The sequence below is a fragment of the Hevea brasiliensis genome, chromosome 2 (genome assembly GCF_030052815.1).
Source record: "Hevea brasiliensis isolate MT/VB/25A 57/8 chromosome 2, ASM3005281v1, whole genome shotgun sequence".
Taxonomy (NCBI): Eukaryota; Viridiplantae; Streptophyta; class Magnoliopsida; order Malpighiales; family Euphorbiaceae; genus Hevea; species Hevea brasiliensis.
The window spans coordinates 83,486,352-83,630,530 of NC_079494.1; the positions used below are offsets into that span (position 1 = coordinate 83,486,352).

The following is a 144,179-nucleotide window of genomic DNA, read 5'->3' on the forward strand; positions in this document are numbered from 1 at the left end:
TTTCTGGTTGACTTGGAAGCTTACCAAAAGACTTAGTACCTGAGGAAGATGCTTGTTGTGTAATATGATTTTCCAGCATTCTGTTATGTGTCTGCATCTATTCCAGCCTTGCTTTCATTTCTCTCATCTCCTCATCATGCTTATTTTGGTTAGCAAGAATCTGTTGCAATAAAGCTTCAGTGGTGGAATTTTGTTCTTGCTGTTTTGGTGGAGGATTCATATTTTTCTACTGAAAATTAGGCAATGGTTGCCTATTTTGCTGATATGGAACTCCTTGTTGCTGTTGTGGTTGAAAATTTTGATTTGGAACTTGACTTTGCTGATTTCCCCATGAAAAGTTGGGATGATTCCTCCAATTTGGATTATAAGTTTGAGAATAAGAATTCCCCATTTGCTTGTTTCCATAATTACCAACATATGCTGCTTGCTCTCTAAAGTCTACTCCACAGCTGGTGGTTCCCTCTGCATAAGCAACTTGTTGTGAACTTCCAGCTGATGATGATGAACTAACCAACATACTCAAATCTTCGATCTTCTTAGCCAAAACATTTGTAAGTGCATCAAACTTTGCATTAATCATGTTGAATGGATCAAGATCATACATTCCAGCAGCTTGCCTTTTTTGAGTTGGAGCTGGTCCTCTTGGACTACTCCAAAGATGAGTATTCTTTGCAATTTTCTCCAATAACTCATAAGCTTCATCTTCATGCTTCATAATAAATTCTCCTCCTGTTTGAGCATCAATAATTCCTCTGATTGCAGGAGTGACATTTGTGTAAAAATTCTGATTTATCATCCATTTCGGAATGGCATGATGTGGGCATTGTCTCTCTAATTCCTTCCATCTCATCCATGATTCATGAAGAGTTTCATCCTCTCTTGGTCTGAAAGCTGTCATTTGATTCCTCAGTTCTTGAGTTTTTCCAGGTGGAAAATATTGTGCAAGAAATGCATCAGTGAGTTGCTCCCAATTTGTAATGGAGTTGTGAGGTAAAGAGTCAAGCCAATCCAATGCTCTATCTTTCAAAGAGAACGGGAATAGCTTCAATCTTGCTGCATCATCAGACACTCCAGGTTGTTTTTGCATGTCACAGATCATAGCAAACTTCTTCAGATGTGTGTGTGAATTTTCAGAAGGATGTCCTCCAAATTGAGAATTTTGAATCATTTGAAGAACTCCAAAATCCATCTTGTAACTATTTGCATCAATTCTTGGTCTTGCTATGCTCTCTCTCAAGTCATCAAAACGAGGAAAAGCATGATCCATCATACTTCCCCTAGGTACATTAGCATTTACAACTTCTTCACCATGAGCTGCATTTTCATTGTTTTGATCGTTTCCAGCATTACCACCAATTCTAATTCTTTCATCAGCCATGTCTGCTTCTAATTCAATTTCTCTCAAAGCTTCTTTCCTTCTTCTGGTTTCTTTCTTGTTGGCTTTACAAAATTTCTCAATTTCAGGATTGAACAGTAAGGATGTGTCACCTGTGCTTCTAGCTCTTCTCATAAAAGATTAAAAGTACCTGAAAAAGAACAAACAAACACAAAATGAAAATATAACAAAATAAAACTAAAAACAACTAAAATAATCAAGAATTCAATATTAAACAAACAACTCCCCGGCAACGGCACCAAAAACTTGATGTGGCCCAACCGCAAGTGCACGGGTCGTACAAGTAATACAGTAAAGATATCGTTCCCACGAGGAGTTGAGTTAATGATTGAATTTTTGATATAAAAGTTGACTAAATCGAAGTATTTTTGAAATTAAAGTAATGAATTGATGGGTATTGAGAATGTGAAATCTATATGTGCAAAATTAATATTCTATTCATCAATGTATTAATTAAACTAAAATTGCATCAAATTGAAATAAACAAGTTCAAATATGGCAAGTTCTAAAATGGTAAGCAATTTAATTCAATTGAAAATTAACAATGATAAAAAGGCGATTCCGGAGCTCGGGATTTCATATTCGAGCTATTTTGGGATTTTTAATTGGTTATCCAATCTTATGAAACTTGTGGGTTTTAAGGAGATTAATTCTTAAATCCTTTGAATTCCCTTTCGAGTGAGACAAAGAGTGCCTTAATCAATCTAATCCTACTTTCGTGGACTTAAAATTAATTAAGACCCATTAAGTTCTTTAATTAATCTGTGAATCCTCTTAATCCTTAGCCTATTTCTAGGTCTAAGTTAATTAAGTCCAATTTCTTGATTATCTATCACAAGGCCTTCTCCTTTCGGTGCTTCAACCATGGATTAAGAATATCACTTAATGGGATCCTACACTAAGCATGTCATTAAGCACACAAGAAATGAATAAATCTCATTAAGACCACAAAATATGGATTACCCAATCAAAATCCTTAAAATATCTCAAATATTACAACCCTTACTCCAGAATCAAAAGTAAACTACTCATTATCCATAATGCTTTCAAGATATATTGAGTTTAAATGGAAATAAAGCTTTAATCTAAGCTAAGGAATAAGAAATTAAACACTAGAAATGTAGAAAAATATAAGGGAAGAAAGAAATCTGCAAATCTTGGTTGAAAATGGTGTGGAAGGTGAAAGTGACTCCTCAAATTCTGCCTCTCTTCTCCTTTTCCTTTTCTGCTCCTTGTCTCCCCCTCCTAAAATGGGATAAGGGTCCTTTTTATAGCATTTTCTGACATAGAGCCCTAAAATGGTGTGTTCTAGGAGGAATTTTCTGAGGGAATCTTCTGCCAGCTCATTAATGAAACCTTTATAGGACTACATAAGTGGACTGCATAAGTTATGCAGTCCCTTATGCAGTTTTCGGCTGGTTCTGGTTCACTTATGCGAAACTGCATGACTTGGTGCATAGGTTATGCACAATTCCGTGAAAGTGCATAAGGGAGGCGTGAATGTGCATAAGCTATGCAGTCTCCTTATGCACATTTCGGCAGGTATTAGAATAGTGATTTTTCTCCTTACGCAGATCTGCATAGCTTATGCGGCAAGTTATGCACAATTTGGTCAATGTATATTTCAGTTTGAAAACTTGTTTTTGACATCTTTGGCTGTAGAAGTCACTCCTCAATGGCAAAATTTCTCTTTAGTCCTTCAAAAACACCATTTTTCCTACAAAACAAAGTAAAAATTACAAATTAATCCAAAATTGATAATTATAAAAAACTAACTAAATAACTAATGAAATTAGCTAAAAGTGACTAATAATCAAATAAAATGACTATGAAATTAAGCCTAAATGATTATGCAAAATGTATGCATCAATGTCCATTAAAAATAAATGATATTTCACTTGGAAAATGTCATGAAAAATTAAAATAGTGGTACATAATCTAAATAGCAAATGATAGGAGGAAAATATGAAAAATTGAAAAGTTTAACATAAAAAAATACTTTTAATCCTATTAGTGCTCCACTAACTCCACTTAAGTGGACATTTAACCAACCCTTGGACAGAAGATAACTTCATCTTCCTCACTTTGCAAAACCAGCCGAAACCTTGGTGAAAGGAACCTCCATGGCTGAATTGCATGCAAGCTCCATTCTTCCATCTTCAAGCCATGATCCTTGCATTTTCCTTCACTAAAGTTATTCTGCACAACTTGGGCAGTAGATAGGCAGCAAGAAAGTTAAGCTTTGGTCAGGTTTTGAAGAATTTCAAAAGTGGTAAGTATGTATTTTTAATTCTTGTTTCATCAAACTTTGAATGGGTGTTGTGGGTAGTTGATTTGTGGAAGGATTTTTGAAGTTTGATGAATTAGTGGAAATGTAAATTTTGGCAACCATGGAACCTCAATAAGAACAGCTTATTCTTGCATGTAAATAGTGGTCTGAATGATGATTTAAATGTTTTATTGTATTGTAGTTGAATTCCACATGTAAGGTTTGATTGGAAGGTTGAAAATTTGTTTAAATGGAAATTGATGGGTATGTGTAAACTTGTAGTAGCCTCATGAAGAAGATTGAAGTGTTTGAGTTCATGAAATATTGTTGAATTATGTTGTCATGGATGGCAGCATGTGTGTGTGTTTAATTGTTAGAATTTGGACATGGGAATGAGGTATGTTCATGTGGTTGAATTGCGGTAAATGGGACTTCAATTGTTGTAATTGGACTTGGAAAAATTCTGAGTTATAAGGTGTATGTTGAGAGTCGTTACAAGCTACCAAAATGACCAAAAATGTATTGCTAAATGTGTTAATGTTATGGTACAAACCAAAATTGGCATGGAAGAGTTAACTTGTTAAGCATAGGATGTGTAATTGGTAAAGGATGAACAAATTGTAATAGGGCAGTGTATGTTTTGGCTTAGAACCTTAAGTGTGTGACTTCAATTGGTATGAGACCAATTGGAGGTGAAACTTGGCACAAAATGTGCCAACTTTCATGAAGGAAGCTTACCAAAATTCTGCCTAGAAGGTGACTTGAAAAATGACCAAATCTGGATTAGTGCTTTGAAAACCTGAAAATTGACCATTTGGGCAGCAGTTAGTATTTTGGCCATAACTCACTCAAAATAGATCCAATTGACCTAAAATTTTTATCATGAATAGTTGAGACATATATTTACAATTCTTATGCAGACACCAAAGCCCAGAAATGGCCAGAACCAAGCCAAATAGCTTGCACAAGTTCAGGTCCAAAAACTGGCCAAACCAAAAGTGACCTAAAAATGACCTAAAGTTACCATTTTGGTGCATTCTGTCCAGCATTGGTAAATTGACCATATCTTGGTCTACACAACTCAGAATGACCTGAAATTTTTCCTCGCGTGCAATAAGACATAGACCTACAAGTTTATAGCTTTGACCGAAACCCGAAAACCGAGGGAACTAGGTCATTCGGTTAGGTCAAATTAGTATATCGAAATCCAGCAAATTGCAATAAAATGCAATATACTTGAAAATGAATTGGGTAACATGTACCAACACTAAAAGGCTATAAAATATGACATATTAGTAACATCAAACCTAATTCACCTAGAGTGTATCGAGGGTCAACATTTTAGGTTAACTAAGGGAAATAATAGTATTCAATAAGTTAATTATTAAGCTTTATTCTTAGAGACAATTTAAATGAGTACTAAAACACTTCAAATTGTGTGTTTCAGTTAGCAAAGACTCAGGGAAAGGGAAGAAAACACTGAGTCAGGGCCAAGAGACATTTATCAAAGGTTTGTGCACAACATTTACTTCTTTTGAATTTTCAATTCAATGAATTATGACAAATTATCTATTATTGTTTAAATTGTGAAAATTTGTTTGAATGATATTTAATGGATACTTATTGATTGAAAAGCATTGTAAATGGTTTGAAACCACAGCTATCATGTATATTGATTGAATTCCTCACTAGCTTGTCTAGTGAGATGAATTGACTTTGAATTCCCTCTCTGGCTGAAGTGTTGTGGTGTGTGCCTGTTGAGGACGAATAGAATGAGTACTCATATTATTGCTAGCTAGCTATGTTATTCCTCATTAGCCATCGGCTTTTGGGATGAATTGGACTTTGGAACATGATTAAGCTGTGTGTGTGATTTATTGATATTTATTGTGATATTGTGAAATGGAGTTTAAATTCTTTATGACATTCACTATCTTTTGAATTTAACTATGGTTTTAAGTATCCACTATTTATATGACTTATGATTTGTGATTTGTGATTTAAAGTTGCATTTTGTTAATGTTGTGCACCACTGAGACATTGGCTTAGCGATAGCTTTTCATTGCTGTCATAGGTAGACAGACTGACAGGGCAGCAGACTAGGCTGTTAGTACTACACTGAGAGATCATCGGGTATATTGAGTATACCATATTTTGCATTTTGTATTGTAATGTATGTTCACTGTATGTGTATATTGTTTTTGGTTTTGAGCAGTTGTAAATTAAAATTGTACATTAAAGTTGTAAACTAAATTTATAAATTATTTTGGTTTGTAAATATTGTGATATATTTCTTTTAACTTAGCTTTGGAAAACACTAGAAAATTATTGTGGATTTGAGTTGGCAAATGTTGAGAAACATATTGTGTTGATTAAATATTAGAGTTTGGGGATTAAACAAAATATAAGAAGTGTTTTTTACAGGTTCTTGAAGAACTGTTTTATTCAAAATACGAATGACACTCTGCTAAAATTCTTACAGAAATTATTAATTCTTCAAATGTGTTAGTTGTTTCACTTCAGTACGAAAAATTTTTTTAACACTTGTAAATAGTGCTCACCACTCGAAAAAGAAGTAAGAAAAGGTTTAAAATCCCTTGTAGTATATTTAATGGGTTATCTGTAGGCGAAGTTTGGTAATTCATTAGGTATACTACGGGATCATGTTATGCCTTACAGAGGGGTAGGGTGTGACACATAACCAATCACAACACAAAGCAAACATAGAAACAATTGCATAACAATAATTATTAAATACTAAAAAGTAGGTAACATAACAAGAATTTATGCAACTATTTAGAGATCAAACATAAGAGATAGATAAATATCATAAGTTAAAATCCATGATTATTAACATTAGTTTATTAAAGCACAAAATTAAATCTACCCTTGGACCTCTGAACCAAAAATTGTGGTTAGTAAGTAAAGTCTCTAGTGGAATTGCCAAGCTATTGCGAGGGTTTTGCGATTGCCAGATAATTCTCACTGAATCAGAAAGTAAGGAGTCACTACTTTAATTTTGAGGAAAAATTGAAGAAAACCAATTATTTTTAAAATGTTAGAAAATAAAAAAATGTTTACTACTTCTAATCCAGAGATCTCGGGTTAGAGGTTCGTATACGTGTGGGAAATGTGTTAGGCACCCCACATCATCCCTTAATAGGATATATAAATTTACTTAGGTGCTCAAAATAAATTAATGTCAATAATTTTAATGGAGTTCAAATTATGATATTGGTTCCTTATATTTGATTTGAAGAAAAGGAAATGCAAAAATGTAAGAGCACAGAACTATCTCACTATTAAAGCAAGTCAAATACAAAAAGTAAGTGAAGTGATCCTAAAAGTGAATTTTGACTCCATTTAGTTTATTTTACTTCATTATAATTTTTTAAACAAGTTTTTAAAAAAAGGGCAGCTAAATTTTATATTGATTTTTATATAAAATGTATAAGAATGAAAAAAAGACTTTCAAATTTGACAATGGGTGAATTTTGATGAGAATGAATTATATATGTAAAAAAAAGAAAAGAATTTAAAGAGGCCCTAAGAGGTAATTTTGTAGAACAGTGAAATTTGATCAAGAATCCCTTGTTGCAAATTAAATTTGCTAAAATAAAAAAAAAGGTTCATAACAGATAAAAGTGGACATTGAGTCCTAAAAAAACTTACTTAAAATTAAAAGAAATGGAATTTAAAAAGTGAAACCATATTGTCAAGGGTGACAGCTATTTAAAAAAAATATATACAAAAATTTGCTTTTTGCTAAACATGATTCAATAAAAAAAAATTTAATTAACTTGGATCAAGACTTCCATCCATTTAAAACCGTGCCTCAGTTAAAAGAAATGTGGTAATTAATGCCTAAAGAGTTTGACTTATTAAGAGTTGCTCCACATAACAAATCAAGGTTCCTATCATCGGCGTTAATCAACCACACTCTTGATGCAAATTAATTCAATTAATCAACAAACATGTAAGTGGCCTTCTATTATTTACCAATTTTACTAAACATAAATTAATAATTATAGAAACGAAAATAAATCAATAAACACGTAAATACAAACTTTTGATATAATTATAAGCAAAACAAATTGAATATTAATGGACCAAAACTTTCATTCATTTTAATTAGTGCTCTGTTTAAAATGAATGTGTTAATTAATGCCTAAAGAGTTTGATCCATTAGCAGGTGCCCCACATAATAAGTCAAAGTCCTATCATCGGTATTGATTAACCACAATCTTGTTACATATTAATCCAATTAATCAAATCATAACATATCCATCGCATATTTAATTACTTATAAATTTTGTGAAAATTCGACAAAATTTTTCTTGAAAATTAGACTTTTTTCAATTTTTTAAAAAACACAAACTGTACAAATTTGCTATCCTAGGCTGCATATTTATCCCCACATTTCCTTTCTCAGTCATCACATATAAATAAACAATGAAAGGTGGTTATTTAGAGATTGCCCTAGGTTTCCAAATAAAGTTCTAACATGAAAGATAACTGAATTTAGATACATCTAATAGCTATTATAAATTTTTATTTTACTTTACCAAAATTAATTTCTACAGGTGGGGAATCTTTGTCTAGAAGATAGTTTTTTTTTTTTTTTAAAAAAAAAAGGATTTTAATAACAAAAGAGAAGCCACCAATCAGATTAGATAATCGAAAGGGGTACCCCTATTTAGTTGGTTAGCGTGCCCCCCATAACCACTAAAAAAAACATATTTTATAAAATAATTTTAATTTAAAAAATTTATTAATTAATTTATTAGATAATTCAAGGGGTGCACCCTAGTAGTTAAGGGTACTCCCACAACCAATTTTAAAATAAAAAAAAAAAAAGATATATATAATTCCGTTAATTTAAATTATAATTAATTAGTTTAGATAATTCATGGGGTGCCCCATTTAAGTAGTTAAGGGTACCCGTATAACCACTTTTAAAAAGATGTGTATTTCATAAAAAAAATATTTGTTCATTAATAAAAATAATTTAGAGAATTCAAGGGGTGTTCCCCATTTAACTAGTTAAGGCTCCCTTGTAACCACTCAGAATCCAATTATTAAAATCAATTTGAATTCAATTTATTAGAAGGAAAAAAATTATTGGTAATCAAAATAAAACTCAATAATTAAATTAAATTAAAACAAAATAATTAAAAAAATGAGGCCCAATTTAATCTATACTGATTTAAGTTTAACTTTAAATTTTTTTAATAATAATAATAATAATAATAATAATAATAATAATAATAATTATTATTATTATTATTATTATTATTATTATTATTATTATTATTATTATTATTATTATTATTATTATTATCAAGGAAAATCTAAGCTTAACAATTATTCAAAAAATTACTTATAACAAAGTTAATGTTATTTTTAGAAATGATATCAGACAAAAAAAATATATATCTCACCATGAAGTACAAACCACATTTAAATAAATATTTGAAAAAAAAAAATAAAAAACAAAGAACCTATTATTTTCACATATATAAGAATAAAAAAACATTTTCAAAGGAATTTAGCCTAAATGCATGAGAGCAAAGTGATCCTGATGAGGAATCGCATGCATTTAAATTCTCATCACAAAATATATCCTCATACATACTAGGCAAGTTAACAAAATACCGTTTCCATTTCAAGAAAAACAGAATCTTAGTGCATAAATACAGACACGAAAGCACGACACCCATAAAAATTATAGAAACATAGTGCCCTCAACTCAATTACAACACCATAAATGAATGGTTAACCATCTTTAAAATGGGGGAAGACAAGAATGATACTCAAATAAGATATTACTCATCACCATTGCAAAATAATTCAATGAGAAGTCCTTTTTACTCTACAATAAGTTATTCGGGAAAAGAATATCCTAAATTTTATATTTATCATATCAAAATGCCATATTTCGGGTAAAAAAAAAATCTGTCATGAAAATAAACACATGAGAATGCCCACATGATAGCGACATGAACAGAGATAGATTCATGAGAAAACAAAATCAAGAGAGTTGCAAATTCTATTGAACATCGCCACTACATATGCAATTATAACAGCAAAGTTTAGTCATGTCTATTACCCCTTAAAACTTCATCATATCGATAAAGTGCCGATATTAAGCAAGTGTATTGGCTATCATGTTTTCAACATTGCAATAATAACACTATAAAGATAAATACAAGCACTAACACATCATTTGTTTCTTGAAGAACCACTAAAAGATCAATAGCTCACAAGACACAATGTTAATCCACACAAGTCACAACACCATTTTATTCAATAGGCACAATGAATAGTTCATAAGACACAATGTTAATCCTGAAAAATGTAAACCACAATGCAAGTGCTTCTACATTAGCAAATAGAACACTAGTATCAAAGTAAAATGGGTTAAAACTTCTTTTTAGAAAATCCATTTACTAGCTTGATTTTAGAAATCCCAACACTAAGAAATTTGAAATTAATAGTTTAAATGTTAAATTAGTTAAGAAATAAAAGAAAGGTAGAAACTAAATATCTAACAAGGATGAATGCCAAATCAAGTTCCTATGGCAACAATGGGATTTTTGCAATAGTTCCCTAGTGTTGTGAAGATAGAGTAAAACTATCATTCGAGGACAAGTCTAAACTCGAGTGAGATCATTATTGCAAGTCTTGAAATGGCACAATGTTGAAGATGTGAACTACAAGAACCCGAGAGACAGGAAGACTCAGATTTTAAAGACTGTTAGATGCTTGTATTTTGGCTAAGATATTGACATTCTGTGAAAATGATAAGAATGAGAATAATGAAGATGAAATAAAAAAAAAAAAAAAGGTTTGGATCTTCGTGGTTATGTGTCTTGAGGTAGGGAAGAGCTACAAAGAAGATAAGCTTAGGTGAAGTGGGTTCGGTTTTTTAGAAGAAAGGATTAGTGCTGTATTCGTTTTGCTAGAAGTCTTCTTTTGGGTGAGGTGTGATTTGAGGAGCTGTGGATCACTAGTTCAGAGAGAAGAGGGGTATTAAGAGAAGAGGGATATTGAGATGTCATTTTGGGGCTGAATGAAGCAGTTTTGTGAGACAGCCAAAGTTGTATTGTTTTGAAGAAAGCTTCAAAGGAATATATATATATATATATATATATATATATATATATATATATCAAAACCAGAGCCTACTACCAGGCAATACTTAAAATTACTGGCTCAGCAAAATTCAAACATTTTTATCTAAAAGAAAATCATGCTGATCCGGCTTATTCAACCTGCCACATTCAAAACGTCCTTAATCCTTTTGATTGGGGGCAAGAGCTTACAAAACAAAAAATCTTCCCATTATCATTCGATCGAAAGGGGGATGAGCTAACAGGGAAGAAGTAATAATCTAGATCTTGAACAATATATAAATAACTAAAGAAATAAACAAAAGGCACAAAGAAAGGAAATCTTCAGAAATGAAAATTAAATTTGTAAATTAAATATGAATATACATGTATATATTCAATAGGCGGCAGAGCCTGTCCGTTATGAACATATATACGTATATTTATGCAGATCAGGCGGTTGAACCGACCATATGCATGCTAAAGAAATAAATTTGAAATTTTGTAAAAGAAATTGAAGAAAACTTACTTCAAAATCTTATAAAATTTGTAAGATTTGTACAAAGGTTTTGGAGATGTAATTCCGGGTAGGACTTACAAAGGTTGCTCAGCACATGAGCTTCCTAAGATCTACTACAAGGAAGTTACAGGGTTTGTAGGTTTGTAGGTGAGGTAGAGGTAGGGCAGGATGGGAAGTGAATCGACCTTCTTGCTCCTTCTGAACCTCGGGTGAGACTTCTTCAGGACCTTCTTCGGATTCTCTCGGCTTGAAAGGGAGAAGCTTGAAGAGGGAGAAGCTTGGGTAAGCTTTTGTTCCTTTGAAGTGGCCTCCTCTTGCCTTGGATGGATGCCTCCTTAAATAGAAGTGTCCAGGGGCAGCTTTGTAATTTTGGAAAGTTTGAACAGTGTCTGCCACTTGATGCCTTCACGTGTGAACAGTGATTCTTGTCTCCTTCACATGCGAATAGTAAAAAGTGAACAGTACAAGATATGACAGGTGAACAGTGTCCTGTCTTGTTTTGAAATAAAGTAAAAAAGAACAAAGTAAAATGATTACAAAAAGAAAAGTAAAAGTGCAAAATTTTAAAAAGTAAAAATAAAAGTAGAATAGAAAATGAAGAGAAAGCAAGATAGATAATTTTGCCGCCATAAATTTCTTTTGCCGGTCTTAAATTTTTCTTTTCTTTTTCTTTTTCTTTTTCTTTTCTTTTCTTTTCTTTCTTCTTTTCTTTTCTTTTCTTTTCTTTTCATTTTTTTTTATGGAGTGGAGCTGGGACCACTCTTTTATCCTTCCCTCAGGTTTTGTAAGTTGTGCCATGTCTCCTCATCATCACTTGTTTCTTCATCTAACGAGACAGAGGATAAGTCATAATGACTTTCATACTGATGCATGTAATTTTCATACCTTGTTTCAATATGAAAGCATTTTGGAGCTGGCAAATGTTCATAATGAACAAATATCCGAGAGTATGTATGTAACACCCCTAAGTTCGGTAGTGCGTTCTACTGCTCCGGTGACCAGTGCTGTCCGGACGGCTAGGAAGCCTAGAACTACACTTCAATATGAATGAGGAGACATAAAATAATGAAATACAAGAAGAGAAAATACAAGAAAAACAAAGGAAAAATAATAGCAAAGAAATGTGACTAAGTTAAGCGAGCCGAGAACCCTAGCGATGGGTGACCGCACCGGGAAGTCACGGCGTGGACCGTTGACTAGCCCTAGACTGCGGGGAACCCTAGAAAATATTTTTAGGACTTAAATAGACCCTTGTTGAAGAATAAATATCATTAGAAATATCAAAGAAAAATTAAATAAATAGTACAAAGAAAAGTGAGAAATCGAAAAATAGACAAAACCCGGTAATACCGAAAAATCGGGAACATAACCCGAACAGGGGCATTATGGTCATTTGACATCCCGAATTGTCTTTTGACCTAAATGTCCATTAAAAATAAATAATATTATACTTAGAAAATGAAATGAAAAATTAATTTGGTGGTACCTAAAATAAATAGCTAAAATCAAGGGTTTAATGTGGGATTAAGTGAAAGTTTAGCTTAAAATATGATTTAATTTTTTAGTGGACCACTAAGGGAATTAATTAAACACATAGTGGGACATGTGTACACTTAATATGCAGATGAAACTCCATCTTCTCCACATGAATTCAACATTGCCGTGAATGAAGGTGAGAGGAAACTCCATAGCCATTTTTCATGCAAGCTTTCTTAACTCTCCATTTTCAACTCCCACCTCTTAGGTTTCTTCATTAAACTTTGTCTACACATCACAAGGAAGATATTGATACCAATTTTGAGAAGTTTGGTGAAGGTTTAGCAAGTTACAATCAAAGGTAAGTTTACATTTTTTGAGAATTCCTTTGTTAAGTTTTGTGTGCATGTTATGGGTGTTGGTTTGGTGAAGGAAAATTTTGAGTTTGAAGAGTTATTGTTGTTTTCATTTTGGACAGCCATGAGTCACGTTTTTTATGAGATATTTGTGCATATAATTGATGAAAAATAATGTTGATCATGGTGATTTAGTAACCTAGTGAATTATTTCATGTTTATATGGTGATTTATGCACTTGGATGGGAATTGGTGACTTGGACGGCACTTTGATGTTGAAGAAGATTTATGCAGCTTGGGAACACTTGAGTAATTGTATGTATTGAAGGAAGTGTGGGCAGAATATTGACCTAGAAGGATTGATGATATGTATGTAGATTGATATTGAAAAGTGTATGTAAGATTTGTAATGGTTAGGTGTGTATGTAATGGTACTTAGAAATTGTAAATGTGAATTATACTTGGTGTGTTGAGGGTAATGGTAATCTGCCCAAAATAATGTTAATGTAAAGTAGAAAATGCTTTTGGTAATGTACCAAAACAGATTGGTAGGGTATGGAAGTAAACTTTGCAAGGTAAATATGTGTTTGAAGTGGGGTGTGAAAGGCATAGTGAGGGCAGCGTACATTTTAGCCTATAACCTTAAATGTGTAACCTCAATTGGTATGAGACCAATTGGAGGTGAAACTAGGCACAAAATGTGCCAACTTTCATTGAGAAAACATACCAAAATTCTGCTTGCAAGGTGACCTAAAAAAATGACCAATTCGGATTAGGTGCAATTAGGACCTGAAAAATGACCAATTGGGCAGCAGTGAGTGTTTAGGCCATAACTCACTCAAACCAGGTCCAATTGACCTGAAATTTTGACCAAGAATAGTTAAGATCCATACCTACAAGTCTTATGAAGACACCAAAGCCCAGAAATGACCATAAGCAAGTCAAACAACTTGCACAAGTTCGGGTCCAAAAACTGGCCGAACCAGAGTTGACCAAATTGACCAAAAATTGACCTAATTGGTACCATTTGACCAGCAATAGTATAATGACCATAACTTGGTCTACTTAACTCGGATTGACCTAAAATTTTGCCCCGCATGCAATAAGACCTAGATCTACAAGTTTTTAGTTTTGACCGAAACCCGAAAACTGAGGGAACTAGGCCGTCTGGCTAGGTCAAACCAGTATCCCTAATCCAAAGAATTTGCATTAAAGTGCACTAAGCAAGGAAATGACTTTGGTAAAACATACCAAACCTAAAACCCTATCGAATGTGACATATTAACGACACTAAAACCTAATTTACCTAAAACGCAACGAGGGTCGGTATATTAGGTGATTAAGTGAATAATTGAGTTCAGTGCATTATTTACCAAACACCATCGATAGAGACAGTTTAATTTAGTACTGAAACACTTCAAATTGTGTTTCTCAGTTAACAAGGACTCAAAGAAAAGGGAAGGAAACACCGAGTCCGACTGGGGACATCAGAGGTTTGTGCACAACGAATATTTCTTTTGAATTTTTCAATTGAAATAAATATTGACTATTTGTACATTATTGTTTTAAATTGTGGAAATGTCTTTGAATGGGTATTTATTGCTTGAAAAGCATTGTAAATGATTTGAAACTGTGAGAAATTGTTTGAATGATATTGATGGATACTTATTGCTTAAAAGCATTGTTAATGGTTTGAAATTGTGGGAAAATTAGTTTAGTGTGATTTGTAAAAATCGAAGTTAATTATGAATTGTGTTGCCATTTTGTGAATGAAATTATGACTTTGGAAATTTATTGGATTCTCACGAATCATTTGAATAAAATGTTTGGAATTGATTTTGTGTTCACACTTAACATGACAGTATCGTATCATTCCTTCTCCAATTATGGGGTTGTGATCGTTTATTTCCTTCTCCATTTATGGAGTCGTGATCGTTTATTTTTCCCTCTCTAGTTTACCAGTTGAGGTGATCGGATGAGTACTCATTATATAACTAGCTTCCTCCCTCATTGATTTCGATTATTGGGGTGAGTATGTCTTGTCGTGGTGTACAACACGGCATATATGGAAAAAAATTGTGTCATGGCCTAAATTGTGTTATTGATTGGCAACATTGTATTATTCAGTTATTTGATCGAATTGTGTTATTGATTTGCAAAAAGATATTATTCAGTTATTTGATCGAATTGTGTTATTGATTTGCAAAACGATATTATTCAGTTATTTGATTGAATTGTGTTATTGATTTGCAAAACGATATTATTCAGTTATTTGATCGAATTGTGTTATTGATTTGCAAAACGATATTATTCAGTTATTTGATCAAATTGTGTCATTGATTGGAAAAACTGTGTTATTCAGTTATTTGATCAAATTGTGCATGAATTGGCAATACGGTATTCTTAAACTATTTGACTAAATTGTGTTATTATGAATTTTGATAATTTGTGAATTGGAGTTTAAATTCCTTATGACATTCATTGTCTTGAATTTAACTATGGTTTTAAGTATCCACTATTGATATGATTTATGAATTGTGAATTAAAATTGTATTTGGTTAATGTTGTGCACCATCGAGACATTGTCTCAAATGATAGCTTTATTGCCGCCGCAGTAGAGAGACAGGCAGAGCAGACTAGGCTGCTAATACATCCAGTGAGGGATTACCTGGTATAATGAGTATACCAATATTTTGCATTTTGTACTGTAATGTATGACACTGTATGTACATTTTGTTTTTGGTTCTGAGCAGTTGTAAATTCAAATTGTACCTTGGAGTTGTAAATTTACTATGAGTTATTTGACTTGTAAAAATTGTATTATATTTCCTTATCTCAGACTTTGAAAAATTTCTATGGAATTGAGTTGAGGAATGTGTTGTATTGAGAAAAATGTTGGAGTTGAGATTTGGAAAATAATTGAAGTGCTTTTTACAGGTTTTCTGAAGAACTGTTTTGTCCAAAATACAAATGGCACCTTGCCAAAATTTTTACAGATATTCCAAATAAATCAAATGAGTTAGTTGTTTCACTTCAGTTCACCAAAGTCTTTAACACCTGTAAATAGTGCTCACCACTGTAAAAGAAATAAGAAAAGTTTTTAAAATCCCTTGTAGTGTATTTAATGGGTTATCAGTAGACGGAGTTGGTAATTCATTAGGTATACTACGGGATCATGTTATGCCTTACAGAGGGGTAGGGTGTGACATGTTTTAGTGGTATCAGAGCAAAGTTTTTAAATTCTGTTTTCACATGTTATTTGAATATTCTTTCTTCACAAGATAACCGCTCAATATCATTGTTTGATACATACTGTACATTACATTATAAATATGCACTAACGGGAGGAAATCTCCTTGTATTATTGTACAGGAGGTCTAGAATCCTCGCATTGACTATGGAAGAGGGTGATCGTTTAGTCGATCAATCTATAGAGGCTGAGGTGCAAAGGGATGCCCCAGCCGTACATAATGTTAGTGGTTCAAGAAGACCCCTCTGATCAGCGATTTCTGCTCGATTCGCTCAAGCAGATGGTGCAATGTCCCAACAAATGGTCGGTAATGTGCCTACTCAAGTCCCAATACAGACACCGATGGTACAACCACGCCTTACGCAAGGTAGTATGATAAATTGATGAAATATGGGGCTCTGAGTTCAAGGGGACGAGATCCTCTAGAAGTGAGCAGTGGTTAGAGAGGATGGATAGAGTATTCAAGAAACTGCATTGTACAGAGGAGCTCGATTTGAATACTCGATCTTTGCTCTGGGGATGCTTATGATCGTGGAAAACCATTCCCACACCGTAGAACCTGCAGTATTAACATGGAATGACTTTCTCAGGGAATTCAGACAGAAATATGTCCCTGATGCTTATGTGGACCAGAAGCTGCAAGAGTTCCTAAGTCTGAAACAGGGGAACAGATCAGTGGCTGAGTATGAAAGAGAATTTTTCCGCCTGAGCCATTATGCAGTAAGTCTACTTTCTACCAGCAGGGAGAGATGCAAGAGGTTTGAAACCGGCTTGAAGCCCAGTATCAGATTACAAGTAGTCGGCTTCAAACACACTAACTTCTCTGAACTTATTTCTCAAGCTCTAGAGTTAGAAAGAATTGAGTCTGAAGTTGCTCCTGAGAAAAAGAAATCAGAGAAGACAGAAAAAGAGGGAAATTCAGTAGAACAGAGTTCTAGTGGTCTTACTGGAAAGAGGAAAAACTTTGGGGGATACAACAGAGATAGTAAGAAGTCCATTAGAGATAGATCTTCTGGACAGAAACCACCCCGATCCGATCAGCAAACTCAACAGAAACCCAGAAATGCGCTGTCAGATCGACTTTGTGAAACTTGTGGTAAACCACATAGTGGGGTATGTTATAGAGCCGTAGGAGCATGTTTTAACTGTGGAGAGACTGGTCATTTTGCTAGGGATTGTGTAAATCCAGGTCGTTCTGGATCATTTACTACACCAAAGGGATCAACCCAAGTTTCTACCCCAAATAGTTCACCATCAGTTAGTAGAGGCAAAGGTAGAGGTAGGGGTAGTACACCTAGAAGTCAGACTACTGTGAATCAGCCAAAACAGGGTGATGCTTCAACTAGAGTATACGCTATACGACAGAAAAGAGACTGAGACTTTTGACATCATTGCTGGTACTTTCTCAATTAGCAACTAAGATATATATATGTATTGTTTGACCTGGAGTTTGCATATTTTTACGTTAGTGTTAGAACTATATGTTCTTTTGTTATTCCTTTACAGGGGAATAAATTTTGACACATTAGTGATTAGCCCTTAAGATAAGGATTGTGATAATAAGTGAAATTAGTTTTGAAAGAGTTTATCGGCGAAAAGTATTTTCTAACACACCATAAATTATAAAGCTAATTGGCGAGCCTACTTAATGTAAGGCAAGAGGACGTAAAAGTAAGATGCAGTAATGGAATTACTCTAGATGAGGGCAAGGAGGTTACTATTAGAAATTGCTAATGGATATTGTAATCAGAATAAGATTCGAATATCAGTGAATTCAAAAAGAATAAAAGATAGCAAAGTTTGATCTATTGGGATGTATCGTAGTAACTATGCAATGTTCTTGATGTTTATACCGTAGTCGCAGATTCTGATCGACTTGAGATTATTGTGTAGAGCTACGTACTACCCGATAGTACACCTAGCTGAGAATAGTTGCCAACAGCATCTGTTTTGGTATAGTTATGCCAGGACAGAATTTTATTGTTGGAATTAAGTTGAAAATCCTACTTAGGGATCTAAAACTCCAAAAGTTAGAATATCGAAAGGTTATAGTTCAGTACAAAAGGAAGTAAGTTATAGAATATTGACAGATAAAAAGAGTTATGAAAGTAGAGAATTGAACAGTTGATTCATGTGTAACAAAGAAATATTACGAATGTGAGGAAGACTATGGACTAGAATGGTCAGAGGACCAATAACTGATGAATGATTCTAACATGACCTCAAGGGTCATTCAAGAAGGAACGTGAACCGAAATATTAGACAACACAATAGTAAGAGGAGATTGGTGTTATCCAAACAAAGTAAACATTGTATTAGATTGTTAAAAGTCTTATACAAATTTGAGAAAAAGAAGATTATACGATCATATAGAAAGGAGAAATACACGTATGACTATTGTAAGATGGCTACTGGGTAAAAATTTCGTGGACGAAATTTATTTAAGGGGGAGAGAATTGTAACACCCCAAAGTTCGGTAGTGCGTTCTACTGCTCCGGTGACCAGTGCTGTCCGGACGGCTAGGAAGCCTAGAACTACACTTCAATATGAATGAGGAGACATAAAATAATGAAATACAAGAAGAGAAAATACAAGAAAAACAAAGGAAAAATAATAGCAAAGAAATGTGACTAAGTTAAGCGAGCCGAGAACCCTAGCGATGGGTGACCGCACCGGGAAGTCACGGCGTGGACCGTTGACTAGCCCTGGACTGCGGGGAACCCTGGAAAATATTTTTAGGACTTAAATAGACCCTTGTTGAAGAATAAATATCATTAGAAATATCAAAGAAAAATTAAATAAATAGTACAAAGAAAAGTGAGAAATCGAAAAACAGACAAAACCCGGTAATACCGAAAAATCGGGAACATAACCCGAACAGAGGCATTATGGTCATTTGACATCCCGAATTGTCTTTTGACCTAAATGTCCATTAAAAATAAATAATATTACACTTAGAAAATGAAATGAAAAATTAATTTGGTGGTACCTAAAATAAATAGCTAAAATCAAGGGTTTAATGTGGGATTAAGTGAAAGTTTAGCTTAAAATATGATTTAATTTTTTAGTGGACCACTAAGGGAATTAATTAAACACATAGTGGGACATGTGTACACTTAATATGCAGCTGAAACTCCATCTTCTCCACATGAATTCAACATTGCCGTGAATGAAGGTGAGAGGAAACTCCATAGCCATTTTTCATGCAAGCTTTCTTAACTCTCCATTTTCAACTCCAACCTCTTAGGTTTCTTCATTAAACTTTGTCTACACATCACAAGGAAGATATTGATGCCAATTTTGAGAATTTTGGTGAAGGTTTAGCAAGTTACAATCAAAGGTAAGTTTACATTTTTTGAGAATTCCTTTGTTAAGTTTTGTGTGCATGTTATGGGTGTTGGTTTGGTGAAGGAAAATTTTGAGTTTGAAGAGTTATTGTTGTTTTCATTTTGGACAGCCATGAGTCACGTTTTTGATGAGATATTTGTGCATATAATTGATGAGAAATAATGTTGATCATGGTGATTTAGTAACCTAGTGAATTATTTCATGTTTATATGGTGATTTATGCACTTGGATGGGAATTGGTAACTTGGACGGCACTTTGATGTTGAAGAAGATTTGCGGCAGCTTGGGAACACTTGAGTAATTGTATGTATTGAAGGAAGTGTGGGCAGAATATTGACCTAGAAGGATTGATGATATGTATGTAGATTGATATTGAAAAGTGTATGTAAGATTTGTAATGGTTAGGTGTGTATGTAATGGTACTTAGAAATTGTAAATGTGAATTATACTTGGTGTGTTGAGGGTAATGGTAATCTGCCCAAAATAATGTTAATGTAAAGTAGAAAATGCTTTTGGTAATGTACCAAAACAGATTGGTAGGGTATGGAAGTAAACTTTGCAAGGTAAATATGTGTTTGAAGTGGGGTGTGAAAGGCATAGTGAGGGCAGTGTACATTTTAGCCTATAACCTTAAATGTGTAACCTCAATTGGTATGAGACCAATTGGAGGTGAAACTAGGCACAAAATGTGCCAACTTTCATTGAGAAAACATACCAAAATTCTGCTTGCAAGGTGACCTAAAAAAATGACCAATTCGGATTAGGTGCAATTAGGAACTGAAAAATGACCAATACGGAAGAAGTGAGTGTTTAGGCCATAACTCACTCAAAAAAGGTCCAATTGACCTCAAAATTTGACCAAGAATATTTAAGATCCATACCTACAAGTCTTATGAAGACACCAAAGCCCAGAAATGACCATAAGCAAGTCAAACAACTTGCACAAGTTCGGGTCCAAAAACTGGCCGAACCAGAGTTGACCAAATTGACCAAAAATTGACCTAATTGGTACCATTTGACCAGCAATAGTATAATGACCATAACTTGGTCTACTTATCTCGGATTGACCTGAAATTTTGCCCCGCGTGCAATAAGACCTAGATCTACAAGTTTGTAGTTTTGACCGAAACCCGAAAACCGAGGGAACTAGGCCGTCCGGCTAGGTCAAACCAGTATCCTGGAATCCAGCAATTTGCATTAAAGTGCACTAAGCAAGGAAATGACTTTAGTAAAACATACCAAACCTAAAACCCTATCGAATGTGACATATTAACGACACTAAAACCTAATTTACCTAAAACGCAACGAGGGTCGGTATATTAGGTGATTAAGTGAATAATTGAGTTCAGTGCATTATTTACCAAACACCATCGATAGAGACAGTTTAATTTAGTACTGAAACACTTCAAATTGTGTTTCTCAGTTAACAAGGACTCAGCAAAAGGGAAGGAAACACTGAGTCCAGACCAGGGGGACAGTCATCAGAGGTTTGTGCACAACGAATATTTCTTTTGAATTTTTCAATTGAAATAAATATTGACTATTTGTACATTATTGTTTTAAATTGTGGAAATGTCTTTGAATGGGTATTTATTGCTTGAAAAGCATTGTAAATGATTTGAAACTGTGAGAAATTGTTTGAATGATATTGATGGATACTTATTGCTTAAAAGCATTGTAAATGGTTTGAAATTGTGGGAAAATTAGTTTAGTGTGATTTGTAAAAATCGAAGTTAATTATGAATTGTGTTGCCATTTTGTGAATGAAATTATGACTTTGGAAATTTATTGGATTCTCACGAATCATTTGAATAAAATGTTTGGAATTGATTTTGTGTTCACACTTAACATGACAGTATCATATCATTCCTTCTCCAATTATGGGGTTGTGATCGTTTATTTCCTTCTCCATTTATGGAGTCGTGATCGTTTATTTTTCCCTCTCTGGTTTACCAGTTGAGGTGATCGGATGAGTACTCATTATATAGCTAGCTTCCTCCCTCATTGATTTCGATTATTGGGGTGAGTATGTCTTGTCGTGGTGTACAACACGGCATATATGGAAAAAAATTGTGTCATGGCCTAAATTGTGTTATTGATTGGCAACATTGTATTATTCAGTTATTTGATCGAATTGTGTTATTGATTTGCAAAACGATATTATTCAGTTATTTGATCGAATTGTGTTATTGATTTGCAAAACGATATTATTCAGTTATTTGATCAAATTGTGTCATTGATTGGAAAAACTGTGTTATTCAGTTATTTGATCAAATTGTGCATGAATTGGCAATACGGTATTCTTAAACTATTTGACTAAATTGTGTTATTATGAATTTTGATAATTTGTGAATTGGAGTTTAAATTCCTTATGACATTCATTGTCTTGAATTTAACTATGGTTTTAAGTATCCACTATTGATATGATTTATGAATTGTGAATTAAAATTGTATTTGGTTAATGTTGTGCACCACTGAGACATTGTCTCAAATGATAGCTTTATTCTTTATCGCAGTAGAGAGACAGAGCGGCGTGACTAGGCCGCTAATACATCCAGATGAGGGATTACAGTATAATGAGTATACCAATATTTTGCATTTTGTCTTGTAATGTATGACCTTTGTATGTACATTTTGTTTTGGTTACGAGCGATTGTAAATTCAAATTGTACCTTGGAGTTGTAAATTTACTATGAGTTATTTGACTTGTAAAAATTGTATTATATTTCCTTATCTCAGACTTTGAAAAATTTCTATGGAATTGAGTTGAGGAATGTGTTGTATTGAGAAAAATGTTGGAGTTGAGATTTGGAAAATAATTGAAGTGCTTTTTACAGGTTTTCTGAAGAACTGTTTTGTCCAAAATACAAATGGCACCTTGCCAAAATTTTTACAGATATTCCAAATAAATCAAATGAGTTAGTTGTTTCACTTCAGTTCACCAAAGTCTTTAACACCTGTAAATAGTGCTCACCACTGTAAAAGAAATAAGAAAAGTTTTTAAAATCCCTTGTAGTGTATTTAATGGGTTATCAGTAGACGGAGTTGGTAATTCATTAGGTATACTACGGGATCATGTTATGCCTTACAGAGGGGTAGGGTGTGACAATGTACCCGTATGGATTAGTGCATATTCTGGATATCGGTATTTTCGCCAGTGATCGACAACTGTCTTTGCTCGCCATTTATTGAGTTGGACGAAATAGTCTTCATGATTGCATGGCCAATCTGGAAGATGATAGAGAGTAGGCTGTTTTGTATCCAGGTAGAAGTAATGGATCGCTTGTTCTAGCTCTCCATTTGCTAATACTTCTGGAGGTGTTGAAATAATTTGTATGTTGACTGGTTTTAGGAAGAATAATAGTCTTCTTACCTCTTGAAGGACTCTATTTCCTAAAAACCTTGTCATGTCACAATCAGATTTTGTAACTCGGACTCCAGCTAACATGCCCCATTTGAATAGTTCTCGGGCGTCTAGATACCGGGTACCAGACATCTGAGTGGTTTTGAAGCGGGGAATGCTGAAATCTAAGCTGTGTTCACAGTCTGGATAGCACAGAGGATACCTGTTAGGATGTTCCTGAGTGCAATGAAAACGGGGCTTTGAGTAGTACTCCCATTCCCATGACCATCCATTGTGACATTGCTGATTGCTTTTTGTAAAATTGAGATCTTTTTGGAAAACATCCAGCTGCTCTTTGATTCTGGAGTGGATGATGTTTTGTAGGATCTGCTCGCGGATCTCTTGAGGAAGACCGTTGAGAACTTGTTGCCTGAATTTCTTCGAAAGACAACGGGTTTGGAAATGTTCTAAGGACCTATTGGCACCAAGTGAAGCAAAGAGGACTTCACTGTGGTGATAATTTTTCACATTGACCAGTGGGGCCAATGGTAATTTTACACTAGAATCCAGTGGGGATCCTAGGCCTTCAGTCCTTCGTCTTTGAATTTTTACACTAGAATCCAGTGGGGATCCTAAGCCTTCAAATTCCTGTTTTTGTAATTCAAGGTGATGATTTTGGTTAGAAGAGGATGGATCTGATGGACTAATTCTGGATGTAATGGAATTGTATAAAATTTGGTTTTGTAAAAACTCAATGAATGATTGAGCTACCATGATATGATCCTCATGATATTTAATTCTGCTAAGGAGGTCAGCCACATAATTATTAGCTTCTTTAAACTCAACACAAAGTGCATTGAGAGCTGTTACTCCCAATCGTTTGTTTTGTATTAGAGTCCAAAGATTATCTAATAAACATTGGTGCCTTTTTGAGGGAACATATGCAGTTCTGGCTACATTAATTCTGAATTTTTGAGCAGGAGTTTTGGAGAGGACTATTGGTCCAAAGTGGACTAAATCTCCATTGTTGGGTGATTCTGTCATCTGCAAAAACTCATAAGGGTTAGTTTGTAATAAGCAGTAATCAAAAAATTGATTTTTGAAAACAAGCTTGTTTAAAAAGAATCGTGTTTTTTGTAAATGCGGTGTTGTTTCCTGTTCCAAAACATTTATTTGATTATCAAAAATGGAATAAACCTTTATGATATCCAAATTCTTTGTTTTGGGTTTTTCAACAAAAGGGAAAACAAGATTTTGGTTTTTTGTTTTAAAAGAAATACTATCATAGTTGACTTTGTAGGGAGTAATCAAATTAATGAAAGGAGTCCCTAAAATGATACTATGACTGATATCTTTTATTAAAACAAATGAAGTTTGTAGAAGAAGATTTGAATTAGCTATTGAAGCCTCTGTTTTGTATTTGATTTTGATTTTGGAATTGTTTGCAGCTGAAAGATTTTCAGTAGTTTTTTCTTGGAATTTCTCTGGAACAATGCCTTCTTTAATACAATTTATATCTGCACCTGTATCAAATAAGGCAATTGTATCGATCTTGAAATCTTTTGAAAAAACTATCGAAATTCTAATCAAATATTTTCTGAAAGAAATCTCATTAAGAATGAAGAGAAAATCCTTCGTAGGTTTTTCAAGACTTTGAATTTCTAAAGTATTTTCTTCATCTTCTTTTTCTATTTCTTCATTGGTTTGTTTTGAAAGTAATATTTGAATTGTTTCTGAGTCCTGTGCCTGTTTTTCTTTAAGCTCGTTAAGTTCAATCTTAACAGCTGTTATTTCTTCCTGGAGGCTTTGGATTGAAACAGTTGGTTGTTTTGAAGTCTTCTTTCTACTCAATATGGCCGTAAGGTCATATGTGTTTTTTGAAACAGAGGGCAGAATAGAAGGTTTTTGTATTGGTTGTTCTTCAAAGGTTTTTAAAAGTTTTCCTAAAAATTCCTTTTGTAGTTAAGAATCTTCAACCTGTGTAAGGATTTCTAAGAGTAACTTCTGGTCTTTTGAAAGAACATTGATTTTCAATTTTGGTTTTGTAAACAGTTCATTTTCTGAACTGGATGATGAACTTGTGATTAATTCATCAATTTGTAATCCTTCTTCTGTGGGTTCAGAATTACTGGACTCACTTTCAGTTTCAATTAAAAGAGTAGTTATTTTATTAATAACTTCTTCTTCTAATTGCAACTCATGAAGTTTTTTGTTTAATTTGCAAAAATTTGCAGTGTGGCCCTTGTTACCACATTTGTAGCAAGTGAAATTTTTTATCTTTGATTTGGATTGAGGACTAGGTTTACTAGTCTTTTTTGGAAGTTTTTTGTAATAGGAATCTTTTTCTGGTTTTAAAGAGTTTTTGTATTTTTGGGATGATTTTTTGTAAGGTTTTCTGCTACAACTTCCTCCACAGTCTGGAGTAGGGTTTTTGGTTCCTATTTCAAATTGTTTGCAGAAAGATCCTAACTCTTTGCGAGTTTTTCTCATTTCCCATTTCAAATGTTTTTGTAATTTCAAATCCTGACAGATTTTTAAACCTTCTTTTTTAGTGAGACTGACTAGTTCACCATAGGTTAATTTATCATACAGGATTTGATTTCCAAATGCTTCCTTAATTTTATTCCTAACCTTTTCTCCTAAAAGGATTGGAAGTCCAGCAAGGAATTTCTCTTTCCAAAAGGGCTGACTAGAATCTTCTCTAAGCATTACCCTAGTAAGGAAAGTGGTTTTGTAATACTGAAAATCACTCAGTTTTTTGCATCTAAGATTTGAAAGGAGTTTGGCAGTTTTATCCTTAAGATGAGATGGGTCACCTACGAAATGTAAGGAGATCGTTACTATCAAGGTGGCTACTGCATCTGGGATTGGTTGGCCTAACTCATCAAGAATTGGTACACCATCTTCTTGGGTTTGTATGGATTCTAGAATCTCAGATTCTTTTAGGTTCGTGAGATGATAATCCCACCATCCTTTGAGCTGTCTTGAGAATCCTGCAATGAGGAGTTCGGAATAGCTCATGCAGGGGTTCGATTTGGGTTTTGTAAGCATTTCTTTGCCATGGTCATTTCTTTGGAGCAAATTCAAGATGTTGTATTCAGACATACCATCTATGTTCCATTCATAGACAGTAGAGGCATTGAATTTAGACTGGGTCAGGATTTCAGATCTATTTTCTATGCCTAAGTCTGGAGCTGTTATTGGGAGAGGTGTTGCTACCCGCGGCCAATAAAGTCTATTGATTTGTAAAGGTTTTGAAGACTGAATTTCTTCAGTTTGGATGGGCTGGTTTTCTTGGCTTTGGACATCTGAATCTGAATCTTCCTCAATTATATTGACACTCCTTTGGGAAGTTTGAGGTGTTTCAGGTGCTACTGGAGTAGAAGTTGAAGCTTCTAGCCTAGTCTTCATGTCTCTCAAAGCCTGTATGAATTCAGAATTGTTGTTGTTTTGTAAATCTTTTTGACTGTTTTTGGAAACTTGGAATGGTTTGAAAATTGGATTTTTCAATTTTGTATCTGGCTTTGTTTCAACTTGGGAAACTGTAACCTGTTGGTTTTGTTCCATTTTTTGTAATTGCTTACCAATGGTATGCAAATGGGCATTTGTAAAGTTATTCTGTAGAACAATGTTTTTTATATTCACAGAATCACTTTCATTTGGAATTTTGTAAGGGGCTGCTTCTACTGTTTGTTCCAAGTGGGGAATTTTTACTATCCTAAGAGGAGGATGTTCAGACTATATTTTTCTACCATATGAAATTTCCCATTCAGGGACTTTGTTTCTAACGATAGAATGGATTAACAGACAGCTTTTTCTTACCTTGTTTAGCAGATAGTTTTTCTTCTGCTTTCTTTAGAAGATCTTTCAGAGCCGCAATGAACTCAGATTGATTATCTTCTGGCTCCTGTTGTGCAGGTTTTGTAATTTGAGAAGGTTTTGAAACTGGAACTGATTTTTTGAAAGTTTTTGGAGTTTTGGAAAACGGATATGAAATGTTGTGCTCTTTAGCATACATCTCAAACCAATCAAAGAAAAAAATATGAACTCTGTGTTGGTGTACAAATTCATAATATTTCTTTTGAATTTCTTCCCTTTGATTATTGAAATTTTTGAAAAACCATATTTGCTTTTTATGATTTTTAGGAGAATAAAAATCATCATGCAAATATTGTCTGTCTACCTCAAATTCTTTTTCAAGCACATTAAGTTCATGGTTTACATTTTCTGTAATGGCTGTAAAGGTAGGAGAAGTAGGTTCTGACTCTGTTTGGGTTTCATCCTGAACAGACTCGTTTTGTAAATTTGTATAAACTGGATGTGGAACATTTGTAGAGTAATTCACATTTTGTAAAGTGGATCTAGGTATTTCTGAAGTAGAAAACCTAGAAGAGCTAGGTAAATCTGAGGTAGAATACCTAGGCTGTATGTTTTGTATTTTAATTGGTTTTGTAATAGGCAAACTAATGACAGAAGGTATACGAGACACTCTTCCTATGTCAACAGTACTGGATGTTGAGGAATCATCTGAAAACCTAAGGCTTCTGTTAAAGCTAAGGCTGACTCTTCCATCGTCATACTGGGTTACTTGCCTAAGTTGAACGTTTGGCTCAACTATTTTTGAAGATTCTGGTTCTACTGCACCTTCTAAAATCCATTCTTCTGGTAGGGTTATGTCCTTCCATTGGATAGATCTAGGGATTACAGTGTTGGATTTTGTAAGATCAGTTTGTAAAAGTAAAGTTTCTCCTCTTTTACTTTGAAACTTATGTTTTGTTGCAAAAGCAGAAACCATAGCTTTGTAATGGATTTTGTAAATCAGTGCAAGAGGAATAGATCCTTCAAGCATTTTGTAATTGTGAGTTTTGATTTGCAAAACAAGGGATTTTGTAATATTACTGTTGTTTAAGGAAACAATAAAATTTGGATAGCAATCAAAAGATATTGGTCCACTACACAAACTAGACTCGACTGAACTAAGCAAGGAGTCCTGAAAGTTTATGAACCTAGTATCTCTAAGAACTGCTAGGATTGAGGTGTTCAACCCTTCTTTTCTAAGCGGTTTAATTCCAATTTGGACTAAACCTATGTGGATGTATTTGTATTGTTTTTCACGGTGTTTTTGTAAAGATTTTTGAGACAGAAGGAAAATCGTCTCAAAGGGTTTTGTAATCTGAAGATCTCTCTCTTCAGTTTTGATTGTGAAATCAGTTTTGAAAAAATTGAGTTTTGTAGTCTGATAGATCTGATCCTTTTGTACTTTTAGAATTTCCCAATTATCTATACATTTTTCAAAATTTTCGATTATTATTTCTTCACTATTAACTATCTTTCTCGACTCGGAGGACGAGGTAGAAGAGTTTGAAGAAGAAACTGTCCTACAGAAAATTGGATTCATACTTAAAGAATTTTCTTAGGTTGATCTTTTAAGTTAAGTGAGGTAATCGCACCAGGAATCACTGCCCTAAAATGCCGTCTCGGCTAAACACGGGACTTACAACCCAGGCCTGTTTACACCTCTAAAGAAGTTGTCTTATCACCTTAAGATCATCTTACCAACCCCAAAAATGTTTAAATGTGAATCCGAACCTTAAATAGAACATTTTCCCCCCCAGGCTCTGATACCAAGGGCTTTCTACTTTTTCACCCAAAATCTACTCTCTTTCCCCTTTTGTGAGCAAACAAAGAGCGGAAGTTATAGGGTAATAAAACCCTATTTTATTTTTATTTTTATATTTTTTATCCTAAACTAATGGTCAAAAATTAAAGAGATAAAAGATCAAAGATTTAGATTAAATTATGACTATTTTGTTTTATTTATTTTGATCCAAGGTCAAGAATTCTTCCTTAAAAATTAAATCAAAAGTTGAGATGAAATTGTGCAAAATTTGCCTTCTTTTTTACTTTAACTAATTTTAATCTAAGGGTGAAAATTAAATCTCTAAAAAAAACAAGGGTTAAGATTTAATGGTACTAAAATTTGTCTTTATTTCTTTAACAAACTCCTAATCTAATGATCCAAAATTAATTCCCTAAATATTTAATGGCTAGGACTAATCTAGGACTACTTTGTTTTATTATTTTTGATCTAGGGCTATATATTTATTCTTACACAAATAAAAGGTCAAGATTAAAAGGTATGAAATACTTTAATTAATTCTTAATCTGAGGGTGAAAATTAAATCCTAAGAAAAATTAAAGGTTAGGATTAAAAGTATCAAATTTATTTCTTTTTTCTCATAAATCTAATGGCTAACAAACAAAGTTAAAATGAAATTAAGGATATGGATTAAAAGCAACAATTTTACTCTCTTTTTTTTCAATTTTTTTAAAATAAAATTCTAAATCTAATAAATGAAATTCGATCCTAACATTAAAAGGTCAGGATTAAAGTTTTTATTTTTCTTTTTATTTCTTATTTTAATAAAACTACATTAAAATTAAAGTTGAAATGAAAATGGAATCAAAATTAAGATCCAATTAAAAAATGAAGACTAAGTAGAAAATTAATGTTAAAATTAAAGCAAAAATAAAAAAATGAAATAAATCGAAAATTAAATTACAATTAAAGTAAAGAAAGAAAATAACAACTCAATTAATAAAATTACATTTTTGCATACACATACACATATTAATTAATTATTTTTTTTTTTTAAATTTTTTGTTGGCTTGGATAAAATGTGGCGTCTATAGCTGCTCCTCTTTATATGTTTTCTATTAGAGGAAAAGAGAAAAGAAATTTTGAGTTTCCTCTAAATAGGAAGCATGTAAAGATGTAGACTTATATTTTGGATGGGCGAAATCTAAAACTATGTTAAATTCAAAAACATTTGAAATGAAAAAATTAATAGGTTGGAATCTGAAGAGAAAATGTGAATCACACTTGACATATGAAATAAGCTTGAGAGTTGATGAATAGGAAAATAAATTGCTTTTGATGACTAGAAAAAATAAATTGGAAAAAATTTAAGTCAACATAGACCTTGAGTCCAGAGGTAGATAACATGAAAACTAAATTGTAGAAAATAAATTCAATATGGGCCTTGAGTCTAGAGGTTGATAACATAAAAAGTAAATTATAATATTAAAATCAACATAGGCCTTAAGTCCAAAGATTGATAACATGAAAATTAAATGTAGAAATTAAAATCAAATGGGCCTTGGGTCCAAAGGTTGATAACATATGAAAAGTAAATTGTAGAAGTTAAAATCAATATGAACCTTGAGTCTAAAGGTTAATAACATGAAAATTAAATGTAGAAATCAAAATCAACATGGGCCTTGAGTCCAGATGTTGATGATAGGAAAAGTAAATTGCATAAATAAAAATAAAAATGAGCCTTGAGTCCAAAGGTTGATAACATGAAAAGTAAATATAGAAATTAAAATCTACATGGGCTTCGAGTCTAGAGGTTGATAATGTAAAAAGTAAATACAGAAATTAAAATCAACATGAGCTTCAAGTCTAGAGGTTGATAACATGAAAAGTAAATTGCAGAAATTAAAATCAACATGGGCGTTGAGTCTAAAGGTTGATGATAGGAAAAATAAATACAGAAATTAAAAGCAACATGAGCCTCGAGTCTAGAGGTTGATAAACAAGAAAAGTAAATGTAGAAATTAAAATCAAAATGGGCCTTGAGTCCAAAGGTTAATAGCAGAAAAAGTAATTATAGAAGGAAAGCCAATTGGAGTTTTGGTTATTAAGGAAGAATAATTCCCACTAGGCACTTACCTACTTGATGAATGAATATGTTGACTTTGAGATTGGTAAGAGCATCTATTTATTAAGGAAAAGCTAAGCATACGATGGATGTTTAATTACTAACTACTAACCAAAGTTTAAATTTTGAATTTAATAAGCTAAAAAAGGATAATACATGCATGAATTTATTAATATTTTGACTTCAAAGAAAATCTAATGAAAAATCTTGCCCATCGTTGAGAGTTTACTTAATCTTAATGTAACACCCCTATTTGTATAGCCTGTTATATTTCACTCTTCCGGTGACCAGTGTCGATCCGGATAATTAAGGGGATTAGAACCATACTTAAGACAACTAGAGAAACCATAAACACAAATAATTAGTAATGTACAATTAGTTAAGTATAAATAAGAAAAATAGAACATAAGAAGTTAAACGAGCCGAGAGTCACAGCGATGGGTGACCTCCTCGGGAATGACTGCGAAGTCATTTTAAACTCAAATTTCGAACCGTAAAATGTGACGCTACGGTCCTTAGGACCCTTATGAACACAGTGGAAAAGAGAAAATCACGAAAAAGAATTGTTAAGCCAGTCAAATAATTAGGTCAGGGAGCCGGAAGAAATATGAAATTATTTTCAAACCGAGATGAACTGGCGAGGGGCAATTTGGTCAATTGACCCCGAGAGCTGACTCCTGACCTAACTGTCAAATAAAATCGGAGAAAAGAAAATTTTGGAATCGAGAATTAAATTAAAGAACTAATAGAAAAAAAAAGAGGAAAATAAAAAAGTAAAAAGGTGATGACATCATGCTTGACCTCATGCATGATGCCATAAATAAAATAATTAATTTAATTATTAATTTAGATTTTGTGGTCTTCCATAAACTAAAATAAATAAAGAAAAGAAAAGAAAAAAAAAACAAAAATCTCTTCTTCTTTCTCACAATTGCCGCCCCACTTTCTCCATAAATCTCCATGAAATTTTCTCTATTAAAGCTTGCACTCAAGCTTTAATTTCTTTACTTAATCTTAATAACTCCCTTAAAAACCTCCCTAGAGCTTGTTAGTGCAACTTGAGAAGAAGATTACAAGAAGAAAGAAGAGTTAAAGATAGTGATTTGAAGTTTTAAGAGAGGTTAGTATGTTAACTTGTTATTTTCCATTTTAAATGCATAATTAGTTGTTGAAATGAACTTAAAAACTAATAAAATGAAATAAAAATATGGGGGGAAGGACCAAACTGAAATTTTGGCCTATTGAAGGGGAGTATGATTTTGTATGGTTTGATGGATTTGAATGAGTTTAAAAACCTTATTTAGTTGAATGGTTAGGATTAAGAGCACTAATTGTGATTAAATGCATGAGATGGATGAGTTAGGGTTTTGAATATTAGGGTTTTTTAACCAAAAATGTGAGAAATGAGAAAATGATATGTTTGACCTATTGTGAAGTGCAATAATGGTCAATTATGACCAAATGAGTTGTGTGGGAATGGTAGGATATTAAGTTAAATTCGGAGGTTGTATGGTCATGCTCCTGGCAGCATGACCAAGTCAACTTTGAAGGACCAAAAATGAAATTTTACATGTCCAATTGATATGGCACAAATTGGGGATGAAAATAGACATAAAATGACACAATTTTCATTTAGGAACCATGCCCAAAAACTGACCAAAACCTAGTGAACAAATTGACCAAAGTTGGATAAGTGCAGTTTGCCACTGTACAAACTGACCAAATGAACAGTGTTTGTTCATTTGGTCATAACTCGAGCTAGGCAGGTCCAAATGACCTGACATTTTACCAGTGGTTAGAGGGGATATAGACCTAAAACTTTCATGAAGAGCACAAGTCCAAATTCTTCCAGCAACCAAGACATTTGGCCACTGCAAGTTGGTGACTCAAATTTGCCAGCACCAAAATTTGCCCAGAAAATCTGGGTTGTGTCCAATCTGGCAGCCCTAGTTCAAATGACCATAACTTGAGCTACAAAACTCCAATTGGGGTGATCCAAAAATGGGAATAAACTTAAGACAATAAGGAACATTTTCTATAACGAAAGATTTGCCAAATTCCAACAGTAGATTGACCAATGAAACAGTGCAACTAGGAGCACCAAAACTGAAAATTTGACAATTTTGCTTGAAGGACTTAAGCTTTGAGAAAATGACCAAAACCAACAAATTTAATGACCAAAATGTGGTATGTGGGTGAAGTTGGAGTTCCCATACCTATTAAGCCTTAAAAGTCAACAATTTGACTTGAATAGTGTAGTGAATAGTAACCCAAAACACAAAAACTTCGAGAACATTGAAATTAGTACATTAAAGCTAGGTAAAAATGAAGTGAAATTTATTTTTGGATTTATGCTAAGTTATGGTACTGAAACACTGTGAAATTGTGTGTTTCAGCTGAAAAAGTCTTGGAAACTCGAAGGAACTGAGTTAAGGCCTAAAGGCGACTCACGTCAGGTCTGTGCACAGTAATTTTTATTTGAATATATGATTCTTGAAAAATTGATTTTTTTTTTTAGCTAGTTATGAATTGTGTTGCCATTTTTGTTGTGAATATGACTTTAAAAGTTTACCAGATTTCCAATAAATTATTTGAATAAATTGTTTTGAATTGATTTTGTGTTCACACTTAGCATGACAGTATCACACTATTCCTCCTCCATTTATGGGGTTGAGATCGTTTATTTTCCTCCCTCTCTGGTTTACCAGTTGAGGTTGAGATAGGATGAGTACTCATTAGCTAGCTAGCTACCTCCCTCATTGATTTCGATTAATGGGGTTGTAGATTGCTTTGTCGTGGTGTACAACACGGCATTGATCGGAAATTTTGTGTCATGGCTTAAGTTGTGTATGACTTTGGCAACACTGTGTTTATGAAATTGTTTGACTAAATTGTGTTATTATGAGCTTTGATAATTTGAGAAATATTTAAATTGTGTTTCACCAATGAATGATTTATGTATTGCATTTTAAATTTTTATTGTGCACCACTGAGTATTTTTATACTCAGCGATAGCTTAATTTGCTGTCGCAGATAAGAGCAAGGAGAAAGCAGCAGAGTGAGCTGCTAACGAATTGTGGACCACATCGATCATTTTGTACGGGTATTATTTTATACCCTTGTAGATAATTTTGATGTAAATATAGAAATGTTGTATGTATCAATGTAAGTTGAGCAGTTGTAAATAAATTGTAATAATATTATTTTGGATTTCCTTCTGTAGATTTAATATTTGTACATGTGAATTTCATGTTTTATACCTTGTGAATGAAGTATTAAGTATTCTGAGATGATGAAATTTGATTTGTATTGTGGAATTGCTTTGAAGTGATTTGAATTGAGTTGATTGAGATTTATTGGAGGTTGGGAGTTGTGAAAAATTTTTGGAAGTATTTTTCCCAGGTATTTGAAGAACTGTTTTCTCCAATTACAAACGGAACTCTGTCAAAATTTTTATAAAATTTACAGCAAAATTAAAATGGACAAAAATTTTTATTAGTATTTAAACTTTGAATAAATGGTTTTTAATTCCTACCAAAATGCTCACAATCTCTAAAATGTAAGAAAATTGTTTTAAAATCCCTTGTAGGTTACTTAATGAGTTATCGATAGGTGAAGTTCGGTAGTTCATTAAGTATTCTACGGGATCATGTTATGCCTTATGGAGGGATAAGGTGTGACATGTTTTAGTGGTATCAGAGCATGGTTTTTCAATAAATTTTGACTACGTGTATGAACATTTTATTGATAAGTACAACTGCTCAAGTGTCTTTAATTGATACATATGACATATTTGCATCATGAATATGCATTAATGGAGGTCAACCTCCTTGTGTTTGATCTCAGGAAGTAGAAAATTTGGGAAAACGGAATGGAAGGAGGAGATCATTCCGAAGAACAATCTGTTGAGGCTGAGGTTCAAGGGGAAGCCCCAGCACTCGAAAACGTGAGTGGGTTAGCCACTCCAGCTCCTACTCCAGCACTGCAGTTCCCTGCTCAGTATGTACAGCAGATGGCTGCATTTTTCCAGCAAATGGCGGGTAATGTGCCACCCCAAGCTCAAATGCCAGTACCTGTAGTACAACCACAGCCCTTAGCTCGGCAATATGAAAAATTGATGAAATTTGGGGCCACCGAGTTTAAAGGCACTGTGGATCCACTGGAGGCAGAACAGTGGTTGGAAAGAATGGAACGAGTTTTCAGAAAATTGCAGTGTACGGAAGAGATGAAGTTCGAGTATTCTGTTTCCTTGTTACAAGGGGATGCATATGAATGGTGGAAGACCATCCCCCACAGCCTGGTTGAGCCACCTGTGCTGACATGAACAGACTTCCTGAGGGAATTCAGGCAGAAATGGGTTCTCGATGCATATGTGGATATGAAATTACAAGAATTTTTGAGTTTGAAACAAGGGGACCGAACCATAGCAGAGTATGAGAGAGACTTCTTAAGGCTAAGCCACTATGGTGGAAGCTTAGTCTCCACCCCTAGAGACAGATGTAAGAGGTTGAGTCCGGATTAAGGCCGAATTTGAGAATGCAAGTCGTGGGTTTCAGACATCAGAATTTCGCTGAATTGATCTCACAGGCCCTGGAACTGGAAAGGATAGAATCAGAAGGGGCAGTGAAGAAGGGTACTCAAGAGAAAGAAAAGACTGAAAAGACTACGGGACAAGCATCTGAGAGCGGCTCTGGAAAGAGGAAACAGTTTGGGGGATCCAGCTCCCGTAGATCTGGCAGAGGCAGATTTTCTGGCCAAAGACCACCCCGGTCTGGTCAGCCGACCCAACAAGCTTCTCGAGGATCTCTATCAGTACGACAGTGTGAAACTTGTGGGAGAACTCATGGTGGGGTTTGTTTCAAGGCCACCGGTGCATGTTTTAACTGTGGAGGGAGCGGACATTTTGCTAAGGATTGCACTAGTCCGCGCCGATCTGGATCTTTTGCTACATCCGAAGGATCAGCCCAAGTCTCTGCACCTAGAGGGTCACAGTCAGCTGCTAGAGGTAGAGGCAGAGGTAGGGGTCCTGGTAACACTCCTGGAAGTCAAAGCACTGTTAACCAGCCAGCACCTAGTGGTGCACCAGTCAGAGTGTATACCATGTGTCAGAGGGAAGAAGCTGAAACATCAGACATTGTAGCTGGTAATTTCTCCATCCTTGACCAAGATGTGCATGTGTTATTTGATCCTGGCTCCACACATTCATATGTTAGTGCTAGTGTGATGTGTTCTACTGCTATTCATTGTGTACCAATGGACTATGATGTGCTAGTAACTAGTCCATTAGGCCAGGAGGTCAGGGTAAATAGGTTATATAGGGATTGTCCTTTGGTGATCCAAGGACACACTTTTCTATCTGATTTAATTGAAATGCCCTTCAGAGATTATGACATTATCTTAGGCATGGATTGGTTAGCCAGGCATCATGCCATGATTGATTGTAGATTGAAGACAGTCACTTTTGGTCTTCCTCAGTATGGTGATGTAGTAATACATGGGTAGAGACAATTATTACCTTCAAACATCATTTCAGCTGCACTGGCCAGGAAAATGATTAGAAAAGGGTGTGAGGCGTACTTGGCACATGTGATAGACACTCAAGTGGGGAGTCTAGCACTGAGGGACATTCCTACTATATGTGACTTTTCATATGTATTTCCTGAAGAATTGCCAGGATTACCTCCAGAAAGAGAAGTGCAGTTTGAAATTGATGTTATGCCTGGTGTGGACCCAATCTCCATAACACCATACAGGATGGCACCAGCAGAACTAAAAGAATTGAAAGTGCAGTTGCAAGAACTGCTTGATAAGGGCTTCATTCGCCCTAGTGTGTCAACTTGGGGAGCGCCGGTGTTATTTGTAAAGAAGAAGGATGGCACTCTCTGGTCATGCATTGACTATCGGCAGTTGAATAAGGTGACGATAAAGAATAGATATCCATTACCCCGTATTGATGACTTATTTGATCAGTTGAGGGGTGCGGCTGTATTTTCCAAAATTGACCTGAGATCAGGTTATTATCAGCTGAAAGTACAAGAGCAGAGTATATCTAAAACTGTCTTCAGAACCCGCTATGGCCATTATGAGTTCTTGGTCATGCCATTCGGGTTAACTAATGCTCCGACTGCTTTTATGGATCTGATGAACACTATCTTCAGACCATACCTTGACCAGTTTGTTGTGGTATTTATTGATGATATATTAGTCTATTCGAGGAATGCAGAAGAGCATGATAGACATCTGCGGATTGTACTGCAGATTTTGAGGGAGAAACAGCTATACGCCAAATTGTCAAAATGTGAATTTTGGCTGAAGGAGATATCCTTTTTGGGGCACATAGTATCAGCAGAGGGTATTAAGGTAGATCCTAGCAAGATTGAAGCTGTCCTTAATTGGAAGCCACCCAGAAATGTCACGGACATTCGCAGTTTTCTGGGGTTAGCTGGATACTGCCGTCGATTTGTGAAGGGATTCTCCATGTTGGCATCTCCATTAACCAAGCTACTTAGAAAGGATGTGAAATTTCAGTGGACAGACAAATGCCAGCAAAGTTTTGATGAATTGAAGCGATGTTTGACAGAGGCTCCAGTCCTGACTTTACCTACACCGGGTAAAGAATATACAATTTACAACGATGCTTCTCACAATGGGTTAGGTTGTGTGTTGATGCAAGATCGAAATGTCATTGCCTATGCATCACGCCAGCTAAAACCGCATGAGAGGAATTATCCAACACATGATTTGGAGCTTGCAGCTATTGTGTTTGCTCTTAAGATCTGGAGACATTATTTGTATGGGGAGAAGTGTTACATCTACACAGATCATAAGAGTTTGAAGTATTTGGGCACCCAGAAAGAGTTGAATTTGAGATAGAGGAGATGGTTAGAGTTGATAAAAGACTATGATTGTCTAATAGACTATCAGCCAGGGAAAGCTAATGTTGTGGCTGACGCCCTAAGTCGCAAGACTATGGCAAGTCTATAGGTTACTCCCTTGTCTTTGGTACATGAGTTGAGATCATTACATGCCAGTTTAGAGATTAATGATGAGGGGCAGATAGTAGTTGCATGGCATGTACAGCCAGTGTTAATTGATCAGATCAGAATGGCTGCTCAGAATGATGAAAGGTATCAGAAGCTATTGGAAGAAGTTTGGCAGGGCAAGAAACTAGAGTTCTCAATCAGAGAGGATGGTTTACTGCTACACCATGGCAGAATATGTGTTCCTAATGATGTTAATTTGAGGCAGATCATTTTGAAGGAAGCACATGAGTCTCCTTTTGCTATGCACCCTGGTGGTACGAAAATGTATAGAGGGCTAAAGGAGCATTACTGGTGGATGGGTTTAAAAAGAGGCGTGGCAGAGTTTGTATCCAAATGCCTGACTTGTCAGCAAGTAAAGGCAGAGCATCAAGTACCAACTGGGTTGTTACATCCACTACCAGTGCCAGAATGGAAATGGGAGAGAATAACAATGGATTTTGTAATGGGACTTCTGAGGACACAGAAGAGTCATGATGCAGTGTGGGTCATTGTCGACAGACTGACTAAGTCTGCTCATTTTCTGCCAGTCCGAATGGACTATAGTTTAGACAGATTGGCCAGGTTGTACATTGATGAGATTATGAGACTTCATGGAGTGCCAGTATCCATTATATCAGACAGAGATCCTAGGTTCACTTCTAGATTCTGGGGTAGTCTTCAGAGAGTCCTAGGAACTAGATTGAACTTCAGTACTGCATTTCACCCACAGACAGATGGCCAGTCTAAGAGTGTAATTCAGATCTTGGAGGACATGCTACGGGCTTGTGTGATTGAGTTTGAGGGTAGTTGGGATACACACTTGCCTTTGATTGAATTTTCTTTCAACAACAGCTACCAATCAAGCATTGGGATGCCTCCATATGAAGCTTTGTATGGCAGAAAATGTAGAACCCCGTTGTGTTGGGATGACATGGGTGAAAGAAAAATGATTGGACTCGAAATTGTTCAACAGACTGAAGAGAAAATTAGGGTGATCAAAGATCGACTTAAAGCTGCATCAGACCGTCAGAAGTCCTATATTGATTTGAAAAGAAGGGATATTGAGTATGCAGTGGGTGAGAAAGTTTTCCTCAAGGTTTCTCCTTGGAAGAGGATTATGAGATTCGGTAGAAAGGGGAAACTAAGTCCTCGTTTTATCGGGCCATATGAGGTATTGGAAAGAGTGGGTCCTTTGGCTTATCATTTGGCACTACCTTCGGAGTAGGAGAAGATACATAACGTTTTTCATGTGTCTATGTTGAGGAGGTATCGATCAGACCCATCTCATGTACTACCAGTAGAGGAAATTGAAGTGAATCCAGACCTCACATATGAAGAAGAACCCATAGAGATTCTGACTTATGAGGTGAAGCAGCTAAGGAACAAGCAGATACCATTGGTAAAAGTGTTGTGGAACCATCATTCGGGCCAGGAGGCTACTTGGGAACGAGAGGAGGGCATGAGGAGACAACACCCATAGCTGTTCAGAGATTGATACCAGGTAAAAATTTTGAGACGAAATTTATTTAAGAGGGGGAGAATTGTAACACCCCTATTTGTATAGCCTGTTATATTTCACTGTTCCAGTGACCGATGTCGGTCCGGATAATTAAGGAGATTAGAACCATACTTAAGACAACTAGAGAAAACATAAACACAAATAATTAGTAATGTTTAATTAGTGAAGTATAGATAAGAAAAACAGAGCATAAGAAGTTAAATGAGCCGAGAGTCACAGCGATGGGTGACCTCCTCGGGAACGACTGCGAAGTCGTTTTAAACTCAAATTTTGAACCACAAAATGTGACGCTGCGATCCTTAGGACCCTTATGAACACAGTGGAAAAGAGAAAATCATGAAAAAGAACTGTTAAGCCAGTCAAATAAATAGGTCAGGGAGCCGGAAGAAATATGGAATTATTTACAAACCGAGATGAACCGGCGAGGGGCAATTTGGTCAATTGACCCCGAGAGCTGACTCCTGACCTAACTGTCAAATAAAATCGGAGAAAAGAAAATTTTGGAATCGAGAATTAAATTAAAGAACTAATAGAAAAAAAAAATAAAAAAAAAGAGGAAAATGAAAAAGTAAAAAGGTGATGACATCATGCATGACCTCATGCATGATGCCATAAATAAATTAATTAATTTAATTATTAATTTAGATTTTGTGGTCTTCCATAAACTAAAATAAATAAAGAAAAGAAAAAAAAAACAAAAATCTCTTCTTCTTTCTCCCAATTGCCGCCCCACTTTCTCCATAAATCTCCATGAAATTTTCTCCATTAAAGCTTGCACTCAAGCTTTAATTTCTTTACTTAATCTTAATAACTCCCTTAAAAACCTCCCTAGAGCTTGTTATTGCAACTTGAGAAGAAGATTACAAGAAGAAAGAAGAGTTAAAGATAGTGATTTGAAGTTTTAAGAGAGGTTAGTATGTTAACTTGTTATTTTCCATTTTAAATGCATAATTAGTTGTTGAAATGAACATAAAAACTAATAAAATGAAATAAAAATATGGGGGGCAGGACCAAACTGAAATTTCGGCCTGTTGAAGGGGAGTATGATTTTGTATGGTTTGATGGATTTGAATGAGTTTAAAAACCTTATTTAGTTGAATGGTTAGGATTAAGAGCATTAATTGTGATTAAATGCATGAAATGGATGAGTTAGGGTTTTGAATATTAGGGTTTGTTAACCAAAAATGTGAGAAATGAGCAAATGATATCTTTGACCTATTGTGAAGTGAAATAATGGTCAATTATGACCAAATGAGTTGTGTGGGAATGGTAGGAAATTAAGTTAAATTCGGAGGTTGTATGGTCATGCTGCTGGCAGCATGACCAAGTCAACTTTGAAGGACCAAAACTGAAATTTCACAATTCCAATTGATATGGCACAAATTGGGGATGAAATAGACATAAAATGACACAATTTTCATTTAGGAACCATGCTCAAAAACTGACCAAAACCTAGTGAACAAATTGACCAAAGTTGGATAAGTGCAGTCTGCTACTGTACAAACTGACCAAATGAACAATGTTTATTCATTTAGTCATAACTTGAGTTAAGCTGGTCCAAATGACCTGAAATTTTACCAGTGGTTAGATGGGATATAGACCTAAAACTTTCATGAAGAACACAAGTCCAAATTATGCCAGCAACCAAGCCATTTGGCCACCCCAAGTTGGTGACTCAAATTTGCCAGCACCAAAATTTGCCCAAAAAATCTGGGTTGTGTCCAATCTGGTAGCCCTAGTTCAAATGACCATAACTTGAGCTACAAAACTCCAATTGGGGTGATGCAAAAATGAGAATAGACTTAAGACAATAAGGAACATTTTCTATGAAGAAAGATTTGCCAAATTCCAACAGTAGATTGACCAATGGAACAGTGCAACTAGGAGCGCCAAAACTAAAAATTTGACAATTTTGCTTGAAGGACTTAAGCTTTGAGAAAATGACCAAAACCAACAAATTTAATGACCAAAATGTGGTATGTGGGTGAAGTTGGAGTTCCCATACCTATTAAGCCTTAAAAAGTCAACAATTTGACTTGAATAGTGCAGTGAACAGTAACCCGAAACACAAAAACTTCGAGAACGTCGAAATTAGTACATTAAAGCTAGGTAAAAATGAAGTGAAATTTATTTTTGGATTTATGCTAAGTTATGGTACTGAAACAATGCAAAATTGTGTGTTTCAGCTGAAAAAGACCTGGAAACTCAAAGGGACTGAGTCAAGGCCTAAAAGCGACTCACATCAGGTCTGTGCACAGTAATTTTTATTTGAATATATGATTCTTGAAAAATTGATTTTTTTTTAGCTAGTTACGAATTGTGTTGCCATTTATGATTGTGAATATGACTTTGAAAGTTTACCAGATTTCCAATAAATTATTTGAATAAATTGTTTTAAATTGATTTTGTGTTCACACTTAGCATGACAGTATCACACTATTCCTCCTCCATTTATGGGGTTGAGATCATTTATTTTCCTCCCTCTCTGGTTTACCAGTTGAGGTTGAGATCGGATGAGTACTCATTAGCTAGCTAGCCACCTCCCTCATTGATTTCAATTAATGGGGTTGTAGATTGCTTTGTCATGGTGTACAACACGGCATTGATCGGAAATTTTGTGTCATGGCTTAAGTTGTGTATGACTTTGACAACACTGTGTTTACGAAATTGTTTGACTAAATTGTGTTATTATGAGCTTTGATAATTTGAGAAATATTTAAATTGTGTTTCACCAATGAATGATTTATGTATTGCATTTTAAATTTTTATTGTGCACCACTGAGTATTTTTATACTCAGCGATAGCTTATTTTCTTTGTCATGAGATAAGAGCAAGGAGAAAGCAGCAGAGTGAGCTGCTATCGAATTGTGGACCACATCGATCATTTTATACGGGTATTATTTTATACCCTTATAGATAATTTTGATATAAATATAGAAATGTTATATGTATCAATGTAAGTTGAGCAGTTATAAATAAATTGTAATAATATTATTTTAGATTTCCTTCTATAAATTTAATATTTATACATGTGAATTTCATGTTTTATACCTTGTGAATGAAGTATTAAATATTTTGAGATGATGAAATTTGATTTGTATTATGGAATTACTTTGAAGTGATTTGAATTGAGTTGATTGAGATTTATTGGAGGTTGGGAGTTGTGAAAAATTTTTGGAAGTGTTTTTCTCAGGTATTTGAAGAACTGTTTTCTCCAATTACAAACGGAACTCTGTTAAAATTTTTATAAAATTTGCGGCAAAATTAAAATGGACAAAAATTTTTACTAGTATTTAAACTTTGAATAAATGGTTTTTAATTCCTACCAAAATGCTCACAACCTCCAAAATGTAAGAAAATTGTTTTAAAATCCCATGTAGGTTATTTAATGAGTTATCGGTAGGTGAAGTTCGGTAGTTCATTAAGTATTCTACGGGATCATGTTATGCCTTACGGAGGGGTAAGGTGTGACACTTAAACTAGAAGTCGAGGAGTTAATTAAAGGATCAATAGTATTTCCAAAGACAAAATGTTTTATCTTATTTAATTCTTCTTCTTCCTCCATTTTCCTTTGTCATATTTATTTATTTATTTATTTTTTCTTTTTTTTAATTACTTTCTTAGAATTCCTTTTCGGGTTTTCATCCTTCTCTCATTTTGTAGAAAGCGCCCTTTTGGGTTTTAGCCCTCTTTCCCTCATTTTACTAGGAGCGTCTTTTCAGGTTTTCACTCTCATCCTTTTTTTCATTATTTGTAGTTTATGTTCCAATCTCTTTAGCGGTTTCTAATGCCTATATGCTACTTAACTGTTAATTACCTTATCTAATGTAATTCCAAAGTAATATGTACAGTTACTCCATTTGAAAATTCTTATCTTCTAATTAAAATTTAATAAGTAAAATAGCACATATTGTGGTAAGTTATGCATAAAGTATCATAATAGGAATATCGAAATAATTTATTTGAATATAGACTTTTAACAATAAGAAGGCAAGGTATATAATAAGTCTACAATTTTTGGATAAAGGATAGGATAATCTCATAAATTCCTTTTCATTAACTTTGAAAACCACTCATAGTAGTGAATACCAGTAATGCCAAAAAAGAGCCCCTGTGCCATGGTCATCGTTACATTACTTTATAGCTTTTGGTATATTAGCCCTCCTCATCCCTCCAATATGTATTCTATAGGTTTCGAAGGACACCCTTTGTGGGTTTTCATCCTCCTTTTCTTCTTCTTCTTTTTTTTAGCCACTTTTCAGGATGTCGTTTTGAATTTTTATCCTTCTCTCATTTTGTAGAAAGTGCACCTCCGAGTTTTCATCCTTTTTCTCTCATTTTGCTAGGAGCGCCTTTTCAGGTTTTCACTCTCACGCTTTTCTTTTTTTATTTATTTTTATTTTTTAGGCATAATAAGTTTTTATAGTATTACTGGTTTTGTCAGTTTGCTGCTGTCCATATTAGTCATGATCAAAGCACCACCAAAAAATGTTTTCTTTACTACATATTGTCCCTCACATGTTGGTGACCATTTACCCCGAGGATCACTTTGATTTGATAATATTTTATTTAAAACAAGATTTCTGAGCGGAAATTCTCAAGGATGTGCTTTCTTATCAAATGCTCTAATGATTCTACTTTGATATAATTGCCCATGGCAAACTACAGCTAGCCTTTTATTATAGATCAAATTAAGTTGGTTGAGTCTTATTTTGAACTATTTAGTTTCATCCAATTTTGCCTCCATTAAGATTTGTAGAGAGGGAATTTCCACTTTTATTGGCAAAATTGTCTCCATGCCATATACTAATGAAAATAGAGTTTCCCTAGTTAATGTCCTTATTGCAGTCTAGCAAACATGAAGAGCAAAAAGAAGCATGTTATGCCAATCTTTATTAGTGATGATCATTTTCTCAATTATTCTTTTGAGATTCTTATTTGTAGCCTTGATAGCTCCATTCATTTAAGGCCGATAAGGGGATGAATTGAGGTGGTGGATCTTATACTGCTCACATAACTTCTTGACATTTGAGCTATTCAAGTTCATGGCATTATCAGTGATAATCTCACTAGGGAGACCATATCTGCAAATGATGTTGTTCTTGAGAAACTTAACGATCACATTCTAAGTGACATGAGCATATGAATTAGCCTCAACCCATTTAGTGAAATAATCAATAGCCACCAAAATGAATTTATGCCCATTGGAGGCCTTGGGAGTAATTGGACCAATGACGTTGATGCCTCATATTGCAAATGGCCATGAAGCTACCAAGTTGTAAAGTTGATGGGAAGGAGCATTTATCCGATCAGTATAAATTTGACACTTATGACACTATTGAAAGTAATCAACCAAGGTGGTCCAATAATATCCTCATAGCATGATTGCCTAGCTATCACATGTCCATTGGCCTCTCGTGAGTTTCAAGAAGAATCCTTCTAGCCTCATTCGCATTCGCATATGTTAATAATTTACCATCTAAATTTCTTTTGTATAAGATTTCGCCATTGGGGAAATACCCTAAGGCTAATCTTTAGACCACCCTTCTTTCATTCTTATTTTCCCTTGATGGGTATTCCCTTATTTTGATGTACTGGTGAATGTCATGATATCAAGGTTTTCGGTAATGACCCTAAAGCAAGGTCATTACTCGCGCTTGGGATCAAGTCAGTTTAAGGCTGGTAGAATTCGTAGCAAGCCTAAAGACTTGTCAAACCTGAACTTATATCATAAAATCCACAATCCAAGCAACTCAGTGATGTTTACACTTTAGTTTTTACATCCGTACATAAACATTTAATAATAAAACTTATTCAAAAATTAAACCTTTAAATCTCATAAAGTACTAAAGTGTAATTACATCATACATGCATACATAGATAATGAGTATGCTTATAGATTTGGACATCATATAATGCATACATAGAAATGAGTATGCTTATAGATTTGCACATCATACATACATCTCTCAACTTAATCATTACATTAAATAATTGTTCTGAGTTCTAGCATAGTAACTATCCATTTAAAATCCACATGTCCAAACTAAACATTCAACAATCATAAGAAGTTTTATATCTGCTCCTGCTACTCACTTTCTAAAAGGACTCATCTATCCTTGCATCCTTACATCTGGGGTTAGCAGAAAGAGGTAAGCTTTTAAAAGCTTGGTGAGTAAACTAACCAAACATATATAAATTATTTTTCTCCTTCATACATATGCCATGCATCATCCAAATGGATTTTTACATCATAAATATTTCACATAAGAAGGACTTATCGCTAGTAGTCTCCCAAATCCAATGTACCTGGCTCATACAGAGGCTTTTTAGGACTTCCGCTTAAATCACTAATATATCAAATGTGCCCAGCTCATACAGAGTGTCCTCAAGACTTTCGCTTAAATAAACAGTGAGCCAGGGGCTTATTAGGCCTCAGTCTTATCACCACAAATCATGCATGATTATAGCAAAATACATAACATATCCATAACACAGGGGAGGCCAAAGGGTCAACCATGGCCCATCAAGCATCAACAAGGAAATATGTAACAATGCAACAACATATTCATAATCTAGATACATACACCCTAACAATAATGAAATGATGCATGTGGATGATCATGATTTTAGTTTAAATAAATTACATTCATTAAGGTTAGCATTACTTAGCTCTTGGAGCCTATCAAATACCTTACTCGAATGGTAGCTAGGCTTGGATCCTTAGCTTCCTGAATCCCTCAAGTCCGATCCCATAAATATCGGAACCTAGGGAGTTACTCAAAGCTCTAAAACTCTATACATACATCAAACAAACAATTATAGGTCCTTTTGGATAGTAAAATCATGCTTTAGAGCCTTAGAACTAAAGGAGAAATAAGGCTGGCAGAACTAAGTTTGACTGCCAAAGTCTTGGACTTTGGCTGCCGAAGTCTTGGACTTGGGCTGCCGAAGTCTTGAGTCTTAATTTTCCTTTTAGTCCAATAGTGGAAGTGGCTGCCAAAGTCTTGGACTTTGGCTGTTGAACCTGGAAATTTTTTAGATTCTTCTCAAGAAATTTCTTGACTTCAACTGCCAAAATAATGGTTTTTGATAGCCGAACCTGGGAATTTCTAAAATTACCAAGTTGAAAACCTACAGCAGCTTATACGAAAAAACTTTCAAAACTCATCTTTAGGTTCCAACACATAACTAAGGCCTAAAATAACCCGAGTTCAAGCTCAAAGTCCATATGCATTCGTCATGAACAAGAATTTAAAGTTTTTTCCAACTTCAATCACAACATTAATAAGAAATCCTTAGGTTTAACTAAGGAAATTGGCCATTTAAGGCCTATAAACACTTAAACTTGATAAAAACCAAGTACGACACCTTATTTAGCATTAAAACACCAAAACCCAACATGGAAAACATACCCCTAAGCATACATACATCAACTCTCACTTAAACATACCAAGATTAAAACTTCTCACATTATACACAATTTAAGCCTCATAACAGAACACCCATAAACATGCTTGGATCCTCTCTAAAACATCGTAAAGAAAAGAAGAATGATCTCTTTTCCCTTGAGCTTGAGAAAGAAGAGAACTGATGAATCAAGTATTTAATTTACCCTTGATCTTGAAGTATCCCAAGGATTCCAAGCCTTCAAACACTCAAATTCCCTACCAAAGACTTGATAACTCTATTTCATGTAACAGTGATACTGAAGGAGAGAGGAGATTTCACTTTCTTTAAAAAAATCAAACTGAGTGGGCTATTTATACCCTGCTATCAAGGGAACTTTTGACTGTAAAAAATTGCCAAAGTCCATTTTGTGTAAAAGGACATTTGAACATTAAAAGGGACTTTGGTTGCCAAAAGTCTATTCTTTGGCTGCCAAAGTTCCTTCTGCCCATAGGGATGACTTGATTTCTTTTCTTAATAACAACATACACTTAACCCTCATACAACCTAGACTCTTAACCATCAAATTCATACATATATATACACATATACATCTTACCACCATTCCTTTGTCTATAAAACCTCAAGTTTCATAGGAACTTCCCATCAATGATAAAAATTCCAACATTGGAAAATGGTGGGTGTTACATTCTCCCCTCCCCCCCCCCCCCTCTCCCGTTATGAACATTTGCCCTTAAATGTTAAAACACTCATTTAACAACATGAATACATATAGCATAACATAGACAAACATAGCAAAACATACTTAGAACAGGTGAGGATATTGCTGTAACATGGAATCATGAGTCTCCTATGTGCATTCTTCCATGTGAGGGTGATTCCATAAAACTTTGACCATAGGTATCTCCTTGTTCTTCAGCCTCCTTGTTTGTGTGTTTACAATCCTAACAGGTTGTTTGACATAGGAAGATTGTCACACCTTACCCCTCTGTAAGGCATAATATGATCCCGTAGTATTCCTAATAAATTATCGAACTTCACCTATTGATAACCCATTAAATACACTATAAGGGATTTTAAAACAATTTTCTTACTTTTTGAAGGTGGTAAGCACTTTTGGCAGGAATTAAAAACTTTTATTTGAAGTTAAACCACATATCAAATTTTCAATCAATTTAAAATTTCCATAAATTTTATAAAAATTTCGGCAGAGTGCCGTTTATAATTAGGAAAAACCAGTTCTTCAAAACCTGTGAAAATACTCCCAATAATTTCATTTCTCAGCCCCAACCGCCAATATATTCTCAAATCAATACAATTCAAACAAATTTCAATTCAAAATTCACAACTCAAAATTTTTCTTTTCAAAATAATTCGATAAACTCATAAACATTGCGTTAGATTAACTTTACATACACAAGTCTTAATTTACAAAGGAAAATCAAGAATAATATTACTACAAACTTTAATTTACAACTGCTCATCTAATTACTTAGATACATATGAACAAAAGATTATTTACATCAAATCAAATTTACAAGGGTATAAATAAATACCCGTACAAAAAGTCAGTGTAGTCTTATCAACAGCAGCTCACTCTGCTGCTTTTTGCTTGCTCCTATCTGCGACAGCAAAAGAAGCTATCGCTGAGTATATTTTACTCAGTGGTGCACAAAAAAATTTAAAAAGCTAAACATAAACCATTCATTGCCAAATCATGATTTAAACATTACACAATCACATTTCATAATTTTCAAATTACATTTATAACAAATCACAATTTTCAAAGCTTAATAAACACAAATTTCATCAAACAATTTAATAAACACAGTGTTGGTAATCAATAACACAACTTAGGCCATAACACAAAATTTCCAAACATGCCGTGTACACCACGACAAGGCAAACTCACCCCCCTAATCGAAATCAATGAGGGAGGTGGCTAGCTAGTTAATGAGTATTCATCCTAACTTACCTCAGACTGGCAAGCCAGAGAGGGAGGAAAATGATCAAATATCAAACTCAACCCCACAAGTGGAGGAGGAACATAGTAAGGGACTGCCATGCCAAGTGTGAATCAAAAACAATTTCAAAATCATATTATTCAACATTTCATGCAAAACATTAATCAATTTTCATTTCAAATTTCCATTTACAAAGTAGGCAACACAACATTTCTCAAGGCATTATTTAGCATAAATTGCTCCAAAATGTATTCAAATAAATTTTCTAATAGCAAATTGAAAGTGAAAAGTTATTGTTCATAAACCTGATGTGAGTTACCTCTAGGCCTTGACTCAGTTTGCCCTATCCTTTTCTAGGTCTTTTTCAGCTGAAACACGCAATTTAAAGTGTTTCAGTATCTTATCTCATAACAAATCCAATAATTTATTTCATACTTATTTAATTGTATTTCTACATAGGTCTAAATTGGCATTTTCTAAACTTTGCATTTTGAGATTACAATTCATGGTACTATTATGGTCAAATTATTGACTTTCTTATGCTTAATAGGTATGTGAATTCTAATTAAACCCACATACCACATTTTAGGTGCCTAATTGGTTGGTTAAGGTTGCCATTTCAATTTCTAGGTCTCCTAAGTTAAAACTCAAATTTTCAGTTTTGGTGCCCTATTTTGCACTGTTCCATTGATCTACTTGCTGTTGGAATTTGGCTAAGTGTTCTTCATAAAAATTGTTTCTTATTATCTTATCTTTAATTCCCTTTTTGAATCACTCCATTTTGAGTTTTTTAGGCCAAGATATGGCCATTTAGCTAAAGCTGGACGGATTGGTGTTACCCAGAATTTCTAGGCACTTTACTAGTTCTAGTAGTTTTGGGCAACTAACTTTGGGTGGCAAAATGACTTGGTTATGGGCAGAATTTGGTTTGGTGTTCTTCATGAAAATTGTAGTGCTATGTCATACCTTTCCAATTCAACAAAAATCAGGTCATTTGGACTTGTCTAGCCGAAGTTATGGCCAAATGAACAAGCACTGTTCATTTGGTTATTTTTGTACAGTGGCAGTGCACAATACCCGAATTTAACCTAATTGTTCACTATCTAAATGTCATTTTCTAAGCATAGTTTCTAAATGAAAAATTTGCCATTATGTGTCTAATTTCATTCCCAATTAGTCTCACACCAATTGGGTTAGTAAAATTTTAGTTTTGGTCCCTGAAAGAGACCTAGGTCAAGCTGCCAGAATAGTGACCCTAACCAATCCGAATTGCAATTTCATTCTACTAGTTCCAACACAACACAAATGGTCCCAATTGACCATTTCTAACCTCAATTAATGTCATTTGCATCAATTGACCATTTCCTAAAATTTTTCTCTAAATTTTAAGAGCTTAAAAACCCTAAATTTAACAACTTATGCAATTGATACAATTAAAGTGCATAACCTTCTTATATACACTTAATTTGACTTAATTATATGTTTAATTGCATCAACTCAAGCAATTTCTACCCCCCCCCCCCCCACAATAATGGCCAAATTTCACTATGCCCTTAACTTGTTAATTTGTTTTAATTTTTACCAATTCTAATTCAAAATATATGTTCAAAAGTAAATTTAAAGAGGGAATTAAGAACATCTTTACTAACCTTATGTGGAACCTTCCAATCCTCTTAAGCTCTCCAATTTCTTCCTTTATTCCTCCATAAATCTTCTTATCAAAGCTTAAATACAAGTTTTCGTCAAGAATTCTTTAAATTTTATGGTTGAATTTTGGATTTTAAGAAGCTTCAAATTAGCTTCAATGGTGGGAAAAAAAAAAAATGGAAAATGAGAGAGAGAGGAGTGAGAGGCTTGGACGGCACTTGATGGAGGAAGAAGACCCATTTTTTTTCTTTTAATTTTTAGTATTTATCTTGCTTTTGACTTAGTTAAATTTTGGTTAGTTAAATTTTTTTTTATTGCATCATGCATGAGGTAAGATGATGATGTAATAATCCACTTTTTCTTTTCTTTTTCTATCATTCTTTAATTTTTCATAATTCTTTAATTTAATTTGCTATTCCGAAATTTTCATTTCTCCGATTTTATTGGACAGTTAGGTTAGGAATCACCTATAGGGGTGAATTGACCAAATTGGCCCTCATCAGTCTTATCCGGTTTGTAAGTTATTCAATATTTCTTCCGGATCCCTGACCTAATTATTTGACCTGCTTAAAAATTCTTTTCTATGATTTTTCTCTTTTCCACTGTGTTCGCAATAGTCCTAAGGGCCGTGGCGTCATATTTTCCAGCTCAAAATTAGGGTTAAGACTGACCTCGTAGTCACATCCCAGGAAGGTCACCCATTGCTGTGACTCCCAGCTCATTTAACTTTTTATGCTTTATTTTTCTTATTTTTACTTTTCCATCTGGTAATCACTATTTATTTTTGTCCAGGTCTTTTCTAGATGTCTTAAACATAGTTCTAATCCTCTTATATTGTTCGGACAGACACCGGTCACTTGAACAATATAATTTACCAGGCTATGCAAATAGGAGTGTTACAAAGATCCTCTGAAATTTCTATGTGTGGTTCACTTATAACTTTGTTTGGATTTAGCACGAACTTCTGTATCATAAAAACATAAAAAAATAATTGAATCCTTTCCATTTCTAGTGGCAAAGCTAGCTTATCAGATACATTTTTGACCCTTTGTAGTACTTTATATGGTCCAATATACCTCTGAGCCAGTTTGCCTCTCTTTCTAATCAGATAATGCTTTTTATTGGAGATACCTTTAGAAGCACTATATCCCTTCCTAGAAAACTACTTCTCTTCTATGGAGATATGCATAACTCTTCTATTTACTGGCTACTATCTTCAACCTTGCCTTAATTAGAGGCATAGCTTGATTGGTGATTTTCACCAACTCTGTCCCTGTTAAGGCCCTTTCAGCTACTTCTTCCTAACACAAAGAAGACCTACACTTCCTTCCATATAGAGCTTCATACGGTGCCATTTTGATACTAGAGTGATAGCTGTTGTTGTATGCAAACTCAACTAAAGGAAGATACTTTTTCCATGACCCTCTAAAGTTAATCACACACCATGACCCTCTAAAGTTAATCACACACCATGACCCTCTAAAGTTAATTACACACATTGTTATCATATACTCCAAGGTTTGTATGGTCATTTCTGACTATTCATCTGTCTGAGGATGGAAAGCTATGTTGAAGTCCAACTTGGTGCCTAACTCATTCTGAAGATAGTGCTAAAACCTTGATGTGAATTGAGGTCCTCTATCAAATACTATCATCACTGGAGCTCCATGCAACCTTACTATCTCTGCCACGTACACCTGAGCCAACTTATCCAAAAAATAGTTAGCTTTAATAGGAATGAAGTGAGCAGTCTTGGTCAACCTATCCACTATAACTCATATTGAGTCATGTTTGTTGGAGGCTATTAGTAACCCCATTACAAACTCCATTGTTATAATTTACCATTTCCATTCTGGAATGGGTAAGGGGTTAAGCATTTCTATCGGCTTCTAATGTTTCAACTTCACTCTCTGACAGACTTCACAAGCAGACACAAACTGTGTAATCTCTTTCTTCATGGAAAGCCACTAATGCATCTTCTTTAGATCTTGACACATTTTGGTGGCTCTGGAGTGTACACTATACCTAGCATTATGAGCTTTTCTCATAATGTCTCCTTTGAGCCCAATGTCATCTAGTAAACATAATTTGTTGCCATATCTTAACACTTTTTTCCCATCAAATAGGAACTCAGAGTTCTCACCCTTCTATATTGCTTTAGCTATCTTTTCTAACTCAGGGTCTTCGTGCTATCTCTCTACCACTTATTTTGAGTACATTGGTGCCACTTTCATTTGAGTTATCTAGGAACCCTTAGTTGATAACTAGCTATAATCCTTATCTAATTAGCTTGTGTAACTCTTTCAAGATAGGTTACCTTTCTATGGATATATGAGCCAAATTGCTAAGTGATTTCTAGCTGAGGGCATCTGTAACAATATTTGCATTTCCCGGATGGTACTGGATGGTACAATCATAATCACTAAGTAGTTTTACCCATATCCTCTATTTGAGATTTAACTCTTTATAATTGAAGATGTATTGGAGACTCTTATGGTCTATGAAGATTTAACATTTAGTCCCATATAGATAGTGTCTCTACATCTTTAGGGCAAAGACTACAACTTCCATTTCTAAGTGATAAGTGGGATAATTAGCTTTATGCTTCCTTAACTGCCTTAAAACATAAGCTATTACTCTGCTATTCTGCAGGAGAACACATCCCAAACCCACTCTGGAGGCGTAACAGTAAACGGTGAAATCTTTATTGCTTGAAGGCAGACCCAACACTAGTGTTGTAATCTGACATTCTTTAAGCTTCTAGAAGCTCTCCTCACACTAATCATTCCATTCAAACTTCTTATTCTTCTAAGTTAACCTAGTCATTAGAGCAACTATCTTGGAGAAATTAGGCACAAATATACTTTAATAGCTAGTTAAGCCTAAGAAGCTCTCAATCTCCATCACTATGGTTGGCCTTGACCAATCTGTTATAGCTTTTACCTTTTTGGGGCCCACTTTAATACCATTTTTAGACACTAAATGCCCCAAGAAAGATATACTCTTCAGCTAGAACTCACACTTTAAAAACTTGGCATACAATTAATTCTCTCTTAGGGTTTGAAGGACTACTCTTAGATGCTGTGCATGTTCTTTAGGACTTCTAGAATACACTAATATGTCATCAAAAAAGATGATCATAAAGTGATCTTGATAAGGCCTAAAAACCCTAATCATGAGATCTATGAATGCAACTAGGAAGTTGCTTAACCTAAATGGTACCACCAAAAACTCATAATTCCCGTATCTAGTTTATAAGGCAGTCTTTGAAATGTCTAACTCCTTAATCCTCATCTGGTGGTATTCAGACCTCAAGTATATTTTAAAAAAAGAACTAGCTTTAGCTAGTTGATCAAATAAGTCATCAATATGGGAAAAAAGGTACTTATTCTTTGTAGTTACTTTATTCAACAGTCTGAGTCGATGCACAATCTCAGGGATCCATCTTTCTTCTTTACAAACAACACAGGAGCACCCCAAGTATATGTACTTGGTCTAATGAATCCCTTATCCACTAAATCCTATAGTTGTTCCTTTAACTCTATCAACTCTGTATGAGCCATCCTAGAAGGAGGGATAAATATGGGTCTAGTGCTAGGCATTAGATCAATTTCAAAATTTTTCTCCCTCTTAGGTGGGTAGCACCTCTAGAAAAACATTTGAATACTCTCTTATCACAGGAACTAATCCCGAACCACTTTTGTTTTCAATAACTTCTTTAACATGTGCTAAAAACGCTTTACATCCCTTCTAGAGCATTCTTCAGGCTTGCATAGTAGAGATCATCCCTTTCATAATTGGTAATTAATCTCCTTGGAACACTGCCTCTAACCTATCCTGTCCCTTAAACTTTATCACTTTATTCCTGTAGTCTAAGGTACCGTAATTAACTAAGAGCCAATCCATTTCTAGAATGACATTAAAACCCGTTAATTATAAGACTACCAGGTTAACTGGAAAACATTTGTCCTCAATAATAACTGGACAAGAGTAACATATCATTTTCGTCACTAAAGGATCACATTTGGTTCACTAACAAGCAATGGACATTCTAAACTTGAAACTATCAAACCTAACCTTAAGACTATATCAAGGTTAACAAAAGAGTGTGATGCAACTGGATCAATTAAAGCATGCATATTGAAGCTTCCTATGTAAAGGTTACCTAACACCATGGTATTAGAGTTGTTGGCTTCTTGTTATGTCATAGTAAAGATCTAAGCTGTTGCCATTAAACACCTCCCTTGCAAGCCTGCATGGAGGAAGAAAAACCTCATCCTATACCCTGTCCCCTTCCTAAAGAGGGACCCATAGGAGTCTGTTTTGCTATTGGTTAGGCTACACTACTGGCCCTGCTTGTTGTTGAGAAGCCACCCTTTTCATATTGGGACACTCCCTTAACATGTGTTCCTCCTAACTACATCTATAGCACTCTAAGGTTCCAAACCTACAAGGTCCTTTATGGGGTTTCCCACACCTAAAGCAACCAGAAGTGTTTGAACCTGAACTAGATCTGCTTCCCATCCTAAGGCTAGACTTAATTCTACTCCAGAACTTATTCTTCTCATGTTTCTTGCCAAACTTTCCTCCTTTCTCCTTTTTAGTTGCGGAAGAGGAAATAGTCTTGGTCCGGTGACTGAACCTCCTTTCTTCTGTAGCTTTCAAAATAGTGGAATGTTCAACCTTAGTGCTTTCCAAATCTACACTCCCTTTAATGATAGCCCTCGCTTCCATCTTTCTTGCAGCATCTATTATCGAATTGAAGTTGTGGGTTTCTACAGCTAAAATCAGAGAAGAGTATCTAGATTGCATCCTCTGGATGTACCTTTTTGTTTTCTTCTTATCGATATCATACTCCTACCCCACATACTATAGGAGATCCATAAACTTATCTATGTATTCATCCATGCTCATACTAGAGTTTGCCTTAACTGTTGAAACTCTACCACCTTCAACTCGCTAGAGCTTTTAGGAAAAGCCTAGTTGGTAAATTCTATCACAAACTAAGTTCAAGTTATTCTGTCAACCTTGTTAGCAACATAGGCCTTATACTATTCTTTTGCCCTTTTACATTTAAAGGTAAAGCCAGCCATCTGAATGGCTCTACTATCACTAGCACCTAATTCCTCAACTATTATCTTGATTGCCTTAACATACTTGAAAGGATCATCTCCTTCTTTGTATTTAGGTGCATCCAACTTCAAGTTTATCTCCATTACTTGTCCCAGTTTCTTGTATTGAAACTATAGGGCTATAGGGGGTGGTGGTGGTGCTTGCTCTCCAATAACTCCCTCCATGAGGTTTTGAGTTCCCATGGTGGCTGAAGAACTTTGGGAACATTGTTGTGGAGGATACATGGGATATGGGTCAAACGGTGGAAAGTAAGGTGGGTAGGGCATAAAAGAAGGATATTGGGATAGCCTATAGACCCAGGGTTTCCAAAACTACCCTATTGTGGATAATGATACCCAAACCCATACTCTGATCCTTGTTGAGAAAGAGACACAAACTCTAACTCATCTCCTACCCCTAAAAAACTGTCTTCTCCCATCCTTCCCATACCAAAAGGCTCAGGGGTCTCATGTTGTGGTGGAAAGCCATGAGAATCTCTTCATGCATCTACCGACATTCTAGGTGCATTAGAGGTCTCTTTGCTGACCTCAAAAGACCTTCTAAGGCCCTTCAAGGATTCTCCCTTTCCACTTCTACCTATTCTCTCCCTGGAATAGGGTTAGCGTGTAATGCTCCTATACCCTCATTCTCGAGTAAGACACTAGTTAACCTTGCAGATCGCCTAGAACCTTGCATCTTTTGAAAGCAAACAAGAAGTGTTAAGCGCACATAAAATTAATGTAGAGTCACATGAACATAAAACATGTCCTCAACATAGTATAAAACATACATACATCACATAGAATATAGGGACACAACCCTAATGGACATAAATTCCTAACTACACTGGTTGACATACTTTCTTTCCATTCTTATTCAAACTTTTTACCATCATCTAGGTTCTCTCATTTAACCTAGAGCTCTAATACCAACTTTTTAATGACCCCAAACCAAGGCTATTATCGATGCTAGAGATCGAATCAACTTAAGGCTGCTGAAACCTGTAATAAGCCTAACACCAGTCAAATATGAACTTATATCATAAAATCCACAATCCAAGCAATTCAAAGATGTTTACATTTTAGTTTTCACATCTATACATAAACATTTCATAGTAAAACTAGTTTAGAAATTGAACCTTTAAATTTCATATATGAGTACTAAATTATAATTGCATCATACATGCATACATAGATAATGATTGTTTATGGATTTTAACATCATATATACATCTCTCAACTTAATTATTACATTAAATAATTGTTTTGAGTTATAGCACAATAACTATTCATTTAAAATTTACATGTCCAGACTAAACATTCAATAATCATAAGAAGTTCTATATTCACTCCTACTGCTCACTCTCCAAAAGGACTCATCTATCCCTACATCCCTGCATATGGGGTTAGGGAAAAGGGGTAAAAATCTAAAAGCTTAGTAAATAAACTAACCAAACATACATAAATTATTTTCCTCCTTCATACATATGCAACTAACCAAACATACATAAATTATTTTTCTCCTTCATACATATGCAATGTATCATCCAAATGAATTTTTGCATCATAAATATTTCATATATGATGGACTTATCACTAGTGGTCTCCCAAATCCAATGTGCTCGACTCATATAGAGGCTCCTTAGGACTTTTTCTTAAATAAGTAACATATCCAATGTGCTTGGCTCGTATAGAGGCTCCTCAGGACTTTCACTTAAATAAACAGTGAGTCAAGAGCTTACTAGGCCTCACTTAGTCTTATCACCATAGATCATGCATGATCATATTATGATATATAACATATCCATAATATGGGGGAGGCCATTAGGTTATCCAAGGTCTATCAAGCATCAATAATAAAATACACAACGATGCAACATATTCGTATTCTAGATATATAAACCCTGGTAATAATGAAATAATGTAGGCAAATGATCATGATTTTAATTTATATAAATTACATACATTCATTAAGATTAGGATTACTCATCTCTTATAGCTTATCAGTCACCTTACTCAAATGGTAGTTAAGCTTGGATACTTAGCTTTCCTAATCCCTCAAGTCTGATCTTATAAACATCAGAACCTAAGGAGTTATTCAAAGTTCTAAAATTCTATACATACATCAAACAAACAATTTTAGGTCCTTTTGGATAGCAAAATCATGTTTTGGAGCTTTCGAACTAATGGAGAAATAAGGTGAAGGAGCAAAAGCATGAAAAATATAAGTTTAGATCATTGAATTCAAAAATTTTTCTTCTAGGGTCACATGCATCATGCAAGATTCATTTTTATCTATTTGATTTCAATGAGAAATAGCATATTAAAACATTTTTAATATATTTTTTGGATCTACATTTGCCATTTAATATTTTAGAATTAATAGATTAATTCATTAGAAACTTAGATTAGATCAAGAATAAGTGCACTAACCTTTTGATGCATTGCAGTTGTGTTTGGCATCTTTGGGATGCGCCTAGGACACCAGATGTTGTCCCTCTAGCTTGTCCACACTAAGATCATCAATAGCAGCCCCTTGAACAGCTTCTAAAGCCTTTCCAATCAATTAGAAAATCAAGTTTTGCCTTTTGAGATATTACAGATGTATATTAGACACCAGAAATGATTTCTAGCAATTTTAATTCAAGAGAATATGTTGGCAATTCTCTTTGAATTGATGAGAGATGAAGAAGATGAGAGGAAGAGGACTCATTGGGTGGCGGTGTAACACCCTCCTCGTAGCAACTCCGTACATTCTACTGTTCCGGTGACCGGTGTCGGTCCGGACAGCTAGAACGTCCGGAAAAATATTTAAACTAAAGTCGGGAATCATAATTAACTCAAATATTAATAAGAAAAAAATTAGTAAAAATTTTTGAAATAAAATACAACCAAGTTAAACGAGCCGGTGCCCTAGCGATGGGTAACCAGAGGGAAGTTGCGGTTCTCACAACGAGGAGCCCTAGACTCGGGGGAAAAATTATAAAATAATTTTTTAGACTCCAGAGAAGGGTTATTGAGGTTCCCATGGCATTAGAATGCCAAGAAAATACCTAGAAAAATTTTTCAATCGGTACAGACAATTTTGACCCGTTAAGCCAAACGGAGGGCATTTTGGTCATTTCGCCTTCAGAGACGATTTTTGGCCGACTTGTCCAGTTAAGTAAATAATTATTATGATCTAAAATGTGAATAAATATTACTAAAAATTGAATTGAAAATGAGTAGAAAAGAAAAGAAAAAAAATGAATTAAATGGGAATTTATGACATCACATGATGTCATTAGTGTACCTTCACCCAATTATATGGTGACACATGGCTATAACCCATTTAAAATCAATAAAATGGGCAGAAAATGAGAGAAAAATGCAGCTTTCTTCTTCTTCCCAATTTCCATACGTGAACCTTTCTTCCTCCATTAAAATTCATTTCATTTTCTCTCTTCCAAACCTTGAATTCTCACCACTAAACCTTAAATTCTCTTCATTAAAACTTGTCCACTCATCTTGGGAAGGTGTTTGGCAGCCTAGAAAGTGAAGGAAAGGGAAGTTTAAGCTTGGAAAATTCTGCCCTACAAGAGGTTAGTGCTTACTTATGCTAATATTCCTTTACTTCCATGTTAAGGACTTGAATTTAGGATGAAATTGTAAGTTAAATGGACTAAAACTCATGTGTATGTGTACCATAAATTTTGGCAGCCCTAAGGAAGGAACAATGATGGAGTGTTTTTGATGGTTTTAATGGACTTAAAATGAATTAGAGATTATGTTTAAGGTGCATATACACATATGTGATGAATGAAAGTGTGTATCTAAGGTGTATGTGTGAATCATAATGGGAAACTAGGGTTTGGGAGTGAAAAATTGGACTTGGCTTATGAAATGATTAATGGACATACTAATGGTCAATTAGTTACCATTTAAGGCAAGTTAATCATAATTTGAAGTAAGCTAATGCATGGTAAACTAAAATGGGAAGGCTGCCTAGAGACAGCAGAATTAAGGTTGTGAGTCCAGCCTGTTTGGACTGCCATATCTTTGGCTGTGTAGGTCCAATTGGTGTTTGGCCAATTGGACATGAAACTAGACTTATAATGGCACATTTTTTCTGAAGAAACCATGCCCAAAAGACCAAAGCAAGTGGACCAAAAGTTGGCCCCAATCCGGATACCCTGCAACAGCACCTGCAGAAATGACCAAATGAACAGTAACTGTTCATTTGGCCATAACTCACTGTAGATATGGTCAATTGACCTGAAATTTTTACAGCAACAAGTTAAGACATAGAAAAACAACTTTCATGAAGAAACCTACCCCAAATTATGACCAGAACCTAACCCAAATGGCAGTCACAGTCACTGTTCAAACCTGCAACTCTGCAGATTTTGATTTGAGCAGTAATGTTTGGATGGCTATAACTCTCTCTAGAAAACTCGGATTTAGGCGATTCTTGAACCGATGGAAACCTAAGGCATAGTAGAACATTTCATATGAAGAAAGTTAGACCAAATTATGAACTTAACTTGGTCAAATTACTGACCAAAATTGGACCAAAATCTGCCAAAACCCAAAAGTGCAGCATGAACAGTGCACGTGAACAGTAAACTTATTTTGGCCATAACTTGAGCTACAAAACTCCAAATGGAGTGATTCAAAAAAAGAAATTCAACTAGACAAAATAAGGAACATTTTCTATGAAGGAAGTTTTGTCAAATTCCAACAGTAGATCGACCAATAGAACAGTGCAACTTCGGAGCACCAAAACTGAAAATTGGCAATTTTGCCAAAATGACCTAAGCTTTGAGAAAGTGACCAAAACCAACAAGTTTTAAATGTAAAATGTGGTACATTGGGAGTGTTAAAACCAATGCACCTATGATCTATGCAAAAGTTAACTTTTTGTTGACTATTGAAGTGAATAGTGACATAAAAACTTGAAATTCAAAAATTGAAGAATTCAAAAATATCAAATGCCCTAGTAGGACTAATGTGATTGGTTTGGATAGGTTGGCATGCCAATAGGGTTCTGATAGCAGTACTGCGTATGATGTATGGCTTCATTGCCATTCTGTGATGTGATAGCCTATGGCTATACTGATTATGATGTTTTACTTGGCTTTATGCCTTATTGCTTATATGGCTTATTAGCCATTCTGTTTGCACACCGGGAGACACATTGTGACCGATGGTGTGACGGCCCGAGGTACACGTACCCAAAGGCTAGTTTACCCGCTTATCCAAATCCGGTCAATTTGTATAGGTTACTTGGGCATGGAAAAGTATAACTGTAATTGAACTGATTGTTAAAGAAAATACAAAAATTAAATATCAGAAATGATTACGATAGAATACAAAGAAACTCAAGATCATGAAGAAAATAAATAAACAAAATGCATGAAGAAGTTAATATCATAAAACGTAATTAGCCCTCGACTAAACATTAAGTTGGTAATTATTCAGTTCTTGTGAACACAATGGCTAAGAAATTATGATTTTTATTTGCATATTATTTCTTTCTATTTTATTATTTGCACCACTAAGCTTTATGCTTAGCGCGTCGCTTTGCAACGCGTGAGGTACCAAGATACCGATCGAGAGCCAGAGACCACGATTGGGTAAGTCCATCCTGCAGCTCTGCATAGTGTCCGTGTCACCTCACAAAGCACAGCATTGGTAGGACACTAGGTGTCATTTTGGTATTTTGTAATTGATCTTATTTTCTCATGTGTAAATGAACTTATGAAATGTAATTTGATGCTCATGTAAATAATGAGAATTGTGTTTGTAAATGAAAAAGTGAATGTTTATCTGTGATATATATATGATTATCACATGAAATGAATGATTGAGAAATGAATGTGAACTGAAAAATATTGAGATTTTGATAAATGGAGTTGAGATGAATGAATAAGAATATAGGAAGTGTTTTTCACAGGTTCCGAAGAACGGTTTTCTCCATTTTTAGCCGGAACTCAGAAGGATTTTCTTTAAAAATTTTCGGAACCTCAAATAAATTACAATTTCAATAAATGAATTATATTTCACAAATTATTTTCAAAACTATGATAAAAATGAATTAAGATAAAATAGAGTGCTCCGGCACACTGAGTGGCATAACTTGCTCGGCTACACTGTAGTCGGGTAAGGGGTGTCACAGGCGGCACAAAAGAAATAAATAGTAGCTTGTTATTTTTCTTTTCATCCTTTCCCTTATATAGGTAGGTCACCACTTAAAACCCTTGTTATATGTCATCTTCTGATTGGCTCTTAGTTTAATTGACCCAATCACATTGTGTCAAGTGTCAAACCTTGATTTAATCTTGACTTTGATCATCTTACATGATTTAAAGACAAATGGCAAGTTTATGTGTAGTGCCATGTGTCACCATCTCATGATGCCACATGTCACCCTGTGAAATGACCAAAATACCCTTGTGTCTTAATTTTGAGTTCTCAATCCAAAATAATTATTTCTCTTCTTCTAATCAATTTATATCAAATATAAATTAATTAATTAATCTCTATTAATTAATTTCTCATAATTGAATTCATATTTAAACACTTTAAATATAAATTTAACTTATACTATACATCTAATAACCTAGATTTAGTTTCAAGCCATGCTAGGGACTTTGCAATCTAATTGCAAACTAAATATATTTAATTAATTAATTAATTAATTAAACTCTTTAATTAATTAATGTAACACCCTCACTATAGTAATTCCGTACATTCTACTGTTCTGGTGACCGGTGTCGGTCCGGAGCTAGAACGTCTGGAAAAATATTTAACTAAAGTGAGGAATCATAATTAACTCAAATATTAATAAGAAAAATTTAGGAAAAATTTTAGAAATAAAATATAACCAAGTTAAAAGAGCCGGTGCCCTAGGGATGGGTAACCCAGTGGGAAGTTGCGGTCCTCACAACTAGGAGCCCTAAACCCGAGAGAAAATTCATAAAATAATTTTTGGGGTTCCAGATAAGGGTCATTGAGGTTTCTAAGGCATTAGAATGCCAAGAAAATGCTTAGAAAAAATTTTCAATCGGTATAGATAATTTTGGTCTGTTAAGCCAAACGGAGGGCATTTTGGTCATTTCGTCTTCAAGAATGATTTTTGGCCAACTTGTCTAGTTAAGCAAATAATTATTATGACATAAAATGTGAATAAATATTACTAAAAATTAAATTGGAAATGAGTAGAGAAGAGAAGAAAAGAAAATGAAAGAAAATGCTAATTATGACATCATATGATGTCATTTAATTTTCCTTCACTAATCACAATTTATTAAATTCATTAAAAGGGATAAGGAAGACCAAAACTTGACAAAATAATTCTGCTTTTTCCTCACCAAACCAGACGTCTCCCTTACCGAAACCCATTCCTCCATTAAGAAGCTTCCCATGCTTCACACCCTACTTAATCTCACAATAAAACCACTCAAGCTCTTCACTAAGCTTGATTCTCACACCTTAAATCACCACTAGGCAGCAAAAAGAGGAAGGAAAAAGGAAGTTTTGTTAGCTTGAAATTCTACTCCAAGTGGTTAGTGTCCAAACTCTTACTGCTTTTGATTTAATTCATGTTTAATGGCATGAAATAAGTAGAAAATGTAAGAAAATAAAATAAAAATGTGTGTGTGTGCACCCCTATAATTTTGGAAGCTTAGGGTTGGTTAGGGTTTGATGATTTTGCTTAATAGTAAAGTGGTTATAAGCTGCCCTTAGTATGGGATGCGTGATTGAATATGTTTGTGTAAGTGAAATGCAAGTGGAATGCATGAATGAACTTGAAAAAAAATGTGGACAGTTAAAGAACATTAGGGTTTGCTCATGTAATGGAATGTTTACCTTGTAATGGTCAATTAGTGACCATTTGAATGTGTGTGAGGAGGAATTGAAGTGAGAAAGGATGTTGGAGTTGAGCTTAGGCACGCTGCTCTTAGTGGCCTGTAGGACTGGGTGGGAGTCCAGCAGGTTTAGGCAGCCATAAATGGATTTGTATAGGTTCAGTTGGTGCAAGGAAAATTGAACGTGAAACTAGACACATAATGGCATAACTTTGGTGAAGAAACCCTGCCAGAAAACCAAACTAAGTTGACCTAAAAATTACCCTAATCCGGGTGACTTGCATTCTGCTTGGGCAAAATGACCAAATGAACAGTGTTTATTCATTTGGTCATAACTCAGTGTAGAAAGGTCTAATTGACCTGAAAGTTTAACAACAGAAAGCTGAGACATAGACCTACAACTTTTATGGAGCATCCAAACCCAAATTTTGATCATAACATGTTCAAAAATTGACCTGCAGTCAGTGTACAGAACACTATAGATTTGGTTATGTCCAGAAAATCTGGAAAATTTGTAATCTGGTCAGTTATGGTATTTAGGCCATAACTTGAGTTACAAAACTCCAAATGGAGTGATTCAAAAAAAGAAATGTAACAAGACACAATAAGGAACAACTTTTATGAAGATAATTTTGCCAAATTTCTACTGTACAAATGACTAATGGAATAGTAAACTTAGTGCTTGAAATATGAAAATTGTGAATAACTAACAATAAGCTTTGAAATGGTATTAGCAACCAATACCAATAACTTTAGAATGCAAAATGTGGTGTGTTGAGGATATTAGAACCAGTATACCTATTGTCTATGAAAAAGTCAACATTTTCGTTGACTAATGAAATGAATAGTAACAATGGAACTTCAATTTCAAGAATTGTGCAATTTAAAAGTGTAACATGCCCTAGTACACCTAGTAAGATTGGTTTGGATAGATTGACATGCCAATAGGGTTCAGTTAGCAGTACTGCACATGGCATTATGCCATTATGTGATTTTATGGATTTTAGTCATTCTGATATTATGATGGTACTTAGCCCTGTGCCTAATGTTTATTACAGCTTATCCGCTATTCTGTTGCACACTAAGAGATACATATGTGATTGATGGTGTGACGGCCTGAGATAATTGGCACCCAGAGCTAGTTTACCAGTTTATCCAGTCCAGTCATCCATTATAGGTTACTTGGGAAACCGAAAAAATGAAAATTGACAAATTTAATGAAATAATGAATATAACAAGTATCAAAAAAATAATACTACAAATAATTATCGAAAATTTGTCTGCATGAGACATCAATACATTTACTGCATATTTGTTTTCTTTTAGTTCTTTTTATTTTATTATTGGCACCACTAAGTATTATTACTTAGCGCATTGGTTTTTGCCATGCGTAGGTTCTGGAGAGACCGACAGAGAGCCCAGTAGACCACAGACTGGGTGAGGCCACCTACAGTTCTGCATAGTGTCCGTGTCACCTCACAGACTTCAGTGCATTGGTAGGACACTAGGTTTCATTTTGCTATATTGTAATCAAACTTTTATTTTCACATGTACAGTTGAGACTTATGTAATATATTTTGGTATTAATGTAAATAGTGGAAATTTGTGTTTATAAATGAAAAATTGAGTATTTATTTATAACTTGTATATGAATATCATGTGAAATGGAGTTTGGGAATGATTGAAAACTTATAAGAAGTGTTTTTCACAGATTTCAAAGAATTGTTTTCTCCATTTTTAGCCGGTACTCTACTGGATTTTCTATAAAATTTGCGGAACTTCAAATAAATTTATAATTTCAATTGATGACTTAAATGAATTATATTTCACAAATTGTACTTCATAACTATGAATAAAAATAAATTAAGGAAGAATAAAAAATGATTGAAATAAAATAGGGTGTTCGGGTACACTGTGTGACATATCTTATTTGGCTATACTGTAGACGGGTAAGGGGTGTCACATTTAGTGGTATTAGAGCACGGTTTAGGCATTTCTGGGTCTAAATCGAGTCCATACCATGCATTACATTTGTAAGAGTCGAGGTGACACTAATGCAGATCTATTTGTCTTTGTTATTTTAATTAGGATATGGACCCCACATCATAGAGGGCAGTTGAGGAAGAAGTGAAGAGTCATGCTCCACCTGCAGCAGCTGAGACTAGGGGTAGAGGAGAACCTGCTCCACCAGCTCCAGCAGAGCCTGCTCAGCCTCCACAGGCCATGTTCTAACAAATGCCTGAGTTTTTCAGACAGGTGGTTAGGGTAATGCCACCACCACCACCACCTCCAAAGTGGAAATCACATCTAGAAAGGCTGAGAAAATTTGGAGCAGTGGATTTCTTTAGCAAAAGAGAAGATGATTATGTTGCAGTCGAAAACTGGTTGAACAGAACAGGAAGGGTTTTAAAACAACTCCACTGCACTCCAGAGCAAAACCTAGAAGCTGCTGTATCCCTGCTGTAAGATGATGCCTACCAATGGTGGAATACAGTGTCTAGTGAAGTGCAGCTAGAACTAATAACCTGGGACTTCTTCCTCTCGGAATTCAAAAAGAAGTATGTAGGTAGTGTATACCTGGAAAGAGAAGAAGAGAATTCATTAACCTAAGGCAAAGACAGCTGATAGTGGCAGAGTATAAAAAGGAATTTGTTAGACTAAGCCATTATGAAAGGGAGATAGTCCCTAATGAGGCTGAAAGGTGTAAAAGATTTGAAGAGGGACTAAATGACAATATAAAGAAAATGATCACTGCCTTGGGAATCATAGACTTTACCAAGTTAGTTGAAGCTGCATTAAAAGTTGAGAAAGTTAGAATAAGTGAGCAGACTAGAAGAGAGAGACAGTAGAAGAGGGGCCCAGGCCAGTCTAGCTCATCTCCTACACCAGGAAAGAAGTTCAAAGGTCCACCTGCACAGAGTTCAGGTCAACCTCAAGGTCAGGGTTAATCCCAAGGGCCTAGGCAACAGTTCACCCCTAGGAGAGGTCATTCCACACCATCAGTGGGTAGCTCTCTAGGGACGGGGTTCAGGGGACCAGCCCCAGCATCTTCTGCATGTCCGCATTGCTTGAAGTGGCATAAGGGGGAGTGTTGGAGAGTGACGGGTGCCTACCTAAGGTGTGGGTCGATAGAGCATCAGTTAAGGAACTGTCCATGTAGAACTGCTATAGATGCTCCAACACAAGTAGATAGACCTGCTCCTGCACAGTGGGACCATCACAAAGACTTACATCTAAGCCAACAGAGAGGCCAGAGGTTAGACCACCTGCCAGAGCCTATGCCATAAGAGCTCAGGAGGAGCAAGATGCCTCGGACGTCATTAGGGGTACATTCTCCCTCTACAACACATCTGTGCATGCATTAGTGGATCCAGGATCCACTCATTCATACATCTGCGTCAACTTACCTATAGAAAGGGCGATACCAGTAGGGGAGAGTGACCAAGACATTCTGGTCACTAATCCATTGGGCCACAGTGTAGTGGTTAACAAAGTGTACAAGTTTTACCCATTAAAGATTCAGGGGTATGAACTCTTGGCAGACTTGATTGAGTTGCCTTTCCATGAGTTTGACATGATTTTGGGAATGGACTGGTTATCACGTCCTCAGGCAATGGTTGATTGTAAATTGAAGAGGATTTCTGTGACACCCCTTACCCGACTACAGTGTAGCCGAGCAAGTTATGCCACTCAGTGTGCCGGAGCACTCTATTTTATCTGATTTTATTACAGTCCTTGATTTATTTATTCAAAAACTTTATTGAAGATTTAGGCTATTTTTACTTTTATCAAAATCTAACTAAGTTGGAAATTTCAAAAATTTTAACGATAATCCGACAAAGTGTCGGCTGTAATTTGGACTAACAGCTTCTTCCGAACTCACAAAGACAATTTCAATATATACTCAATTTCTCAAACTTAATAGTCTCAAAATTTTCAAACATAATGTATCTCAATGCAGATCCAGATTTCTCAAATCTCATTAGATTTTCAATATCTCAATATTCACAAGTATAATCTCATTATAATTCAAATTCAATTCACATACTAAAATACTTACTTTGAATAGCTTCCATAATTCATAGGTTAATTACATGAGTTTATTTTGTACAAGATATACAAATAATTTACAATGTGCTAGGAATGAACAATATACACAACATGTATAAAATGAGCCCTATCTACATGCATTGCTGAGGAGGTGACAATCTTGAACTCTTCTGATACTTCTGCAGATCTGGACTCCAAAAATCTCAATGACGGTTCATCTGGTTTTACCTTTCAAGACTGAGGAAGCAATTCCATCGCGCTAAGCATTTCTGCTTAGTGGTGCAATAATATAACCAGAAATAATATATACAAGTAAAGAAAGAAATAAATGATAATTTAGATACTCAAGAATCAATTTAATTTGGTATGGTATTTCTAGTATCAACGATCTTATATACTAGTTTGTTCCTCTTTGGAAGTGCTTAGTTTATAACTTTTCAATAATACTAGCAGGTATATAATTTATTCTATCTGTATTGTATTTCAAGTCCTGCATTTGCTCGCAATTTATATTTTTGTTATGTTTCTTTTGCTAATCTCTTTTGCTTATTCATTCAATACTTAATTTAATTGTATCGATTTTCATTATACTTAACTTAACTTAGTGCTGAATTGAATAATACTTTAATTGATCGCCCAAGTAACCTATACTAGACGATCGATCGATAACGGGTCGTTGGCACCGACACCGCGTGCCTCGGGCCGTCATACCATGGGACGCAGAACGCCAACTATGTATGCAACAAGATGGCTAAAAAGCCATGATATCACATAATCGGGCATAAAAGCCATGCATACAGCCATAAAAGCCATGAATACGGGCATAAAGCCATGAATACAGACATAAAGCCTTTCGCAAGATCTTGCTAAAACAATACCCTATTGGCATGCCAAACTATCCAAACCAATCTTGTTAGGTATACTAGGGCATTTGATACTTTAAAATATTAATATATTGTGCTTTATGACTTCATTATTTCATGATAAATTTCAATCATAATTCATACATTCATTTGATCATTTATATGATCACAATTCACATCAATTATCCTTTTATACCATTGTACTCAAAATACTTCTCCTCTTTACAATAATGAGAACTAATGTCTCATTCATACATTAATATGGTTTATTTATCCATTCATTATGTTATTCACATTGATCCCAATTCTAAACAATGGTTCACATGTACCATTGTATTCAAAACATTTTTCCTTTCTCATTTATACATTCAAGAGTCTACTTATGTAATTACAAATTTTATATTTCAAGTTGAGTTACTAATATTTTATGAATTCCATTTGTGATGGGCATATATGCCCTAACTATCTATTCACATCAATTAGGTGACTTATTTTTCATGTTTCATGTAATCCATGAATATTTCATGGATTTCAAATTTATGGCCTAAATTTCTTTTCAACAATTTTGACTAGGATGCATAGTCCATATTTGTCATACAATTCTAAGCATTTAAGCTTAGAATTGGTTCTAGGTCTTCATCTTAATTCACTAATCATTTTGATTACTATTCACCATACTAGTCAACCAAAATGTTGACCTTTTTATACTTAATGGATATATTAATTCTAATTACACCAAGATCCCACATTTTGAGTTTTACATTTACTAGTATTAATTGCCAATTGCAATTTAAAGTCCCCTAGATGCATTTCTAATTTCAAATTTTGAATTTCAAGTTTTGGTGTCACTATTCACCTCATTGGTCAACAAAAATGTTGACTTTTGCATAGACAATAGGTACATTGGTTTTAACACTCCCGATGTACCACATTTTGCATTTAAAACTTGTTGGAATCAATTACCAAATCCATTTCCAAGCTTATTCCAAGTTTTCATGTCACTATTCACTTCATTAGTCAACTAAAATGTTGACTTTTGCATAGAAAATATGTACATTGACTTTGGCACTTCAAACATACTACATTTTTCATTTAAAACTTGTTGGTTTTGGTCATTTTCTCAAAGCTTAGGTCATTTTGGCAAAATTGCCAATTTTCGGTTTTGGTGCTCCGAAGTTGCACTGTTTCATTGGTTGATTTACTGTTGGAATTTGACAAAACTTCCTTCATAGAAAATGTTCCTTATTTTGTCTAGTTGAATTTTTTTTTTTTAGAATCACTCCATTTGGAGTTTTGTAGCTCAAGTTATGGCCAAAATAAGTTTACTGTTCACGTGCACTGTTCATGCTGAGATTTTGGGTTCTGGCAGATTTTGATCCAACTTTGGTCAGTAATTTGATCAAGTTAAGTTCATAATTTGGTCTAACTTTCTTCTTATGAAATGTTCTACCATACCTTAGGTTTCCATCGGTTCAAGAATCGCCTAAATCCAAGTTTTCTAGAGAGAGTTATAGCCATCCAAACATTACTGCTCAAGTGAAAATCTGCAGAGTTGCAGGTTTGATAACTTAACTTTGCCCAATAATTTGAATGGGTTAATGGCATAATTTGGGGTAGCTTTCTTCATGAAAGTTGTTTGTCTATATCCTATCTTGTTGCTGTAAACCTTTCAGGTCAATTTGACCACTCTACAGTGATTTATGGCCAAATGAACACTGTTCATTTGGTCATTTCTGCAGGGGCTATTTGCAGGGTATCCGGATAGGGGCCAAGTTTTGGTCCTCTTGCTTTGGTCTTTTGGGCATGGTTTCTTCAGCAAAAATGTGCCATTATAAGCCTAGTTTCATGTCCAATTGGCCAAACATCAATTGGACCTACACAACCAAAGTTATGGCAGTGCAAGTGGACTGAATTTTTAGTCCCTTTGCTGCTGTCCTAGGGCAGCCTACAACTTCACTTTGCAATCCTATTTTTCAGTCCATAATATGGTCAACTTACCTAAAATGGTCACTAATTGACCATTAAAATGTGCTCTAACAATTTCATAAGCCAAATCAATTTTTCACTTCTCAAAACCCTAATGTCCAATTCAATTTGCCCATAAACCTCAATTAGCACACTAGTTCAACATCCATGCATATTCATACCTTAAACATCATTTCTATCCACTCTAAATTCATTAAAACAATCAAACTCATCCTTCCTTAGGGCTGCCAAAAATTCAAGGGATGCATACACTTAACTTTTATTCATTTAATTTACAATTTCTCACTTATTTCAAGCTTCTAACATGGAATCAAAGAAGTATATATATAAGTAGGCACTAACCTCACTTTAACCTCTTGTAGGGCAGATTTCTCCAAGTTAAATCTTCATTTTCTTGTACTCTCTTGGCTGCCAAACACTTCCTCTAGGTCCAAGGATTCATTTTAGTGTTGGGGTCTTTAGGAAATATGGTGAGGAAGCATGAGAAATGAAGCTTTTGTTTGAAAATCAATGGAGGGAGAAGAGGGAGAGATTCACGTTTTGGCTGAAGAAGAAGAAGGAAACAGCAGAATTTTGAGTCCATTTGTCTCTTTTAATTGTTTAAAAAAAGACTTATTGAATGGTGATTGGTGGAGGGTATGTAAATGACATCATGTGATGTCATTATCCCTAATTTCCTTCATTTTTCTTTTCTTTTCTTTTCTACCACATTTCAATTTAATTTTTAGCAATATTTCTTCATATTTTATGTCATATTAATTATTTACTTAACTGGACAAGTTGGCCAAAAATCACCTCTGAAGGCGAAATGACCAAAATGCCCTCCGTTTGGCTTAACGAGTCAAAATTGTCTGTATCGATTGAAAATTTTTTCTAAATATTTTCTTGGCATTCTAATGCCATAGGAACCTCAATGACCCTTCTCTGGAGTCCCAAAAATTATTTTATGAATTTTTCCCCGGGTCTAGGGCTCCTCGTTGCGAGAACCGCAACTTACCTCTGGTTACCCATCGCTTGGGCACCGGCTCGTTTAACTTGGTTGTATTTTATTTCTAAAATTTTTACTAAATTTTTCTTATTAATATTTGAGTTAATTTTGGTTCTTGACTTTAGTTTAAATATTTTTCTGGACGTTCTAACTGTCTGGACCGACACCGGTCACCGGAACAGTAGACTGTGCGGAATTGCTACAGTGAGGGTGTTACAATTCTTCCCCTCTCATTTAAATTTCGTCCTCAAAATTTACCTAGTGTAAATAGCCGAGGAGCTACTACCTCTTTATTTCTTTACCTTTCCGTGTTATCCTACTTCACTTTCTCCTTAGTCTCAATCCTATCATTAAACAGTTCTGTACTCATCCTTTTTCATCTTAAATACAGTCTGCTTCTCATCTCCATTCGCTATCTCATTGTCTCTTCACTTTCTTATTCCATACCTTAACCTAAAATAAATGGGAAATACAGATCTGCAATAGTGTCACCTCGACTCTTATGAATGCAATGCATGATATGCAATCTATCTAGGTCCAGAAACGCCTAAACCGCGCTCTGATACCACTAAATGTGACACCCCTTACCCGACTACAGTGTAGCCGAGCAAGTTATGCCACTCAGTGTGCCGGAGCACTCTATTTTATCTGATTTCATTACAGTCCTTGATTTATTTATTCAAAAACTTTATTGAAGATTTAGGCTATTTTTACTTTTATCAAAATCTAACTAAGTTGGAAATTTCAAAAATTTTAACGATAATCCGACAAAGTGTCGGCTGTAATTTGGACTAACAGTTCTTCTAAACCTGCCAAAGACAATTTCAATATATACTCAATTTCTCAAACTTAATAGTCTCAAAAATTTTCACACATAATGTATCTCAATGCAGTATCCAGATTTCTCAGAAATCTCATTAGATTTTCAATATCTCAATATTCACAAGTATAATCTCATTATAATTCAAATTCAATTCACATACTAAAATACTTACTTTGAATAGCTTCCATAATTCATAGGTTAATTACATGAGTTTATTTTGTACAAGATATACAAATAATTTACAATGTGCTAGGAATGAACAATATACATAACATGTATAAAATGAGCCCTATCTACATGCATTCTTTGAGGAGGTGACAATCTTGAACTCTTCGACACTTCGCAGATCCGACTCCAAAAATCTCGATCGACGGTCTCATGGTTTTACCTTGATTACTGCGAGGAAGCAATTCCATCGCTAAGCATTTCTCGCTTAGTGGTGCAATAATATAACCGTAAATAATATATACAAGTAAAGAAAGAAATAAATGATAATTCGGATACTCAAGAATCAATTTAATTTGGTATGGTATTTCTAGTATCAACGATCTTATATAATAGTTTGTTCCTCTTTGGAAGTGCTTAGTTTATAACTTTTCAGAAATACTCGCAGTATATAATTTAATCTATCTGTAATGTAATTCAAGTCTCTACGGTTCACCAATTTATATATTTGTTATGTAACTTTTGCTAATATCTTTAGCTTAATCATACAATACTTAATTTAATTGTAATGGATTTTCATTATAATTAAATTAACTTAGCTGCCTGAATTGAATAATACTATAATTGATCGCCAAGTAACCTATACTAGACGATCGATCGATAACGGGTCATTGGCACTGGACACCGCGGTGCCTCGGGCGTCATACCATGGGACGCAGAACGTCAACCATGTATGCAGTCAGTATGGCTAAAAGCCATGATATCACATAATCGGGCATAAAAGCCATGCATACGGGCATAAAAGCCATGAATACGGGCATAAAGCCATGAATACAGGATAAAGCCTTTTCACAGTACTGCTAAAACAATACCCTATTGGCATGCCAAACTATCCAAACCAATCTTGTTAGGTATACTAGGGCATTTGATACTTTAAAATATTAATATATTGTGCTTTATGACTTCATTATTTCATGATAAATTTCAATCATAATTCATACATTCATTTGATCATTTATATGATCACAATTCACATCAATTATCCTTTTATACCATTGTACTCAAAATACTTCTCCTCTTTACAATAATGAGAACTAATGTCTCATTCATACATTAATATGGTTTATTTATCCATTCATTATGTTATTCATATTGATCCCAATTCTAAACAATGGTTCACATGTACCATTGTATTTAAAACATTTTTCCTTTCTCATTTATACATTCAAGAGTCTACTTATGTAATTACAAATTTTATATTTCAAGTTGAGTTACTAATATTTTATGAATTCCATTTGTGATGGGCATATATACCCTAACTATCTATTCACATCAATTAGGTGACTTATTTTTCATGTTTCAAGTAATCCATGAATATTTCATGGATTTCAAATTTATGGCCTAAATTTCTTTTCAACAATTTTGACTAGGATGCATAGTTCATATTTGTCATACAATTCTAAGCATTTAAGCTTAGAATTGGTTCTAGGTCTTCATCTTAATTCACTAATCATTTTGATTACTATTCACCATACTAGTCAACCAAAATGTTGACCTTTTTATACTTAATGGATATATTAATTCTAATTACACCAAGATCCCACATTTTGAGTTTTACATTTACTAGTATTAATTGCCAATTGCAATTTAAAGTCCCCTAGATGCATTTCTAATTTCAAATTTTGAATTTCAAGTTTTGGTGTCACTATTCACCTCATTGGTCAACAAAAATGTTGACTTTTGCATAGACAATAGGTACATTGGTTTTAACACTCCCGATGTACCACATTTTGCATTTAAAACTTGTTGGAATCAATTACCAAATCCATTTCCAAGCTTATTTCAAGTTTTCATGTCACTATTCACTTCATTAGTCAACTAAAATATTGACTTTTGCATAGAAAATATGTACATTGACTTTGGCACTTCAAACATACTACATTTTTCATTTAAAACTTGTTGGTTTTGGTCACTTTCTCAAAGCTTAGGTCATTTTGGCAAAATTGCCAATTTTCGGTTTTGGTGCTCCGAAGTTGCACTGTTTCATTGGTCGATTTACTGTTGGAATTTGACAAAACTTCCTTCATAGAAAATGTTCCTTATTTTGTCTAGTTGAATTTTTTTTTTTTTGAATCACTCCATTTGGAGTTTTGTAGCTCAAGTTATGGCCAAAATAAGTTTACTGTTCACGTGCACTGTTCATGCTGAGATTTTGGGTTCTGGCAGATTTTGATCCAATTTTGGTCAGTAATTTGATCAAGTTAAGTTCATAATTTGGTCTAACTTTCTTCTTATGAAATGTTATACCATACCTTAGGTTTCCATCGGTTCAAGAATCGCCTAAATCCGAGTTTTCTAGAGAGAGTTATAGCCATCCAAACATTACTGCTCAAGTGAAAATCTGCAGAGTTGTAGGTTTGATAACTTAACTTTGCTCAATAATTTGAATGGGTTAATGGCATAATTTGGGGTAGCTTTCTTCATGAAAGTTGTTTGTATATATCCTATCTTGTTGCTGTAAACATTTCAGGTCCATTTGACCACTCTACAGTGAGTTATGGCCAAATGAACAGTTACTATTCATTTGGTCATTTCTGCAGGGGCTGTTTGCAGGGTATCCGGATAGGGGCCAAGTTTTGGTCCTCTTGCTTTGGTCTTTTGGGCATGGTTTCTTCAGCAAAAATGTGCCATTATAAGCCTAGTTTCATGTCCAATTGGCCAAACATCAATTGGACCTACACAGCCAAAGTTATGGCAGTGCAAGTGGAGTGAATTTTCAGTCCCTTTGCTGCTGTCCTAGGGCAACCTACAACTTCACTTTGCAATCCTATTTTTCAGTCCATAATATGGTCAACTTACCTAAAATGGTCACTAATTGACCATTAAAATGTGCTCTAACAATTTCATAAGCCAAATCAATTTTTCACTTCTCAAAACCCTAATGTCCAATTCAATTTGCCCATAAACCTCAATTAGCACACTAGTTCAACATCCATGCATATTCATACCTTAAACATCATTTCTATCCACTCTAAATTCATTAAAACAATCAAACTCATCCTTCCTTAGGGCTGCCAAAAATTCAAGGGATGCATACACTTAACTTTTATTCATTTAATTTACAATTTCTCACTTATTTCAAGCTTCTAACATGGAATCAAAGAAGTATATATATAAGTAGGCACTAACCTCACTTTAACCTCTTATAGGGCAGATTTCTCCAAGTTAAATCTTCATTTTCTTATACTCTCTTGGCTGCCAAACACTTCCTCTAGGTCCAAGGATTCATTTTAGTGTTGGGGTCTTGAGGAAATATGGTGAGGAAGCATGAGAAATGAAGCTTTTGTTTGAAAATCAATGGAGGGAGAAGAGGGAGAGATTCACGTTTTGGCTGAAGAAGAAGAAGGAAACAGCAGAATTTTGAGTCCATTTGTCTCTTTTAATTGTTTAAAATTAGAATTATTGAATGTTGTTTTTTGGAGCGTATGTAAATGACATCATGTGATGTCATTATCCCTAATTTCCTTCATTTTTCTTTTCTTTTCTTTTCTACCACATTTCAATTTAATTTTTAGCAATATTTCTTCATATTTTATGTCATATTAATTATTTACTTAACTGGACAAGTCGGCCAAAAATCACCTCTGAAGGCGAAATGACCAAAATGCCCTCCGTTTGGCTTAACGGGTCAAAATTGTCTATACCGATTGAAAAATTTTTCTAAATATTTTCTTGGCATTCTAATGCCATAGGAACCTCAATGACCCTTCTCTGGAGTCCCAAAAATTATTTTATGAATTTTTCCCCGGGTCTAGGGCTCCTCGTTGCGAGAACCGCAACTTATCTCTGGTTACCCATCGCTTGGGCACCGGCTCGTTTAACTTGGTTGTATTTTATTTCTAAAATTTTTACTAAATTTTTCTTATTAATATTTGAGTTAATTTTGGTTCTTGACTTTAGTTTAAATATTTTTTTGGACGTTCTAGCTGTCCGGACTGACACCGGTCACCGGAACAGTAGACTGTGCGGAATTGCTACAGTGAGGGTGTTACAATTTCCTTGAAAACTTTTGAAGGTAATGAGATCACAGTTGTGGGGAAAAGGACAGATTTTTTGTGCAATGTTATCTCAGCCACAGTTGCAAGAAAACTGATGAGAAAAAGGCTGTGAAGCCTACCTAGCACATGTGGTGGATACTGGACAGGCTAAGCTAAATATGTGGGACATAACCACAGTAAGAGACTTCCCAGATATGTTTCCTGAAGAATTGCTTGGCTTGCCACTAGAAAGGGAAGTCGAATTTGCTATTGAGATACTGTCGGGTACAGTAATAATCTCTATTGCTCCTTATAGGATGGCACCCACAGAATTGAAGGAATTGAAAATCCAATTACAGGAGTTGCTGGATAAGGGTTCATATGCCCCAGTGTGTCACCATGGGAAGCTTCAGTGCTATTTGTAAAGAAGAAGGATGGAACATTGAGATTGTGCATCGATTATCGGCAGTTGAATAAAGTGACAGTGAAAAACAAATATCCATTGCCAAGAATTGATGATCTATTTGATCAGTTGAAGGGAGCAGGAGTATTTACCAAAATTGATCTCAGATCAGGGTATTATCAGTTGAGGGTGAAGGATGCAGATGTGACAAAGACTGCATTCAGGACCCGGTATGGGCATTATGAGTTTCTAGTGATGCCCTTTGGCCTAACAAATGCACCAACAACATTTATGGACCTTATGAACTGTATCTTCCATCCATACCTAGATTGGTTCGTAGTGGTCTTTATTGATGATATTTTTGTGTATTTCAAGACTAGGGAAGAACATGATGAGCATTTGAGGATTGTTCTACAAACCCTGAGAGAAAAGAAGCTATATGCTAAGTTGTCCAATTATGACTTCTAGTTAAATGAGATTGCATTCCTTGGAAACATAGTGTTAGCTGATGGGATTAGAGTGGATCCCAAGAAGATAGAAGCAGTGATGGAATGGAAGCCTCCTAGAAATACAATTGAGGTCAGAAGTTTCTTGGGGCTAGCTGGGTATTACAGAAGATTTGTGAAGAGATTTTCTTTAATAGCTACTCCAATGACCAAGTTGTTGCACAAGAATGTCAGATTTCACTGGAATGATAAGTGTTAGGCCAGTTTTGAGAAGTTGAAGGCTATGTCGATAGAGACACCAATGTTGACACAGCCAGTGTCAAGAAAGGACTTTGTGGTCTACAATGATACCTCTCATAATGGGTTAGGGTGTGTATTGATGCAAGAGGGGAAGGTGGTCGCCTATGCGTCCAGGCAGCTAAGGCCACATGAACAGAATTACCCTACCCATGATCTAGAACTTACAGCAATTATCTTCACACTGAAGATATGGAGGCACTAATTTTATGGTTGAAAAGTGCTATATTTACACAAACCACAAAATTCTGAAATACTTGCCAACCCAGAAGGAGCTCAACCTTAGACAGAGGCGATGGATTGAGTTCCTGAAGGACTATGATTGTGTGATTGATTACCATCATGGGAAGGCAAATGTAGTTGCTAATGCTTTGAGCAGAAAATCCATCACAGCTTTGAGATCATTGAATGCCCGTCTATCTTTGGCTCGAGATGGAGCTATTTTGGCTGAGTTGCAAGTGAGGCCAAATATGCTACAGCAGATTTTAGATGGGCAGAAGGTAGATGAGAACCTAAAGGCTATTTTGATTGAAATCTTAGAAGGGAAGGCAACTGACTATGAGGTAAAAGCAGATGGGTGTCTGTACTACAAAGGAAGAGTATGTGTACTAGATGACGTAGAATTAAAAGCTAGTATTTTGAAAGAGGCACACACTAGTGTTTATGCTATGCACCTAGGAAGTACAAAAATATAACGTGACTTGAAGCTTCATTATTGGTGGCCTGGTATGAAGAAGGACATAGCTGACTATGTGACTAAATGCTTGACATGTCAGCAAATCATGGCAGAACATCAAGTTCCATCGGGTTTGCTACAGCCCATATGCATACCTAAATGGAAATGTGATCAGGTCACCATGGATTTTGTAAGTGGTCTACCTCTCACCCAGAAGAAGCATGATGCAGTATGAGTGATAGTAGATAGATTGATGAAGTCAGCACACTTTCTGCCAGTTAGGACTGACTACTCACTAGAGAAGCTAGTAGAATTGTATATCAGTGAGATAGTTAGACTGCATGGAATTCCACTTTCCATCATATCTGATCGAGACCTAAGGTTTACATCAAGATTTTGGAAGAAGTTGCATGAATCCTTGAGTACACAACTCCACTTCAGCACAGCTTTCCATCTTCAGACGGATGGGCAATCAAAAAGAGTAATCCAGGTAAACAATTAAAACCAATTGAACTAATACAAATATTAAACTGAAATAATAATAATAACATGAAATATATGTCAGGTCCTTGAGGATATACTGAGGAGTTGTGTCATTGAGTTTGAGGGAAGTTGGGATAGATACCTCCCACTGGCAGAATTTGCATACAATAATAGCTATCAAGCTAGCATCCAAATGGCCCCGTATAAAGCACTGTATGGGAGGAAATGTAAAACTCTAGTGTGTTGGACTAAATTGGGTGAAGATAAACTGGTAGGACCAGACCTGGTGAAACAGACTGAGGAGAAAGTAAAACTAATCAAAGCCAATCTGAAGGTTGCCACAGACAGATAAAAATCTTATGCCGACCTAAAGAGAAAAGAAATAGAATATGCAGTTGGCGATAAAGTGTTCCTCAAGGTGTCACTATGGAAGAAGGTACTAAGGTTTGGAAGAAAAGGTAAGTTAAGCCCTAGGTTCATTGGCCCATATGAAGTCATTAAACGTGTGGTTCTAGTGGCCTATAGGCTAACTTTACCACCAGAGCTGGATAAGATCCATAATGTGTTCCACGTACCTATGCTAAGAAGATACCGCTTAGATCCTTCACATGTCATCTCCATGGAAGAAATTGAAGTACAACTAGATTTGACATATGAAGAAGAACCCACATGGATCCTAGCTCGGGAAGTGAAAGAGTTAAGGAATAAACAGATTCCACTGGAGAAAGTGCTTTGGAGGCACCACAACACCGAGGAGGAAACTTGGGAAAGTGAAGAGACGATGAGACAACAGTTCCCTCAACTGTTTGCATCAGGTAAATTTCAAGGACGAAATTTAAATTAGAGGGGAAGAGTTGTAACACCCTCACTGTAGCAATTCTATACATTCTACTGTTTCGGTGACCGGTGTCGGTTCGGATAGCTAGAACATCTAGAAAAATATTTAAACTAAAGTGAGGAACCATAATTAACTCAAATATTAATAAGAAAAATTTAGAAAAAATTTTAGAAATAAAATACAACCAAGTTAAATGAGTCGGTGCCCTAGCGATAGGTAACCCAGTGGGAAGTTATGGTCCTCTCAACTAGGAGCCCTAGACCCAGGAGAAAATTCATAAAATAATTTTTGGGATTCCAGAGAAGGGTCATTGAGGTTTCTAAGGCATTAGAATGCCAAGAAAATGCTTAGAAAAATTTTTCAATCGGTACAGACAATTTTGGTTTGTTAAGCCAAACGGAGTGCATTTTGGTCATTTCGTCTTCAGAGATGATTTTTGGCTGACTTGTCCAGTTAAGTAAATAATTATTATGACATAAAATGTGAATAAATATTGCTAAAAATTAAATTGGAAATGAGTAGAGAAGAGAAGAAAAGAAAATGAAAGAAAATGCTAATTATGACATCATATGATGTCATTTAAATTTCCTCCACCAATCACAATTTATTAAACTCATTAAAAGGGATAAGGAAGACCAAAACTTGACAAATAATTATACTTCTTCCTCACCAAACCAGACATCTCCCTTACCCAAACCCATTCCTCCATTAAAAAGCTTCCCAAGCTCCACACCCCACTTAATCTCACCATAAAACCAGTCAAGCTCTTCACTAAACTTGATCCTCACACCTTAAATCACCACTAGGTAGCAAAAAGAGGAAGGAAAAAGGAAGTTTTGTTAGCTTTAAATTCTACTCCAAGTGGTTAGTGTCCACACTCTTACTACTTTTGATTTAATTCATGTTTAATGGCATGAAATAAGTAAAAAATGTAAGAAAATAAAATAAAAATGTGTTTGTGTGCACCCTTATAATTTTGGCAGCTTAGGGTTGGTTAGGGTTTGATGATTTTTCTTGATAGCAAAGTGGTTATGAACTACCCTTGGTATGAGATGAGTGATTGAATATGTTTGTATAAGTGAAATGCAAGTGTAATGCATGAATGAACTTGAAAAAAATGTGGACACTTGAACAACATTAGGGTTTGCTCATGTAATGGTATGTTAACCTTGTAATAGTCAATTAGTGACCATTTCAATGCGTGTGAGGAGGAATTGAAGTAAGAAAGGATGTTGGAGTTGAGCTTAGGCATGCTGCCCTTGGTGGCCTACAGGACTGGGTGGGAGTCCAGCAGGTTTGGGCAGCCATAAATGGAGTTGTATAGGTTCAATTGGTGTAAGGCCAATTGGACATTAAACTAGACACATAATGGCACAACTTTGGTGAAGAAACCCTGCCCAGAAAACTAAACCAAGTTCACCTAAAAATTACCCTAATCCGGGTGACTTGCATTCTACCTGGGCAAAATGACCAAATGAATAGTGTTTATTCATTTGGTCATAACTCAGTGTAGAAAGGTCCAATTGACTTGACATTTTACTAGCAGAAAGCTAAGACATAGACCCACAACTTTCATGCAGAAACCAAACTCAAATTTTGATCATAATATGATCAAAAATTGACCTGCAATCAGTGTACAAAACACTGTAGATTTGGTTCTGTCCAGAAAATTTGGAAAATTTGCAATCCGGCCAGTTATGGTATTTAGGCCATAACTTGAGGTACAAAACTCCAAATGGAGTGATTTAAAAATAAAAATGTAACTAGACACAATAAGGAACAACTTTCATGAAGACAATTTTGCCAAATTCCTACTGTACAAATGACTAATGGAATAGTAAACTTAGTGCTTAAAATCTAAAAATTGTGAATAACTAATACTAAGCTTTGAAATGGTATTAGCAACCAATACCAACAACTTTAGAATGCAAAATGTGGTATGTTGAGGATATTAGAACCAATATACCTACTGTCTATGAAAAAGTCAATATTTTAGTTGACTAATGAAATGAATAGTAACAATGAAACTTCAATTTCAAGAATTGTGCAATTTAAAAGTTTAACATGCCCTAGTATACCTAGTAAGATTGGTTTGGATAGGTTGGCATGCCAATACAGTTCAGTTAGGAGTACTGCACATGGCATTATGCCATTATGTGATTTTATGGCTTTTAGCCATTCTGATATTATGATGGTACTTGGCCTTGTGCCTAATGTTTATTATAGCTTATCAGCTGTTCTGTTGCACACCAGGAGATACATATGTGACTGATGGTGTGACGGGCTGAGGTAATTGGAACCCATAGCCAGTTTACTTGTTGATCTAGTCCAGTCATCCATTATAGGTTACTTAGGCAACCAAAAAAATGAAAATTGATAAATTTAATGAAATAATGAATATAATTGTCGCAAGGTTTTTTACGGTCGCCTGGATGAAAGCTCTTCACCGAAGTGGGAAAGAGTGAGGAGTCGCCACTTTAATTTTGAGGGAAATTAAAGAAAGCCATTCATGTAAATAAATTTAAATGAAACCACTTCGAAAACAGAGATTCTAGGTTCGAGGTCCATATACAGGCAGGGAAGGTGTTAGGCACCCCGCCTTATCCCTCAATGAAGATAAACAGATTTAATGTTATGCTCTTTCATAAATCAAAAGGTAATTAGGGGGTTGGGATAGTGATAATGTTAATCCTTTGTGCAAAATAAAGGGATATTTGATATTTCACTTATCTTGGGGTTGCCCAGGAACACAAGTTTGTGAGATGGCCCTTTAGTGAATAAGTGTTTGAGTGAATTTATCTTGTGTATTGGGGTCATGTCATTTAGTTTGAATTTTGTTAAGAGAGCTCGGACGGGGAACTTCTCCCGATCTCTAGATATATTTAATAAGAGTTAGAAGATTTCGGATAAGAACTCTCCTCCGATCTCCCTGTTTTAATTTAAGCGAGAATCAGGTAAGAACTCTCCCCCCGATCTCTTAAGGTGTTTGGTTTAAAATTGATGAAGGATCTCGGATAAGAACTCTCCTCCGATCTCTGCATTTTATTTGAATGAGTATCAGGTAAGAACTCTCCCTCGACCTCTTAAAATATTTGGTTTAAGGTTTTTAATGAAGGATCTCGGATAAGAACTCTCCTTCGATCTCTGTGTTTTTGTTTGAATGATGATCGGGTAAGAACTCTCCCCCAATCTCTTAAAATATTTGGTTTAAGGTTTTTAATGAAGGATCTCGGATAAGAACTCTCCTCCAATCTCTGTGTTTTTGTTTGAATGAGGATAGGGTAAGAACTCTCCCCCAACCTCTTAAAATATTTGGTTTAAGGTTTTTAATGAAGGATCTCAGATAAGAACTCTCCTCCGATCTCCGTGTTTTTGTTTGAATGAGGATCAGGTAAGAACTCTCCCCTGACCTCTTAAAATAATTGGTTTAAGGTTTTTAATGAAGGATCTCGGATAAGAACTCTCCTTCGATCTCCGTGTTTTTGTTTGAATGAGGATCAGGTAAGAACTCACCCCTGACCTCTTAAAATATTTGGTTTAAGGTTTTTAATGAAGGATCTCGGATAAGAACTCTTCTTTGATCTCCGTGTTTTTGTTTGAATGAGGATCGGGTAAGAACTCTCCCTCGTCCTCTTAAAATATTTGGTTTAAGGTTGAGTCTTTCACCGATCTCGTATATGACTACCTTGTCTGAACTCTTTGGCTAGCTACATCCGATCTCTCTCGGTTACTAATCTGAGGTCCAACCTTATTTCGGTTCCCGCTTTATTATGCTATTTCCTAGACTTGCTTAATAGCCCGACTGACCTCATGACTTTTTTCTTGATTCCCTATTCATTCTTTGATTATTTTACTTATTTCAAAAGACACTATCACGTTAGGATATTGTTGCCAACACTTCGTTAAATTACCTAGAAGCTACTTGTAACCGGAATAGCTATATTCGAAGGGAATAAAAAACTAAGAATAAATAAATAATGTGAACTGGAGAATACAAAGAGTAAACTCAAGAGAGTAATTATTGCCCTAAAGGATCTGCATGGAGATTTTTAGTATAACTGAACTTAATGAGAATTTTGAGAATAAAAGCAGAGAACGTAAAACGAGAGCGTTCGGAAAGGTGACAGTCTAGATACTTACCTGTGTGAGGTCAAAGTTATCAAACTGACTTTGGAGATCAAAAATATTATTGCATTGAAGGCTGATGGTTCCGGGACCAATGCTTACTTTGAGATTGCGAGAACCAAGCTGAAATGCAGTTAAGTCGAAGCTACGGCTACCTAGTCAGAATGGGGTCAAGCTGAGAGAAGAATATGTAAGTGATAGGGTAATGAAGACAAGACAAAATAGAAATGGTATAGCAGAGTGATGAACAAACTGAAAATGAAGGATTTCAGGGTTCAAAAACTCTCTATCAATGGAGATACTCGAGAAAACTAGTTTCTGAAGTTTCTCAATTTTCATGCAAGCTTAGAATGATAAAGCAGCAAGGCTGAATTAGATTTCAAAGCCTTTCCACTATAATCACCACCACCCTTTTTTTTATCCGTCCCCTCTACAGTATTGCATGCAGGTATCTATAGGGAACGGGTGCTGCTAACGAAGGGTCAAGATCTCCCTTTAGGGAGATGAAAGGTTTGGATTTAAAAGGATATAATCCGATATCTGAAAAATTAAAGGGAATCAAAACAGACAGCTGGGATCCTACCCAGAATATTCATCCTTTCTCTTCCCAATCCAACAGCTCAGGATCCTGCCTTACAGGATGAATTTGAGGGCTGGGAATAAAAGGCGCTGGACCTGTCATCTATTTTTGATCCAAGTGCTCCAAGTTCGTCCTTGCAAGTATGATCAACGGTGGGGATTGTGATGTACAGGATTGTCATAACTGTTTTTGGCATCTGTCAGCAATGTGGGCAATTCTGTAAATGAGGCGTGCGGTGAAGATTTGATCACACCTGCAATGCCTTAACTACCTCGGCTCTGATTGTGTGGAGAGTTATTGGAAGTTATCTTATCCTCTTCGTGCATTCTGATCTCTTATTTCTTCCGATCTATTATGTCCCTTTTCCGATCTCTCATATCGGGCCCTTCTCCCGATCTTTCCCATTCTAGAACCTTCCCCTCTATCTGAGCTGCCTCAGTCAAGCATTTAATTCTTCCGTTACCGATACATCTGCTTCGATTTTCGCAAGTAATAAATGCTCAGACCCCCTATATATATGCCTCAGCGGGGAATTTCTCCCACATTCCATTTCTCCTCTTCCCATTTTTCACTTCTCCTGTCCAAATTTCTCTAGTAACAATTTTGGCCATGGTGACCGCTTTTGATCTTTTTCCGATTGTTCTCTTTGTTCCTCAACTGAAAATTTATGATCTCGGTGATCAGAGAATCATGAGAACCACATCTGATGACCGTGAGAGAACCGAACTAATTTACCCGTCTAGATCGAAAATGTCGATCGTGCCGATCTCGAATCGGTCTACCGATATAATAGGTGAACTGATTTCGGATGAGAGGACTGCTAATTTCCCTCTAAATATAGGTGATTGCCTTTTGAAGTTCATTTGGCTCCTCACCACATCAGGCGTCCCGACTGCGGCTCGGTTCTAGTCGATGACATCAACGATGACTCCTCTCATTATCATGAGAGTCATAGTCACTCCATCTGAGCTGCACATCTATCCGATGCCTATGGCTAGCTTTCTGATCAAACACATCTTTTGATTAAGCCACAAGACTAGGCTTTGACATAGGTCCCTACTAGGTAGGATGTAATGCTGATCTTTAGAGATTGCCCAAATGATGTAATCTGTTCTTTAAAGGTTCTTAACGATGGAATCCGATCTCTTGAGATCGCCCAAATGTTGTAATCTGACCTTTTGGAAATGAAATGAAATTTTATTTGACAATTGTTATTTAATTATTGCATTGGTTATTTTCCAATCTCTGATGTGCATATCCGAACTGGTTCCTAACTAAATCACCCTTAGTCGATCTGTAACTCTGAACATCAGCCTTAGTCCGACGATCTTAGCCAGTCGATCTCCTTTTATTTTATTTATAGTGTTTCTGGAATCTTCCTGCGATGTGTCAGGGAAGCGGGCGGATTTCGCTAACCGAGGCATCGCTTGGGACACTGTGAGCATTGAATGCTCAGACTGGTATAAATAGGGGAAGGGTCAATCAGTTGCTCCCTTATGTCATTTTCAGCACTTTGCGAGCGATTCCAAAATTCTCTCGTTTCTTCAAGTTTTTTCGACGCCGATCACATTCCGGTAAGAGTTTTGTTCTTTCTCTTAGTTAAACTTCTTTCATTTCTTTGAAAATGAGCGGCGTTGAGGGTCAGAGAGCGGCGAGCCCTCCTTCCGTCCATGTATCGTGGTCATCGGATGAAGTCGAGGTGATTAGGTCGAGTGGGTGCCTTGAGCCTCCTACGATCTCTGTTTCAGCTTGTGGTCAAGCAGTACAATCGAGACGAACACATTCCTCTGGGATAGAAAATCTTCCCGTGGATGAGTTGCCGTCGATCCTCCAAGAAACTAATCTGCAGTCGATTAATCAAGAGTACAACCTTTGGACTAACTCGTACGAGCTTATCAGATGCCATGGCGATCTCTGAGCTAATCGCTTCTTTGAAGAAAATGATGCAATCATGATATATGAAGAGCAATTAAAAGCCGGGCTCCGATTTCCTCTTGACAACTTCTTTAAGGATGTTCTAAAATTCCACCACGTAGGTATAGCCCAAGTACATCCGAACTCATGGCAAATTCTGGTGGCTTTCAGAGGCTTATGCCGAGCCAAGAAGCTCAAGCCTACAGTAAAGGTTTTTGTCGAGCTGCATAGACTTACTCATCGAAAGGACGACGAGTATTGGTTCTTCCAAGCCAAACTACACTGTGGGCTTTTCACCGATCTCCCCTCTTCACTGAAAAATTGGAAGAATTGCTTCTTTATGTTGGGGAGCAAGATTCTGAATAGTTTTGAGGGTTTCCCACGTAGCTGGCAGCATCTGGGCCTATCAATTCCAAAGAAGATCGCTATGAGTAGGGACGAGGGTGCCATGGTAATGGAATTAAAGGATCAGGCGGCCACTCAAAAGTATTCGTGCCTATACGCTGTTATGGCCGAACTGAGATGGTGGCTGATGCGGATGGTAGCCAATGAAAACTATGAACTGCAGCTCTCCAACCTCAGACTCGGCACTGGTATAACCTAAATCTTTAGTCTCCTGGTTTAGGTAATCTCACTAACTATTTTTTTGTGCAGAAATGGCTGGAGGCAACGGTGCAAAGGAGAGCCGAAAGTGGAAAAGAGAAGTCTCTAGGAAGGTACGACAAATGAAGATCACCGCAGCATCACAGATGCCAAGGCGGGATTCGGGAGAGGTGCCGGGAGACTAGTCCTGACCTTCGAGGCAACCGATCCTAGAAGTAGAGGTAGCTCCTTCTCCCTCTCGACAAGAAGAGCCACCACCTCCACCTGTTCCTTCAAGTGCGGAAGCGGGGCCTTCCCAACCTACTGTGAGGACCCTTTCTCGTGGTGCCCAAGTCCTCATTCATTCACTGGAGAAGAATTGATCCGTTTGGGAGAATCTGGGCTTGGCCAAAGTTCTGGGTGCTACCATATGCCACCAGAAGGACCGGAACAGGCTGACCCCGGACAACATTGACGATCTTCTGGCTTAGACGATGAGTTTGATTGTAGAAAGCCTGATGAATTAGCATATAATCAGGGAAAAGGCTCATCTTCTGAGGCAGGAGATTCTGAAAGTGGTTTAGGACGTAGCTTCCGCCTGAGCCCAATTTTCATCCGCCCAAGACTATATTGCTGAAATCGAAAGTTAGATGAAATCCTATGAGGATAAGCTGGCCGAATAGGCTCATGAACTTGGGGAAGCTCTGTCACTCTGAACTGCCAACATCACTCGCCTTACTGAGGAGATCAAAGCGAAGGAAGAAGAGGCTGTGATGAGGGAAGCTGGTGCTTATGTGAATGCACACAGCAATCTTCTGGCCGAGCTCGAGAGGCGTTATCCTGGGGAAGACCTCTCCTGGATGGTGGATCTTGTTCCTAGAGACGAAGAGGGGAGCGAGGAGGAAACCGAGGGAGAGAGAGAGAGAGTGAGCGAAATGTTGATGTAGAACAGGCTGGGGGTGATACTCTAACCGAATGACTTTTACTTTTATATTGAAATGCAATGAAACCCTTTTGTTCAATTTCTTGATGAGATCAGAAAGTATCCAAATTGTAGAGTGCTTTCTTGTTTGGATATATTAGAACATCAAACTTAAAAGTGATTATTAATCAAAGTATAAGAGATAGAAAAAATATTGTAACCATGAGATCGGCCTCAGGTGGAACCAAACACCGGGTAGAACTTTAGATCTTTAAAATTGGAAACTTGATTTGAATACTTTAAATCGGAAACACTATTAAGTCGGATTGAAACCTTAACTTTATTAAATGATTTTCCAAAATATTTATAAAGGAGAGATCGGAAATAAGACTGGATGGCACGGAGACCTGATATTGGTTTGATCTCCTTTGACGAGAGATCGGAAATGAGATCGGACAATATGGAGACTTGATATTGGTGTGATTTCCTTTGTCGAGAGATCGGAAGGCATTCGACTAGATGCAGGATCAGTTTATTTCCTGATCGAGTCACTTGTAACCGAAGAATGTCGCTTGGGGTCAATTTTCAAAGTTCATTGATTTCGATGATCGGCCAAAATATGGTGTCGACAGCTACCCCTCTTTACATAATTTCTATTGAAGGGAATAAAATTTTCCTGTATAGGAATTATGTAAATATTCAGACCCATATTTTGGGCGATTGGGTATCAAAAATCAAAACGTTGAGATTCAAATTTTGATTTAGAAGTTAAAGTTAGGAACTAAAATTAACTTAGATCAAGGAACCAGAGGTTGATGACAGGAATTTAAGTGCGAAAATTAAAATCAACTCGGAAATTTAATTGCACGAAATTAAAATCAACGTGGATCGAGGAACCAGAGGTTGATAGCAAGAAATTAAAATGCTGAAAATTAAAATCAACTTGAATCTAGGAACCAGAGGCTGATGACAGGAAATTAAAATCAACTTGGATCAAGAAACCAGAGGTTGATGACAGGAAATTAAAATTAACTTGGATCAAGGAACCAGAAGTTTATGACAGAAAATTAAAATCAACTTGGATCAAGGAACTAGAGGTTGATGATAGGAATTTAAATGCGAAAATTAAAATCAACTTGGATTAAGGAATCAAAGGTTGATGACAGGAATTTAAAATGCTAAAATTAAAATTAACTTGGATCAAGGAACAAAAAGTTGATGACAGGAATTTAAATGCGAAAATTAAAATCAACTTGGATCAAGGAACTAGAGGTTGATGACAGGAATTTAAATGTGAAAATTAAAATCAACTTGGATCAAGGAACCAGAGGTTGATGACAGGAATTTAAATGCAAAAATTAAAATCAACTTGGATCAAGAAACCAGAGGTTGATGACAGGAATTTAAATGCGAAAATTAAAATCAACTTGGATCAAGGAACCAGGTTGATGATAGGAAATTTAAATCAACTTGGATCAAGGAACCAAAGGTTGATGACAGGAAATTAAAATCAACTTGGATCAAGGAACCAGAGGTTGATGGCAAGAAATTTAAATGCGAAAATTAAAATGCTTACAAAGCAAGCCTAACCTGACATGAGAAGTTCTTCCGCGATTAAGTGTACTTAACAGGATCCCGAAGATAAACGATTAATGGAGGACGAGTCACAAGATTTAACGTACCACTTCCCATTTCTTACTCACTTCCTCGGATCACCTTCCTATTCTCAACTTTCTTCTTATTTTGCAGAAAGAGCCCTTGCGGGTTTTCACTTTCCCCTCTGCCTATCTGACTAGAAGTGCCCTTTGGGGTTTTCACCCCTAGTTTTTTTTTTTTTTTTTTTTTTTTTTGCTATCGATCATTCCCTGCAAATCTCTTAGCAAAGTACATGAGGTTATCAATATCCAAATTCTAATCTTATGACAAAATTTTAACAGATTAATAGCGCACAAAAGACAGCATTAGAGTATGAGTATACGAGAAAGATAAATCTAAGTGTAAGCAAAACAATAAATTAAAATGTAAATGTGTGAAAAAGATAGATTAAAGTGAAAGGATGACTTTATTATGGCTTGAGAGAAAAAGGTACAGTTTCAAAGAAAAAAGAGGTACAGGAATGGATCTCATAGATTCCTTGTAGCTGACTTTGAAGTCCCTTAACTGCCATTATTTGAAGTATTCGATTAAGGAACATTTAGACCGTGGTGGTTTATTTCCTTTCCTAGGCCAGTATCCCCTTCCTTATTCTCCATTTCCTGGTTTTAAGGGCGCCCCTTCGGGTTTTTGCCCCCAGATTTTGTTTTCTTTTTTTCTTTTTTTTTAGGGTTCCTTTTCGGGTTTTCACCCTTCACTCATTTTACAGAAAGCACCCTTCCGGGTTTTTGCCTTCTTTCGCACATTTTGCTAGGAGCGCCCTCTCGGGTTTTCACCCCTACTTTTTTTTTTCTCAAGCATAATACCTTTTGACAGTGTCGACATTCACGGGTCTTGGAAATTCTTTGCCATCCATATGGGTCAAGATCAGGGTCCTACCAGAAAATGCCTTTTTAACCACGTAAGGTCCCTCATAGGTTGCCGACCATTTTCCCTGGGTGTCGTTTTGATTCGGAAGTACCTTTTTTAGGACTAGGTCTCCTGGTTGGAATTCGCGCGGGCGAACGCCTTTGTTAAATGCCCTAGCCATTCTTCTCTAGTATAATTGCCCATGACATGCTGTCGGTAGCCTTTTCTCGTCCAGCAAATTCAATTGGTCTAACCTTGAATGGATCCATTCCAACTCATCGATTCTTAATTCTTTGAGAATTCTCAGGGAAGAAATTTCTACTTCAATAGGCAAAATAGCTTCCATTCCATAAACCAATGAGTATGGAGTTGCCCCAGTTGATGTCCTTACGGAGGTCCGATATGCATGTAGGGCGTAGGGAAGCATATCATGCCAATCTCTATAAGTGACTGTCATTTTTTGGATGATTCTCTTGAGATTTTTGTTAGCGGCTTCTACCGCTCCATTCATTTGGGGACAGTATGGTGAGGAATTGAGATGCCGGATCCTATATTGGTCACATAAACTTTGGTTCTTCGGACCATTCAAATTCTTGGCGTTGTCAGTGATGATTTCACTAGGAAGGCCGTGTCGGCAGATGATATTATTTCGGAGGAATTTGAGGAATGTGTTATGCGTGATATGGGCATATGACGTCGCTTTGACCCATTTAGAAAAATAGTCAATAGCTACCAGGATAAACCTATGCCCATTGGATGCCTTGGGATTAATGGGACCAATCACATCGATTTCCCACATTGCAAAAGGCCATGGTGGGATGAGGTTGAACAATTGGTGAGGCAGAACATTTATCGGATCCGTATAGATTTGACATTTATGACATTTCTGAAAGTACTCGATGCAATCTTTCTTCATAGTAGTCTAGAAGTATCCTCGTCTCTAGATTTGCTTGGCCATCATATGTCCATTAGCATGGGTTGCACAATTCCCCTCACGAGTCTCAAAAAGGATCCTTTTTACTTCTTTTGCATCCATGCATCTCAACAGTTCCCCATTGAAGCTCCTTTTATACAGAATTTCACCACTGGGGAAGTATCCCAAAGCCAGTCTCCTGATCATTCTCTTTTTGTTTCTGCTTGGCCCTGGAGGGTATTCCCTGGTTTTGACATAGACCTGGATATCATGGTACCAACCCATCAATTTCTTCCTCGGCCATGAAACAGTAAGCTAGCTCACCCCTTGCTTTGATTTGCAATACCTGAGTCATCTGCCCCTCTTCCATTTGAGCCATGACAGCTAGGGTGGCTAAGGCATCCGCGAATTGATTCTTGTCCCGACTGAGGTGAGTGAAAGAAATTTCTTCAAATTTCTTAATCAATTCCAGTAGGTACTTCTAATATGGGATTAACTTCGAATCCTTGGTTTGCCATTCTCCCTTGACTTGATAAATGATCAAGGCCGAATCTCCATATACCTTTAACTTCCTGACTTTCATTTCGACGGCAGCTTGCAAACCCATCACGCAGGCTTCGTATTCCGCAATATTGTTGGTGCGGTCAAACCTTAACTTGATAGCTATCGGAAAGTGTTTTCCATTAAGGGATACCAGCACTGCTCCAATCCCATTACCAGACAAATTGACAGCTCCGTCAAAATACATTTCCCATACATCAGCTGGTTCTTTTTCCTCACTGTCGACCTCGTTAACATGCTCATCATGGAATTCAAAATCCAAGGCTTCATAATCTTGGATAGGGTTTTCTACTAGGAGATCAGCAATTACGCTACCTTTTACTGCTTTTCGAGTCATATAAACAATGTCATATTGAGAGAGTATGACCTACCATTTGGTTATCCTCCCTGGCACAAATGGGCTTTCGAATACATACTTGATATGATCCATCTTGGAGATGAGCCATGTCTTATGATTCAGCATGTAGTGTTTAAGCCGATTCGCCATCCAGGCCAATGTGCAATAAGTTTTCTCTAGGAAAGAGTACCTTGACTTGTAATCATTGAATTTCTTGCTCAGGTAATAAATGGCCCTCTCTTTTTGCCCTGTATCATTATACTGCCCCAAAACACATCCCATTGAATTCTGTTGGAATGCCATGTGTAGAATCAATGGCCTTTCTGCTACCGGAGGAACCAATATCGGCGGGTTTGACAGGTACTGCTTAATTTTCTCAAAAGCCTCTTGACAAACTGAATCCCATTGAGAGGTGTTGTTCTTTCTGAGTAGTCTAAAGATGGGTTTAGCTTTAGCAGTGAGGTTGAAAATGAATCTTGAAATGTAGTTCAGCTTCCCCAGGAAGCTGCACACCTCCCTTTCTGTTTTTGGGGATGGCATTTCTTGAATGGCTTGAACCTTCTCTGGATCCACTTCTATTCCCTTCTCACTCACTATGAATCCCAACAGCTTTCCAGATTTAGCTCCAAACACACATTTGGCTGGGTTCAAGTTTAGCTGATACTTTCTGAGTCTCTCGAATACTTTCCTCAACACCTGTACATGGCTTTCTCCCTCCCTAGATTTGATGATCATGTCATTCACGTACACCTCTACTTCTTTGTGCATCATATCGTGGAATAATGTGACCATAGCGCGTTGATAGGTGGCCCCAGCATTCTTTAACCCAAATGGCATGACCCGATAACATAATACTCCCCACTGAGTGACGAAAGTGGTTTTCTCTTTATCTTCTTCATCCATGGGGATTTGATTGTATCCGGATGCCCCATCAATGCACGAACATCTACCCAATCCTGCAGCATTGTCTAGTAGCACGTCTATGTGTGGGAGAGGGAAATCATCCTTCAAGCTTGCTTTATTGAGATCCCTATAATCAACACAAACCCTTACTCTCCCGTCCTTCTTCATTACCAGGACCACATTAGCTATCCACTGAGGGTACTTGACTACTTTCAAAAATCCGGCATCATACTGCTTTTTGACTTGATCCCTAACCTTGAGCAGAGTTTCGGGATTCATTCTTCTTAACTTCTGTTTTACCGGAATGGTCCTAGGGATTAGGGGAATTTTATGTGTCACTATGTGAGGGTCTAAGCCGGTCATATCGTCATAGCTCCATGAAAATACGTCCAGGAATTCTTTGAGCAAACTGACCATATCTTCTAATTCTCCACTCCCCACAACCTTAAGTTCCCTTCTCATTTCTTCTGTGCTTAGATTTATGATGTGCATTTTGTCCCCACAAGGCACTAGGGAAGGTTCGTCTCTTTCACCCCTTTCTTCTGCAAGTTCTTCTTCAGAATCACTTGAAGTAATGGTAGTTATGGGAGTTTCAAAATTAACAAGAGGAATTTCGGAGTCTATTGAATTATTAGGCGTTAATTGATGACTTGTCCTAAAGAAACGAAAGTGGAATATATTATAAGAATGGATTTCAAGAGAAAAAGGAAAAGAGAATAGGATGCAAAATGCGTTATTAATTCATTAATATTTGAATCATAAGAAAAGGGTCCATTTACAGCGTTGCACTCGTCACCATGGACAAAATGATCAAGTGAAGATAACAAAATGTACTTTACTCGAGATTAAGCACAGGAAGGTCTTCTGCTTCCCAATTATCCAGTTCTTGCCCCTCATCAATTGGTGATATCAAGGCTTCATATAGGGAGTCCAGTTGTATGACATCAATAGATGGTTCTTCGGGTGATTCTTCACCCTTTTCAGGATTCTCAAGGATTGGTTTGGTGAAGACATCTGTGATTTTCGGGACAACCTTCATGTTCCTGATTCTCTGGTCAAATCTCTGATCCTGAAGCACGTTCCTCCTCCAAAACCGCCCATCCATAAGAGCATCTTCCTCAAATCCCAGGCCGAAAATGGCCAATCTTTTGGATAGTCGGTATGGGTTCAATAATCCCCTGTAATGTGGTGTTTAGCCCCTTGCCTATCTCATATCCACTCTTGAGCATCACTTTTGCAACCATAGTTGTAGTCCCTTCTTCCCTCAGGATAGTTTCTTGCAACTCTAGAGCCTGGAAAGAGCTTTCCAAGGACTTTTAGGCTGCTTTCATATAAGGAAGTGATTGCGGCTTGGTGACTAGCATGGCTTCTTCCCCCTTTACAGTGATGATTCTGTCGTCCATGATGTATTTAATTTTCTGATGCAAGGTCGAAGGTACGACATTTGCTGAATGGATCCAAAGTCTCCCTAGCAGCATGGTGTATGCAGGTTCAATGTCCATCACTTGAAATGTGACATTGAAAGTGCATGCCCCAATTTAAAGCGGCAGGTCAATGTCTCCCAGTACCTCCCTCCTTGTGCCGTCAAAGGCTCTTACCACCATGGCACTTTGGCTTATGTTTGATCGGTCGACAGGTAACCTTGCCAAGGTGGCATTGTGCAAGACATTAAGGGCAGATCCGTTGTCAATCAGAACCTTAGCGACTATACACCCCTTGCATTTGACTGTCACGTGGAAAGCCTTGGTGTGCTTCAAGCCATCCAGGTCTATCTCCTCTTTTGAGAAAGTGATGAAACTAGATGCCTAAATTTGTCCCACTATCTTCTCGAATTGCCCCAGTGTGATATCGGGGTTTACAAAGGCCTGATCCAGAATCTTTTGTAGGGCTTGGCAATGCACTTCCGAGCTTAAGATTAATGACAGCAACGAAATTTAGGCAGGCGTCTTCCGCAGTTGCTCAACAACATCATATTCACTTGGCTTTATTATTTGAAGCAACAGCTCCTCTTTTCCACTCGATCCAGCAGGTTCTCCTTTCTCAACTTTCTCAACCTCCTCTTCCATGCTCTCTTGTGGCTCTCCCATTTTACTTTTCCTCTTTTCTTTTCCTTCTCGTCATTCCCGTAACATCTCCCACTTTGGGTTATAAATTCTACCTCTTGCTCAGGTGGGGAGGAGTTGTTGGTTGTGGCAGGTTCGGGTTTTGATTGGGGAGTAGCATTGCCAAAGGGTCCGGTATAAGTCATTCTGAAGTGCTCGTGGGGGGCGAAGCATGGTTTAGGGGGTATCGAGGGTGGAGTATAGGCAAGGTTAGGAGTTGATGTACTGCTGGATGCTTCTTGAGTGAAGACTTGGAAATTATAGTTCCAAGGCACAACATGAGTGTTTATGACTGGGAACTGAGGCGGGGTTGGGATGACTGTTAATAGTGGTGGTGGTGTTAGTGCATTGGGGGTAGAGAAGGTTAGTCTAGAATTGGAGGTGGAGGCATTCTGGCTGAATCTGGCCGTATTTATCTCACCCTCCACTTTCGACCTAGTTTGGCACCTCAAAATTTTAAGGGACAGCAAGTTCTAAACCTCTTACCAGAATCCCTCACAGTCATGCAGCTCATAATCAGCTGCTCCTCCATGGTAGGGACATCCCGTGTTCCTTTCTGATTCTGATGCTAGAGGGAAAAGGTAGCATTCCCTTACTGCCATAACAAAAATTTCCTTAAAGTAAGGAATCAGTCGATCCATCTCCGCAGTTAACTTTTTATCCCCAAATTCTATCATGTTCACACTATTGCCTGCACCGTGATTAGGCAATGGGTTTGACGTGACATTAGGAAGAGAACCATTCCCTTCAATCTTGAGCCACCCATTTCTGATCAGGGCCTGCACCCTTCCCCTAAGGGCTCCACAGTTGTCAGTCGAGTGCCCAAGTGCCCCTCCATGATACTCGCATCGGGCACTGGCATCATACCATCTGGGGTATGGTGGCTGAATTGGATCAAGGGGGATTGGTACTATTTGATTTATACCAAGGAGGTATCGGTATATGTCACTGAGTGGGAGGGGAAGAGGTGGATCAGGGTTTCTCTGTGGTCTAGGATTATTTTGGGGTGGCCTTGATTGAATAGGTTGGGGAGGTGGTCGGGGTTGGTAAGCTGCTTGTGGAGGATATTGTGGGCGTGGATGAGGGTAACTTGGGAAAGGGGGTGGAATGTTTGCAATTATCGGGCCATGAGAAGGAAGACATGGCCGAAAATTATTATGAGAGAATAAAGGTTGGGTTTGTCGGGTGATGGAATGCACATCACCTTCTTTCCTTTTGCCAAAATTGGCAGTCTTCTTTGCAGGATTCTCAGTCAACTCCTGCAATCATCATAACCTGAGGTTAGCTTCAATTCTCTCGCCAGCTTGAATGATGTCTGAGAAGCTGTTGGAGGTGTTTCCAATCATCAGATTGAAATACGAAGCTTTTAATGTCTCAATGAACAAGGAGCAGAGTTCATTGTCAGTAACTGGGGGATACACCTCAGCTGCTTTCTCTCTCCACCTCTGGGCATATTCCTTGAAGCCTTCCCTTTCTCTTTGCACTAGATTTTGGAGGTTTCTCCTCGTGGGGGCGACGTTACAGTTGAATTTATACTGTTTCAGAAAGGTGTCGGACAAATCTTTCCAGGAGCGTAGCTTGTTCCTGTCTAACTGAATGCACCATCTCAGGGCTGCCCCGGAGAGACTCTCGTGGAAGAAGTGGACTAGGAGTCTATCATCATCAGTCAAGGCAGACATCTTGGCAATGTAAGTAGCCAGATGAATGCAAGGGTCTAAGTTCCCAGTGTATTTGTCAAAGTCTGGGACCTTGAACTTGGGTGGTACTACCACGTATGGTACCAGTCTCAGTGATGATACATCTACTGAACCGTACATATTCAGTCCCTCTATTGCCCTTAATCTCTCTTCTTGAGCAGATAACTTCTCATTCTCTCTTATTTTACTTTCTCCTATTACTACATGAGCTATTTCACCCATTGGGAAATGAGGGGCAGGATGAACCAAAGGGATCGAGATTGAGGGGTGTGGCTCAGCATTTGGGATAGCTGGGTAGTAGGAGAAGGGTAGGTCAATATTCAAGGGAGTTAGATTGACAATGATTGTGGGATCCGAAATAGGTGGTTGAAAAGTAAAAGAGGTTGAAGCTTGGTGAGAATCAACAGTCGTAAGAGGTGGGGGAGGTAGTGGCAAGTTTGGCTCTAATGCAGGCTTATTTTGGGACATCTCCCTCATCTGTTTCATGAGCTCTGAGACTTGGTCTCTTAATTTAGAAACTTGTCCCTATAGGTTATGGACTTGTTCCAGGTCTTCCATTAGCTTCTTCATTCGTGATGTTAAGTACACTCGTTTTGGTTAAACTGCATGTTTGGTCAGGCTTGCTTTGCTCGAAGTAATGTTGATTTCCTGTGTGAGAAAAAAAATTCTTTAAATGAATTTTAAATTTTGTTAAAATTTAAAGGTCCTTATTTGGACAAAGGATACGGTGGCATCTGAAAGCCATTAATGAGATCTGTAGAAGGGTAATTGCATCAACTCTATCATGGCATCGCTCGATAGTCTGACGGTGAATGACTGGATTGAATGCGTATCTATGATACTTGTACATATGGCGCATTCAACTTTTCGCATAACCCTAACAAGGATAGTTCCTATGGGAGTTTACTATTCATTCACAATTTTGCTAAACAATGGGCCAAAGTTATTTCATTAATCGAATAGTTCATACATAGCACTCTTTACATTGGCCTAGGCTCAGGGAGACTCTTTATAATGTAATGATATTTTTTGAGATACTCATAAAGCCTTTCTTCTTGTCTGGCGGGGTCGAACATCTTCAGGGCATACTCGGATTCTGGCAAGAGCTCTTGTTTCCCCTGTGCTATCATTCTCTCCAGCTGGTCAACATTTTCTCTTATCTCTTGATGGAGAGTAGCTTGTCTTTCTTTTTCCTTTCTTTCTTTAGCACATTCTTTCAGAATATCATTGATAAGCTGTGCTTGCTCCTTCAGTTCGAGCTTCTTTTTTTTACCCTCTTGTTTATACTCTTCCATGAGTATCTCTTGGTACTTCATTTTCTCTTGCAATTCATTATTCCGAACTCCTGTTTCCTTTATTGCGTTTTGGAGAAAGATCTTTTCCCTTTCCCATTGCATTTCCTGCTCTTCAAACCCTACTTTTTTAGTCCTGAGCCTTTTTACCTCTCTTTTGAGAACCTGCTGTTGGTCCTCCAACTACCTTACCTGTTCTTGTAATTGCTGGTTCTCGGTATCTGCTTTTTGTAGAGAGTCGACCAAACGAGCATTAGCTTTTTCTGAAAGGATGTTCCGATGGGGGATGTTACCTTCGAGTTCTGTTGGCTCGGCAGCTAGGTGTCCTTGATCACTGCTGGCCCTCCATTTAAGATAATCTTCTGTGGCACCCTAACCTTTAGGCGATCTCTCCATCATAGTGATGCTCTCCCAGGGTTTTCAGGCTACTTTCAATTCCTCCTCACTACCGAGCTCATGGTAGAAGTGACCTTGATGGTATTCTTCAATACTGAGTGCAGACTGAGTTGAGCCGAACTGCCTCATTACCAATGCTGGGATGTAACTCGTATATCCGGTTACTCCGATCAAAGATACTGAATAATTACTCCCTATGCTAAACAAAATAGGTAGACCTGGCGCCCACAATTTCCTCCAGCAGTAGTTGTGACTGTTGAAGCTTAGAATCTGCTCTTGCCACTGCAGCTCGTCCTTTGGGCTGATTACTAATCTGGTCATTTTCTCAATAAGAGGCTGGTCTGGGTACCAAGTTAACCCCTTTGTCTCTATAGGGCATATGTGACTAATGATCCAGAGGTGCAATAATTGAGAACAACACTTAGTGGATCCCCTGCCTTGTTGTCTATAGTAAGTAAGAGTCAACAGAGTCTCCGCAAGGAATGCTGGTATTGGGTTGACCTTCTGCTTTTCTACTACCCAGAAGATCTTCGTGACACTGCAAGTTATAATTCCCGAAGGCCCAGGGAATAAGATCGGGCCATAGATCCCTAAAGGTAGTGCTAATGAAGCTTGCTCCCATTGTTCATCTCGGATATAAAGGTTTAACTGCTTCTTAAGGTAGGTCCAATATCACCCGTGTGTGTTCCCTTTGATAGTTTCTCTTGCCTTCGCTTCCTCTGGGGGAATTCCCAACATATGCGCGAACCATTTCCAAGTCTGCCTATGCTCGAGGTGTAGGTAGATCCGATTCTGTGTCACGTAAGGAATTTCCAACAGCGCCTGATATTCTTCCATAGTGGGGGTCGTATCGATGTTATTGAAGGAGAACACTCCATACTTGGGGTTCCAAACTGACAGCATTGCTTTTAGCACTAGAATTTGAACTTTGACTCGTATCAAGGTCGCGATCCTTCCGTATTTTTCCTCGAACTTTGCCTTGACGTGATCGGGAAGCGACCTCCAACTACTAGATAGACCCTCGAGACTGGTCATTCTGACCTTGACTTTGCTTAGGTCTAGTGGAGGTAACAAGCTAGTATCTGCTCTGATGACAACACTTTACGAGGGTACTGAACTATGAGGTGGTCCGGACCACGGTTTAGCATTCTGTTCTGGTCTAGGAACTTCTTCCGCTGACTGACTCGAAGATGCCATGTTAAAGTTGATGCTTATTCTTTTACAGACCTTAATTCTGTGATGCCTGTGTGAGAAAACTAGTTAGCAGGATATTTTGAATTATACTGTTGGCGGGGTGATACCTACACATTTATCAAAGTAGGAAAATGAGCAGATCCTCCTAACAGTATGATTCAAAATTGCCCTTAAAACTAAAATATGAGAAAACACAAACAGAGTAGGGTGAGAGCAAGTATGTCCCTTTTGTCCTAAAATAGGGAAAATCCTAGTACCAGGTAAATGCTATCTAATCGAATAGTTCTATCGTATGAGGTAGTTTGCTACTACTTCCAGCCATTGTGATAGTTTAGCTCAAGGTCTAATTTTCTAAAAGCCACAGGTTCCCAAATTGCCTCTACTGTAAACAGTAGAGCCCTATTCCATCACCATGACACTAACAGGAGAGTTCCACGGGTATCACAGTAAATAGAACGAGTTTCAATCTGAGCAGAAGCCTTTACGGATACTAACCGGGTAAAACCCATGGGTACCGCTACATGACTCCCTCCTATTTTCCTAAAGGGTAAGAAAGCCCAGGTATAGGGCTGAAATGTGTGAGAACATTGTGTAAGTACTTGGTGTGTGAAGAGACATATTTACCTCTTCCCTTCGGGGGGGGGGGGGGGGGGATTTTTATATTTTTTCTTTTTTTGACGAAAGTTGCTATGGGAAATAAGACAAGCAAAAATGGTTAGAACAATAATAAATCAACATATCGAGATTTTTGAATTTTGCAAATTGAAACCCCCCCCCCCTCTAATTACAAATTCAATTTATAAGAGCATAAAACTAAATCTATTATCGGACCTCTAAAGGATGGTAAAAACCTGAAGTCCCCAGTGGAGTCGCCAAGCTATCGCAAGGTATTTTGCGGTCGCCTGGACGAAAGCTCTTCACCGAAGTGGGAAAGAGTGATGAGTTGCCACTTTAATTTTGAAGGAAATTAAAGAAAACCATTCATGTAAATAAATTTAAATGAAACCACTTCAAAAATAGAGATTCTAGGTTCGGGGTCCATATACAGGCGGGGAAGGTGTTAGGCACCCCATCTCTTCCCTCAATAAAGTTAAACAGATTTAATGTTATACTCTTTCATAAATCAAAAGGGTAATTAGGGGGTTGGGATAGTGATAATGTTAATCCATTGTGCAAAATAAAGGGATATTTGATATTTCACTTATCTTGGGGTTGCCCAGGAACACAAGTTCGTGAGAAGGCACTTTATTGAACAAGTGTTTGAGTGAATTTATCTTGTGTATTGGGGTCATGTCATTTAGTTTGAATTTTTTTAAGAGAGCTCGGACGAGGAACTTCTCCCGATCTCCAGATATATTTATTAAGAGTTGGGACATTTCGGATAAGAACTCTCCTCCGATCTCCTTGTTTTAATTTAAGCGAGAATCAGGTAAGAATTCTCCCTCTGATCTCTTAAGGTGTTTGGTTTAAAATTTGATAAAGGATCTCGGATAAGAACTCTCCTCCAATCTCCGCATTTTATCTGAATGAGTATCGGGTAAGAACTCTCCCCCGATCTCTTAAAATATTTGGTTTAAGGTTTTTAATGAAGGATCTCGGATAAGAACTCTCCTCCGATCTCTGTGTTTTTGTTTGAATGAGGATCGGGTAAGAACTCTCCCCCGACCTCTTAAAATATTTGGTTTAAGGTTTTTAATGAAGGATCTCGGGTAAGAACACTCCCCCGATCTCCGTGTTTTTGTTTGAATGAGGATCGGGCAAGAACTCTCCCCCGACCTCCTAAAATATTTGGGTTAAGGTTTTTAATGAAGGATCTCGGATAAGAACTCTCTTCCGATCTCCGTGTTTTTGTTTGAATGAGGATCGGGTAAGAACTCTCCCCCGACCTCTTAAAATATTTCGTTTAAGGTTGAGTCTTTCACCGATCTCGTATATGACTACCTTATCCGAACTCTTTGGCTAGCTACATCTGATATCTCTGGGTTAGTAATATGAGTTCCAACCTTATTTCGGTTCCCGCTTTATTATGCTATTTCCTAGACTTGCTTAATAGCCCGACCTCATGACTTTTTTCCTGATTCCCTATTCATTCTTTGATTATTTTACTTATTTCAAAAGACACTATCACATTAGGATATTGTTGCCAACACTTTGCTAAATTACCTAGAAGCTACTTGTAACCGAAACACCTATATTCGAAGGGAATAAAAAACTAAGAACAAATAAACAACATGAACTAGAGAATAGAAAGAGTAAACTCAAGAGAGTAATTATTGGCCTAAGGATCCACATGGAGATCTTTAGTATAACTGAACTTAATGAGAATTTTGAGAATAAAAGCAGAGAACGTAAAACGAGAGCATTCAAAAAGGTGACAGTCTAGATACTTACCTGTGTGAGGTCGAAGTTATCAAACTGACTTTAGAGATCACAAATATTATTGCGTTGAAGGCTGATGGTTCCAGGACCAATGCTTACTTTGAGAGTGCGAGAACCAGGCTGAAATGTTGTTAAGTCCAAGCTACGGCTACCTGGTCAGAATGGGGTCAAGCTGAGAGAAGAATATGTAAGTGATAGGGTAATAAAGACAAGACTGAATAGAAATGGTATAGCAGAGTGATGAACAAACTGAAAATGAAGGATTTTAGGGTTTGAAAACTCTCTATCAATGGAGATACTCGAGAAAACTAGTTTCTGAAGTTTCTCAATTTTCATGCAAGCTTAGAATGACAAAGCAGCAAGGCTGAATTAGATTTCAGAGCCTTTCCACTATAATCACCACCACCTTTTTTTTTGTCCGTCCCCTCTACAGTATTGCATACAGGTATTTATAGGGAACAGGTGCTGCTAACAAAGGGTCAAGATCTACTTTGGGGAGACAGAAGGTTTGGATTTAAAAGGACATAATCCGATGTCTGAAAATTAAAAGGAATCAAAACGGACTGCTGGGATCCTACCCAGAATATCTATCCTTTCTCTTCGTAATCCAACGGCTCAGGATCCTGCCTTACAGGATGAATCTGAGTGCTGGGAATAAAAGGCACCGGACCTGTCGTCTGTTTTTGATCCAAGGGCTCCAAGTTCGTCCTTGCAAGTATGATCAACGGTGGGGATTGTGATGTACAGGACTGTCATAACTGTTTTTGGCGTCTGTCAGCAATGTGGGCGATTCTGCAAATGAGGAGTGCAGTGAAGATTTGGTCACGCCTGCAACGCTTTAACTACCTTCGCTCTGATTGTGTGGAGAGTTATTAGAAGTTATCTTATCCTCTTCTCGCATTCCAATCTCTTATTTCTTCCGATCTATTATGACCCTTTTTCGATCTCTCATATCGGGCCCTTCTCCCGATCTTTCCCATTCTAGAACCTTCCCCTCTATCCGAGCTGCCTCAGTAAAAGCATTTAATTCTTCGGTTACCGATACATTCGCTTCGATTTTCGCAAGTAATAAATGCTCAGAACCCCTATATATATGCCTCAGCAGGGAATTTCTCCCACATTCCATTTCTCCTCTTTCCATTTTTCACTTCTCCTGTCTAAGTTTCTCTGGTAACAATTCCGGCCATGGTGACCGCTTTTGATCTTTTTTCGATTGTTCTCTTTATTCCTCAACTAAAATTTTATGATCTCGGTATCGGAGAATCATGAGAACCACATCTGATGACCGTGAGAGAACTGGACTAATTTACCGATCCAGATCGAAAATGTCGATCGTGCCGATCTCGAATTGGTTTACCGATATAATCGGTGAATTGATTTCGGACGAGAGGACTGTTAATTTCCCTCTAAATATCGGTGACCACCTTTTGAAGTTCATTTGGCTCCTTACCAAATTGGGCATCCCGACTGCGGCTCGGTTCTGGTCGATGACATCGACGATGACTCCTCTAATCATCATGAGAGTCATAGTCACTCCATCTGAGCTGCACATCTATCCGATGCCTATGGCTAGCTTTTTGATCAAACACATCTTTTGATTCAGCCACAAGACTAGGCTTTGACATAAGTCCCTACTAGTTAGGATGTAATGCCGATCTTTAGAGATCGCCCAAATGATGTAATCTGTTCTTTAAAGGTTCTTAACAATGTAATCCAATCTCTTGAGATCGCCCAAATGATGTAATCTGACCTTTTGGAAATGAAATGAAATTTTATTTGACAGTTGTCATTTAATTATTGCATTGGTTATTTTTTGATCTCTGATGTGCATATCCGATCTGGTTCCTAACTAAATCACCCTTAGCCGATTTGTAACTCTGAACATCAGCCTTAGTACAACGATCTTAGCCAGCCGATCTCCTTTTATTTTATTTATGGTGTTTCTAGAATCTTCCTGTGACGTGTCAGGGAAGCGAACAAATTTTGCTAATCGAGGCGTCGCTTGGGACACTGTGAGCATTGAATGCTCAGACGAGTATAAATAGGAGAAGGGTCAGTTAGTTGCTCCCTTATGTAATTTTCAGCACTTTGTGAGCGATTCCAAAATTCTATCGTTTCTTCAAGTTTTTCTGACGCCAATCACATTCCGGTAAGGGTTTTGATATTTCTCTTAGTTAAACTTCTTTCATTTCTTTGAAAATGAGCGGCGCCGAGGATCAGAGAGCGGCAAGCCCTCCTTCCATCCATGTATCATGGTCATCGGATGAAGTCGAGGTGATTAGGTCAAGTGGGCGCTCTGAGCCTCCTATGACCTCTGTTTCAGCCCGTAGTCAAGCAGCACAATCGAGACAAACACATTCCTCTGGGAGAGAAAATCTTCCCGTGGATGAGTTGTCGTCGATCCTCCAAGAAACCGATTTGCAGTCGATCAGTCAAGAGTACAACCTTCGGACCGACTCACACGAGCTTATTGGATGCCATGGTGATCTCTGAGCTGATCACTTATTTGAAGAAAATGATGCGATCATGATATATGAAGAGCAATTAAAAGCCGGGCTTCGGTTTCCTCTTGACAACTTCTTTAAGGACATTCTAAAGTTCCACCTCGTATGTCTAGCCCAAGTACATCCAAACTCATGGCAAATTCTTGTGGCTTTAAGAGGCTTATGCCGAGCCAAAAAGCTCAAGCCTACAACAAAGGTTTTTGTCAAGCTGCATAGACTTACTCATCGAAAGGATGATGAGTATTGGTTCTTCCAAGTCAAACCACACTGTGGGCTTTTTATCGATCTCCCCTCTTCACTGAAAAATTGGAAGAATCGCTTCTTTATGTTGAGGAGCAAGATTCCGAATGGTTTTGAGGGTTTCCCACGTAGCTGGCAGCATCTGGGCTTATCAATTCCAAAGAAAATCGCCTTGAGTAGGGACGAGGGTGCCATGGTAATGGAATTAAAGGATCAGGCAGCCACTCAAAAGTATTCGTGCCTATACGCTGTTATGGCCAAACTGAGATGGTGGCTGATGCGGATGATCGCTAATGAAAACTATGAAATGTAGCTCTCTGACCTCAGACCCGGGACCGGTATAACCTAAATCTTTAGTCTCCTGGTTTAGGTAATCTCACTAACTGTTTTTCTGTGCAGAAATGGCTAGAGGCGAAGGTGCAAAGAAGAGCCGAAAGCAAAAAAGAGAAGTCTCCCGGAAGGTACGAGAAATGAAGATCGCCATGGCATCATAGACGCCAAGGCTGGATTCGGGAGAGGTGCCGGGAGACTCGTCCTGACCTTCGAGGCAACCGGTCCTAGAAGTAGAGGTAGCTCCTTCTCCCCCTCGACAAGAAGAGCCACCACCTCCACCTGTTCCTTCAAGTGTGGAAGGGGGGCCTTCCCAACCTACTGTGAGGACCCTTTCTCGTGGTGCCCAAGTCCTCATTCATTAGCTGGAGAAGAATCGATCTGTTCGAGAGAATTCGGGCTTGGCGAAAGTTCTGGATGCTACCATATGTCTCCAGGAGGACCGGAACAGGCTGACCCCGGACAGCATTAACGATCTCCTGGCTCAGACGATGAGTTTGAACATAGAGAGCCTGGTGAATTAGTATATAATCAGGGAAAAAGCTCATCTTCTGAGGCGGGAGATTCTGAAAGTAGTTCAGGACGCAGCTTTTGCCTGAGCTCGACTTTCATCCGCCTAAGACTATATTGCTGAAATCGAATGTCAGATGAAATCCTACGAGGATAAGCTGGCCAAATAGGCTCGTGAACTTGGGGAAGCTCGGTCACTCCGAACTGCTGATGCCGCTCGCTTTACTGAGGAGATCAAAGTGAAGGAAGAAGAGGCTATAACGAGGGAAGCTGGTGCTTATGTGAATGCACACAGCGATCTTCTGGCCAAGCTCTAGAGGCGTTATCCTGGGGAAGACTTCTCTTGGATGGTGGATCTTGTTCCTAGAGACGATGAGCGGAGCGAGAAGGAAACCGAGAGAGAGAGAGAGAGAGGGTGAGCGAAATGTTGATGTAGAACAGGCTGGGAGTGATCCTCCAGCCGAATGACTTGTACTTTTATTTTGAAATGCAATGAAACTCTTTTGTTCAATTTCTTGATGAGATCGGAAAGCATCCAAATTGTATGATTGCTTGCTTGTTTGGATATATTAGAACATCAAACTTAAAAGCGATTATTAATCAAAGTATAAGAGATCAGAAAAATATTGTAAGCATGAGATCGGCCTTAGGCGGGGCCAAACACCGGGTAGAACTTTAGATAGTTAAAATTGGAAACTTGATTTGAATACTTTAGATTGGAAACACCATTAAGTCGGACTGAAACCTTAACTTTATTAAATGATTTTCCAAAATATTTATAAAGGAGATATCGAAAATAAGACTGGATGACACAAAGACCTGATATTGGTTTTATCTCCTTTGACAAGAGATCGAAAATGAGATCAGATGGTATGGAGACTTGATATTGGTGTGATTTCCTTTGTCAAGAGATTGGAAGGCGTTCGACTAGATGCGGGATCGGTTTATTTCCTGATCGAGTCACTTGGAACCGAAGAATGTCGGTTGGGGTCAATTTTCAAAGTTCATTGATTTCAATGATCGGCCAAAATATGGTGTCGACAATAATAAGTACCAAATAAATAAGACTATAAATAATTATCGAAAATTTGTTTGCATGAGACATCAATACATTTACTGCATATTTATTTTCTTTTAGTTCTTTTTATTTTATTATTGGCACTACTAAGCATTGCTTTGCGCGTTGCTTTTTCCCGTGCGTAGGTTCTAGAGAGACCGATAGAGAGCCCAATAGACCACAGACTAGGTGAGGCCGTCTATAGTTCTACATAGTGTCCATGTCACCTCACAGACTTCGGTGCATTGGTAGGACACTAGGTTTCGTTTTGGTATATTGTAATCAAACTTTTATTTTCTCATGTATAGTTGAGACTTATGTAATATATTTTAGTATTAATGTAAATAGTGGAAATTTGTGTTTACAAATGAAAAATTGAGTATTTATTTATGACTTGTATATGAATATCATGTGAAATGAATGAATGAGAAATGGTAGTATTGTTAAGAAATATTGAGACTTTGTTGATGAATGGAGTTTAGGAATGATTGAAAACTTATAGGAAGTGTTTTTCACAGGTTCCGAAGAACTATTTTCTCCATTTTTAGCTGGTACTCTGCTGGATTTTTTATAAAATTTGCGGAACCTCAAATAAATTTATAATTTCAATTAATGACTTAAATGAATTATATTTCACAAATTGTACTTCATAACTATGAATAAAAATAAATTAAGGAAGAATAAAAAATGATTGAAATAAAATAGGGTGTTCAGGTACACTGTGTGACATATCTTACTCGGCTATACTGTAGACGGGTAAGGGGTGTCACAATTATTTAAATCACATTTAATTTGGTGATTACTTGTGTATGTGTGTGACTTACTAGGCTCATCACTAATTGGCAATGAGATATGATATTAACTCTTAATATCATCAGAACTTTTTCTTACCATAAATGATTTCTCCAAATCATTTTATGCAACTCATAGACCATGGTTAACACCTAGCATAGCATGCCATGTCCACCCAATCAGTAATAAGGTTTACCTTAAATGAACCTATAATCATATGTTACCATGCATTAGAATCTCCCTGTTACAAAATCCCAATTTGAGCTGGAGTCATGGTTTATGTCGAATCCCATTTGCTATGAATATTATGTTCTCTTTAATTTCAGTTCTTGATTAAAAAGATTTTCTCATCAGAAACTCTTTTCTGATTAAATCTGTCTATCCTGGCCAGGAACTTGAAACATCAAGAACAATTAAATGAACATAGGATTTTATCCCTATTTACTTATGGTAACATATTCCATCTTAATCAACACCTGCCTCCATTTATAACTAGTAGGAGTCAACACATGCCCATATACCCATACACAGTACAAGTATGAAAGCAGTGTCAAACTCAAACTACCTATATATAAGATAACTATGCTATCTCAGGTCTAAAGATTATATGCACTGATATGATTTATGACAATACATTGACAAGAGTAAACTCCATGTGCTTGTCATAAATGTCACTGGTTCAGCCTATTTATCATGCATAAGTGCCCATCATGTTTATTATATGGCATGAGACTCACCATTCCATCTTATTTACATCTCATATAAATAACTTGGGAACAAACATAATTACAATATTTCTGGATAAGTTATATCCTTATTGTGAAGTATCCTCGATTGTGAACCAATTTATGATACTTTGTGCTAGAAATACTGTCACTCATATTCTTAACAACTTAATAATAGAATTTCTAACAAAATATCAATGGACCTTTTCTATTACATATAAATATATTATGTAAATGGAAAAGTGAAAATGCCTTTTTATTAATAAAACATGTACAAGATACATACTAAATGATATGCTCGAGGGCATACTACTAACAATCTCACACTAGCACTAGAGCTATTCATTACAATACCTTGGACCCATCTTCTCATGATGTCGGTCTAACTGTGCTTGTGACAAAGGCTTAGTGAATGGATAAGCTGGATTTTCAGCTGATGCTATTTTCTGTATGGCTACATCACTTTGCCCAACTATCTTTCTGATAATGTGGTAGCACCTTTCTATGTGTTTGGATTTCTGGTGAGATAGGAGTTTCTTATATCCAAACAGCTTCTTTTGCAGCATCTGATGTAGCGATAAACTAGGCCTCTATAGTGGAATTTGCAGTCATACTTTGTTTGGAACTCTTCCAACTAACTAGTCTTCCATTACAAATGAACACATACCCAGAGGAAAAATTTCTATCATAGATATCTGATTGGAAATCAGAATCAGTATAACCATCCAATTGCAAGTCATCACCTCCATAAATCAAGAATAAATCCTTAGTTCTTCTCAAGTACTCAAGGATGTTCTTGACAACTATCCTGTGTTCCAAACTTGGATTGGATTGAAACCTGTTAGTCAAACTAACAGCATATGCGATATCTGACCTAGTACACATCATTGCATACATCAAACTTCCAATAGTCGAAGCATATGGAATCCTAGCCATTTTATCTCTTTATTCAAGTGTCTTTGGAGACATCTCTTCAGAAAGGTGGATACCATGTCTCACTGGTAACAATCCTCTCTTGGAATCAAGCATGTTAAACCTCTTTAACACCTTTTCCAAGTATAGACTTTTGGGATAAACTAATTATTCTTTTCGCTCTATCTCTATAGATGCGAATCCCAAGAATATAGATTTCCTCCCCTAAGTCTTTCATGAAGAATGTATTTGACAACCATACCTTTACAGTTGTCAACATACCTGTGTCATTACCCATCGATAGAATATCATCCACATATAAGACAAGGAAGGTGATAGCGCTATCACTAACCTTCTTATATACACATGGCTCATCATCATTTTTTATAAAACCAGATGACTTAATGGCTTCATCAAAACAAATTTTCCAACTCCTCGAAGCTTGTTTTAACCCAAAATGGATCACTTTAGCTTATGCACATTGGAACCATCTTGGGATTCAAAACCCCTAGGTTGTTCCATGAACATATTTTCTTTAATGTATCCATTGAGAAAAGTTATTTTGACATCCATCTACCAAATCTCATAATCATAGTATGCAACTAGTGCTAATAGAATTCTAATTGATTTAAGCATGGCAACAGGTGAGAAAGTCTCCTCATAGTCGATTCCTTGCCTTTGGCGAAACCCTTTCGCTACTAGCCTTGCTTTATAGGTCTCTACCTTTCCATCAGAAACAATTTTCTTCTTGAAAATCAATTTGTTCCCTATAGGTAAAATACCTTCTGGTGGGTTAACAAGATCCCAAACTTGATTCTTATACATGGAATCAATCTCGGATTTCATAGCATCAATCCATTTTGAAAAGTCTATATCTGATATAACTTCTTCATAGGTAAGTGGATCATATCCATGATTTACTTCTTCATGAGTAGACAACTTTTGTTTTTCTTTATAAAGGAAACCATATCTCACTAGTGGGTGAGATACCCTGGTTGTTCTATGAGGAACAGCTGTAGATGTTTCATCAATAGGTGTAGGTTGATTAAATGGATCTATATCCGTCTGATTTGTTGGTTGGTCAGAATTCTACAATTCCAACTCTATTTACCTTCCTTTGCCTCCTTCTTGAACAAACTATTGTTCAAGAAATGTGGCATCTCTACTTATCACAACCTCTTGTGATGTAGACAAATAAAAATAATATCCAAAGCTATCTTTTGGATATCCAACAAATCGACCCTTTTCTGATCTGGTTTTCAATTTATCAGTATTCAGCTTTTTGATATAAGCTGAAAAACCCCAAATCTTAACATGCTTAAGACTTGATTTTCTTCCATGCCATATCTTATAAGGTGTGGAAGATACTGATTTAGATGGAATCCTATTCAGAATATGCAAAGCTGATTCTAATGCAAATTCCCAAAAGAAGATTGGCATAACAGTATAGCTCATCATACTACGTACCATATCTAATAGGGTACGATTTCTCCTTTTAGATACATCATTCAGCTATGGTGATCCTGGAGGAGTCAGCTGGGAAACAATGCTATGCTCTCTCAAGTATTCATCAAATTTAGTACTGAAGTATTCACCTCCACGATCTGATCAAAGAGCTTTAATACTTTTTCCTGTTTAATTTTGTACTTCAGATTTAAATTCTTTGAAATTTTTCAAAGGATTCATGTTTGTATTTCATCAAATACAAATACCCAAACCTTGATTTATCATTAGCAAAGGTAATAAAGTAATGAAAACCATCTCTAGCCATTTCCTTAAATGGACCACATACATCACTATGTATTAGATCCAAAATATTTTTCAGCTCTTAATCTTTGTCCAACAAAGGGTGATCTAGTCATTTTGCCTTGAAGTTAGGATTCACAAGTTGGAGTAGGACCAAAACCTAATGAGGATAAAATTCTCATTTTCTCCAGCTTTGCAATCCTATCTTCTGCAACATGACCTAACCTTAAGTGTCAAATATATTTTGAACTTGAGTTGATTTTCATCATGGCATTGCATTCTTTTAGATTACTTGCATTAGATTTGTATTTAACATTATTATCTAATAATAAAGTCCATCATGCATATAACCCGAACCAACATATTTATTTCCAAAATAAATATTGAAAACATCATTTATGAATTGAAATTCATAACCATCTCTAGTCAAACTAGATATAGAAATGATGTTCTTAAAAGGCATCAGGTACATGTAAAACCTAATTTAAATACTAAATATGTCCACACATGTATAAAGATTTAGATCCTATGGCTAAGGCTTTAACAGTTGAGCCATTGCCAAATCGGAGTCTAATATCTCGTTACTGCAAGCTTTTATTATTGTCTATATGCTCTAGGGAGTTCCTATTTCAGTGCCCATCATTCTGGCAGTGGAAACACTTTCCTTTGCCTTTGTCAGCTTTGGTCTTCGTTTTCTGTTTGGCTATCTTGTTGGAAGATCCTGGAACTTGAGGTTTCTTTTTCTTATTGCCCTTCTTCTTGTTGGACTTTCCAGTAGAGGAAGATGCAATCAAAGCTACCTCTTTTCCTTTATTGCCCGGCATATTATTTTGGGCAATAACCAGCATGTTGAGTAAACTAGCCGAGGTGCATTCCTGTTTAGTCATATGGAAATTTATCAAAAAATTCCTAAATGATTCAGGAAGGAAATGAAGTATTAAATCCATTTGTAGTTGGAAATCCATGTTAAAGTCAAGATGTTCCAGTAGCACAATCAGCCGAATCATCTTGTGGACATGATCCCCAACATTCTATCCCTTAGACATCCTCATGTGGAATAGCTGTCTAGATATCTCATACCTAGCATTCCTGCTATGCTCACCATACAACTCTTGTAGGTGAAGGAGGATCTCACTCGCACTTTGAATGTTCTCATGCTGCTTCTGTAACTCATTACTCATAGAAGTAAGCATGTAACACTTGGCTCTCATATCACGCTCCTTCCACTTGTCCAAAGTTTCATATTCCTCTTGAGTGGCCTCTGGAGGTAAGGGACCAGGAACATTTGAGTCTAGAACATATCCTATATGTTCAAGGTTCAAGACAAGTTTCAAATTTCTTATCCAATCAGATAGATTAGGTCCTGTCAACCTATTGTGATCAAGTATGCTTGCAAGGATATTGGATGGTGGTGGTTGTGGTGTGCTCATTATTATCAGAAAATTAACTGCGGAAAATAACCAAATTAATTAGTAAATGTATCATGTAATTAACCAAAATGATTATGATCTTTTAATCAAATTGGTCCTCCCACTAACTTAGCGAATCCTACACTTCCAAAGTAGAAAACGGAAATCCTAGTTGGATGGATTTCTAGTGGGTGATTAAATTCTTATAATCCTATTGATCATCCTCAAGTACATCCATTACTAGAATTACAATAAACTATAAGTGAGCAACTCCTTGCCCATCACATCTAATGTGAGGTTCAATCCTTTACCTAGCCCCTAATACTCAAAATATCAGGTACATCCATTATTGACTTATCTTGCATTAGTTAAGTTGATCCCATTGAGCCAGCAAACATACAAATAATTTTAATGTCCTCAGGTATATCCAATATTGGCCACCAAACCAATTACATATCTACAACATCTTATGCTTAACAATTATTCTTAAGAAAATATCTTAAATCAATTACATCTTATGCAAGTATTTAAAATTTCTTAAAATAATTACCTCAATGGAGTGCCCATCTTATAATTACTTTAATTATAGTATTTCCAAGTTAATCATTTATTTGGAAGATTTTGTGGTCGTCCTAATTACTATTAAGGTCTCACTTTGCACATTATCCAATTAGTATGCATATATCATATACTTGCATACATTCCCATACATCTCATGCATTCATGGATAATAAATAAATATGGTATGACCATCGACTTTCTAAGGGATTCAATTCTGAGTCACCAAGAATTGAATCAGGGCATTCTTAGGTGCATTTCATTCATTCATATTACAAAAGTTGCTGAAGGAGTACATAATCAACACTTGATGTTGAATTCCTCCCAGTAGTCCCACCAATGCTCTTGACCTCCTTGATCTTCTTACAATCCAATTACATATTAATCCTTGGCATACCAAGGCGAATTTACAAGAATCAAATAAATAATATTATAACTCAAAAAATATTACAACCTTTATAATACATGCCATCAAAATAAATTAAAACAAATTAATTAATTTACAACACAAAGAAACATAAAAGAAATAAATCCAATCACATTGGTCTTTTATTGTCCATGATCATCCATCATGCATATAACTATTTAACAATTAAATAAAACATACATACTTATATTAAATTGAATATCTCATATTCAACTTAAAAATCCAGAGTTAAATATGATTCAAATAAATTTAAAAATTCAGATTTGAATCGCATTCAAACAAATTTAAAAATTCAGATTTGAATCGCATTCAAACAAATTTAAAAATTCAGATTTGAATCACATTAAAACAAATTAAAAAATTCAGATTTGAATCATATTCAAACAAATTTAAAAATTCAGATTTAAATCAAAATTTAATTATGTGATTAAAACTCTAATTAAACAATTTAATTAGACATAAAATGGACATTAGATCATACAACAATTGCACATTTAAAATCGATCAAACCTTGCGCACCATAATGGTGCCAAAACAATGTGCACCATGGTGTTCATCCTCATGCCGCCACCTTTGCTTTTGCAACCAGCAGTTAATGATCATCTCATGATCGAATCACACTATTAAATCATATATTAAACAATCTAAATGGCAAATATAGTGGCTCTGATACCAATTGAAAGAGCGGAAGCATGAAAACATAAGTTTAGATCATTGAATTCAAAAATTTTTCTTCTAGGGTCACATGCATCATGCAAGATTTATTTTTATCTATTTGATTTTAATAATAAATAGCATATTAAAACACTTTTAATATATTTTTTAGATCTACATTTGCCATTTAAGATTTTAGAATTAACAGATTAATTCATTGGAACCCTATATTAGATCAAGAACAAGTGCACTAACCTTTTGATGCACTGCAGTTGTGTTTGGCATCTTTGAGATGTACCTAGGACTCCAGATGTTATCCCTCTACCAAGATCATTAATGGCAGCCCCTTGAACAGCTTCTAAAGCCTTTCTAATCAATTAGAAAATCAGGTTTTGCCTTTAAGAGATTACAGATGTATATCAGATACTAGAAACGATTTTTAGCAATTTTAATTCGAGAGAATGTTGGCAATTCTCTTTGAATTGATCAGAGATAAAGAAGATGAGAGGAAGAGGACTCCTTGGGTGGCGGCACAAAAGAAATAAACAGCAGCTTGCTATTTTTCTTTTCATCCTTTCCCTTACATAACTAGGTCACCACTTAAAACCCTTGCCACATGTCACCTTCTGATTGGCTCTTAGTTTAATTGACCCAATCACATTGTGCCAAGTGTCAAACCTAAATTTAATCTTGACTTTGATCATCTTACATGATTAAAAGACAAATGACAAGTTTGTGTGTAGTGCCATCCATCTCATGATGCCACATGTCACCCTGTAAAATGACCAAAATACCCTTATGTCTTAATTTTGCATTCTCAACTCAAAATAATTATTTCTCTTCTTCTAATCAATTTATATCAAATATAAATTAATTAATTAATCTCTATTAATTAATTTTTCATAATTAAATTCATATTTAAACACTTTAAATATAAATTTAACTTATATTATACATCCAATAATCTATATTTGGTTTCAAGCCATGCTAGGGACTTTGCAATTTAATTGCAAACAAAATCTATTTAATTAATCAATTAAACTCTTTAATTAATTAATTAAATCACATTTAATTTAGTGATTACTTATGTATGTGTGTGACTTACTAGGCTCATCACTAATTGGCAATGAGATATGATATTAACTCTTAATATTATTAGAACTCTTTCTTACAATAAATGATTTCTCTAAATCAGTTTATGCAACTCATAAACCAGTTAACACCTAGCATAGCATGCCATGGCCACCCAATGAGTAATAAGGTTTACCTTAAATGAACCTATAATCACATGTTACCATGCGCTAGAATCTCTCTGTTACAAAATCCCAATTCGAGTTGGAGTAATGGTTTATGTCAAACCCTATTTGCTATGAATATTATGTTCTCTTTTAATTCCAGTTCTTGATTAAAAAGATTTTCTCATTAAAAACTCTTTTCTGATTAAATCTATCTGTCCTGGCCAGGAACATGAAACATTAAGAATAATTAAATGAACATAGGATTTTATCCCTATTTACTTAGGGTAACAAATTCCATCTTGATTAACACCTACCTTCATATATAACTAGTAGGAGCTAACACATGCCCATATACCCATACACAGTACAAGTATGAAAGCAGTATCAAACTCAAACTACCTATATGCATGATAATTGTGCTATCTCATGTCTAAAGATTATATGCACTAATATGATTTATGACAATACATTGATAAGAGTAAACTCCATGTGCTGGTCATAAATGTCACTAGTTCGGCCTACTTATAATGCATAAGTGCCTATCATGTTTATTATATGGCATGAGACTCACCATTCCATCTTATTTACATCTCATATAAATAACTTGGGAACAAACATGATTACAATCTTTATGGATAAGTCATGTCCTTATTGTGAAGTATCCTCGATTGTGAACCAATTTATGATACTTTGTGCTAGAAATACTGTCACTCATATTCTTAATAGCTTAAGAATAGAATTTCTAACAAAATATCAATGGACCTTTTCTATTACACATAAATATATTATGTAAATGGAAAAGTGAAAATGCCTTTTTATTAATAAAATATGTACAAGATACATACTAAATGAAATGCTCTAGGGCATACTACTAACATAAGGCTGGTAGAACCAAGTTCGGTTGTCAAAGTCTTAGACTTTGACTACTAAAATCTTGAATATCAGCTACCCATTTTGGGCAGTAGCTATTGTAGACTTCAGTTGCTGAACCTAAACATTTTTTAGATTTTCTTGAGAAATTGCCTAACTTCGAATGCCAAAATAATGGTTTTCAACAACTAAACTTGGAAATTTTTAGAATTTCCAAGTAAAAAACCTACAGCAACTCATACTGAAAAACACTCAAAACTCATCTTTAGGTTCCAACACAAGATCCAACTATCAAAACACATTACTAAGGCCTAAAATAACTTGAATTCAAGCTCAAAGTCCACATGCTTTTGTCATGAATAAGAATTCAAAGTTCTTTCCAACTTTAAACACAACAATAGCAAGAATTCAAAACTCATCTTTTTACAAGTTTTTTACTTAGGAATTCTGGAAATTTCCAAGTTCGGCTACCGAAGTTCCTTCTACCCATAGGGATGACTTGATTTCTTTTCTTAACAATAACACACACTCATCTATCTCTTCTTCAATCACAAGGCAATATGCAGGATTATCTCTTACTTTTATCAATAATAATTACACCTCTTGCCCTTCTTCTATTCAAGTCATAACTACTAGTGTGGCTAAAGCATTTGCAAATTGGTTTTTATCATGACCCAAATGAGTAAAAGAGATCTCATTAAATTTCTTAATTAGCTCAAGGAGATATTTATGGTATTATATTAACTTAAGGTCTCTAGTATGTCATTCCCCTGTCACTTGGTTGATTATCAAAGTCGAATCTCCACACACTTGTAATTGCTTCACTTTCATCTCAATAGCAACTTGCAAGCCTCTCACACAGGCTTCATATTCAGCAACATTGTTAGTGTACTCAAATCTTAACTACTACCAAGAAATGTTTTCCATCTGGGGATACTAAAATTGCCCCAATCTTACTGCTAGAGTGATTAACTACTCCATCGAAACACATTTGCCATACTTCATCTTGCCTCTCTGTTTTTCCTTTAATTGCATTGATATCCCTTTCTCACTAACTACAAATCCCAATAATTTTTTGGATTTTTCCCTAAATACACATTCTTCTGGGTTTAATTTTAGCTTATATTTCCTTAGCCTATCGAACTCCTTTTTTAGAATAACCACATGGCTTTCTACCCCTTTTGACTTGATAATCATACTGTCCACGTATACTTTTACTTCCTTATGCATCATATCATGGAACAATGCGACCATGGAGTGCTGATATGTTGCCCCAACATTCTTTAGGCCAAAAGGCATATCTCTGTAATAGAATACACCCTATTGAGTAATAAAAGCCATATTATCCTTGTCTAATTCATCCATCAAATTTTGATTATACCTTGTAGCTCTATCGATACATAAACATCTGTTTAAGCCTACTCTAATATCAACCTGCACATCAATATGTGGAAGTGGAAAGTCATCCTTTAGACTAGCTTTATTAAGATCCCTGTAATAGATGCATACTCTTACCCTACCATCTTCTCATCACTAGAAGTACATTAGTTGTCCATTCTGGGTATTTTACCACTTATAGGAACCTAGCATCATACTGCTTTTTGATTTCATCCCTACCTTTCAATAATGTTTTAGGATTCATCCTTCTCAATTTTTGTTTTATAGGCACTACCTCTGGTATTAAAGGGATTTTGTGAGTCACAATTTATGGATATAAACCAAGCATATCATCATAGCTTCGCAAAAATACATCTATGAATTCTTGAAGCAACTAAATCATGTCATCTAGTTCCTACTTATCTACCACTTTGAGTTCTTTCTTATTTTCTTTTGTTCCTAGATTTAAGGTGTTTATCCCATCTCCATAAGGCCTAAGACTGGGTTCATCTAATTTTGGTTGTCATATTATTCCTTTTAGGGGTATACACTTTTCCTCTTCATCAGAATTACTAGCTTCCATGACAATTATAGGTCTTTCAAAGTTAATCTAAGCCATCTTATTATTTCTCTTAGGAGTATACACTATTCCTCTTCATCAAAATTACGAGCTTCCATGGCAATTATTGGTCTTTCAAAGTTAATATGAGGAATATTAGTATTGATTGAATTATTATATTTTGGTTCATCATCAATCTTGAGGAAATTCAAATGCGATAATTAAAAGAATGGAATTTAAAAAATGGCTTAATGAATGAAAAAAAGGGCAAAGCAAAAGAAAGAAAGTGAATATTAGCTTATGGAAAATGCATTATTAATTCATTAATATTTAGCCATAACATAAGGTCCATTTACATAAAGTTTCACTTGATACCATTGACTAAGTGATAAAGGGTCAGTAACAAAATATATATTACTTTAAAAAGAGCACTGTAACATCTTTTTCCTCTTAATTGTCAAGCACTTGGCCTTCTTCCATTGGCATAATCAGTATTTCTGACATACAACTTAGCTGCAAGAAATTTACGGATAGTTTTAACAGAGATTCCTCCACTTCCTTTATGATTTCCTGAATAACTGGTAGTGAATGGGTAACTTGAAGAGTCGAAGAAAAAACGTCTTCAATCTAGGGAATATTCATCTTTCCTCTATGGAACTGACTAAAGCACTGGTCACAAAGAATATATGCCATTTTTAATCTCCCACTCAATAGGGCATCTCCATTAACCTAAAGTGCCCTTCTCTCCTTATGATAGCTATGGGTTCTGCAATTCCCTATAGCACCAATACTTTTTCCTCTTCTTATCTGTTCTTGAGCATGACCTTTACCGCCATACCAGAGAACCCTTGTTCATTCCTCAGCAACCCATGTAATGCCCTTACTGTAGGTAATCCATATATTCTACTGTTCCGACGACTAACGTCTGTTTGGACAGCCAAAATATCTGGAACTACACTTAAACTATAGTGAGGAGGCATAAATTGATGGAATAAATATTAAGAAAATATAAGAAAAATTAAGAGAAAATAAAAGAAATGAAATGCAACTAGGTTAAATTAGCCGAGGTTCTGGCGATGGGTGACCGTACCGGGAAGTAACTACGAAGACAGTTGTCGACCTCAGACCTACGAGCAACCATATAAAATAATTTTTAGGACTTAATTAAAGGTTTACTAAGGCATAAATGACATTAAAAATGTCACATAAAATTTAATAAAATTTATTAATTGGCACAGATAAAAAATAACCCGATAAGCCTAACGAAGGGCATTTTGATCATTTTAACCTCTGAGTTAAATTTTGACCTAAATGTCAATTAAAATGAGAGAGATTCAAATATATAAAATAAATTAAATCATGAATTATGTAATGGAAAAAGGGAAAAGAAAAGAAATTAAAATATAAAGGAATTATAAGGTAAGCATGATATATAATGACATCATTTAAAATATTTAACCAATTAAATGTTAACAAATATTTATAAAGGGATAAGAAAGAGATGAAAAGAAGACAAATTAACTAAAGAAGTCTTCTTCTTCCTTCTAAACCTCCCATGGCCGAAATTCTCTCCAAACCACTTCTACCATTTTCAAGCTTTTGAGCTTGATTTCCTCCCCTTTCTCACCATATTTTCGATAAATCCCTTTAATAAAAATTGTCTCCACACCATAAGGAAGCTCTAGGCAGCCACAAGGAGTAGAAATTTTAGAGTTTTCACAAGTTAAGGAAGTGTCCATATAAGGTTAGTGCCTTTTCTCCTTTTCTTCTTCTTTTAATCATTAAAAGTAACTTGAGATAAGTAGAATTTGTATGGAAATAAAAGGAATTAATAAGTTTATGAAGAAGTGAATTTTGTCAGCCTTAATGAGAAGGGGACCTTGATGTTTTTAATTGATATAAATTGAGTTAATGATATTGAGTGATGAAGTTAAATGTATTAGAAGTTAAATTGCATGTGTATGCTTGACTTTGACACTTTGGGTTAGGGTTTTGACCTAACTATCGGAGATTTTGTGAAATTGCTAAAATTTCTAGAATTTGACTTTGTTGAGATGAGTTGATGATATTTAGAAGTGCCATGAATGCCAATTTGTAGTTTGGGAGATTGGAGGAAATGAATTGGGAGTGTATTTTCTTTGCAGGTTTAGGACTCTATAAGTCCAGTGTGTGTTTTGAGCCATAACTGAATTTTTATTGCTCTAATTGGTATAAGGCTAATTGGAGGTGAAGCTAGACCCAAAATACTCCATTTTTCATGAAGAAACCATGCCCAAATTCTGTCCATAACTTGACCAATTTACTGTTCCAATCTGGCTGACCATACAATGAACCCAGAAAAATGATAAAATGAACAGTACACATTCATTTGGTCATAACTCCCTCTAGACTTTCGAAATGACCTGAATTTTATACCATGGAAATCTTAGACATAGGACTACAACTTTTATGAAGAACATAGAGCCCAAAAATGACTCTAACCAAACCAAATTGTTTGCCCAATTTAAGTCACAAAACTATCCAGAACCATATTGCTCATAAATTGCTGAACATAGCCTTACCCGACCAGTTTTGGCAAAAAGGCCATAACTTAGTCTACAAAAATCAAAATGCAATGAAAATAGTTGCAAAATTTCCACAAGACATAAATCTACAATATTGGTATTTTCACCAAAACCCAAAAATCAAGGAAACTAGGTCAATTGGCTAGGTCAATTTAGTATGCAAATTCTGGAAATTGCCTAAGTGACCACTTGACCCCAGAATAGTCTTTTAGTCATATCTCCCACTAGGAAACTCTAATTGGGATGAGCCATATTGTTCTCGAAACCTAAGGAATAGGTATCCAACTTTGTTTTAGACGCTTTCCTCAAATTATGAATGTAGGAACCCTAAAAGTTGAGTCAAAGCCACTGACCTGAACTGGAATCATATTGGCACAGGGTACATGAGTCCAGGCCAGTGATTTAGCTACAATTAATTCCAAAAAACCTAAAAAATTACAATTCAAAATTCTGAGTAACCATAAGACATATGGAAACAATTTTTATGAATAACACTAGGCCTAAAAGTGGCTGTAACCTGTTCAATTAATTAGGTAAAATCTAAGTCCAAAAGCTACCTAGTTAAGGAACTAGAATTAGGAAATGAACCAGTTATGGTTATTTGACCATAACTTGAGTTCTAGAAATCCAAATGACATAATTCAAGAAGGAAAAACAAATATGAGACATAGAGGAACAACTTCCATGAAAGAAGTATGGCCAAACAGTGGCCAAAAATTGATCACATTGATAGGTAAATTTAAGACATTAAAACTGAACCTAAAGAAGGTTCATGAGACAAATTATTTTATAGTAAGGTTTTAAACCTAATATGTTGCTAAACACTAAATTTCATGAAAAAACTATATGGGACCCACTATCCCACTACAAATTGACATGAAATTTCTAATAAGAAATTAATAATGCTTAATTGCCTGAAGCAAACCTAGGCTTAAATATATAGCTTGGATCAATTGGTATACCAATTAGGGACTACAGATAGCAGTACTGCTTACATGAATAATCATTGATCGACAAAATATGTCTAATATAATTGTTCTACAGGCTATATGCCTGCCCATTGGTCATTGTGCCTAATTTCATTTCTAGCTTTAAAAGCTAGCCCGCTAGCCTTGTGCCTGATATGACAGTTATATATAGGGTAGACATATGATTGTCTAACTAATATACTCCCGTGTATCCAGCACTTATAGTCTGTTATAGGTTACTTGGGCACTGTCATAAATTAATTAAGACTAAAAATATGAGAAATGAACAGAAAAGATACTGTTAAATCTAATTGTTCCCAAAGTGCATAAAATTCATAAATGACTTAGATTTTATGAAATTAAGCATAGAATAATTATTTAATTATTTAGTTACTTTTATTTTAAAATTATGCACCACTAAGCAATTCACTTAGCGTGTTGGTTTTTCATCATGTAGGTACTGAAAACCAGACATAGCCACAGCAGCAGCACTAGCAGTAGTGTTCTGACAGAGTGAAGGAGCGGAAGCATAAAAAACATAAGTTTATATCATTGAATTCAAAAATTTTTACCTAGGGTCACATGCATCATGCAAGATTCATTTTTATTTATTTGATTTCAATGATAAACAACATATTAAAACTCTTTTAATATGTTTTTGGATCTACATTTGCCATTTAAGATTTTAGAATTAATCAGATTAATTCATTAGAACACTAGATTAGATCAAGAACAAGTGCACTAACCTTTTGATGCACTACAATATGTTTAGCACCTTTGGGGTGCGCTTTAGGACAATAGGTATTATCCCTCTAGCTTGTCCACACCAAGATCACCAATGGCAGTCCTTGAACAGCTTTTAAAGCTTTTCCAATTAATTAGAAAATCAAGCTTGACCCAATCACATTATGCCAAGTGTTAAACCTATATTTAATCTTGACTTTGATCATCTTACATGATTAAAAGACATATGGCAAGCTTATGTGTAGTGCCATGTGTCACCATCTCATGGTGCCACATGTCACCCTGTGAAATGACCCAAATACCTCTGTATCTTAATTTTGAGTTCTTAATCCAAAATAATTATTTTTCTTCTTCTAATCAATTTATATCAAATATAAATAAATTAATTAATCTTTATTAATTAATTTCCCATTAATTAAATTCATATTTAAACACTTTAAATATAAATTTAACTTATACTATACATCCAATAACCTAGATTTGATTTCAAGCCATGTTAGGGACTTTGCAATTTAATTGCAAACCAAACTTATTTAATTAATCAATTAAACTCTTTAATTAATTAATTAAATCATGTTTAATTTGGTGATTACTTGTGTATGTATGTGACTTACTAGGCTCATCACTAATTGGCAATGAGACGTGATATCAACTCTTAATATCATCAGAACTCTTTCTTACCATAAATGATTTCTCTAAATCATTTTATGCAGCTCATAGACTATGGTTAACACCTAGCATAGCATGCCATAGCCACCCAATCAGTAATAAGGTTTACCTTAAATGAACCTATAATCATATGTTACCATGCACTAGAATCTCTCTGTTACAAAATCCTAATTCGAGCTGGAGTCATGGTTTATGTCAAACCCCATTTGCTTTGAATATTATATTCTCTTTTAATTTCAGTTCTTGATTAAAAAGATTTTTTCTCATTAGAAACTCTTTTCTGATTAAATCTATCTGTCCTGGCTAGGAACTTGAAATATCTAGAACAATTAAATGAACATAAGTTTTATCCCTATTTACTTAAAGGAACAGATTCCATCTTGATCAACACCTACCTCCATATATAACTAGTAGGAGCCAACACATGCCCATATACCCATACACAGTACAAGTATAAAAGCAGTATTAAACTCAAACCACCTATATACAAGATAACTGTGCTATCTCAGGTCTAAAGATTATATGCACTAATACGATTTATGACAATACATTGATAAGAGTAAACTCCATGTGCTTGTCATAAGTGTCACTGGTTCGACCTACTTATCATGTATAAGTGCATATCATGTTTGTTATATGGCATGAGACTCACCATTTCATCTTATTTACATCTCATATAAATAACTTGGGAACAAACATGATTACAATCTTTCTGGATAAGTCATGTCCTTATTGTGAAGTATCCTCGATTGTGAACCTATTTATGATACTTTGTGCTAGAAATACTATCACTCATATTCTTAACAACTTAAGAATAGAATTTCTAACAAAATATTAATGGACTTTTTCTATTACACATAAATATATTATGTAAATAGAAAAGTGAAAATGCCTTCTATTAATAAAATATGTACAAGATACATACTAAAGGATATGCTCTAGGGCATACTACTAGCAATCTCCTACTAGCACTAGAGCCATTCATTACAATATCTTAGACCCATCTTCTCAAGATGTCGGTCTAGCTGAGTTTGTGACATAGGCTTAGTGAATGGATCAGCTAGATTTTCAGCTAATGCTGTTTTCTGCATGGCTACATCGCATCGCCCAACTATTTCTTTGATAATGTGGTAGCGCCTTTCTATGTATTTGGATTTCTAGTGAAACCAGGGTTCCTTAGCCTGTATGACTGCTCTATTATTGTCATAGTGAAGTGAAACTGCTGACTCAATGGAAGGAACTACTGCAAGTTCAATCAGGAACTTCTTTATCCAAACAACTTCCTTTGCGAGATCGATGCAAGAATATACTCACCTCGAGTGGAATCTGCAATGATCTGTTTGGAATTCTTCCAACTGACTGCACCTCCATTACAAGTGAACACATATCCAGAGGTAGACTTTCTATCATCGATATCTGATTGGAAATCAGAATGAATATAACCATCCAATTGTAAGTCACCACCTCCATATATCAAGAATAAATCCTTAGTTCTTGTCAAGTACTTAAGGATATTCTTGACAGCTATCCAGTGTTCCAAACCAGGATTGGATTGATACCTGCTAGTCAAACTAATAGCATATGCAATATCTGGCCTAGTATACAACATTGCATACATCAAACTTCCAATAGCTGAAGCATATGGAATCCTAGCCATTTTATCTCTTTCTTCAAGTGTCTTTGGAGACATCTCTTCAGAAAGGTGGATACCATGTCTCACTGGTAACAATCCTCTCTTGGAATCAAGCATGTTAAACCTCTTTAACACTTTTTCCAAGTATAAACTTTGGGATAAATCAATTATTCTTTTCGCTCTATCTCTATAGATGCGAATCCTAAGAATATAGGTTACCTCCCCTAAGTCTTTCATGGAGAATGTATTTGACAACCATACCTTTATAGTTATCAACATACCTGTGTCATTACCCATCAACAGAATGTCATCCACATATAAGACAAGGAAAGTGATAGCACTATCACTAATCTTCTTATATACACATGGCTCATCCTTATTTTTTATAAAGTCAAATGACTTAATGGCTTCATCAAAGCGGATGTTCCAACTCCTCGAAGCTTGTTTCAACCCATAAATGGATCGCTTTAGCTTGCATACTTTGGAACCATCTTGGGATTCAAAACCCCTAGGTTATTCCATAAAAATGTTTTCTTCAATGTATCCATTGAGAAAAGCTATTTTGTCATCCATCTGCCAAATCTCATCATCATAGTATGCAGCTACTGCTAATAGAATCCTATTTGATTTAAGCATGGCAACAGGCGAAAAAGTCTCCTCATAGTTGATTCCTTGCCTTTTGCGAAACTCTTTCGCTACTAGCCTTGCCTTATAGGTCTCTACCTTTCCATTAGAACTAATTTTCTTCTTGACTTATACATGGAATCAATCTTGGATTTCATAGCATCAGTCCATTTTGAAGAGTCTATATCTGATATAGCTTCTTCATAGGTAAGTGGATCATCTCCATGATCAACTTCTTCATGAGTAAACAACTCTTATTCTTCTTCATGAAGGAAACCATATCTCACTGGTGGGTGAGATACCCTGGTTGTTCTACGAGAAACAGCTATAGATGTTTCATCAATAGGTGTAGGTTGACTATATGGATCTATTTCTATCTGATCTATTGATTAGTCAGAATTCTCCAATTCTAACTCTATTTGCCTTCCTTTGCCTCTTTCTTGAACAAATTATTGTTCAAGAAATATGGCATCTCTACTTACCACAACCTTTTGTGATGTAGGCAAATAAAAATAATATCAAAAACTATCTTTTGGATATCTGGTTTCCAATTTATCAGTGTTCAGCTTTTTGATATAAGTTGGACAACCCTAAATCTTAACATGCTTAAGACTTGGTTTTCTTCCATGCCATATCTCATAAGGTGTGGAAGATACTGATTTTGATGGAATCCTATTCAGAATATGCAAAGCTGATTCTAATGCAAAGCTGATTCTAATGCAAATCCCCAAAAGGAGATTGGTATATCAGTATAGCTCATCATACTACGTACCATATCCAATAGGGTACGATTTCTCCTTTCATATACATCATTCAGCTTTGGTGTTTCGGGAGGAGTCAGTTGGGAAATAATGCCATGCTCTGTCAAGTATTCACCTGCACGATCTTATCAAAGAGCTTTAATACTCTTTCCTGTTTGATTTTCTACTTCAGATTTAAAGTCTTTGAACTTTTCAAAGGATTCATGTTTGTATTTCATCAAATACAAATACCCAAACCTTGATTTATCATCAATTTAAATGGACCACATACATCACTATGTATTAACTGCAAAATATTTTCAGCTCTTAGCCCTTGTCCTACAAAGGGTGATCTAGTCTTTTTGCTTTGAAGACAAGATTCACAAGTTGGAGTAGGCTCAGAGCCCAATGAGGATAAAATCCCCATTTTCTTCAGTTTTGTAATCCTATCTTCTGCAACATGACCTAACCTTAAGTGTTGAGTTGATTTTCACCATGGCATTGCATTCATTTAGATCACTTGCATTCACTTTGTGTTTGTCATTATTATCCAAATAATAAAGACCATCATTCATATAACCTGAACCAACATATTTATATCCAAAATAAATATTGCAAACATCATCTATGAACTAAAATTCATAGCCATTTCTAGTCAAACTAGATATATAAATGATGTTCTTAAAAGCATCAGGTACATATAAAATATTATCCAAACACAAAATATGTCCAGACATGTAAAAAGATTTAGATCCTATGGCTAAAGCTTCAACAGTTGAGCCATCACCAATCCAGAGTCTAACATCTCAAGAACGCAAGCTGCTACTATTTGCTAGTTCTTGCATATCATAAGAAATGTGAGAACTGGCACCAGTATCTAAAACCCAAGCTATATATGAACTATGAGTATCATCTGAATCTAAATAACAAGATATGGGCAAACTTTCTGAAGGTGTATCCTTCTTGCCCTTCAAAAAAGCAAGATACTCTGGGTAGTTCCTTTTCCAGTGCCCATCCTTTTGGCAGTGGAAACACTTTCCTTTGCCTCCATCAGCTGTAGTCTTCCGTTTCTATTTAGCTATTTTCTTGGAAGGACCAGGAATCTAAGGTTTCTTTTTCTTATTGCCCTTCTTCTTATTGGACTTTCCAGCATAACAAGATGCAATCAAAGCTACCTCTTTTCCTTTATTGCCCAACATATTCTTTTGGGCAATAACCAGCATGTTGAGTAAATCAGCCAAGGTGCATTCCTGTTTAGTCATATGAAAATTTGTTACAAAATTCACAAAAGACTCAAGAAGGGACTGAAGGATCAAATCTGTCTGTAATTGAAATCCATGTTAAAGCCAAGATGTTCCAGCTGCTCACTCAGTCGAATCATCTTGTGGACATGATCCCCAATATTCTGTCCCTCAGACATCCTCATGCGGAACAGCTGCCTAGATATCTCATACCTAGCATTCCTACTGTGCTTACCATACAACTCTTGTAGGTGAAGGAGGATCTCACTCGCACTCTGCACATTCTCATGCTACTTCTGTAACTCATTACTCATAGAAGCAAGCATGTAATACTTAGCTCTCATATTATGCTCCTTCCACTTGTCCAAAATTTCATGTTCCTCTTGTGTGGCCTCTGGAGGTAAGGGACTAGGAACCTGTGAGTCTATAACATATCCAATATGTTCATGGTTTAGGACAAGTTTCAAATTTCCTAGCCAATCAAATAAATTAGGTCCTGTCAACCTATTGCAATCAAGTATGCTTGCAAGGATATTGGATGGTGGTGGTTGTTCTGTGCTCATTATTTTAACTGCAGAAAATAACTAGATTAATTAGTAAATGTATCATGTAATTAACCAAAATGATTATAATCTTTTAATCAAATTGGTCCTCTAACTAACTTGGCGGATTCTACACTTCCAAAGTAGAAAATGAAAATCGTAGTTGGATGGATTTCTAGTGGGTGATTGAATTCTTATAATTCTATTGATCATCCTTAGGTACATCCATTATTAGAATTACAATAAACTATAAGTGAGCAACGCCTTGCCCATCACATCTCATGTGAGGTTCAATCTTTTACCTAGCCCCTAATACTCAAAATCTCAGGCACATCCATTATTGACTTATCTTGCGTTAGTTAAGTTGATCTCATTGAGCCAGTAAACATGCAAATAATTTTAATGCCCTCAGGCACATCCATTGTTGGCCACCAAACCATTTACATATTTACAACATCTCATGCTTAATAATTATTCTTAAGAAAATCTCTTAATTTAATTGCATCATATGCAACTATTTAAAATTTTTTAAAATAATTGCCCCAATGGAGGGCCCTTGTTATAATTACTTTAATTATAGCATATCCAACTTAATCATTTGTTTGGAAGATTTTGTGGTCGTCCTAATTACTATTAAGGTCTCACTTAGCACATTATCCAATTAGCATGCATATATCATATACTTGCATATATTCCCATACATCTCATGCATTCATGGATAATAAATAAATATGGTATGATCATGGACTTTTCTAAGGGATTCAATTTTGAGCCACCAAGAATTGAATCAGGGCATTCCCAGGTGCATTTCATTCATTCATTTTACAATAGTTGCTGAAAGAGTACATAATCAATAGTTGATCTTGAATTCCTCCCATTGGTCCCACCAATGCACTTAACCTCCTTGATCTTCTTGCAATCCAATTATATAGTAATCCTTGGCATACCAAGGTGAATTTACAAGAACTAAATGAATGAAATTACAACTCAAAATTATTACAACCTTAATAATACATGCCCAAAAATAAATTAAAATAAATTAATTAATTTACAACCCAAAGAAACATAAAAGAAATAAATCCAATCACGTTGGTCTTTTATAGTCCATGATCATCCATCATGCATATCACTATTTAACAATTAAATAAAACATACCTACTTAAATTAAATTGAATATCTCATATTCAACTTAAAAATCCAGATTTGAATATGACCCAAAGAAACATAAAAGAAATAAATCCAATCACGTTGGTCTTTTATAGTCCATGATCATCCATCATGCATATCACTATTTAACAATTAAATAAAACATACCTACTTAAATTAAATTGAATATCTCATATTTAACTTAAAAATCCAGATTTGAATATGATTCAAACAAATTTAAAAATTCAGATTTGAATCACATTCAAACAACTTTTAAAATTCAGATTTGAATCACATTCAAGCAATTTTGAAAATTTAGATTTGAATCACATTCAAGCAATTTTAAAAATTCAGATTTGAATCACATTCAAACAACTTTTAAAATTCAAATTTGAATCACATTCAAACAACTTTTAAAATTCAGATTTGAATCACATTCAAACAATTTTAAAAATTCAGATCTGAATCAAAATTTAATTGTGTGATTAAAACACCTAATTAAACATTTTAATTAGTCATAGGATTGCGCACACCATTGGAGACCACAAAGTGTGCGCACCATTGGTGTCCATCACCATGCCGCCACCTTTCCTTTGCAACTAGCAATGGATCTATCATCTCATGATCAAACCACACAATTAAATCATATGATCAACAATCTAAATGGCAAATATAGTGGCTCTGATACCAAATGAAGAAGCAGAAGCATGAAAAACATAAGTTTATATCATTGAATTCAAAATTTTTTACTTAGGGTCACATGCATCATGCAAGATTCATTTTTATCTATTTGATTTCAATGATAAACAACATATTAAAACTCTTTTAATATATTTTTGAATCTACATTTTCCATTTAATATTTTAGAATTAATTAGATTAATTCATTAGAACCCTAGATTAGATTAAAAACAAGTGCACTAACCTTTTGATGCACTGCAGTGTGTTTAGCACCTTTGGGATGCGCCTTAGGATGCCAGGTGTTGTCCCTCTAGCTTGTCCACACCAAGATCACCAATGGCAGCCCTTGAACAGCTTCCAAAGCTTTCCCAATTAATTAGAAAATCAAGTTTTACCTTTTGAGAGATTACAGATGTAAATAGAACACTAGAAATGATTTCTAGTATTTTTAATTCAAGAGATTATTGGCTAATCTCTTTAAATTGTTGAGAGATGAAGAAGAAGAGAGGGAGGGACAGCCAAGGGTGGCAGCACCAAAGAAGAGCAGCAACTTATTTTTTTTGTTCTTTCATCCTTACACTTATATAGCTAGGTCATCACTTAAAACCCTTGCCACATGTCACCTTCTAATTGGCTCTAGGTTTAATTGACCCAATCACATTGTGCCAAGTGTCAAACCTATATTTAATCTTGAATTTGATCATCTTACATGATTAAAAGACATATGGCAAGCTTATGTGCAGTGCCATGTGTCACTATCTCATGGTGCCATATGTCACCCTGTGAAATGACCAAAATACCCCTGTGTCTTAATTTTGAGTTCTCAACCCAAATAATTATTTCTCTTCTTCTAATCAATTTATATCAAATATAAATTAATTAATTAATCTTTATTAATTAATTTCTCATTAATTAAATTCATACTTAAACACTTTAAATATAAATTTAACTTATATTATACATCCAATAACCTAGATTTGGTTTCAAGCCATGCTAGCGACTTTGCAATCTAATTGCAAACCAAACCTATTTAATTAATCAATTAAACTCTTTAATTAATTAATTAAATCATGTTTAATTTGGTGATTACTTGTGTATATGTGTGACTTACTAGGCTCATCACTAATTGGCAATGAGACATGATATCAACTCTTAATATCATCAGAACTCTTTCTTACCATAAATGATTTCTCTAAATCATTTTATGCAGCTCATAGACTATGATTAACACTTAGCATGGCATTCCATAGCCACCCAATCAGGTTTACCTTAAATGAACCTATAATCATATGTTACCATGCACTAGAATCTCTCTGTTACAAAATCCCAATTCGAGCTGGAGTCATGGTTTATGTCAAACCCTATTTGCTATGAATATTATATTCTCTTTTAATTTCTGTTATTGATTAAAAAGATTTTTTCTCATCAGAAACTCTTTTCTGATTAAATCTATCTGTCCTAGCCAGGAACTTGAAACATTAAGAATAATTAAATGAACATAGGATTTTATCCTATTTACTTAGAGGAATAGATTCCATCTTGATCAACACCTACCTCCATATATAACTAGTAGGAGGCAACACATGCCCCTATACCCATACACAGTACAAGTATGAAAGAAATTTCAAACTCAAACCACCTATACACAAGATAACTGTGCTATCTCAGGTCTAAAGATTATATGCACTAATATGATTTATGACAATACATTGACAAGAGTAAACTCCATGTGCTTATCATAAGTGTCACTGGTTCAACCTACTTATCATGTATAAGTGCCTATCATGTTTGTTATATGGCATGAGACTCACCATTCCATCTTATTTACATCTCATATAAATAACTTGGGAACAAACATGATTCTAATCTTTCTGGATAAGTCATGTTCTTATTGTGAAGTATCCTCAATTGTGAACCTATTTATGATACTTTGTGCTAGAAATACTATCACTCATATTCTTAACAACTTAAGAATAGAATTTCTAACAAAATATCAATGGACCTTTTCTATTACACACAAATATATTATGTAAACGGAAAAGTGAAAATGCCTTTTATTAATAAAATATGTACAAGATGCATACTAAATGATATGCTCTAGGGCATACTACTAACACAGAGTCACCTCAGCATTTTATATTTTATTGGTAGGGCCCATGTATTAGACTTAGTATTTTGGTTTATTGTATTTAAACATCATGTCGTTATATTTTGTGTTGTGAATAAAATTTGTAAATTTTTGTATATGGATTTCCACATGCAGGAAATATATCTTTTTCTTGAAATTTCATGAGAATTTATAAATGATATGATGTATAAGGAAATGAGTAGAATATGATTATGTTAACAGGTAAATATTGGAACTCGCCAGATGCTAATAAAACAAAGGAGGCTCTGCCCGAGTCTCCACAAAAATAAATTATGATAAAAAAAAAATGCACACATGAATAAATGATATTTAAAATTAACAATGGACAGGATAAGATAAGATAGAGTGCTCCAGCATTGAATGTGGCATGTTTTGGTCAGCTACACTATAAACGGGTAAGGGGCGTCACATCCCATGTAATTCCAGTGCTTGAAAAGAACTTTCCAGTGTTCGTTCAATTATTTCTATGTATGGGACAGACTGAGGCTTAGTAAACAACATAGCTTCTTCCCCTCTAACAGTCACTATCTTGCCATTAACAACATATTTGGTCCATTAATGCAAAGATGAGGATACTACATTGGCTGTATGAATCCAGGGCCTACCCAATAACATAGTATAAGTAGGTTCAATATTCATCACTTGGGAAGTAACATTAAAAGTACATGCCCCAATTTGGAGCGGCAACTCAATGTCTCTCAACACATCTCTTTTTGTTTCATCGAAAGCTTTAATTATCATGTTGCTTGAATGCATCAATGATGGTTTTATTGGGAGCCTAGCTAAGGTGGCACTTAGGAGTGCATTAAGTTCATCCCTATTATTAATCAAAACCTTAGCCACCATGCATCTTTTATATTTTATCGTCACAAGTAAAGCCTTAGTGTGCTTTATACCAGCTGGGTCGATCTCATCATTAGAAAAAGTAACAAAATTGGATGCTTGAATTTTCCCAACAATCTTTTCAAACTAGCCTGGTGTGATATTAGGAGTCACAAAGGCTGGTTCAAAGTTTTTTGTAGTGCCTGACGATGTACATTTGAACCAAAATAAGAGATAAAAGTGAGATCCTAGCTATTGTCCTTTTTAGCTTTTCTATCACATCATATTCACTTTCTTTTATCATTTATAGTAGCAATTCTCCCGCATCCCTCTTCTCACTGGATTCTCCTTTTTCTACTTTCTTGGCACCTTCTTCAGCATTTTTTGCTAGCTCTCCTACCTCCTCTTTTCCTTTTTTCTTTTCAACCTCCTCTGGACCATAGCACTTTCCACTTCTAGTAATATACTCTACTTCCCCATCAAGCATAGGTGAGTTGGTAGTAGGGCTTGTCTGTTGAATGATAGGCTGAGATGATTGGGGAGTTAGTTTAGGTTTAGGCTCAGGTTCTTATTAGTTTGGGAAAGTTATGTTGCCTACAGGACATGATGGTCGTATGAAGGTAATTTTGAAGTTAGAAGGCAAAGTGAAGTATGGCTTTGGTGTGGTAATTATTTGAGTGTAAGTGTGATTCACTGCGAGAATTGAAGAACTACTTAAAGCATCTTAGGTAAATAGTTGGAAATTTTAATTCTATGGTATAGTGCAGTTGTTGGTTATCGAGTTGTAAAGGTGCTATAATAATAACTCTCAGGGGAATAGATGGGGGTTGGTGTAGTGAGAATAAAAAACACAATTTTATGACCAAGAGTGGAACTTAGATTACCTTTGTTGCATCTAGTTGAATTCACTTCTTCTCCTTTCTTTATTTTCAATTTCCTTTGGCATCTCACTATTTTGAACATTAACATCTTTGAAATTTCATTCTTAAATTCTTCATAGCTTATTATCTCATGATCTTTTGCACATCCATGGTAAGCACAACTTGACCCTATAGCCAAGCTTCAACATCTTAGGCCTTAAATACCCCTCATTCATTTCAAACTCAAAATCTCTTCAGAAAAGGGACTTAATTGTTCAACTTCAGGAACTAAATCATCATCCATAGACTCCACCATATTTACATTGCCTCCCCTTCCTAAAGTGTGGGTTGGAAATGGGTTTGTTGCCATATCGGGTGTTGAGCCATCTAATTCCATGTTGCTATATTAGGTGTTGAGCCATATAATTCTATCTTTAGCTACCCATTCCTAATAAGAGACTGCACTCTTCCTTTCAGTGCACCATAATTATCAGTCAAATGACTAATTGCACCTCCATGATATTTGCATCTATTATTAACATTGTATCACCTACTATACAAAGGTTGTAAAGGGTCTAGTGGCATTGGAACAATTTGATTAATGCCCAACAGACAGTGATAGATTTTGTAACACCCTCACTGTAGCAATTCCGCACATTCTACTGTTCTGGTGATCGGTGTCAGTCTGGACAGCTAGAATGCCTGGAAAAATATTTAGACTAGAGTGAGGAGTCATAAATGACTCAAATGATGGTAAGAAAAATCAAGGATAAATTTTAGAAATAAAATACAACCAAGTTAAATGAGCTAGTGCCCTAGCGATAGGTAACCCAATAGGAAGTTGCGATTCTCACAACTAGGAGCCCTAAACCCGGAGGAAAATTTATAAAATAATTTTTGGGACTCCAGAGAAGAGTCATTGAGGTTTCTATGGCATTATAATGCCAAGAAAATACTTAGAAAAATTTTTAGATCGGTACAAACAATTTTAGTCCGTTAAGCAAAACGAAGGGCATTTTGGTCATTTCGCTTTCAGAGACTATTTTTGACCAACATTTCTATTTAAGTAAATAAATTATATGACATAAAATATGAATAACTATTTAAGAAAAATTAATTGAAAATGAATAGAAAAGGAAAGAAAATAAAATGATATTAAATAACATTTATGACATCATGCACATGTAAAGATGATGCAATAAAAGCTTACTAACCAATTACCATAAGACACACACATTTAAAGAGATAAAAACAAAGCAAATAAAAGAAGAAAAGTGGCCATCTTCTTCATTTGAACTTCTTAGCCGAACCATGAGTTTCTCTCTTCCTCCATTTTCTTCTTTAATTCAAGCTTGAATTTCCTTCAATTTCCACCATAAAAACCTTAGCCCCCAAAACAAAAAAAATAATTTTAGATCTCGCCTAAGAGATTAGAAGCAAAAGGGAGTGGAGAAAGTGAAGTTAGCAAGCTTAGGAATTTCATCAATTGAGGTTATTGCTACTTTCTTCCATATTCTTTTAGTAAACTTAAATTTGAGCATGAAAAGGGAAAGAATTACAAAAAAAAAAAAATTGAGAGACTATTCATGTTTGATGGAAGAAGAATTTTGCTCAGCATGTGTACCTATCAAAATTGATGAATTCAAATGAAATAAAATGTGTTTATTGGAGTTGCTTAGTAGGAATTTATGATTGGATGTGTTAGATGGCATGAATAGCATAAAATGGACACTTTGGAAATTAGGGTTTGCAAAAAATTAGAGTTTTGCTTATGTAATGGTATATTAACCTTGTAATGGTCAATTAATGACCATTTGAATGTGTGTGAGGAGGAATTGAAGTGAGTAAGGATGTTGGAGTTTAACTTAGGCATGCTGCCCTTGGTAACCTGTAGGACTGGTTGTGAGTCCAGCAGGTTTGGGCAGCCATAAATGGAGTTGCATAGGTTCAATTGGTGCGAGGCTAAGTGGACATGAAACGAGACATATAATGGCACAACTTTGGTGAAGAAATCCTGCCCAGAAAACCAAGCCAAGGTAACCTAAAAATTGCCCTAATCCGGGTGACTTGCATTCTGCTTAGGCAAAATGACCAAATGAACAGTGTTTATTCATTTTAACATAACTTAGTGTAGACAGGTCCAATTGACCTAAAATTTTTTCAACAGAAAGCTGAGACATAGCCCTACAACTTTCATGAGGAACAAAAATCCAAATTCTAACTATAACCTAGTCAAATTTCCAACCAAACTTAGGTCACCAAATCTGGCAGAACCAAATTGCCCAGAAATTCTAGGTACAGGTCAATCCGGCCAGTTATGGTAAAATAACCATAACTTGAGCTACAAAACTCCAAATGGAGTGATTCAAAAAAAGAAATATAACTAGACACAATAAAGAATAACTTTTATGAAGACAATGTTGCCAAATTCCTGCTGTACAAATAACCAGTAGAATAGTAAATTTAGTGCTTGAAATCTGAAAATTGTGAATAACTAACACTAAACTTTGAAATGGTATTGGCAACCAATACCAACAACTTTAGAATGCAAAATGTGGTATCTTTGTGAATTTAGGTTCAATAAATTTATTATGTATAAAAAAGTCAACAATTTGAGTGAATAGTAAGGTGAATAGTAATACAAAGATACAAAGTGTAAGAACTAAATTGGTAGAAGAAATTAAGGCATGAAATTTGGAATCCATGAAATGTTCATGGATTACTTGGAATAGGTAATTGAGATTTATACTTCCAACACCAGTGGAATTCATAATATATTAGCAAAACAACTTGAAGTATGAAATGTTCTTTATATGAATGGATTGTTGAATGTATAAATGAGATAAAAGTGCCATTTGGGATTTAAGTTCCCATCAAGAGAGAAAGGAAAAATGTTTTGAATACAATGGTACATGTGAACCATTGTTTAGAATTGTGATCAATATGAATAACATAATGAATGAATAAATGAACCATATTAATGTATGAATGAGACTTTAGTTCTCATTATTGTAGAAAGGAAAAGTACTTTGAGTACGATGGTATAAAAAGATAATTGATGTGAATTGTGATCATATAAATGATCAAATGAATGTATGAATTATAATTGAAATTTATCATGAAATAATGAAGTCATAAAACACAATATATTAATATTTAATGATATTATGTGCCCTTGTATTGCCTAGACATGTGTGTCAGATTGGATAGTTTGGCATGCCAATAGGGTATTATTTTAGCAGTACTGCAAAAGGCTTTATGCCTGTATTCATGGCTTTATACTCATATTCGTGGCTTTATGCCCGCATTCATGTCTTTATGCTCGCACTCATGGCTTAATGCCCGATTATGTGTTATCATGGCTTTTTAGCCATACTGACTGCATACGTGGTTGACGTTCTGCATCCCATGGTATGACGGCCTGAGGCATCGCAGTGTCCAGTGCCAATGACCCGTTATCCAGTTTAGTCAGCCTGTCGCAGGTTACTTGGGCAGTCTAATTTATTAAAATAAATTATGAATATTAGCAATTAAAAATGCTAGAAAGTAAATAAAAGATAAGAAGTTTTGAAATAAATTATATTAGCTCTAAAAATTTTTTCCATTGAATGATCTGAAATAAATTAAATTAGTTCTAAAAATTTTAAATATTATGAAATAATTATAAACAACTTAGAAAGTATCAAAGAAGTGATAAAAAGACTAGTAGAAAAATTATAACTTAAATTAACAATATACATGTGACTTTCATAAGAATATAAGTATAAGTATAAATTTTAGATAGTATTTGTACATTGTATAAATGATTATTGTAAACTTATGAAAGATGTGATTCTTGAGAGCACCATAAATGACGAAAGATATATTGTATAGAAAATTTCATATGAACCCAGTAAAATTCTTAAGTATAGAAAATATGCTCCAATTATTTTTACTTGTTATATTATATCCTTGTTATATTATTGCACCACTAAGCAGCAATGCTTAGCGCGAAGGATTTATTTCCTCGTGCAGGTATTGAAGTTAAAGCCCAGCCAATTCCAAATAGAGATTTTGGAGTTCTGATCTGTAGAGTGTTCAAGGTTGTCACCTCCTCAGCAATGCATATAGATAGGGCCCATATAGATCATATTATGTATTTTGTATATTATAATTAGTTATTATTTGTAATGTAAACTATGAATTGTATGTTGAAATATAGATTATGGAACTATAATTAATTTATAGATCATGTAAATTATGAATTTATGTAATCAATCTGTAAATCATGTAAATTAATGAAACTTGAGAATTTATATATATAAATTGTGCATGAATGAAAATGCATGGAAATGAATATGTAATTGAGATATACGAATGAGATGTGAATTATGAGATGATAATGAGAACAATTGATGATATTTTTATTGTAAAATATTATTGAAAATTTCAAACAGGTGAATAGTAAAACATGTCAAACGATAATAAAATAGGGAAAACTCCGTTAGTTTCTCCATCGAAAAATAATCGATATAAAATATAACGAGATCAAATTATTAAAGGAATAAAGTAAGATAAGATAGGGTGCTCCGGCACCGAATGTAGCACGCCTTGCTCAGCTACACTGTAGTTGGGTGAGGGGTATTGCATTTATTGGTATCAGAGCGCGGTTTAGGTGTTTATGGACCTAGATAGACTGCATATCATGCATTGCATTCATAAGAGTCGAGGTGACACTATTACAGATTTGTATTTCCCATTTATTTTAGGTTAAGGTATGGAATAAGAGAGTGAAGAGACAATGAGATAGCGAATGGAGATGAGAAGGAGACTGTATTTAAGATGAAAAAGAATGAGTACAGAACTGTTTGAGGATATGATTGAGACTAAGGAGAAAGTGAAGTATGATAACACGGAAAGGTGAAGAAATAAGGAGGTAGTAGCTCCTCAACTATTTAGAATCCCAACACCAGTAGAATTCATAATATATTAGCAAAACAACTTGAAGTATGAAATGTTCTTTACATGAATGGATTGTTGAATGTATAAATGAGATATAAGTGTCATTTGGGATTTAAGTTCCCATCAAGAGAGAAAGGAAAAATGTTTTGAATACAATGGTACATGTGAACCATTATTTAGAATTGTGATCAATATGAATAACATAATGAATGAATAAATGAACCATATTAATGTATGAATGAGACATTAGTTCTTATTATTGTAGAAAGGAAAAGTACTTTGAGTACAATAGTATAAAAGGATAATTGATGTAAATTGTGATAATATAAATGATCAAATCAATATATAAATTATAATTGAAATTTATCATGAAATAATGAAGTCATAAAACACAATATATTAATATTTAATGATATTATGTGCTCTTGTATTGCCTAGACATGTGTGTCAGATTGGATAGTTTGGCATTCCAATAGGGTATTATTTTAGCAGTACTGCAAAAGGCTTTATGCCTGTATTCATGGCTTTATGCCCGTATTCGTGGCTTTATGCCCGTATTCGTGGCTTTATGCCCGCACTCATGGCTTAATGCCCGATTATGTGTTATCATGGCTTTTTAGCCATACTGACTACATACGTGGTTGACATTCTGCGTCCCATGGTATGACGGCCCGAGGCACCGTGGTGTCCAGTGCCAACGACTCGTTATCCAGTTTAGTCAGCCTGTCGTAAGTTACTTGGGCAGTCTAATTTATAAAATAAATTATTAATATTAGCAATTAAAAATGCTAGAAAGTAAATGAGAAGAAGTTTTGAAATAAATTAGATTAGCTCCAAAAATTTGTTCCTTAGAATAATCTGAAATAAATTAAATTAGTTCTAAAAATTTTCAATATTATGAAATGATTGTAAACAACTTAGAAAGTATCAAGGAAGTGATAAAAAGACTAGTAGAAAAATTATAACTTAAAATAACAATATAAATGTGACTCTCATAAGAATATAAGTATAAATATAAATTTTAGATTTATTTGTATATTATATAAATGATTATTGTAAACTTATGAAAGAAGTGATCCTTGAGAGCAATATAAATGACGAAAGATATATTGTATGGAAAATTTCATATGCACCCAGTAAAATTATTGAGTGTAGAAAATATGTTCCAATTATTTTTACTTGTTATATTATATCCTTGTTATATTATTGCATCACTAAGCAACAATGCTTAGTGCGATGGATTTATTTCCTTGAGTAGGTACTGAAGTTAAAGCCCAGCGAATACCAAACAGAGATTTTGGAGTTCTGATCTGCAGAGTGTTCAAGGTTATCACCTCCTCAGCAATGCATGTAGATAAGGCCCATATATATCATATTATGTATTTTGTATATTATAATTAGTTATTATTTATAATGTAAACTATGAATTGTATGTTGAAATATAGATTATAGAACTGTAATTAATTTGTAGATCATGTAAATTATCTTTTCCCTTATCAAACCCAGCTGATCAATACATCATTTCTCCCACCAATGGATACTATAAGCTAGTAGGTTGCAGAGCTGATGTGATAGGCATGATTGCTAGATTAGGAGTTGGTGTATAATATTCATTATATGGTTAAGCCTAGTTATAAGATAGATTAACTAGTTGAGTCATGATAGGGAAAGATGAGTCATTTGCTTGGAACATTGGAGTATTAAAGGTGGCTTGGGTATTAGCACCGATAGTCAAACTAGTGTTAGCTTGACTTGGATTAGGGGTTGGAAAGTAAAGGATGCTAAGGCCTAATCCTAAAATTGATGGGTACCTGAATCCCCCATTATTGTTGGTAAGGCACTTATAGAGGTGTTTGGATCATGAGAAAGGATTACTATTTCCTTGTCACGAGTCATTTCCCTCATCATTTTCATCAGTTTAGAAACTTGCTATGGTAATTTAGAAACTTGTCCTTGTAAATTTTGGACCTACTTCTGCTCTTCCATCATTTTCCTTCTTGCTCGAGCTCAAGTTAAGTAAACTCTTGATTGGGTGCTCAACTGTTTTACCGGATTTGCTTTAAGTCTAGGAATATTGAGAACTTCCTATTAAAAGCATGCATGCATTAGTTTAAATATTTTATCTTATTATTTGGCTTTTTTTTATTTATTTTTGTAAAAGGATACAGTGACAGCTTGGCTATCGCGTCATTATTTGCAAAAGGTGATTGGAATCGTTAATATAATGGCATCATCCAATAGTTAAACCATGAATGATAGGGTCATGTACATGTCTATGATACCTGTTCATGTAATGCACATGGCTTTTCACTCAACCCGAATGAGGATAAATCTCATAAGGGTTTTGCTATTCATTCATTCTCACCAATCAAAATACTAATGTAAAATCTTGAAATTCCATTGTACTAATAATCATCACTATTTAATTAAAAAATTATTTATAATCTAAAAGAAAGAGAAACAAGGTAATGCCGAGGCTGTGGTAGACACTCTTAAATCTGGTGGCACTTAAGCAAGTAGCTATAGAATCTATCATCTTCGGTTGCAAAGTTGAATGATTTTAAGGCATGCATTGAGTCTTGTAACAACTCTGCCTTATGAATTGCAGTAGCTTGTTCCAGCATGTTTACTTTGTCCTTTAACCCTTCATATTACTTTCTTTGCTTGATTCCTTCTTTGCATAGGTCATTAGTTAACTTTAACAAAACTTTATTTTCTTGTTGTAAGTTAAGCAATCTTTGTTCAAACTTGATGGTAAATACTTTTTGTTCATTTTTAAACTGGAATTTCATTTTCTTTATTTGATTCTGAAGCGTTGCCTTATCTTCTTCCCATCCTTCACTCATTTCTGCCATCATGACCTCTTTTGATATTTTCTTCACCTTCTAATTCACTTCCCTTTCCTCTCTGAATTTATTATGCCATTTCTGAATTTCTTACTCAGTGTCTCAAGTCCATTACTCTTTTTATTGCTCAGTAATTCAATCTGTTACTATTTCTCTTTAACATCTTTTCCCAATTCTCTTTTCTCCCATTTCAGTTGATCCTTACAATTTCCTTTTTGTGCATGGAAGATTTTAGCTAATTCTTAATTTTTCAACTCCAATTCCCTAACTCAAGTTTGCAAGTTCTCATTCTCATTAATTAGCTATTGAGAGTAAACCTTCTATTTAGCTTTCACTTCGTCAAAACTATCCTCGATAGTATTCTCCTCTGGCAATTTGTTTTCAGGACCTATTGTGTTGGGGATCTCATACCTATTATCTCTTTTTCCCCTCCATGATGGGTATCCTTCTATGGTGCAAGGTCCCTTATGAGAGCAATTCATTAAGGGCACATTTTTCCATGAAGGATGCAATTTCTTTAACTCTTTTTCACTCTCTTCTCCATAGTAGAAGTGAACCTCTAAGAAACCCATTGATCGTGGAATGAACTATGTGCAATCAAATTATCGCATCACTAACGTAGGAAAGTAACTAGTACACCCAGTAAACCCTATCAATATTACAAGCCGATAATCACCTATTTTGAACACAAATGGCTTGCTTGGATGCCATAGTTTCGTCTAGCAATAACTTTGACTATCATAACTCAAAAAATTTTCTAACCATTGTTGTTTATCTTTCTTTTTCACCCTTATGTGCATTGTTTTGTTTATAATTTATTGATTAGGGTACCAAGTTAATCTTCAGGTTTCCTATAAGAAGAAATGACTTATCATTCATAAGTGCAGCAATTGAAGGTAACATTTCAAGCTTCCTTTTCCCTTTTCCCAATAGTAAGTCAAAGTTAGAAATGTCTTAGCACGAATAGCTGGGATTAGGTTTATGCGTTAAAATTCTACTTCATGGAAGAGTTCTACCACCACACGAGTTACTATGTGAAAAGAACCTAGAAATAAGTCTAACCTATAGATTCCCAATGCTATAGTCCTTGTGGTGGCTTCCATTTTTCCTTGTTGAAAATGATATTGAAAGATCAATTCCATATAGCTGCATAACCAATCATGAGATTTTCCGTTTATGGCTTCTTTCTTCTTTGCCTCTTCAATTCAGATTTATACGACATTGGCAAATAGTTTCAATTTTTTTTTATTTCCTAAATGAAGATGTACTAGATCATCATAAGATAATTTCAGCAGCTCTTCATATTCCTCGATTGTTAGGGTTGTGTCTACATCCTTGAAAAAGAAGACCTTATAAGTTGGGTTCATAAGGATAATAGGGATTTTATAGCAATGTCTAACACTCTAACTCTCAATAATGATACAATATTCACATACTTCTTTTCAAAATTCACTTGTAACTCCATCGAGAGTACATCCTAACATCTAGTTAAGCCTAGCAAATTACCCAGTCTTATGGTTATCCGATCCAATGTAGGCAAATATTTGACTTCTATGTTAATATCACCTTCCATAACTTGTAAAGATTCTAAACTTTGGATTAACTTGTGCCACTATTAAATATTCTATTCTCATTGTGAGATTTCATCAGCAGATTGACTTGAAGATGCCATAATAGTGTTGATGGTTATCCTTTGCAAATAAAGACCATTGATGGTTTATGTTAAAAAAAACATAATACACAAAAACAAGATTAGTAAGTGATTAAAAATAGGTGTTTTAACACCTTCTATTCGTGAGAATTTATTTTCTCGAATATGAGAATTTTATGCATGAAGATTTTTCATGATTGAACTATTTTCAAATCTTATTAACGAAGTAGGAAATTGTACATCTATCAAAGTAGGAAGATATCCATTTACTAATTTCAATACTAGGGCTTGCAAACATTCCTTTATTAATATTACAATGTTTGGCTTAGTCATTATTTTGACCAATGGTCGCGAGGCATCACACCACTCATCATGAATGATATGCAGAAGGCAAGGGAGAAGAAAGTACGTCCCTTTTGTCCTAATATGGGACCATTTAAAGTTTTAACATAGTGCTATCTATTAGGATGGTTTTATCCTCAAAGGTGGATAGTTATAGTTGTAATTAATGTAGCAGTTTAGCTTCGGGCCTAATTTACTAAGGTTTAGAAGGTCCATAGATTATCCCTACTATAGGCAGTGGAGCTCTATTTCATTATCATGATACTAACAGAGAAACCCATGAGTATCACAATAAATGAAACAAGTTCAAATTTGAGTGGAAGTCCTAATGGATACTAATGAGGAGTACCGTTACTTAACTTCCTCCTATATCCTAAAGGGTAAAAATAGCCTGGGTATAAGGCTTAAGTGTGTGAGGATATTGTGTGAGTGCATTTTTTGTGAAGGGGCATACCAACCTCTTCCCTTTCAAGGGGAAATCACAGCTGAACATAACCATTCACAAGACAAAGTAAACATAGAACAATCGCATAACAATAATTAGTAAATACTAAAAAGCAAGAAACTTAACAAGAATATATGCAATTTATTCAAAGATGAACATATATTAAGTCTGATCAAACACAAGAGATAGATTAATATTATAATTAAACTCCATGATTATTAACATTAGTTTATTAGAGCACAAAATAAAATCTAACCTTGGACCTCTGAACCAGAAATTGTGGTTAGTCAGTAAAGTCCCCAGTGGAGTCGCCAAGTTGTTGTAAGGGTTTTGCGGTTGCTAGGCAATTCTCGCTGAAGTGGAAAGCGAGGAGTTGCCACTTAAATTTTAAGGAAAAATTAAAGAAAATCAATTATTTTTAAAATGTTAGAAAAATAAAAAAAAAATATTTACCACTTCTAATTCAGAGATCCAGGGTTCAGGGTCTATATACGTATAAGGAAGGTATTAGGCACCCCGTACCATCCCTCAATAGGGTAGATAGATTTAATTATGTGATCAAAAAAATTTATGTCAACAATTTGAATGAGTTCAAATTATGATATTAGTTCCTTCTATTTGACTTCAAACAAAGAAAATGTAAAAATGTAGGAACATATAACTATCTCACTATTAATGTAAGTCAAGTACAAAAAGTAAGTAAAGCAACCATAAAAGTGAATTTTAACTCCATTTATTTTATTTTATTATAATTTTTAAACAAAATTTTTAGAAAAAGGGTAGCTAATTTTTATATTGATTTTTATATAAAATGTATAAGAATGAAAAAAAAAAAAAGGACTTTCAAATTTGACAATGGGTGAATTTTGAGGAGAATGAATTATATAAAAAAA

At 35.5% G+C, this 144,179-nt stretch overlaps 1 non-coding gene across 1 annotated transcript; it reads left to right on the forward strand.

The window, feature by feature from the left end:
- The first annotated feature begins 806 nt into the window (after positions 1–806).
- LOC131178082 (small nucleolar RNA R71) lies at positions 807–913 on the forward strand. The gene has a single exon (XR_009147214.1). It is a non-coding gene; the product is annotated as a small nucleolar RNA R71 (small nucleolar RNA).
- Positions 914–144,179: the final 143,266 nt, after the last annotated feature.